Genomic DNA, 144,179 nt, shown 5'->3' on the forward strand with positions numbered 1-144,179 from the left:
CTTTATTAATATACCTTACCCTACCAATGGTAAACTGGGAAAGAAGCCTTTTATTTCGATTAAGGCCGGGAACTGTGAGATTTTTGTTAAGTTTTCCTCTAGGCTATCGGCCAAACATAGAAAACATACGATGCCCCTGCGACGGAGTGAGCGCACAAACTGTTTTGCACTTTTGCTTCTTTTGTAAATATTATTTAAAATATGTAAAATGGTTTTTAACTCCCTTTTTTTAAAAACACAGACCGCTTTCCCTGGGGGAATCTTATCAGATGTTGCTTTCTTTGGACAATGAAGAAATAGTTTACCGCACCAGCACCTTCTTGAGAATTGCCACCCGAGGCCGCAAAATGATGGACAATCCTTGACTTTCCTATTGTTTAGTAAATTGTAAAATTTGTCTGGTGTCTATTACGATTTATCACATTTTAATAGGGACTTTTATAACACCATTGTAAATTTGTGGATGTGCTTTTATGAATTCTCGGAATTCGAATAAAGATTTATGAAATTAAATTAAATGAGATAATACTAACACTTTCAATTAATATGTTAACTAATAGATATGTATCAAAAAAAGATAATATCACAACTGTTTCTAAGTAAATGATAATGAATAAAATAATAATATTTAAAATAATATTATTTCTTTTAAAAAAAAATATTCTTGACAACTATATTCCTTGATACGATATTTTTGTACTAGGGATACTCTTGACACAGTCTTTAGGTATCACAATATTAAAAACTCGAACTTTTGTTCAATCAACTCCATGACTTCTCTGCGTGTCACACTGCAGAAATTTGCGAACTTGGGAGTCATGCTCAATATGTGATCTGTCTATTATATGACAAATTGCAACGGTGGTGAAAAACGCTTGGATTATTCGTAGAACCCAAATACATGCTTTTTTAATATCAATTCTTCGACTGCATACCATCAGTATTGGCATTTTTTAATTAAAGACCTAATTATGGAAACTGCCTGCTTTTGAGGCCTCACTGAGAATATCTGGGCAAGGCTGTGGCATGCCTAGTTTGCACGGCCTATCTGCCTGTTAATCTGCAACACCTAACTTCATATCCTCAATTGGTTGTGCGTTGCTTGTATGGTCCTGTTGAAGAACCTTTGAGTGATTCAGCAATCCTTTTTATAAAGAGAGACAAGTGTGCTTTATCTGTAATTTTCAAAAGTATGGCCAAAGCACTTTCAATTGTGCTACAAAACTTTAGTGGTGGGAGGAACTGTATCTTAGAGAACTGGAGACTAGTCTGAAGCAAGTCAAGATGTGGCAATGTAAACAATCTAATGTCATGTTGTATTTAGAAATACGTCTTTGAACAGAGAACTAGCATATAAAATAATCCTTGCAAAAATATGAAAGGTCGATTGTATGAAGAGACGTTTTAATAAGTAAAGTTAGATGTACTCAAAGAAAAAGGGTTGAAAGCAGTTTCTACAGTAAGGAGCCATTGGGTACAGAGTCCAGACTACACTCTAGTGAAACTGCTACTAATGGCTCTGCGGAGTAATGCAAAGGGTGGCTTGTAGCAGACGGGTTGTTAGTGGCTTTCGGTTGTAGCTGGAAACTGAAACGTTTTAGGCAATTTCTATTTAAGGAAAATACTGTTCAGCGCCCCTGCCAATGAAGTTCCTAAACTGAGTTCACTGACAGATGTTTGTGTGTTTCATATGGGAGTGTAGCCTTGCTACCCCAGGTACTGGTGGTGCTTTTATTTGATAGCCAACCCCACGCCACCACATAACCTTTTTTTTTGTTTTGTTTCTTCACTGTGGTGGCCTGCTAATTGATGTAGCATCCTAGAAAGTATAATTTCATGTTAGCTCACAGGCTTCCTTAGTGCTCTGCCCCCTTTATTCTTACCATTCTAACTCTGCCCGCAAAATTCTGCAACAGATGTGGCTGTGTTGTGTACTGCCTTGAAAACAGTGGTCTTCTTGATGTGCAAAACAATATACTCTCACTTCTTAATAAGCACACTGAATGCTATGAGATCTAAATATTACATACACAAAAAGAAAGGAAACATGGGCTTATGTGCCAACAGAGATTTGTATATTTTGAAAACAGTTGTATAAATAACCACGAATTAAATAAAGTAACAGGATGTGACAAGCAAGGATCATAATCAGGGTTCTCAGAACATATTGTGTTATCAGCGCAGTGGTTAACAAACTGTACACTGTGTGATAAGAAAGCAAGATGGTTTAAAAACCACACCAAAACGTAAAAGAAAAAAACAGTACTATACCAGTTGCACAGCAGAGAACAGAGCCTGAGATTGTAAAGGTCCACAGTAAGCACTTCTGACAAAAGATTCTAGTATACAGTCTAGGGAATATAGGTGGAGAGTCTACCCTAATGCTTGCCTTCTCAGGACATTCTTAGAATGGGGAAGAATTCAGCTACCCTATATGTATAAAACAAAGGAAGGAGTCAACGCTGCAAATCTCGACCTGTACTACATGATAGTGTAATGAAAGTGTAAATAGACTTTCTATGGCTGAATATGCCAGATGTCCAATGATGTTACATATCTAATGGTTGATACTAGAATAATCATAAATTTGTCCTATTAACTAGATGGCGATGATTGTGGTCATCACACATTTTCCCTTGCTGGGGTAATAGTTGGATCTTTGTGCCAGGCAATTCATCAATAACCACTAACATGAATGCAAGGAACAGTACCTTCAGTTGCACTGGCAGAAAATGCCCAACAGATAGTTAATGTCTAGGCGTGGCTCACCAGTTATGGATTGCTGGAAATCCTATGGTTGTTATCTTGAAGGTTTAATGATGTAGTCCACATATTGGCACCAAGCCATACCTATGCAAGATCAGGCACCCTCAAGGCTCAAACAACCTTGTGTGTATCTTAGGGCACACGTGGAAGATTATACTACTGAATGCAGACTCTCAGAGTATTGTGATACTGTAGTGTAGTTCCTATCATCCCAATAGGCTCTGCGCATTGGAATGATACCTACAGCAGTAAAGGCCTAGGCCAGACGTTAACTAGGTCTACTACTGTCGATACTAGACTTTAAGTTTTGGGTTTGCCAGCTTAGCTCAGAGTTCACTAGAAACTTTCTCGAATGTTCAAGGAAGACTTAACTTCCCTGATTAGACAAGAAGGGATTTAGTTTCTGACAACCATAGAACATGACAACTTTGCTCTCCCCTAATCAAGAGTAAATCTCGAGAGTCGTGTGAACAAAAGGCAATTTATTTTACTCAGTCAGTACGTGCATTCTTAGTCTCATCAGAATGTAGAGAAAAGGAAGAGACGGGCGTGTTCAATAAAAAGGTGTTATTTATTGATCAGTCTCTTTTCTCATACAAGAGAAATGGATCGATATTATTGCAATACTTATAGCTAAGTAAAGTGCATACATTAAAAGCAATAGTATAAAATAATACTGTAAAAACATTGATATGGTTTCTAAGCCATAAGATGTTTTAAAATGAATAAAATATATTACATACACATATACATTTGACTAAACGTACTCAACTGGTGTTTCTAGATACGCCTACCCCGTGTACCTGACCTAAGTCTAATACGTGGGCGGGAATAGAAAGTTACAGTTTAAGTTAAGTTTGTTTTTGCCAAGTGAATAACTAAAGAATTCTCTGTGAGGGGTCATTCAGTTCTGTACCTGGAAGTTAGGATGAATGAGGAATGGTATCTCTCTCTCTGGTCTCGATATTCCAGGCTGCCTGCGAGGGCTACCCAGAAACGCCGGTGTTGGATTCTCGGCAGGAGAAAGCAGCGCGTCTCTCAGCGCGTCAGGAAGGCGGGGCTGCTGCCAGCGGGGTCTGCTCTGCTCTTGGCTTCGGCAAGTATGGCTGCTCCGTCTCGTCACCACGCTTGTGTTTGCATAGGGCAAGATCGGTAATATTTATACCTTTAAGGTGCCGAGATTGACGTAAGGATGGACATAGATACGTCAATAAGGATGTCATACGACTTGCTCGTTAGCACATTCTTTTACTGAAGTTCTCGGTGAAATCAAAACAATGGCCGCAGGGTTTTGCCCAGGTTGTCATAGGTTTGATTTGTTATGAGAACTCCGTATGCCTTATCAGGGGCTGGAGGAATATCGCTTGTCTAATTAGATCGCAAGCGTTATGACCTAATCAGATAACACGTTCCTGTGCCGTAGTGTGACTGCGTCAGATAACGGTATCTGCATCATGGGGGTTTTCTGCCTCATGGGCTGACGGCTAGTTAACTTGTTGGTTTGTTTAACTAGAATAGGGTCAGGAATAGGGGGATCGATTCAGAACCTATAGGAATACATGACACCCACTCCACGCTAACTATGGACATATTTACTAATCTAGGCATAGTATAACATAGTACAACATACTATAGAGTAGTGTGTATACCTTACCACCCCAAAATACATAAATGCATTTTGAAATTCTTCAAATATACGGAAAATTTGCAGACATATATATTGTATGCACTCAAGCTATGGAATAATGCTAAAGTAATCACGCATTTGTATACATTATTGCTTATTTGGTATATGAGAATAACACATGAAATGGTTTCTTAAATACAGAAAAAAGTTTCGAGACCATTCCATCACAGAATAAAATATTTGTGAACATACCAGCGGGCAGCTAAAGTCTATAAAGTATCTAAAAATAGAAATCTTAGTTCTTTAGGAATAGTTTCTTACTTTAAGCAGAAGATAAGTGTCCCGAAAAACCGAAAAAATGAATTGGGGCTTCTGAAAGAGTTGCTGTCCGTGAACTGGAGTGAAAATTAGTTAATGTGACTTTATTATTTAAAGTTGAAGGCCGAATTCAGGGAACGCCGTGTGCGAGCTTGTTCAAAAGTCTCTATTTCTGCTCTGGTGAGAACATCATATCATTTAGGCTTTCGAAAAAACTGTCAACAGCTTCCTGGGAAAGTTCCACTAACTCGGAAATAGGTGTAATCATGCATTCTTGTGCATGATTGTCTCCATTGACATTCTGATTCGCATTGCTGACAGAAGGTCGTACCTGTTCGATGCTGCTTTCATCTTGAACTTCACTACCCATCAATCGTAGTGGTGAAGCTTCCACGAATGCCGTCATCAGGATTGGTAGCCTTTGAGGGCAGCACAAAGCATGAACCTTGATCGGGCTCAACAATGTTTCTGCATCCATCGGCGCATCCGATTGTAGCGTCAGACAGGTGTCTAACACGCATTCTTCTCCGCATAGCAGACACCTTAATACAGGTAAAACACATCTTTGCCACATTGGTCGAAATGATAGAAACCAAGTCATGTTCAGGTCTCTAAGCCGGGAGAGTCCCAGGATTTTTGATATCCGGTCCCGGTATCCAATGGCTAGGATTGTTTCTTCCCTTGTCGCAAGAGTTTTGTCTGTGACATGGGTTGCCATAAAGAAAAATAAGGACTAAGAATAGGATTCCTGCAATTAGTCCCAGGATCAGGGGAAGTCCGCCAAAAATCGAATGGACGAAATCTGGAAAAATACCCAGTATGGCTTTGAATGGTGTTAATGCCATCGAAAATACTGTCCTAAATACCTTTGAGACCCCATTGGTATCAGAAATATTTAAGATTTCATTCAGGATTTCCGCGAAATGTACGGGGGAATTAGTTGATAATAATGTATGTATCTCTGCAGTCGTCCTTGCGACTTGTAGATCATACGTTTCTTTTGATGACGAGAGCCTGGTAGGCGTCTGAAGAAGCACTGTTTTCATTCTGCTTAAAGTATCTATTCGAATAGAAGTAATTTTCAAATCGGGCCATGCCCTTGCCTCCCTGTCTGGGAAGGAGCTGGGGAACAATGAGCGTCCACAGCACTTGACCTTCGCAGTAGTAGTTACTAGATAAGGAGTCCCGGGCATAAGACTACAACATCTGCGGTCTACAATAAGAATGTAACTCCCATTATAGAGTCTTTGAAAGAATGGTTCTATTTTTGTTGCAGGTGCGCCTTGCTGGTGACATGAAAGGTTGTATGAATTCCCTTCACAGGCTCCATGCAAACTAATTCCGTTACACAGAAGTGTGCCACTTAGTGACATCGCACAATTGTTGCCACTAAGAAACACTTTCTGTCCTTTATTACTGACACATGCATGTGAATAGGGCAGGTTCCATGTTGTTTTAAGGTACCCCTTTCCCAATTTCTCGTACATGCCAGCCTGTATATATTTTTGGCAGTATTGAAACCTGAAGGTTGAGATTGGAATATTTATTATCCCATGTATTATCCATTCACTGACAGGTCGTTCTGACATTGTCACTGGTAATCTTTCGAGTTTTTCAATGCTCAAGATTGTATAATCAGCACCCTTTTGTGCCATACTGATTTGTCTATCAGTAAGGTTAAAGATTTGGAATAATGACGTTGTGTTGATTAGACGCCAAGGCACATAGCCTGAACGCAGATTTTGTAACGTCCAGCCAAGCTGTACAATAGAACGCAACTGTGACTGACCGTGTTGTAATAACAGTAAGTCTTGCGATAATATATCGATTGCTGAAGACACAATGCTGTCCAAAGAAAAAATTCTGGAGGACAGAGTCATTAACCCATTGTCCACTACAGAAAGTGATTTTTCCAAATTAATACGGTCAATTTCCCGTATTCTCTCTGCTGTTTCAATTTGAGTAACCTTCCAGGCCTCATTGTATGCTGCATATACAGAGGCTGCTATGAAACGCTTTTGACGCTGTTTGCGTGGTCCCATAGTGAAATCACGCAAGTCAGCACCATCAGTAAGTAAAGTTAGGTGTTGCTTAATTTCTGCCAGTGTGGAAGTTTGTAGCCATTGAAGGCATAATTTGCCCACACTGTAGGTGGTTATTATCCCTGGGTGATGTCTTTGAGGATATCTAGGGTCTGGCCTGGTCATTTTGAACCCCTGCGTTTTGTTCAGGAATCTGTCTTGACAGTTATTAGTATCTGTGGGCCAGATCAACCACTGTTTCCAATCAGGATGTGTTCTGTTTTGGTTTAATATATGGTTTACGTCTATCTCTTCATCTGTATCAGAGTTATTGCTAAACATTGTTGGCTTTGGAATAGACGGTTTATTTAAATCTTTGATTTTGGCTAAGCCAAGACAGGTTGTCTGTTGAACACTGTCATTTAAAAATATCATTTGTTCTGGGATCATGCAGGCTCTAAACAAAGCTTCTATACCCTGTACTTGCCATTCTTTTGTACCCCAAACACTTTTCAATTCAACATTTTTGTCCCAATAATCAAATCCAAAGGTATTCATTTTTTCAAAGAATGAGTCTGAATATAACAATTTTGTGTTGGTTATCATGGTCTTGGTCCCTGTCTTATTTGACAATTTAAAATAAAATGCTTAAGCATTACTTGTGTTAAAACCTGAAAAATATGAATATTTGTCGTAAACGGTTCTTGAGCTCCCTTTTGGAGGTGTTGCACAATGTTCCCATTGATTATAATGTAAAACATTTCTAGGTTGTGCAGATCTATGTAAAAAATGGTTACCATAGTGGTTATAACAGTACATACTATCATAATTGGTAGAACCCTGCAAATAATCATGTTTGGTAAATTTAGCAGACATTACTAAATCAGACATCATATTATTAATGCTTTCGAAGTCCCAATCATCAGCAAATGAGTTTGGTTTTACAAAGTCACTCAAGGAGATCTTAATTTGGTGTGGATATTTCAGGATCTCGACCGGACCATAAATTTCATAGTCAGTGTTGTCCCAGGCTACCCCACCAGGTATCGGATTGGCTGTGAAGTTGGCTGAAGAAAGTTCTCTTTTCTCGACAAGTGAAGATGTGTGTGGTTTGAGGATCAAGTTGATTTTCTGACTTGCTGTGTCCATTTTAGCATATTTTCCCTCAATGAAGCGTCCCAAAGTAAGTACCATGATGAGCCAAAGTATGAGGATAAATGCACCAAAACCCACCCAAAATTCAATCCATGGAGAAATCAGATATGTTTCTTTCAGTTGTTTCAAAAGTTCTTTAGCTTTATCTTTAAAGGTTTTTGATGATGGCTGTGTCTTTGATTCAGTGAAGCCTTCAGAGGAATCATCGAAGTTTATGAAGTATCCGGAAGCAGTTCTGTCAATTGTTCCAATTGGTTCATTGGTTGCATTTTCACTTGGTACTTCATTATAGATTGGCGTGTCTCTGCTAAATGTTTTTATTTGGGTTTTCAGAGGTCTGAGTTCTATTGCATTGCTGCATAGTCCTTGTTGTTCTTCTGTAGGCGTTTCGAATGTGATGAGCCTCTTCGTAAGAACCTCTGTACTGGTAGCAAACCTTGGTGTTCTGCTACTTATTGGGAGTCCACTTGGCCTACTGTTTGTTATCGGCCACATGTTGTGGTTTTACCAGGTCGATGGATACAACTCGGTTCTCCTTTTTACCAGCAAGTGGCGGTAGTACAACTGATCTTGTCCCATTGACAGACAAGACAGGAACTGCTTTTCTGTAAGAAGGCCCAAATTCCTTCTTTACCGCGATCTTCTCCCTGACTAGATCCCCGACTTTAGGAATCCAGACAGGTCTTGCTGGGACAGGTGGTGGTTCTTCAGTGGTTGTTGGCTGTTGTTTCAACTTTATGTTGCTCAGGTCTTTTCTTGTTTTGTTTAAGTCCTGCAAAATAGCCAAACGGTCTTTGATATCAAAGCTTTTTTCTTTCACCACTGAAGTCTGACTGTCAAGGTCAGAGATAATCATCCTAGTTCCGAATAATAATTCGTACGGACTGAATCCCTTCAGAGAATTTCTTGGCAAGTTATTGAGACTACGTTGGACACTTATTAGATGTTTGACCCACCCAGCTCCCGTACCTAATATCCTTTCCGTTATAGATTGCTTTATGCCTTGGTTTTTTCTTTACACCATCCCGTACCCTCAGGAAGGAAGTGAGAAGATTCCCGCTGGGCTATGCTCATTTGGCCATGTTTCCCCCCATGCTTGAGGGCTAGAGTGGAGACAATGGTCAAACATAGCATGCTCTTAGCGTATATGCCATTTAGACTCGCAAATCTTTGTATAACAGTCCGGACGTCAGCCGAGTGCTGGTGATCTACATTATAAGTGGAACTAGCCTGTATAAGTTAATCGCAACCCTTCCTTTTTACTCCTGATTTTTCCTGGAGTAAACCGACGAGGTATTAAACTGTTTCTCTCCCCACTGCGATCTCTGTTGCAGTTTGGGCAGTTTTTTACAAACATGGTGTGACGCAGACTCATGCCTGGCCACCAGTACCGTGATTGTAATTCTTCCAGAGAATCTTTTAGTTTGAGGTGTCTGAGACCCTCGCCCATATGTGCGTCTGCGATTAACAAGTTTCTCCTGTCCATGTTTGGAATCACTCTATCCCCCACTCCAGGGATTCGAGCAAAAGGGACGGAGTTTGCATCGATTATGTATGTATAATTGAGTGGATAGTTGATCGGTAACGCTGAGCAGTCGCCTTTTGATGACGTTTTCACTGCCAGCACTGTTTCACTGTCAATGTATTTTAATGTACGCTTTTTTCGATCTACAGGAGCCGATTTAGTGGCTGCCGCTGTGGCTGTTTCAGCCAATGAATTCCCTGCAACGTGAACGCCATCACGCTGATGACTCAGTGAGTGTGTCACGTGAGTCTTTGGTAGTTCTTTTTGTAATAGAACTGCTTGTTCCCAGAGCATTTTATGCTTGATTGTGCCACCTTTCGCATCCTTGAAGCCATTCTGAAGCCAGATCTGCAAGTATTCATTATAAGACTGAACGCAATAATACGAATCGCACACTATGAGTGTGGGGAATTCTCGATCGGTATTTTCAAGCGCCATCTTGAACGCCAGTAGTTCAGCTCGCTGAGCTGTACAATCTCCTAGAGATTGTGTTTTAGTGAGGGTTGGTTTAAATTTTCCTTCGTGCCAGCGACCTTTGACAATCGCGCACGCAGCACTGTAAGCTTGTTTACCCCCTACTGCGGGTTGTGCTGATCCGTCTGTATATATTATACAGCCGTATTGTTCTAGAGGCAGAATTTCGGTCGGCAGAGGACATTCAAATTCATATTGGAGAAATTCTTGTGTTTTTAAGTTGGGATCAAATTCGTATGCTACGTCTGTTGCAGCAAGAGAGTTAGCCCATTGTATCCATCTTGGATGGAGTGCTTTAGCATTCGGAATGCTTGCTTTTGTTACAGCCTCTAAGGCTGGTATCGGTGTCACGATTATTATTCATTTACCTTGTGCCAGGGCTCGTTCTTTTGCTATAGCTGTCTGTGTTGCAGTTAGAATTTTTTCCGTAGGGCTAAATTTCATTTCAGCCTTAGTGTACAAGTGTGATTTGAATGCAATTGGTACCTTTTCTCCCTCATTAGAGGTCAGGTATGTGAATCCGCATCTCCCTGGGATGACTCGAATCACAAGATTGCGTGTGTTATCACGTGTTTCTAATTTTGTTTTAATTAGCATGTCTGTTTGTAGGGATCTCAAAATTTCTGTGTGTATTTGAGTCCAATTGGATCTTTTAAAATCAGGTTTTATCAGATCATAAAGGGGTTTGACCCTTTCTGCGTAATTTGCAATGTATGTTCTTCCGAAATTTAGGAAGCCTAGAATCGACTGTAAGTTTTTTAGTGTTCTAGGTGCTTGGAGTACGGCACATTTCTCTAGGAAATTGTCAGCCAGGCTTTTGCCTTCACTTGATAACTCATATCCTAAGAATAGGACTGTCAGATGGGCAATTCTGGATTTTTTAAAGTTGAATTTGTAACCCTCTGCTGCGAACCCAAGTATTATGGTGTTCACTCTCTTCAAGTGAGTCTCCAAGTCATCATCTGTTAAGTAAATGTCATCGACATAAGATAATGCTTCATCATCATATAGTTGTAGTAATTTTGTTACTCTCGCTGAGAATACCCCCGGGCTGTTCTTGTACCCCTGGGCTAACCGACAGAATTGTTTTTGAGTGCCATTTATTGAGAACGCAGTTAAATATCTGCTCTCTGGTGCTATGTTTTGACAAAAGAATCCATTAGAGATGTCCAAGGTTGTTTTGTATTTTTTGCGCACTATGTTATTCATTAGTGCAGCACTGTGTGAGTTTTGCACTGCAAAAGTTTTGCAACATGTGTTAAGGTGTCGGTAATCCAAAACTAGACGATATGAATTGTCTGGTTTGGAGACCGGAAACAAAGGGTTGTTCATTTGTGAGGTGCAAGTTTCAATCACCCCCTGGTATTCTAGCTGATCTAGGATTTCATTTACCTGTTTTTTAGCTTCTTGCTTAATTGGGTACTGCCTTTGTGCAGTTGGTTGTGATTTTAACTGGATTTTGTGAGGAGGAGAGTCCTCATCCCATCCTACATGATTTTTATATAAGGCAGGAGCTAAAGCCACTGCCCATTTTCTGGCAAGTGTGTATTTTTTATGAATCGGGATATGATTCGAGAAGGCAGGCATAATTATTTCTTCGCCATGAGGGCACTCCCTAACAAACTCTGGTGGCCAGTCTTTTTCAGCTAGAAGGATGTCATATCCCAAAATAGTCCCCTTATTTTCCTAGTCTTATCTCCCTCTATACGTAATGTTATCTCGTATATCTTGTGAGGTTTGCTAACTCTGGTGTCCGCAGTTTCCACTTGAAGATATTCATTCGTGTCCACTGTCTCCAGATGATTCATAAGGACTTTGCGAGCTATGCTCACTTCTGCTGCACTGTCTAGCATTGTCTGAGCCCACTCTCCGTTTTTCAGTTGTGTCCTCAGTATTCTCGGCATTGTTAACTACCTTGATACTGGCTACCTTCTTTTTTGGAAATTGTAATTTCTTTTTTAGCTGAGCAGGTTCCTTGTCTTTGGACTTGGTGTGCTCTTCTCTTTGTTCTGATCGTCCTCTTCTTTCCGATTTCTGCGAGGAAGTCTGAAAAGATTGAGAGGGACGTGTATCAATGTCTTGATATCTATCAGGCTTTTTTATATTATCCCTATTTCTAAGGTTATATCTTTTCCCAGAGGGGTCATTCTGGGGTGACCTGTGTCTTTGGTTCGGAGATTTCTCTCTTCGCCTAGGAGACCTTCCTCTGGACTGGAATTTCTTTTCTTTAGGATTGGATTGTTTGTTTCCATCCCAGTTCTTTTTTGGGGAATTATTATTAAAAAATATTTTTTCTGGACTTTCAGTCAGTTGTGGTTTTACTGGTATTCCACCTAAACTATCTCTACCTAGTTCCTCATAGGATTTTTCTATGATTCTGGCAATTTCAGCTGGTTGGTCTGCTATATCTGTCTCTTTTAACCTCTGGCGGATCGCCACGTTTGCTGCTTCTCCCTTTATGTTGGCTAATAATATAGCCGAGACCTGCTTGAAGTCTTTTAGTAATTTCATACCAAGAGTTAAAGCGGATTCAGGACCATATTCATCTTGAATTTGTTTTAGCACATCTGGTATTACCGAAATGGATGGAACACCGTGCGTTTTTGTGTAGATGGAAGCAAAGACTGTACCCCAAGTGTCACAGTCCTCTATGTGTGGTGCGATTCCCATTGGGAGACAGATAGTCAGAATCCTGTGCTTTTCTAGCGGGGTGGTGTCAGGAAACACCGCCTCTATTTGGGTAATTTTCTGTGCCAACCAGAATGGTATTTGTTCCCGTTTAGCCGGTACTTTACCTAGGCAGGATTGGATGTTCTGTGGTGTAATTTTATTTGTGTTCCCCTGGTGAGGGGTCAGCTGTGGAAGTTTAATCGCTGGCTGAATTGTTGATGTCCGCATCACATACTGAACTTATTGTCTATGAATTTTTATTAATTGTTTTAGCTGTGTTAAAAGGTTTGGTGCAGACATCCCATCGATGTCTGGATGTGGTGTGTATCCGGCTAGGACCGGCCACGTTGCTCCTGGTCTACCTAAAGGACCGAGCCTGGTGATGTGATTGTTATGTTTTAGGGCGCCATCAAATAAGAGCAAATGCTCTTGAAATTTGAGTGGTACTTCCACCTCCTCGAAAGGAGTGTACTCATTAGGAGGTTCCTCTATTTTGTAATAGTGGAAGTACTTTGTTACAGCATTTGCTGCTGGAAAATGTATCCATGAATAGTATACCTCTGTCTGCCGATATTCGTGTGCCTCAATTACGAATATGACTGTGCCACCTCTAGGTGTCAGTCCATTTTCTATAAGTTTCAGGGTTATAGATCTCCTTTTGATGACCGGGATGAGTATTATATCCCCGTCCGCATCTAGTGCTGCAGCATCAGCCGCTGCGAGTTCAGCTGCTAATCTAACTGCCTCTCTTTCTTCTTCATTGTCTGACATTTTACTGTCCTGAAGGTTATTTCTTTTGTTTGCAGATCAGGTTTCTTATGGAAACAAAGATTAGATGCACAATATTTTGGAACAGTGTATCCTTCAACGTTGACTATACCAAGAACCATACATAGGAGTTCCCTCCTGCGAGGTCTGGCGGATATAACCTTTCACCCACTCTAGACGTCTTTGGAGTATTTGGGAAAAGGGGTCTGAGTGAGAAAGCACGACTGAGTTACTCTAAATGTCTTACGTTAGTTTTATCGCCCTTTCCAAACGCGTTGGGCGCCATGTAGTGTAGTTCCTATCATCCCAATAGGCTCTGCACATTGGAATAATACCTACAGCAGTAAAGGCCTAGGCCAGACGTTAACTAGGTCTACTACTGTCGATACTAGACTTAAAGTTTTGGGTTTGCCAGCTTAGCTCAGAGTTCACTAGAAACTTTCTCGAATGTTCAAGGAGGACTTAACTTCCCTGATTAGACAAGAAGGGATTTAGTTTCTGACAACCATAGAACATGACAACTTTGCTCTCCCCTAATCAAGAGTAAATCTCGAGAGTCGTGTGAACAAAAGGCAATTTATTTTACTCAGTCAGTACGTGCATTCTTAGTCTCATCAGAATGTAGAGAAAAGGAAGAGACGGGCGTGTTCAATAAAAAGGTGTTATTTATTGATCAGTCTCTTTTCTCATACAAGAGAAATGGATCGATATTATTGCAATACTTATAGCTAAGTAAAGTGCATACATTAAAAGCAATAGTATAAAATAATACTGTAAAAACATTGATATGGTTTCTAAGCCATAAGATGTTTTAAAATGAATAAAATATATTACATACACATATACATTTGACTAAACGTACTCAACTGGTGTTTCTAGATACGCCTACCCCGTGTACCTGACCTAAGTCTAATACGTGGGCGGGAATAGAAAGTTACAGTTTAAGTTAAGTTTGTTTTTGCCAAGTGAATAACTAAAGAATTCTCTGTGAGGGGTCATTCAGTTCTGTACCTGGAAGTTAGGATGAATGAGGAATGGTATCTCTCTCTCTGTTCTCGATATTCCAGGCTGCCTGCGAGGGCTACCCAGAAACGCCGGTGTTGGATTCTCGGCAGGAGAAAGCAGCGCGTCTCTCAGCGCGTCAGGAAGGCGGGGCTGCTGCCAGCGGGGTCTGCTCTGCTCTTGGCTTCGGCAAGTATGGCTGCTCCGTCTCGTCACCACGCTTGTGTTTGCATAGGGCAAGATCGGTAATATTTATACCTTTAAGGTGCCGAGATTGACGTAAGGATGGACATAGATACGTCAATAAGGATGTCATACGACTTGCTCGTTAGCACATTCTTTTACTGAAGTTCTCGGTGAAATCAAAACAATGGCCGCAGGGTTTTGCCCAGGTTGTCATAGGTTTGATTTGTTATGAGAACTCCGTATGCCTTATCAGGGGCTGGAGGAATATCGCTTGTCTAATTAGATCGCAAGCGTTATGACCTAATCAGATAACACGTTCCTGTGCCGTAGTGTGACTGCGTCAGATAACGGTATCTGCATCATGGGGGTTTTCTGCCTCATGGGCTGACTGCTAGTTAACTTGTTGGTTTGTTTAACTAGAATAGGGTCAGGAATAGGGGGATCGATTCAGAACCTATAGGAATACATGACAATACAAGAATATCAAGGTACAAAATATCGAAAGGTAAGTGCATATAGAATTACTATTCCTAACTCCACATCTACACACTTTGAAGATATATGTACAGACTAGATACAAATATGTGGAGTTAGATTTAGAAAATCTAGATTGACTTACCTGTTGGTATTTTTATTTCAATATTTTGTTCTTGACATGGTGTCCCCTTGATATTCTGGGGTCGATATTTATAGTGTCTACTCTGTTGCGAAAGCCAACTCATGTTAGCTAATGACAACAATAGGGAGGAATGGAGACACAGAGAGGTTCTGTGTCCGAGAAACACATATTCATATTTGTAAGCGGGCTGTTTATTTTGTAAGACGTTTATTAAGTTTCCACAGTGCAGTACATATAGCGCAGCCTACAACCCTTAGGGCCGGCCGCAACTTAAGGATGCATGTAAAGAATAAAGAAGTGTAAGTGACAAGTACGTAGTCTCATATCGGCCGCTAAACATTTCAGGTCAGCAATGGTAATCCCCGCTTTATAGGCGCTCTTATGTACAATGTGTCTTCAAAGGACGTCTTGTTTTATTAAACATAAGAAAAACATTTCAACTCTGTAAACTGGACATTACTCATCGGTGTGTCCCATTTCGTCGGTTGTAGCACCAAAGAACATATCTACAGTTGTGTTTCCAAACCCAAAAAGATCTCGCGTAGACCTTAGCTGCATGTCAATAGTGCGTATGCAAGAGGAAGTCATGTGCGGTCTACTCGTGCCACGAGGTACTCCACCCACTAATGGACAACAGAGCCTCACATCTCAGCCCTGCATTGTGTGGTGGCTCGCGCGGGCAGCTTTACAGCCTGTCAGGTAGCTGGAGAGATGTGGCCCACATTGGTCCTCTTGTCTGAGTCGTTGTTCATGTGTGCCTCGTGGTGTAGAAACTATGTATGGGAGGCAAGAGTCCAGAACAGGTAAACGGGGGTGGGTGTTTGGAAGGGGGGGGTGTGTGGGGAATGAGAGTGCATCTAAGGGAGCAACTCCGTGAAAGGCGATCGGCAAGACAATGTGACAGGTCTGTTCGTCGCTGCGTCAGGGGGTGGATGTCTATCCGGTCCGCCTGGTAGTGTATCGGACTTGTGGTGCGGGCAGTGGTCAGGTTCCTGGGCAGCTGGGGAGGTGGCAGTCCCACACAGTTCTGGGTATGCCACACATCCTGCGCTCTTGACGTGTGAATGTCGCTGGGGGGGGGTGTGGTAAATAAAATATTACCCTGTCATAATTTCTATAAATAAACAAAGTGTCATGCATTAAATGAGAGGCAGAGTCCGTGGTGTCCAATTCAAAAGGGCTTTATTTCCATAACTCGAGTTAGGGGAGAATCGGTTCCATCACCACTAAGGTTCAGGAAGGGTCTTCTAAACCTTATTTACTGAGTACATATATTTATACTTTTAATCTCGTACATAGGGAGGAACGCTCCAAGCAGAGCAAGAGAAAGAGAGATAAGAGCATGTGGCCGTGCATTTGAGGAGTCATAGGTGAGTCATAGGTGGGTGGATACATGGAGGGGGTTGCATGGCCAGCTGGAACTTTGCCCTACTTGTGTGCGCAACTTGATCATGACGTGCAACTGACGTGTAACTGGGGGGAACTGACATTCAGTCTAGTAGGGAGGCCTTCAGTGTCAGGGCGATCAGCACGTCTGGTATTATCTGATATCTTGAGTCCGGGGATGTATTATCTGAAGCAAAGGTCGCTCATCACTAAGAGCCAGAGAGGGCATATATTTCTTCGTTCATTGCGTGGGGGCCGTGGGATTTCTACGGATGCAAGCTCTGTAATTCACTTAAACAGAGACAGAAAGGCTAGGCCCTATCTCTGCAGACGGGTTCTGTTTACCTTCTTCACCAGGCAGGAATGTGATTCTGTAGAGCAAGCAGATAACTGTTGTGCAAAATACTGTCTTGGCACCCCGTGCTTGGCCTCTTTCGGCTGAGCCAGAAGTATGCGAGGTCAGGGATACGTAACTGCTGCTCTCAGAGTGTCTGGAGTCATGAAACCCTAATTCAGAGACTGGCTCAGGCAGAGCCACAAAAATGGGTTCATCTTGATTTAAGAGTGCACAATGCAAACACATGGGCCTCAATGCAAAATTAACGTTTCTTACATGGGAGACTTGATGACTGGCATCCTAATGCAGGACGTAAATGCAGAGGCCTCGTTATTCAGGCCACTAAGGGAAAATGCATGGGTGACATGCACATACATTAAACATAGGGTACACGCAGGGGACATATTGGTCATGTAAAATTTCATTTTCCTCATTCCCTCCTTGTCCCCTACTTTACCCTTCAGGACACATCTATATTCATGAGACCGTATATTTGATCATACAGCATCATTTGTTCATCTTTGATCCTTTGTATACGTGGATGTGGAACACAGGCAGTCGCACACAGGCCGCAAATGGCCGGGCCACACTGCAGACAGAGACAGCAGCCGAATATCATAAGCAGTATCATTCCTAGGAACGACAACACTTTCCATCCCCAAGCCGATATTACACCCCAGAGCCAACTGGACCAAGTCCATGTGCCTGGGTCTTGATGTATATCATGAGCAATCTTATGGAGCCTTGTTATTGCTGCGTACACAGATGGCGCGTTATTAGGAATGAAAACGCAGCAACTGGAGCCGATCACTCTACAGGCCCCACCCCTATCCGCCAGGATGACGTCAAGGACAAGGCGGTTCTGAAGAACAACAAGTCTCATGGCAGACTGCTCCTGGGTCAAGTTCGCCAGAGCAGAAGCAGTCACATTCACAACTGCTTCCAGAGTTCTTGTTAACTTGCGTATCAGTTTACTGTTTTGGACGGGACCTATGAAGAAAAAGAATCCTTTGTTGAAATCTGTATATTGCTCCCAAGCTGTTTCAGTCTGATCGATCTCTGAGACATCGGTCTCTCTCCTTTGTCTAACATGCTCTAGTCGTGAATCTCGATGGTAATGGGATGGGGCCAGAAAGACGGGTGGCAGCAGGAACGCTATATAACACGTCCCACCCCAGTCTGAGGGCAGATGTACATAGGCTGTCTGACCGCAAATGAAATAGGTATGGCGTGATGCTTTGAAAGAAGACTGTCCTTTATCGTTAAACTCTACTACAGCTTTACACTCGCTGTGTCCCATATGTACTGAGCCTTTCTTTCTAACACACAAATCACCTTTTACCGGTAGGACTGAAATAAACGGTGGACCTATATTTTGCATGGGCTGAACATTCAGCATTATAAAACTAACGGATGCATTTCCTTGCTCGTACTCTTCATTTTCTAGATCGGTTCCCTTCCTTTGGGGAAGTCCGTCTTCGTCTGGAAAACATGCCTCATTCATTACTTTATTCAAGTTTCCATATATCCAGTCACCCTGGTAAACTATGGACTGTCTGTCTAGTGAGGTCATTAAGGCAAACCATGCTCCGCACGAACCATTGTGGGAGAACGGTAAAGGGAAGAAGGGCAGAACTCCCTTCGTCTTTTGATAAGGTGGGAGTTGGCCACATACCCAGCAATCAGTCGCATTGCTGGTCTGATGAGAACGGTGTAAGATTCGAATTAAAGTATTGTTACGCAGGGCAAGTCGATATGACAGTTCATGGGGTGGCAGTTCACTGAATGTATGCTCTACGGTGTTGTTAATGGAAGAGTGCATATGTGAGGCAATAGGAGGAAAGAAAACATGTAGTATTAAACTAACACAGATTATAACGATGCACAGAAAAAAAAGAATAATCAAAGAAACTATACATCTACTATGTAATATCTTGCAGTATTTCTCTTTCATTTTTCTCTTCTTACTATTCTCGTATGCGATCTTATACATGTCAGAAATCTAGTCTAACCGATTCACCACCTAGTGGACTTAAACAATTAAACCTCGTCTGACTTACTAGATCGTAACTTAGACCTATACTCTTGCTGTGGAGTCTTTTCTAGCAAAGGCGGCGCAAAGTTTGTAATGTCTTTAATGTCTTTATTCTTTACCAAAGTTCCAGATTGTCCAAAGTACCGTTTGCAATGATGGGCATGAAGCCATCCCTTTCTTCCTTCGACCTTGATAGCTGTCCTCGTGGTCAGTAACACTAACTTCGGTGCCTTCCAACGCGGCTCAAGGGGGCTTGATCGATCAAAGTTCCGCACGAAGACGAAATCACCAGGGACTATGGCGTGTTCCTTGACCTGGGTGTTGTCAGGAAAGGCGGCAGCAACCTGTGAACGACAAGAGAGTAGTGCAGACATCAAGGAAGCCAGGTAATCTGTCAGCATGTTACTGTCAACATCAGTTATTTTCTTAGGCATAGGCGCACCCCACATATTTGGCGGTCTACCGAAAACTACTTCATACGGAGATAGGCCTGTTCTGGAATTAGCTACCATACGCATGTAAAAGAGGGCAACCGGCAAGGCTACCATCCAATCCACGCCCTTTTCTGCACAGATCTTTGCTAGTTTTGTCTTGATTGTCTGATTATGTCTTTCTACAAGGCCTGCTGCTTCAGGGTGTCGTACACAATGGAACTTCCAATTATATCCTAACAGAAGAGACACTTGTTTCATTAATTCAGAGGAAAATGGCTGACCATTGTCTGAGTAGACGACACGGGGCAATCCGTATCTGGGAAAGAATTCGCGCACCAATTGCCTGGCGGTTGTCACAGCAGTATAATCTGGAACTGGATACGCTTCTGTCCATCTAGTTAGTGCACACACAACTACCAAGACATACTTGTAACCTCTACATCTGTCCATTTGGATATAATCCATCTGGAGGACCTCAAAAGGGTGGTCAGGAGGATGAAATCCGCCTTGTTCCACCGGGATGCCTTTACCTGGATTGAACTGGCAACAGATCATACATGTTCGTACTTTCTGTTTCGCTGCTGCACGCAGGTGCTTGTTAAACCAGATATTCTGTAAGCTGTCTATCATTGCCTTTTCTCCCAAGTGTGCTGGACTATGTGTTGTGTTCATGATTACTTGTACCATGGAATCTGGAAGAAACCATGTGCCTTTTCCCTTAGTCATCCAACCTTGGTCAGTCTGGACCCCTCCTTGTTCAGTCCATTTCTTTATTTCATCTGTAGTGGCATGTGTCTGTATGTCGAGTACATCTTGAGAAGGATCCCTAACTGTCATGCTTTTTGTCAGTAATGGTACCTCTGTCCTTGTTGTGTCTGTTGGTGTCTGGGCTGTAAGTTTAGCAGTTCGGTCTACCAGGTCATTACCCTGGGAAATGGTGTCTGTAACTTTGGTGTGAGCTTTGCATTTAAGGATAGCTATGGCTGCAGGTAAATGTATTGCTTCCAACAGGGCCTGAATAAGCGGGCCGTGCTGAATTTTGGCCCCATGAGAGGTCAAGAAACCTCTCTCCCTCCACAGTACTCCGAAATCATGAACTACGCCAAAAGCATATTGTGAATCTGTATAAATGTTCACTCTCAAGTACTTAGCTCTTATGCAGGCTTGTGTCAGAGCGATGAGCTCTGCTGCTTGTGCTGACAGTGTGTCTATTCTTTGTGTCTCTATGACTTCAGTAGCAGTGGTCACAGCATATGCTGCTACTAACTCTCCTGCACTCGTTCTCATGCATGATCCATCTACATAGAGTGTTAGGTCAGGGTCTGGAAGTGCAATATCTGTCAGGTCTTGTCTTGGTTTCGTCACTATATTCATTACTTCCACACAGTCATGTGGTGGTGCATTTACTGTACTTGAGGGCAAAAGTGTAGCAGGGTTCAGAATGTTACATCGTCTGATCTCTATGTGTGGTTGAAATAATGTCAGTTCATATCCTGTCAGTCTCGCTACAGTCAAATGTTGTGTCTGTGTCCTGTTTAAGAGAACCTCCACTGCATGCGGTACCTGTACTGTCAGGGGGTGTCCCAGCACTATCGAGTCACTTTGTCTTATGGCTTGGGCTGTTGCCGCAACCGATTTCAGGCACGCAGGCAGAGCCTGGGCCACTGGTTCCAGTGTACTAGAAAAATAAGCACAAGGCTTGTGTTTTCCTGCTTGATCTTGTGTGAGGACAGATAACGCTGTTCCATCCCGTTCAGTTACGAAAAGCTTAAAAGGTTTACTGTACCTAGGAGTCGCTAGAACTGGCGCTTGACATAATGCTCTTTTTAATTCCTCAAATGCCAAGGTATGTTCTTGTGTCCAAGGGAGGACAGTCAAAGACGCTGCCTCCTGTGTTGTCAATTGTATGAGTGGTTTGGCTAGATAGGCATACTGGGGAATCCATTGCCTACAGTATGAAGTGAGGCCAATGAAGGCCCGTACTTCCGTTTGTGTCTTGGGCTGTGAAAGGTTAGAAATGAGCTGTATACGTTCTTGTGTTAGCTGTCTACCCTCCTTGGACAGCAAGTGTCCAAGGTACACCACTTGCTGTTCACAGAATTGTAACTTTGAAGGGGACACTTTGTGCCCCTTGTCTGCCAGAAAGTGTAAAACTGTCAGTGATGCATTTTCGCAGTCTGGTTCTGATCGTGCTGTAATTAGGATGTCGTCTACGTACTGGAGTAGTGCAGTGTTGGCAGGCATGCTAATACTGTCCAGCTGTCTTTTTAATGCCTGACTGTAAATGCTAGGACTCATTGCAAGAGCGAAACTCCTGCCAATTATTCTGTTTACACTACGAGGGAAAAACTATTCATTTGCAAGCATGCCTTATCTGAAGTCAATGAAGCTTTCAGTGCTGACTGTAAGGAAGAGCAACTTGACCCCCTCCTTATATAAACATTTCTCCGCGGCTCATCAAGTTTTTTCCTCTACACTGCCTTCCCCTTCATCGTGATGTCACCGACAGGGCGGTTCCTCCACCCTTTCAAAACTCTGAGAGCTAAGAACAGCTGCCAAGTTACTGAAGAGAGAGCTTGGTCAAATTGCAAGCATTCTTTATCTGCATGCGAAGGAAGCCTGAGTCAGTTGGAGGACTGTAGCGCTCCCTTCACAAAATATCTTTCCCTGGGAGCCAGGCCACCTCAAGGTCGAAAAACACATTCTTTGTAATTCAAAACATATCTGTACCCAGGCCAGAGAGCTAACCAACATTCTCTAACTTAACTGAAGCAAATTTAAAACGTGATAAAAAACATCCTAAAATCAGTAATTAATAAGGACATATTTTATTTCGTAACTTAGACACATGCTAGCATTTTAAAATAATTATATCATAAAATATTGTTACTAGCTGCAAAGGAAAAAAAGAAACAGAACAACATGGCATGGAAACATATCACATTTTACTTTTTGAAAATAACATGTGAAACACCATAATTTTGCATTGCATAACCAAGATTTTCATAATTAAGTGTGCAAGCTCTTCTATTCTACCTATTAAAAGGGCCAGATTCATCATTTTTCAAAAAACCATGTTTTCTAATTGAGTGAATTAACTGTCACACGCTATTCTAAAGGGCAGCTTGCATTGGGAAAAATAATAATGTATATTTTGTAGAACACATTTTTATTTCAAAAAAAGCACACGGTTGCATTACACTAATTAAAAGCACATTCTATGATGGGTCTGTTTTATATTTTCTTCTCAACCGTGAAAACATTAAAGCACCCTCCGTGCAAACCCTTATCTCAATCCGACTGGTTTATTTACAACTTACCGACCTCTGAGTCAAACACATTAAATCAAGTGTTCCAAGGCAAACCCACACAAATACGCGGACGCATTTGAAATAGACTGTTAAATGAACACTTCTTTACTCTCCATGCAAGATGTTACCATTCAGTCAGCAAGCCGACAAAGCACATAGGCAGACCCAGCAACCAATGAAAAAGTTAAATCAAACCATCATTCATCTAAACACTCACTGACTTTTAGTGTCAGCTCACATAACCATGCATGTTAAACAGCATGGTAAAACAAATACTGCCTTCTCAATACAAGATATTAACCCTTTGGCAGCTGAAGCACAATCATTCCCCAATGACTGCAGTACATGGGAAAGTCATGAACTAATCTCTCCACGTTATCACATAACACGTATGCACATCTTCAAAACGTTTTCTCCAAGCACTTGAAAGAGATCCAGCTCTCTCCTGCCTAACGTAATGATAACATGCTCTGCACAAACCATAACCACATGGCGCTATTCACAAGCCATATTCACAAGAAACTCAACAAGTTATAATAATGACATGCTCTTCATAAACCATATTTACAAGGAGCTATTTACAAGGAACTCCACAGTAAACTTATATGGCCGATGGGGGCGGAGGGAAATCTGCGTTTACGTAGTCCGGTGCGGGCTCTTCTAGATAGGAGGAAATAAAAGCCTCTGATGCTGTCGGCTTCTTTCTACATACTCTAAAGGGTACAGGTGGTGGTGTTCGCGACCTACTGGGTGTTTCTAAGGGGGTCACTCTAGGTAGTTCTTCCGAGAGGACGGAATAAATACCAGTAACGATGGCATTTCTTTCTCTATCAGCCTGTTCTGTTTTGACCCGCTCCCCCTCCTCCCGCAGTTCTTTTTCTTTGGCTTTTTCCGCTGCTTGTTTAGTTCTCTCTGCTTTGTTCAATTCTTTCTCTGTTCTCCTATGTGACTCTTTGCGCCATAACTCAATGGCATCTTTCTGAGAGGGTCTTGATTTCCTTTTTCATAGCGCTTCCTCTACTCTCATAATGCATTCAGAATCCCATGTTCCCGAGACGGGCCATCTATATTTCTCCTCCAAATCCTTCGTGTAATCTACCCATAAGTCTAAAAACAAAATAGCGTCTAGCCCGTGCTTATTATACATATAATGGCCAGGTGTGTCTCTAGGCGGGATGTTAACTGACTCTTCTAGTATACCTTTCCTGGTCCCTATCTGACGTAATTTCGAAAACAGTGGCATGTTGAAACCAACACAATGGAAACACAATACACACAGAATAGACTGACTGAAACAATCATTCACACTACAATACTAAAACACTAAAACAGATACAGTCTAACCTGACACATGGAATAAAACATGTACTTGAAAACAGTTAACTTTATGCACTGGAATACAGTACAACCATACCGGTCCCAGAAATGAGACACGTCTTTACCGTGCCCACGTTTACCGTGGACCCGTCTTTACCGTGTTCGTGTGAACGGACACGTCTTTACCGTGTTCAAATAAATGAACCCGTCTTGAACTTTATGCGTTCCCAATAGTGGTACTCACCGGGAAGCAGAACTTGAAGGCCTCGGAAACTTGATACTGCGCATGCGCCTCGGAACAGGTGGGCCTTCGGAAACCTCGGACCTTGCTCTCTCACGGGTTGGGCTCTGGTTGGGATGATCCGCGATCCTCACCGCCTCGTGTGGATGCCTGGTCGCAGTCCGTCTCCTCCGTGGGCTGAGGGAGTAAGCAGGAAGTCCCGCTGGCGTGTACACTTTGAAGTCCGTCACGGCTGTAGAAGGGGGCAAAGGCTGGACCTACGTCTCCGGCGCGTGGGGAAAGGGATTAGTCCCTGTCGGGCGCCAGATTTATGTGGTAAATAAAATATTACCCTGTCATAATTTCTATAAATAGACAAAGTGTCATGCATTAAATGAGAGGCAGAGTCTGTGGTGTCCAATTCAAAAGGGCTTTATTTCCATAACTCGAGTTAGGGGAGAATCGGTTCCATCACCACTAAGGTTCAGGAAGGGTCTTCTAAACCTTATTTACTGAGTACATATATTTATACTTTTAATCTCGTACATAGGGAGGAACGCTCCAAGCAGAGCAAGAGAAAGAGCGATAAGAGCATGTGGGCGTGCATTTGAGGAGTCATAGGTGAGTCATAGGTGGGTGGATACATGGAGGGGGTTGCATGGCCAGCTGGAACTTTGCCCTACTTGTGTGCGCAACTTGATCATGACGTGCAACTGAAGTGTAACTGGGGGGAGCTGACATTCAGTCTAGTAGGGAGGCCTTCAGTGTCAGGGCGATCAGCACGTCTGGTATTATCTGATATCTTGAGTCCGGGGATGTATTATCTGAAGCAAAGGTCGCTCATCACTAAGAGCCAGAGAGGGCATATATTTCTTCGTTCATTGCGTGGGGGCCGTGGGCTTTCTACGGATGCAAGCTCTGTAATTCACTTAAACGGAGACAGAAAGGCTAGGCCCTATCTCTGCAGACGGGTTCTGTTTACCTTCTTCACCAGGCAGGAATGTGATTCTGTAGAGCAAGCAGATAACTGTTGTGCAAAATACTGTCTTGGCACCCCGTGCTTGGCCTCTTTCGGCTGAGCCAGAAGTATGCGAGGTCAGGGATACGTAACTGCAGCTCTCAGAGTGTCTGGAGTCATGAAACCCTAATTCAGAGACTGGCTCAGGCAGAGCCACAAAAATGGGTGCATCTTGATTTAAGAGTGCACAATGCAAACACATGGGCCTCAATGCAAAATTAACGTTTCTTACATGGGAGACTTGATGACTGGCATCCTAATGCAGGACGTAAATGCAGAGGCCTCGTTATTCAGGCCACTAAGGGAAAATGCATGGGTGACATGCACATACATTAAACATAGGGTACACGCAGGGGACATATTGGTCATGTAAAATTTCATTTTCCTCAGGGGAAAGCACTAACTGCGCATCTAGCGTGCCCTCTCCTATGGCGTCTGTGTTGTCTTACTTACGGCGATCCCTTTTTGTATACCCTGGTCGCGCCCTCCGTCTGGAGGGATCTCACGAATCCGTCCCAGAGTTGCGCAATTGGAAACTGCCGCAGGCCCGCTACCTCCTCCCGATGCAAAGCCACACTCTCTGCTCTAGCCCAATTGATGAAGGAAGCATACCAGTATTTAGGGACAGGTGGCTCCCTCTTTTTTCAGTGTTTGGTGATTAACCTCTTGGCTGTGATGAGGCCCATATCCCAGAACCTCGCGTGCGTTTTGTTGAGTGTGTGTCTTCTACATAATCCTAGTATGCAGGCCTCCCAAGTGTGTGGTAGCCCCGGGCCAGCGCTGCGCGTTAGGAGAGATGTCACCTCCCCCTAATATGTGTCCAGAAAGGGGCAAGTCCAGAGCATGTGCAAAATATCCACACCCGCTAGGTCGCACCTGGGACAGGCAGCGGTGTTGATCGTGAAATATTTGTTGATCCTATCCGGTGACAAGTACGCCTGGTGTAGTATATAAAATTGGATGGTGCGGAAGCGGGCGTTGCGCGGGATGTTCATAGGGCAGGCAAGGATCACGGTCCACTCCTTATCCGTCCATTCCCTCCCTCGGTAGTGCGCCCACTTATCCCGTATCGGCTGTGTGGACCTCTGTGTGTGCAGGAGAAGGGCCTGTGCCAGCCAGTGGATGATGTGGGTACCGTTACCCATCACATGTAGGTACTGCATTACATGGTGCATCGGTGGCTCCACCCGAACATCTCCCCAGGAGTCTGTGTACGTCCTCAGTATGGACGCGTGGGTTAGGAACTGCCCTGCCGGCAGACCCGTGCCCGCTGCCAGCTCCTCGAATGGAAGCATCGCTCCGTCTGCGTAAAGGTCGCCCACTGTCTCAACTCCAGCAGCCGTCCAGCACTCCAGAATGCGCGCTGTCACTGTTCTGCTCCTCCGGGGTGTACCCAGCAGAGGAATTGCTGGGGCATATGGTTTGACTTCCCGGGTCAGTTTCAAACTGCGGAGGAAACATTTGCGGGCCACCTTCCTTTCAGCCACTGCCCCATCTTCGTCGGCGCGACAGGGCCCTCGATCTGTGTGTGGCAATGCCATTAGTGGAGCATGTCCGCTGTCTGTGGTGTGACTTCCGGGAGTTCCACAGATACCTGGGAGTCCGGTATCCCATAAATGGCTTCGTCATCGCTAGGGATCATCTGCTGGCCAGTGTCCATGACGACTTCCGATCCAGGCGAATTGCTCAATTGAGAGATTCTTCGGAGCGCGTCCTGTTGTTCCTCAAGCATTTGGTCTGCTGGTGGGGAGTGGCGCGATGCCCCCTCCTGGTGTCGAATCTGCTGGCCTCTGTTTCCACGACGACGTCGCAGCCCGCGTGCTCGTGGCCTTTTCTCGTTGCCCCGCTCCTGCCTTGGCGCCGTGTCCGTGCCGCTGTCCAGCCATTCACCGACCTCCTCCGGGGTGTTAAAGAAATAGGTCTTATCCCGCGCCACCACTCTTAGTTTGGCAGGGAAGAGAGGGAATATTTCAAGCCTGCTTCTCTGAGTCTCCGCTTAGCCTCCATGAAGTCGTGTCTTTGGCGTTGCACTTGGACAGTATAATCCGGGAAAAACTTTATAGTGGCATTGTCTATACGTACTTCACCAAGGCGTCTGGTTTCCCGCAGCACCGCGTCTCTGTCCCTATAGTTTAGGATCCTGAAAAGGAGCGGCCTTGGATTCGTGCCTGTGGTGTGGGGCCTCGTTGGGACCCTATGCGCCCTCTCCACCACGAAGTGTGGCGAAAGTGTGTCCGCAGGTAGTAGTTCCCTGAGCCAGTCCTCCACACGTTGTGCGGGTCTGTTCCCTTCCCATTTTTCCGGGACCCCCACAAGTCTAATGTTATTGCGTCTCGCCCTCCCTTCTGCATCCTCAGCCCGATCTTCCAAGAAGTCCACTCTGTTAAGTAGATCCTGCACCAGTTTGTCTGTCTGGGTGACTTTGGGTTCAAGGTCTTTCACCACTCCTTCCGTCTCGCAGGTGGGTGAGGTCAATCGCGACGCTGTCTATTTTCGACTCCAGGGACGTTCTGGTCTGTTGAAGCGACTGTTCCATGCGCTCCATTGCTGCGAGCACGCTATCCAACCTCGCTGCCACTTGGTCGGCGGCCATCTTGTTCTGCGACTTGCCTGTTCTTCCTTTCGGTGGGGCTCCCCCTGTCCCAGTGCGCGTCCTCACTCCGTCGGACATGTGCAGAGCCGCCCTGTCGGTGTCCTAGTTGGTGCGGGACAGGGGTAATCCCGCGGCTGTTCCGGTCATCAGGCAGCGACTTTCAGGTGGGCCGTCGGCGCCCCACGCGCCTCCTCCGCCAGGCCGTCGTGTGGTTCAAATCAGCGGTCGCCTCCGGTGGTGCGCCGGCCGTGGGTCTCCAGCCTGGACCTCTTCGTCCTCCACCACGGGTCCGGCCCCGTCGTCTCGCTCTCAATGCGGGTCTGGGCCACGCGCAGACTCCCCACCTTTGTGTCAGTAAGGGTGCCGGATTGTGACTGGTGTGGTCTGAGGTCGCTCGCACGTGGCCAAGCACCCGGGCCCTCCGTCTCGCCCCGGTGGTACTCCTCTTCGGTCGGGCGGCAGTGCTCCCTGCCGTAGATAGGAAGAGTGTGCCGTATGTAGTGATGTGGGCCCCTCTTGGAGGGACCGGTCGGCCCGTCAGCAGCGGCCGCTCAGCAGTCAACGTGCGCGGCCGGGCTGCGGTTGCACAGTCAGAGGGGGAAGGGGCCCGCCGTGCACAGGCGGCACTAACAGCCACCCGGCAACTCCTCTACCTGGTCTCGGGGTATGTCCCGGGTGCTCCGTCAGTCGTTCCCTGGGGCACTGCCTCCTCTATTGTGGGTGATGAAGGGCCAGGCGGGCCCGCTGTACAGTCCGGGCCCCCGGCCGTGCAAGGGCTCCCTGAGGGCGGCGGCGGTCTCCGTGTAGGTCGCACGGTGCAGGATGGATGCTGCAGGCTGGGGCCCGTGCGCCCGTCCCGGATCCCTTCTCTCCGCGCCCCCTCCGCTTGACTGGAAAGACGTCGTTGTAGCGGGGGGCCACTGGGAGGGCCGCCGCAGGCCGCGCCGGAGCTCCGGTTGCTGGTCCGGGGTCTCGGCCCCCCCGAGCGTGTCCCCACTCAGCCGAGCAGGGGCGCCTCACCCCCGGGCCCTCAGCGGCGCAGCGGCCGGAGGATCGTTGCAGGGCGTCCGCCGCGCCCCCAGATCAGGCTCCCAGCAGGTGTCCAGCAGTGTGTCGGACAGGGCACCCAGCATCTAGGGTTCCCCTGCCCCTCGGCAGCAGTCTCGGGGGGTCCGCCCCCGCTTGGGTGAAGATCGTGGTGTGAGGCCTGCGTAGTGGGCCCAAGCCGCAGCCTCACGTAGTCACCCCGCCGGACCGGGTGTCTCCGGCTCCGCTAGTGGGTCTCAGGAAAGGCCGGTGCCGGCCGCTCTGCGTCTCCGTTTTTTTAAATTTTCCCCACCGCCGAGGATTGCCCAGTGAAGGTCCGCCCAAAGTTTCGGTCGGCTACGGGCAAATGGAACGGAGAATTGGCCCAGGGAAGGGGAGCTCAACACGGAGCTCTACCCTTGCGCGTCCTCCGCCATTGCGTGCGTAGCCACGCCCTCTTGTAACCGGGCTGTTTATATAGCGCATTTGGTAGAGTGAAGCCAAATATAGTCGGTGGTGAAAGAACAGGGTCCAATAACGCTTCACTGAATCAGTATGTTTAAACACGGTTTGTTTTAAAACTACTCAAGCATGTCATTTGCCTAAGGCAGTAAAGTGGCCATTCTGACACTCAACCATAAAGAGAGCTTTACTTCCCAGTGGCTGTCACTGTCTTTTGAAATGCTGTAGGTTGGCTGGTGCCATTGTGTTCATTCCTCAACTTATATGCTGTTTTAAACATAATTTCCTGATAATTTACCTGATCTCTAACAGCAATGAGGAGTTTAAGTAGCCCTGTTATAAGGCCACTGGGGTACTTAAAGAATCAGCCAAAGTGGCTCTCCAATTAGCCTTCCTTCTCCCACAGTAAAGGCCTTATTCTGAGTTTAACGGTCTGCTGTGAGCTAGGCACCCTGGATGCTGTAATAGAAGTTGGACAGATTGGCTTTGCAAAGACCACTGTGGAACAGCCGAGTTTGTGAGCAGATTACCGGGCACCGGGTTTGCGTTCGGTTAAAGGCAACTGCCTTGGGGCAGTACGGGGAGCAGCACCGCCATCCTTATTACGAGTTACCTGTTTCCTGAGCGGACAGCTGCTGTCTGACCTCCTGCTTCAAGGGGGTGGAGATAAAGGTTTTAGGATGCGTACTTCCCCCTTACTTTTTCTTCCAGGCAGATTCCGATGTGGATCCCTGTCTGAAGGTCCACCGTTCACAACAGGATCTTCACCCTGAGGATGTCTCTAGGTCACCCCTTCTCAGCAGGATCTTCATCCAAGGTTTGAGACCCTGTGTGCGGCGATACACAGGTGTGATCTTTTCTTACCATATACCCCGTGCCAGGACTGCCCACACATGGGCAGAGCCCTGGTAATGAGTATATATCTATTTTTCCACATATATCATGCATATGTGTGCATCTTACAGATCTGCAGTCGAAATGCACACACAGGCAGCGATATACTTGTGTTCCCCCCCTCCATACCGCCAGCCCCAAGGTCAACTCATAATATGACGGTTTTTCAGACCGCCAGCGCCGTGGGCAGCTGGTGGGGACGGATGCAGTCCTACGGTGGTCAGACTGTGAAACTCTTAATAGGCCCTAAGTGTTGTAGCAGAGCTTGTGTTTATGTGTGGAACTCAACATTTCCTTTACATTAATCTACATGATCCACCTTTGTAGAGTTCCCACTGTGCCATAAAGGCAGTAATATTTCCAATTGTCATCTATTTGTAGTTTGCTTCTAGTATTGCCAGGACTGTCTTTGTTCATGAGCTCTGACTCGTTATCTCATAAAGTCAGGCAGTTTTTTTCTTTCTAGATGCATGCATGTTCACTAAGAGTCATCTTGGTGGTAAAAGTTCTAAGAGGCTAATCTAAAACAAAGAGGCTTAAGACAAAAGGAATCTTTTCAGTATCTCCTTGAACTGTCGCAGATTTTAAAAGTAACATATCTCAAATGTAAATGTATTTCAGAGCTAGAGAATATGCTCCTAGTTCCAGTCCATCAATCTTCTACTACTTCAATATGAGCATTAAATGTACCTGTGTCCTCTCTCACAGTCCTTGCCACTGAACTCAAGCAAGCCTATTGTAGTGATGACAGGATACGATTGAGAAGGTAAGATTGCTTTATTTCGTAACACAACTGAAATCCCACAGACAGACCTTAGCCATCCGTTCAAGCACGGCACCGACTGTTCCAACTGTCAAGAACCAACTGTAAGCTCTTAGCACAAGTCGCATGCCAAAGGGCAGCGTGAGTCATCACAGCATGGAATGTCCATGTGCGAGGAGCGCACGAGGACAGAATACTATATATATCTCTTTTCCTTAATAAAAGAAGCATAAGCCGGAGAACTATGAGAGGGGGGAAAAGAGGAGAGAAAGGAGAGAAAAAGAGAAGATTTCCTGAACTTGGCAGGCAGTCTAATATCTCTGGTACAAAAGGGGGTGGTGATGGACGGAGCATCTGAACCAATCAAACACTCACACCCAGTCAACAGATCTGGGCTTAATCCATCACCATTCTTTAGCCCACTCTGCCACCCCAGTTCAGACATGGCCATATGCAAATCAGTCTGACCCTGTGCCTCATGGGAACAGTCCAGCCCGAACTGCCAAGCCATGCCTTCCCTGGACCGGAAACAAGCTTCCGAGGACTGGTTTCTAGCATTTCAGCCGTCTTCAGCCCGGCTTGCTTGAATCCAGTGGCAAAGTGAGCAAGGGACTCACGTCTGAGCATACCCTGCCAACTTATGGCGAACAAAGTGGTACAAAAGGGGGTGGTGATGGACGGAGCATCTGAACCAGTCAAACACTCACACCCAGTCAATAGATCTGGGTTTAATCCATCACCGTTCTTTAGCCCACTCTGCAACCCCAGTTCAGACATGGCCATATGCAAATCAGTCTGACCCTGTGCCTCATGAGAACAGTCCAGCCCGAACTGCCAAGCCATGCCTTCCCTGGACCGGAAACAAGCTTCCGAGGACCGGTTTCTAGCATTTCAGCCGTCTTCAGCCCGGCTTGCTTGAATCCAGTGGCAAAGTGAGCAAGGGACTCACGTCTGAGCATACCCTGCCAACTTATGGCGAACAAAGTGGTACAAAAGGGGGTGGTGATAGACGGAGCATCTGAACCAATCAAACACTCACACCCAGTCTAATATCTCTGCCACTCCTCCTGGGGGGAACAAGAGGATTATTTACACTATCACATTTACTGCATCTTGGACCTGTGCAATGCAATGTAACTACATCAGCACACTGAGAAGGTTTATCATGTATCTTGTCATTGACTTTAACAACTTTGTTCATGTTCCACCAGTTGCGCTGATTGACACGAACAGCGCTGCCACAAATTTTGTCCAAGCGAATAGGTTCACTGAACTTGTAGTCACCTTTTCTTACGTAACTTTGTTTATTTATTTTCACTATATCACCTACTGTGAAATTCCTATTAGAGACATTTTTCCTACAGTCAAAGTATGTTTTTGTTTGGATTGGGTGTTCACAACCTTGGGCCTCATTAGGATGACGGGCGGACTTTGACCGCCCCTCATCCCATCGTAAATCAGGACCGCCCGCCATAAGGGCGGGGGTCCCGGGGGTGCTATTAGGATGTGCCCGCCACAGACAGACCCTTATGGCGGGGGTCCCGGGGGTGCTATTAGGATGTGCCCGCCACAGTGGGGGGCACATCCTGTATTTTCAGCATTGTGGCGGGCGGTGCTTTCTGCACCGCCCGCCACAATGCTAAAAATGCACTTTCACATTGTCATTTACAAAGCGGCAGGCACCGCGCGATGCCTGCCGCTTTGTAAATGACAATGAAGGGGGGTACCACAGGTACCCCCCATGTGCACCACCCACCTGTACTTCACTCTGGGGGCCCGCAGGGTGCCCCCAGAGTGAAGACCGCATGCCTTTCCGTGGCGGCGATGGCCACGGAAAGGCACTGTAAACCAGACATCATAATATGGCTGGCGGTGTCTGTTAGACACCGCCACCATATTATTCCTTTTCCGCCCCGGCCGCAAGGCGACCGTGGCGGAAAAGCGGCGGGCGGTCTTTCCGTCTGCCGTGGTCCCCCCCGCCATCCTAATATGGCGGGGGGGGGGTAATCTGGTTATGATATCGGGCGGATTGCCTCCGCCAGGCTGGCGGTGGCTACCGCCAGCCTGGCGGAGGCAATCCGCCTTATATCATAATGGACCCCCTTGTTTCTAAACATATCGTCAAGCTCTAGAGCAGTGGTCCTGAGTGTGAACCACTTAGACATCCATGCTGGTCTGAATTAAGAGCAGGCCTTCCTGCCTTTGAGCAATTTGAAAGGAGAAACAGTAGTAGATTAGTGTGACGTGGTTCTATAGAACCACAGCATTGTTCTTACAGCAACAGGTATTAGTTTGTTGTGAGAAATAGCCCACCGTATGCAATCCCCAATGACTCTGTTGAGACTTTCCACTAATCTATTTGCTTGTGGATGATAGAGGGAGCTTTTGAGGTGGTTCATGGCAGATTCTATGAGGAATACTTCAACATCTGCAGATATAATTTGTACCCCCTTGTCAGCGATTACTGTTTTGGTAAAAACCTCCTGCATGAAGACTTCTTTCATGAAGTCAAGAATTTTTTTGGAGTCCGCTTTGGCTACAAATTTTACTTCAGGCCACTTCGAGTAGTAGTCAACTAAGAATATAGAATAGTGGGTCTGATCGGGCAAGGTGTGGAAGGGACCCAGTACATCAATACCCAGTTTTCCCCAGGGATTGTCAGGAAGAGGAATGGGTGTGAGGGGAGGATTGGAGACACTTACAGTCTTGTCACTGCCAGACCAAATGGGACAATCATGGATCATGGCGCAAATGTCTCTGTCCATTTGGGGCCACCAGAAGTTTTCACGTACTCTGCGTTTTGTAAGTATAGCACCTAGTGGTCAGAAGGGGCACAATTCTTTCTAGCCTGAAGTTAAGGTCATCTTCTACAGATAATTCTGCACTTATTTTCACATAAGAATAGATATCAACATTTTCATTTATCTCTTTTGGCCAACCTTCAGCAATGTATTTCTTGACACATTTCAACGTTTCATCATTATGCATGGCACATTTCCAATCGTTTTCACATATAGAACAGGTGTGTTGTAAGTCTCCTGCAGCAACTAGACAATCTTCAAGTTCGTCATTGCTATTTGGTCTGTCACTACCCACTGACATGTTAGAAACAGGAGGCAAACGTGAAAGCGCATCAGCAGGCATATTTTTCCCACCAGGAATGTGTACAATATAAAATTGGAATTGGAGGAGTTTAGAAGCTAACTATGCGTGGTGTACTGTTGATAATTAGTGTTTCCTAAGATGGCTAACAAGGGTTTGTGGTCGGTCTGTAAAGGGAATTTCCTGTCCCATAGGTAACATTTGAGTTTTTCATTGGCCCACCAACATGCCAGTAATTCTTTTTCGATGACGGAGTAGTGTGTTTCTGTGTTTGTTAGACCTGGCTTCCTTGGCGTTCTTTTCCCTGACTTCTTGCCTCTACCGCCTATATTTTTGATGCTATGCTGGATTTTGTTTTTGATAGTTTAGATGCTTTGGGCACTTTGCCACTGCTGATCTGTGTCAAAGTGTAAGTGCTCCTTGTATAAATTATTATGATGATTGGTTATCCCTGATTGGCATATTTGTCTTACCAGTAGGTCCCTAGTAAAGTATGCCAGGGCTGGCAAGTCAAATGCTACTAGTGGGCCTGCAGCACTGATTGTGCCACCCATCTAAGTAGCCCTAAAAGAGACATCTCAGGCCTGCCACTGCAGTACCAGCGCGCAGTTGCTAACTGCCATTCTGACCTGACAAGTGCACCCACTTGCCAGGCCCTACCTCTCCCTTCATGTGCACATAGGACACCCCTATAGTAGGCCCAATGTACCCCCCTGGGCAGGGTACAGTGTATTAGGACAGTAGGACATGTACTGTGTACTATGTCCTGATAGTGAAATACTGCCAAATTTCGTTTTTCACTATTGAGTAGCCATCTTGCCCATAGTACAGAATGGGGAATGCTGTGTACAATGTTTTACCTGCATATCTTCCGATAGGAGTGAGATAGCCCATTGGAGTCTGGTATCCATGAACTCAGAATTAAATAACACATCTTTTAGTAAAGGTGTTTTTTAAATTCTGTGTTTGAAAATAGCACTTTTAAAAAGTGGCTATTTTCTTGATCAACATTATTGTATGCCTCTGCCTGGTTGTGGATTGACTGTCTGGTTTGAGAGTGACAGGGGCTGGGGTGGCTCCATGAGTCTGGGTGAATCAGCACTAGGCTGAATAGACCTATCTTCATTTGGAGTGGTGGGAGGAGTAGCACCTTGGGCCTGAATATGGCTCTGCTTGCCTTCCACAATGCTGGCTCCACCTCCTGCCCTGGCCCACTGGCACAAAGGATCAAGTTGTGCACTGGCACAGTGCACCCAGAACTGGTTTGAACTGGGTCCAGGACCCCTAACACATGAAGAACAAAGATTTTTGGGGTATAAAAGAAAGAGCTGAAACCCCAGTAAAATTAGACTACTTTGTGATCAAAAGGATCCTCTGCCAAAGAAGAACAGCTGAAGAAGACTGAGTAGAAGTACTGCCCTTGCTGTGTGTTCTGGGGCTGGCCTGCAGTTTGCTGATTTAACTGAGGAGAGGACAAGGGACTTTGCTGTGTGCTGTGTCCTCCCTGCTTGCTGAGGACTTTGCTGTGTCCAGCAGTAAAGAGTCTCCAAGGTCCTGATGAGAGCTGACCTCCTGTTCTTGAAACAAATGGATACAAAAGTTTAAAAAGATTTTGAGGCTCGCACTTTCTGAATAAGTGCCTCGCTTTCTACTGCCTCAGAAAGATAGATATGTTTGCTTTATGCCACCTGGAATGGCCGTGGGGCGTGTGCTGTGTCTGTGTGACCGGAGACAGCCTAGCCACCACCTTTGAAAGTAGCAGCGTGACCAACGAAGCACTGCCCTTGTCATCAGCCCGAGCTATCCTCCACTAGGAACTGCGAGCCTTACACCGCCGCTGGCCTGGGCCTCCACTCGCCCAAGAAGTATTGCAAGATTTCACCGCCGCAGGCCCGATTGTATGACCGAGCAAGCAGCTGCAACATGCTGTCTCAGGAGCCGCTGCAAACCCCCTGTGTCTTGTCACCCCTTACAGCCCCGGGCTCGAGGAGGAGATTGCGCTGCAGCAGGAGCCGCGGCGAGACGTTGCCTGGTCAATCGCAGTGGGAGAGCGGAGCGTGCCCTCTCTCGTGGGATAAGATCTAGTGTCAACGAAGAAGCCGTCGAGAGTCAGGGTGGTCTTGAAGAGGAGGCCGGAGGTGCCAGGAGGAGACCCATAGCCCAGGTAATGACCGGACTGAAATCCGGGACCACTGAGGGTAGGCCTGGCAGAGGTTGCTGGCTTAGAGGGGACTACGGACGGCCGCACAAAAATCACCAGGGATCGGCTGTCCCGGGGTGCTGGAGGTATGCCTCCCACCCCTTTTTGATGAATTTGGGGACAAATTGTGCAGTACTGACCTCAGGGTCCTACGAAACAAGAGACAGAGCCATGTGCAGGCTAGAGGAGGCACCGCACAAAGCTCACGAGCGCCCAGTGCGTGAAGGCAAGTTTAGAAGTGAAAGCAGGAACTGCCTCACCTTCCACAGGGACCGGAACAGCCGTATTCCTTCTTTTTGAGTGCCAACAAAGTAGAGACAGTCCCTACCAGTCCCTGACCCCCAGTTTTAACAGTGTCTCTTAGTACTCTCGATGCAAAACCTAGTCTGTGTTCTTTAGTGGCTATCTGCTGGGTTAAAACTGCACCGATACCATAACAACTGGCATCGACAGTTTATGTGCAAGGTACTACTGGGTCAAACGGTTTCAATGCCTTAACCTTACTGAGTTGTGTTTTTAACCATTCAAATGCATTACTACATTCATCATCCCATGCAAAAACTGTTTCATGGTTTAACAAGTTGGAGACGGGGCATACTTTCGTGGCATAATCAAGGATGAAACGAGAATAGAATTCACTTATCCCTAAGAATGATTTGACTCCAGTTTTGTCAATAGGTGGAGATGCATCCAAAATGGCTTGAACCAACCCTGGCTTAGGTGTGACATCTGCACACGAAATTGTGTGACCTAGGTATTCTACCAAGCTCTTAGAGAACTCAAATTTTTCACGTTTGAGAACAATCCCATGCTCTTGGAATCTAGATAGTACTTGGTGCAAGGTTTCATCATGTGTAGATTTGTCGAAGGCATGTATAAGACCGTCATCTTGAAAGATGGCAACATTTTTAGTGCCTTTGAGAAGATTGACCATGAGGCGCTGAAAAAACGATGCTGCCGAAAGCCAGTCCAAACGGCATGCAACAAAAGTGGAACATGCCTGATGGGGAGTTGAACGCAGTAAGATGGCATGAATCTCTGTCAAGTTCAACTTGATTATATGCAGAAGCAAGGTCACGTTTGCTGAAGAACTTTGCCCCTGCAACCTTGGCCAACATTTCGAAGATGTTGGGTAACGGGTGCGAGTCTACCCATATCTCTTTATTTAGTTCATTGTTCTTTTTGCGCTCTACGACATGTGGCGACAACCAGTCCGATGATTCAACAGGTTTGATTACTCCTCTGTTGCACAATGTTGTAAGTTCTTTCTCAAGGTCTTCTCTGATACTGAACGGTACGCTTCTTAACTTGTGTTTTACGGGTATGGCACTTTCTTTCACTTTAATCTTGTGTTTGAAGCCTTTGATTTTTCCAAGTCACCCAGAGAAGACTTTGGGAACATTGTGCAAAAGTTCTTCAACCTGGGAGGAATCATCTTTTGCTAAAACCTGTTCTTTGGCACCAGGAAACAACATACTGTCGAATAGTATATTCAAACCTTGGATAGCTATGTAGATTTTCACTTGAATGCGCCTACCATTAAATTCCATGATGTCTATGAAATATCCTAGGAGATCGATTTTATGCCCTTCGTAGGACACGGCTGGGCGATCAGGAGGCAACAGCAGTCTTTCGTCCCAATTGGCTGTGAAAAGTGATTTAGAAATCATAGTGATGCATGCACTAGAGTCCATGAGAATTTCTTTTCCCCTACAAATGTGTTAGCATAAGGGTCTAAACAATCAGAGTGATCACCAGTCCTAATTTTACTCTCCATGACCACTAGTATCATGTCTTTCATGTCAGACAAGGGGTCCTCATTGTCACTGTCACTGGTGTCTTTGACATGCTCTATCCTGACATTTTCTTTTTTATGCCCCTGACATACCTTGGCAAAACGGCCAACTTTGCCACAAGACCGGCAGACAACGTATTTTTGCAGGACATAGTCTGCTGTTTTTGCTGTGTGTATGGTTACCGCACCGAAAGCAAATATCAGCTCTTCCCCAAAAACTATATTAAGAAGTTTCTTTTTTTGTAGTTGTTAATGCATACTGGAGTAACAACTTCCATTGTTTCGTTTTCTAATTCCTTCACTGAGACTTGAGCGGTTTCAATGCTTTTGGCAATGCGGACAGACTCATCAAGGGTGGGATTCCCTAAGGACAATAGTTTTTGTCTAATGGCTCTATCCGTGCAATGGCTTATAAATTGGTCACGTACCAGTTGCTCACTAAAATTTTCACATTCGCATTCTGCTATCATTTTTCTGAGGGCATTGATATATGTGCAACATCCTCATCGTACCTTTGTACTCTTTTGAAGAACTTGTGTCTTAGTACCAAAATACTTGGCTGAACATCATATCTACATGCCAATTTCTTAATTGTGCTTTGATATTAGTCAAGCTCTTCCTCAACAACACCTACAGGATCAGGTAGGTGTTTTTAGTGTAGCTCACCCTTCAAACCCAAGAGAATGTAGCAGTAAAAACTTCCTTCTTTAAGGTCTAAACGTATGTGCTCCTATAGCGCCGAGCTAATGACACCAGCTAATTGGTGGTTCACCAGGCGAGTCAAGGAACTGTGGTGGTGGGTTAACAGCTTGAATAATGTATAAGTGTATAAACTTAGACCACCTAAAAGGTAAGTTAATCACTTAAAATGCAGTAATACAATAATACCCACGAGAGCTGAATGACAAGATTACTGTAAATACCACATGCAATATGAAAATGGAGAAAAAAAGTCAAAGTGGAGAGTGTGTCACCGCGCTGTCACAAGAGCTTAGCAAAGTCTAGGTATGTGTGAAAATCAGAAAATTTCCCCCAAAAAACTTTGAAAGATCTTTTAAAAGCAGGAGAAATCAAATATAGGTTGTTGTACTCATAGGGGTCTATTAGAATAGCGGGCTGATCGCCACTGCCTGTATGGCGGTGGTGATCTGCCCGCCATTACTTACCGCCCGCCTACCAGTTCACCCCTCCATATTAAGATGGCTGGAGGGACCCCGGCGGATGGAAAGATCGTCCGCCGTTTTCCCGCCCGTCGATGAGTCGACCGGGCGGAAAAGGGGCTCAATATGGTGGCGGTGTCTGTAAGACACTGCCATCCATATTAAAATGCAGGCGTCATGTGCCTTTCTGTGGTGGAAGGCATGCGCTTTTTGAATGTGGGGGCCTGTTGCGGGCCCCTGCAGTGTTGGGGGGTGCGGAGGGCACATTGTACCTTGGAGTGGACAAGGTGGCAGGCACCGCACAGCTGTCACCTTGTGCATGCCAATGCACAGGGTGCATCCAAAGGACAGCTCCGTGGCGGTGGCATCCTAGTTGCCGGTGAGGGACCACCGCACCACTGGCAGCTGGTCCCAGCACGGCTAGGGTGGCGGGCAGACTAAAGTCCACCCGCCATCCTAATAGACCCCTTACTATGTAGAACAGGGTCCTGTTGATCTTCACAAACAGCAGGGACTGTGGAAAATCATGTTCCTGCATAGTGCATGAAATTGTGTGAAGGTAGAAGGAGAAAAAAAAAGAAACAATGCAGCGGATATCGAGCACACGCTGATCAGGAGCTTAGTTGTAGCGAGGCATTCCCTCTTTGTGGTTACCAAACAGAAGTCAGCTGGGCTGCTCTGTGTCATCCGAGCTCTCCTGATGTGACTCGATGAAGAGATGATGTTCCGCCTAACGGGCAGAGATGCCGTCAAAACTCCTCCTCTGGACAATGAGTGCTGCGAGATGCAGAAGGAAAGCGGCCTCACGGGGAGTGGTTAGCGCTGTGGGCCCTGCATGAGGTGAATCAGATCGAAGAAGACAATCGCTTGTTTGTGACTGGTGTCCCGCCTCCGCATCTATTTATTTTTCTGAATACAGATTGGCATTTTAACCGTGATTTGCTTGCTATGCCTACAAGAGATGGTACTAGTGAAAGGGAACAGTTTCTAGATAATTGGTCTTTGATTTGTAGGAAACACCTCAACTACACCACATTATATTTAGGGTTCTATTATATGCCACCCTTCGCCAGCATCTTACATTTACAGTACTCCTTCTGCTCTGCCTAAATGTCCTTAAGTATCAAAAGTCTGTTTCACTTCCAAACCTACGTGGGCTCCAGGTAGACACCAAGGCATGTGTCTCCGGAAGCTGTCATGGGAGAACATACTTTGGAGAAGACGTACCTTTGGTTGGTCCATGACTGGAGCAGTCTTTTGTAGACGGGTGAAGTCAGTATCAAGAATCATTTAATTTCACCCATCCAAACTATCTACCTGGACCCTATATGCTACATGGCCGTCCATGGTTGGTAGACCTTTCTTCTCAAACAGCTGAGGGTCTACTTGGAGGATGTTATGTTGGCCTGTGACTGCTTATAGGATTTACACCCACTGTTAGCTAATTTTGGGGGTCAGAATGGGAAGTCTTTTTTGGGTGCACTCTGGATATTGTTATTTTATCTTGTAAATATGGAAAAAGTCGAAACTTATATGAAAACCGACACATTCATTATATGAACGAAATTTCGTCCTTATTAACGAATTCACCCGTTATGAACTCCACATCAACCCCGACTCGGAAATACATAGTTAGGCAAGAACTGAGACCTAGGCCTAAGGCTATTGATTGATATGTCACAGGTAAGGTGGCACGTCACTGGCAGACAAATGGACCAGCAGGAAACCTTAGATCAATCCCACAGATAGTGACGTTACAGTTGTCCAGGGAGATTGGCCCCAATAAAGCACACATAGTTTGAGGGGGTACGCACTCCTAACACAACATAAAGTGAGATGTCACATGAGTTACGAACACATAGCCAATAAGAACACAGCACACGCAGTGATCACATGTTCCCCATGCTGGACATCAGGACACATTACCCACTGGCCACATTGTGTCTACACAAGGTTGAGGTCCACCTTTATTATCCATTGGGCAATTCATTTATGACTCCAAAGGCAGCGGGGTGCATTCCCCACCATACAAGGATTTCTGGAAATGTTTATTTTCTACGATGAACTGTAGATTAAAAAGTCGCAGATCAATTGTAAATTGAGACAGTCCTCAGATCCTGTGTCTGCAACTGTTTTCCCAGCCACTGTGTTTAATCAGAAAGTTCCTGTTTTGACAAGGACATCTTGTCTCCTAATTTTTCAAGGTGTTTCATGTTTAAGCAACAATTTGATGCTAGCAATCTAGCTTGTGGGGGTGGCAATCTCTATGACGTCACCACCTGTGGGACTATGCCTCGAGATCAAGTAGCACTGTACAGTATGAATAAAAAAATATATATAGCACTGTACCACTATGTGGTCTCATTGTCTCATTGTTACAGTGATCTAGGCCCCTCCTTCTTATCTCTTCCTTCACCATGCAGCCCTGTAGTTTAGGACCTTCCTCAGCCTAGTTTTACCTCATAACTTCTAGGCTCTGACTGGTATATTTATCAATGGCCAATTAGTCATTTTAGCTCGAATCAGGAGTTCACTTGTTCCCCTTTGGAGAAAAAAAAGTGCGAAGGGGAGTAATTGGTTATTTAAACCTATGCTCGAAGCAGACAGTGCTTAATTTGAGCTGATGGTTGCCAGCTGAGGCCACGGGCACCCTATTTTGAGGATCGAAGCGTATTTCTTGCATCAGAAATGTACCTAGTAGAAGAGAGGGAAAAGCACACAGATCAGAAATACGGAGCCTGGGAAACTGTCACAAATGGAAAAGTAGGAACCTGGGAGAGAGCAAGACAAAGGTCAGTGAACTAAAGACTACCAGCCTTAGTATTCAGTGAAGCAGCGTTTAATTGTATTGCCTCCCAGCTTCTGAGCAGAGCTTTGGCTACCAGCACTTTTGTTTTCACAAATTATGCACTGCAACCAGAAATATCTATTTGTGTCCACAAATTTGATTTAACCTTCAAATGTAACTCTGAGCTATACAAGTTGTGTTGGAGAATAGACATTTAGCTGGAAGCAGCAGCCTTGCAAAGGTCTTCGCCTGGAACTTAGTTCACTTTTGGAAAAAGAGCAGCAAAGCAGATATAATTTTCCTGTGTAGGTTTGAGCAGGTACAACACCAGTTGGTAGTTGTTAAGTACGAAGAAGAGTGCACATGCTCACTCAAAACAGGCTTTGATGATGAAGATGTAAATGTGTTGCTTGCGCTGTAATCAAAATAGGGGTGTCCAGTCACTGAGGTTTCAATGCAGATGCAAAAGAATATGGCATTGAATGATTGCCTAAGTAGGAAAGTCTTAAGCTGTTTATGGAAAAGATCACAATCGTGCTGTTATCCAAGAGAAAATTGCAGCTGATTCCAGCTTCTAGGGCCATGGAAAGAAATGGATTGTCTGCCATCACAAAGACAAAAGATGGTGGGTATACCTAGTAGAAGGACGGTGGGTGAGTGGAGCCGTCTAGGTGGATGGTAACGTTTAAGTTTGTTTGAAAGCCAAGAAGGCTCTGTGCTGTACAAAGCCCGATGACAGATGCAAAGGGTTTTGAAAAGGCTGCATTTTCAATTGCAGTCCGTGCAAATGATGGAGGATGGCTGAAAAGGAGAAGTGGCTGGGAAGTTCACGAAACAGCCTGGCTGCTGAGTTCTGAATGCCTTGAAGTCTGGACAGTATGTGCCTATTTTCACAAAGGTAAACTTACACTTTACTTATGTTTTTTTTGTGTTGCAATTCTTTATTAAGGATTAGTAAGGATACATAGCATGAATAATCAACCTCCTCCAAGCAAGTACAATAACCATATACGATAATAACATGGATGGTAGGTGCATCATGTTTAATGGTAAACAATAGGGGGTGGGTAGGGCTTAGGAGGGGGTCAGACAGGGGAGGAGGTACCTGCCTAAAATAGGGAAAGAAGCGAATATGTGGGCAATGAGCTGGGTGTCCCCTGGGTTGGTGTGTACCTATATACAATCCCAGGCAGCATTAATGACCACAGGGGAGAGGGTGTGTGGTCCGGGTGGCTAAGCATTCTTCTGCAGTTGATGGGTTACCAGGTATCTGGTGTACATGCCTCTGACAACAGTTCCATTCCTCTATGTCGCCACTGAGGACATTCTAGGTGGTGTATGTTGGCAGTCTAGGTGATGGAGGGGGGGATGCATTTCTGGGGAGACAGACTCGTATATAGTGTACTGGGGTAGTGGTGATGTAGTTGGGGCTGTATACTTTCGTGTAAGTGTGGGGTATGTGAGCGGGGTGCCTGGTGGAACGTGTAGGTGGTAAGGAGATGTGGTTGGTGATGGAGAGCAGCCAGTTCTGCCATGTCCACCATCATTGATGTATGCATACCTCACTGCCGAAATGGGTGTAGGCTGTGGGGGGTGGGGGGGGGGGGGGTGTTGGGGTGTGTGCGATACTATGCAACAGTGTCGGTGGCTCCTCTGCCGTCATCAGGGTGAAAGAAGGGGTCCTATTAGTGAGGGTCTGCGGGACTTTGTGACCGGGAGGGGCACTTTTATATCAGTTTACAATTTTTTGAAGTTCACAAAGTGACTTTACAAGTAGGAGTCTTACAACTGTCTATCTTCTTATGTTGGCAGTACCTGCCACGAATGCAGAAACTCTGCAGTCGTAAATATACTACTCGTAATATTGCTTGGGGAATTGCAAAAAACGTAAACTTACACAAATGTGTGAGTTGACCTTTGTGAATCAGGCCCCAAGTACTGAAGAAGACCGAAATGAAGAGAATTAGCGTACGCTACACTTGACATTGTTGTAATTGGAATAATAATATTACAACAGTTGTCAGTGAGAAGAAAAACGATTTTATGGCGACCTCTGAGATACAAATTGCAGGGGGAGCAGGTGCTATTGATTTTGCTACAAAAAGAAAAGTTGGAGCCACAGAGAACCCCTCAATTTTTATTGGTGGCAGGTTCAGGTACTGGCCTAAACTATGAATGCCAGCAAGCAGAACACCAAAGATTAGAGCAATTGCTAAAAGAAGCACCTTAGTCTTCGCAGTGTTGGGCTTGAGATGGGAAAAATCAGTATTTAAATTTGAGCAGGTGGTTTCCAGTGCTCGGCACCAGCACTTAATTGTTACCACCAGTACTTAATGCAGCTCGGCACAAGGTGGCGATGTTTGTCTAATTTTGTGATCAGCACAACAGTTTTTCAATAATGCAATGTATATTAAATATTACTAATACCTGCCACCCAAAGCTATAAGAATTACTTGGGCGGCAGGTACTAGGCATCGTTAATTTATATTAAACGTCTATTTGTGTTGGCCCTGTCTTTGGAAGCACTGGTAGGGTAAATGGGTGATGCACGCTGCAATGGCCTTCAGACGAGGTCCCTCGCACCTATTCTTTTTTTATAAATGTAGCACTAGCCAGAAGACAGGAGTGAAAGCAATCAGCAGAGATCGAGGAACGGACATCAAAATCTGGTCAGAGAGCAATCTGGGTCTTTCAATAGAAGAGGCAAAGGAGACCCCAAGAGATTTAATGAGCACGACAAGAAGGGTAACTTACATGTTGAAGAAAAAGGGCTCAAAAAAGACCCCTGTGCTACATCACACATGGCAGAAAATAAAGAAGATTAACATGGGGAAAGATTGGCTTTATTACACTCTAGTAGAGGAAACAGATTGAATCAATGACAGTGCCTTGTCCAACACACCAACGTCTTTGAGGAACTTTAGTAAGATGGGATGCAACAAAGTGTCAACTGCTGCTGACAAATCCAAGAGGACCAATCCAGCCCGATTCAGTAGGCGCCCCAGATCACCCGTGATAGTTGAGATACCGTGGTGTGTGCGGAAAACAGATTGGCGGATGTGGCAGGGGTGATTATTTTCGGCTGTCTTGTTGGGGGTGAGCGCCAGCCGATGGCCGACTGGTTCTTGGGGCCTGGGGGATGGTAGTAGTTGACAGACATGACTCCCACCACCCCTAAAAACCAGGGCCGGACTGGCTACCGTCCGTTTTGGCTGGGGGCTGATTTCGTTGATGGGGACCTGCGTGTGCTGAACGAAATTCGTTTTGCTTCGTTTATTTCGAAGCACACGCAGGTCTCCATCAACTAAATTAGCCCCCACCGCAGTGACATCAGCCCCCAGCTCGGCAGCATGCCAAAACGCCCGGTAGCCAGTCCGGCCCTGCTAAAAACAGTGCCACCTGGGGCGGGCCACCTCCCTCACCCTCACCCAGTGACGCCTCTGAGCCTGAAAAAAATCTGAAAAATAAATAACTAGTGCCTGTGAGAAGGGAACACTTCAGGTAGAACTGGAGGACAAATTAGTTATGAATATACCGCTTCCAAAATGGAGGTAGCATAGTAAGAGAGCTTAGACAACTGTGCGGCATTTTTAGGCCGAGCAGTCGAGACCTCTTGCATATACTTTAGTATATATACTTTAGTATATACTTATAAGTGTATGTACTTTGTGTGCTCTGGAGATCAGCCCCAGGACTTGTCTGCTTCCACTTAGGGAATTTTTTTCTGTTCGACTGCCTCTATTTCACTGTCTTGATAGAAAACGACCAGCTGAGGTCAGTGAAATACCAGAATTGCTTTCTGCTGAGAGACTTCCTTTTTAAAAAAAAATTCTGGCAACTGCCTCTATTTACCTTTCTTGATAGAAAACGACCAGCAGAGGTCAATAAAATACCAGAATCACTTTAGCATTCTCTAGATTCCAGTCCATAAAAATTGTCTTCCAAGAGCACCGGTAGACAATAATATTTTTTTCAAATCTTGTATTTCTAGTGATATGACCACCGAAGGCCCTGCTTTTATACTAAAAACAGATCTTTGGACTATACCATTTTATGCAGAAAGGCAATATTTTTCTCAATGTGTTCCCATACCTGGTGTGTCACGCAGTTTGTTGTTTACTTTCACTCCATTTTAAAGAACAGTAGATGTTTCAGCACCCAGACTAATGTGCTGCATAGCTAAATACATATAAAGTCTCAAAGGTGAGACCGATTGCATTGCAAATCCTTGTGATATACTTTATAGGTGGCAATATGTTCCACTTTAATTTGCTGGCAATTTATTTGACATCAGTGTCTGTCAAAGACCTTACACTGCCATTTGCTCTCAGGAAATTGGGAGGTGAGCCAAAGGCTGTGGGGTTGTCATGTATTCCTATAGGTTCTGAATCGATCCCCCTATTCCTGACCCTATTCTAGTTAAACAAACCAACAAGTTAACTAGCACACAGCCCATGAGGCAGAAAACCCCCATGATGCAGATACCGTTATCTGACGCAGTCACACTACGGCACAGGAACGTGTTATCTGATTAGGTCATAACACTTGCGATCTAATTAGACAAGCGATATTCCTCCAGCCCCTGATAAGGCATACGGAGTTCTCATAACAAATCAAACCTATGACAACCTGGGCAAAACCCTGCGGCCATTGTTTTGATTTCACCGAGAACTTTAGTAAAAGAATGTGGTAACGAGCAAGTCGTATGACATCTTTATTGACGTATCTATGTCCATCCTTACGTCAATCTCGGCACCTTAAAGGTATAAATATTACCGATCTTGCCATATGCAAACACACGCGTGGTGACGAGACGGAGCAGCCATACTTGCCGAAGCGAAGAGCAGAGCAGACCCCGCTGGCAGCAGCCCCGCCTTTCTGACGCGCTGAGAGACGCGCTGCTTTCTCCTGCCGAGAATCCAGCACCGGCGTTTCTGGGCAGCCCTCGCAGGCAGCCTGGAATATCGAGACCAGAGAGAGAGATACCATTCCTCATTCATCCTAACTTCCAGGTACAGAACTGAATAACCCCTCACAGAGAATTCTTTAGTTATTCACTTGGCAAAAACAAACTTAACTTAAACTGTAACTATCTATTCCCGCCCACGTATTAGACTTAGGTCAGGTACACGGGGTAGGCGTATCTAGAAACACCAGTTGAGTACGTTTAGTCAAATGTATATGTGTATGTAATATATTTTATTCATTTTAAAACATCTTATGGCTTAGAAACCATATCAATGTTTTTACAGTATTATTTTATACTATTGCTTTTAATGTATGCACTTTACTTAACTATAAGTATTGCAATAATATCGATCCATTTCTCTTGTATGAGAAAAGAGACTGATCAATAAATAACACCTTTTTATTGAACACGCCCGTCTCTTCCTTTTCTCTACATTCTGATGAGACTAAGAATGCACGTACTGACTGAGTAAAATAATTTGCCTTTTGTTCACACGACTCTCGAGATTGACTCTTGATTAGGGGAGAGCAAAGTTGTCATGTTCTATGGTTGTCAGAAACTAAATCCCTTCTTGTCTAATCAGGGAAGTTAATTCCTCCTTGAACATTCGAGAAAGTTTCTAGTGAACTCTGAGCTAAGCTGGCAAACCCAAAACTTTAAGTCTAGTATCGACAGTAGTAGACCTAGTTAACGTCTGGCCTAGGCCTTTACTGCTGTAGGTATTATTCCAATGCGCAGAGCCTATTGGGAAGATAGGAACTACACTACATGGCGCCCAACGCGTTTGGAAAGGGCGATAAAACTAACGTAAGACATTTAGAGTAACTCAGTCGTGCTTTCTCACTCAGACCCCTTTTCCCAAATACTCCAAAGACGTCTGGAGTGGGTGAAAGGTTATATCCGCCAGACCTCGCAGGAGGGAACTCCTATGTATGGTTCTTGGTATAGTCAACGTTGAAGGATAAACAGTTCCAAAATATTGTGCATCTAATCTTTGTTTCCATAAGAAACCTGATCTGCAAACAAACAAAATAACCTTCAGGACAGTAAAATGTCAGAAAATGAAGAAGAAAGAGAGGCAGTTAGATTAGCAGCTGAACTCGCAGCGGCTGATGCTGCAGCACTAGATGCAGACGGGGATATAATACTCATCCCAGTCATCAAAAGGAGATCTATAACCCTTAAACTTATAGAAAATGGACTGACACCTAGAGGTGGCACAGTCATATTCGTAATTGAGGCACACGAATATCGGCAGACAGAGGTATACTATTCATGGATACATTTTCCAGCAGCAAATGCTGTAACAAAGTACTTCCACTATTACAAAATAGAGGAACCTCCTAATGAGTACACTCCTTTCGAGGAGGTGGAAGTACCACTCAAATTCCAAGAGCATTTGCTCTTATTTGATGGCGCCCTAAAACATAATAATCACATCACCAGGCTCGGTCCTTTAGGTAGACCAGGAGCAACGTGGCCGGTCCTAGCCGGATACACACCACATCCAGACATCAATGGGATGTCTGCAGCAGAGCTGTTAACACAGCTAAAACAATTAATAAAAATTCATAGACAATTAGTTCAGTATGTGATGCGGACTTCAACAATTCAGCCAGCGATTAAACTTCCACAGCTGACCCCTCATCAGGGGAACACAAATAAAATTACACCACAGAACATCCAATCCTGCCTAGGTAAAGTACCGGCTAAACGGGAACAAATACCATTCTGGTTGGCACAGAAAATTACCCAAATTGAGGCGGTGTTTCCTGACACCACCCCGCTAGAAAAGCACAGGATTCTGACTATCTGTCTCCCAATGGGAATCGCACCACACATAGAGGACTGTGACACTTGGGGTACAGTCTTTGCTTCCATCTACACAAAAACGCACGGTGTTCCATCCATTTCGGTAATACCAGATGTGCTAAAACAAATTCAAGATGAATATGGTCCTGAACCCGCTTTAACTCTTGGTATGAAATTACTGAAAGACTTCAAGCAGGTCTCGGCTATATTATTAGCCAACATAAAAGGTGAAGCAGCAAACGTGGCGATCCGCCAGAGGTTAAAAGAGACAGATATAGCAGACCAACCAGCTGAAATTGCCAGAATCATAGAAAAATCCTATGAGGAACTAGGTAGAGACAGTTTAGGTGGAATACCAGTAAAACCACAACTGACTGAAAGTCCAGAAAAAATATTTTTTAATAATAATTCACCAAAAAAGAACTGGGATGGAAACAAACAATCCAATCCCAAAGAAAAGAAATTCCAGTCCCGAGGAAGGTCTCCTAGGCGAAGAGAAAAATCTCCAAACCAAAGACACAGGTCACCTCAAAGTGACCCCTCTGGGAAAAGATATAACCTTAGAAATAGGGATAATATAAAAAAACCTGATAGATATCAAGACATTGATACGCGTCCCTCTCAATCTTTTCAGACTTCCTCGCAGAAATCGGAAAGAAGAGGACGATCAGAACAAAGAGAAGAGCACGCCAAGTCCAAAGACAAGGAACCTGCTCAACTAAAAAAGAAATTACAATTTCCAAAAAAGAAGGTAGCCAGTATCAAGGTAGTTAACAATGCCGAGAATACTGAGGACACAACTGAAAAACGGAGAGTGGGCTCAGACAATGCTAGACAGTGCAGCAGAAGTGAGCATAGCTCGCAAAGTCCTTAGGAATCATCTGGAGACAGTGGACACGAATGAATATCTTCAAGTGGAAACTGCGGACACCAGAGTTAGCAAACCTCTCAAAATATACGAAATAACATTGCGTATAGAGGGGGATAAGACTAGGAAAATAAGGGGACTATTTTGGGATAATCTCTCCAAGGGCTATGACATCCTTCTAGCTGAAAAAGACTGGCCACCAGAGTTTGTCAGGGAGTGCCCTCATGGCGAAGAAGTAATTATGCCTGCCTTCTCAAATCAAATTCCAATTCATAAAAAATACACACTTGCTAGAAAGTGGGCAGTGGCTCTAGCACCTGCTTTATATAAAAATCACGTGGGATGGGATGAGGATTCTCCTCACAAAATCCAGTTAAAATCACAACCTACTGCACAAAGGCAGTACCCAATTAAGCAAGAAGCTAAAAAACAGGTAAATGAAATACTAGATCAGCTAGAATACCAGGGGGTGATTGAAACTTGCACCTCACAAATGAACAATCCTTTGTTTCCGGTCTCCAAACCAGACAATTCATATCGTCTAGTTTTGGATTACCGACACCTTAACACATGTTGCAAAACTTTTGCAGTGCAAAACTCACACAGTGCTGCACTAATGAATAACATAGTGCGCAAAAAATACAAAACAACCTTAGACATCTCTAATGGATTCTTTTGTCAAAACATAGCACCAGAGAGCAGACATTTAACTGCATTCTCAGTAAATGGCACTCAAAAACAATTCTGTCGGTTAGCCCAGGGGTACAAGAACAGCCCGGGGGTATTCTCAGCAAGAGTAACAGAATTACTTCAACTATATGATGATGAAGCATTATCTTATGTCGATGACATTTACTTAACAGATGATGACTTGGAGACTCACTTGAAAAGAGTGAACACCATAATACTTGGGTTCGCTGCAGAGGGTTACAAATTCAACTTTAAAAAATCCAGAATTGCCCATCTGACAGTCCTGTTCTTAGGATATGAACTATCAAGCGAAGGCAAAAGCCTGGCTGACAATTTCCTAGAGAAATGTGCCGTACTCCAAGCACCTAGAACACTAAAAAACCTACAGTCGATTCTAGGCTTCCTAAATTTCGGAAAAACATACATTGCAAATTACGCAGAAAGGGTCAAACCCCTTTATGATCTAATTAAACCAGATTTTAAAAGATCCAATTGGACTCAAATACACACAGAAATTTTGAGATCCTTACAAACAGAAATGCTAATTAAAACAAAATTAGAAACACGTGATAACACACGCAATCTTGTGATTCGAGTCATCCCAGGGAGATGCGGATTCACATACCTGACCTCTAATGAGGGGGAAAAGGTACCAATTGCATTCAAATCACACTTGTACACAGAAGCTGAACAGAAATTCAGCAACAAAGAAAAAATTGTTCATGCAGTTCAAACCGCAATAGCTAGAGAAAAAGATCAAGCGGACGGTAGACATATCACAGTCAGAACAGCAAAATCAGCCTTTGAGGCACTAACAACACCGTGTAATTTACCAACAACAGCATTGAATCCGGAATGGATACAATGGGTGAATTCAATCACAACGGACAAAGTGTACTACTACTTTGATCCAGAACTAGAAGAATTAAAAAATCTAGAATATGAAGAAACATATCCTCTGCCAATCGACATTCTGCCTTTACGACATTACGCCTGTGTAATCTATACAGACGGACATGCTCAACCGTCCGTTTGGGGAGAACAAGCATACAACCCCACATGTGAGATTACAAAAGAAGTGTGGGGCGGAGGTAAACTAAAACCTCTATTAACAAAATCACACTCAGTAGAAACTAATTCAGAAAAACAAACTGAAATATTAGCTTTGAAAATGGCGCTAGATAATGCGGATCGCGAATTCCCGACACTTATAGTGTCAGATTCATATTACTGCGTCAAATCATATAACAGCGATTTGCAGACATGGATTCAAAACGGTTACAAAGATGACACAGATGCACCAATAAAGCAAAAACTGCTCTGGGAACAAATAGCTCTTTTACAGAAAGAGCTACCAAAGACTCACGTGACACACTCACTGAGTCATCAGCGTGATGGCGTTCACGTTGCAGGGAATTCATTGGCCGAAACAGCCACAGCGGCAGCCACTAAATCGGCTCCCGTAGTTCGAAAAAAGCGTACATTAAAATACATTGACGGTGAAACAGTGCTGGCAGTGAAAACGTCATCAAAAGGCGACTGCTCAGCGTTACCGATCAACTATCCACTCAATTATACATACATAATCGATGCAAACTCCGTCCCTTTTGCTCGAATCCCTGGAGTGGGGGATAGGGTGATTCCAAACATGGACAGGAGAAACTTGTTAATCGCAGACGCACATATGGGCGAGGGTCTCAGACACCTTAAACTAAAAGATTCTCTGGAAGAATTACAATCACGGTACTGGTGGCCAGGCATGAGCCTGCGTCATACCATGTTTGTAAAAAACTGCCCAAACTGCAACAGAGATCGCAGTGGGGAGAGAAACAGTTTAATACCTCGTCGTTTTACTCCAGGAAAAATCAGGAGTAAAAAGGAAGGGTTGCGATTAACATATACAGGCTAGTTCCACTTATAATGTAGATCACCAGCACTCGGCTGACGTCCGGACTGTTATACAAAGATTTGCGGGTCTAAATGGCATATACGCTAAGCGCATGCTACGTTTGACTATTGTTTTCACTCAAGCCCTCAAGCCTGTGGGGGAAACATGGCCAAATGAGCATAGTCCAGCGGGAATCTTCTCACTTCCTTCCTGAGGGTACGGGACGGTGTAAAGAAAAAACCAAGGCATAAAGCAATCTATAACGGAAAGGATATTAGGTTCGGGAGCTGGGTGGGTCAAACATCTAATGAGTGTCCAACGTAGTCTCAATAACTTGCCAAGAAATTCTCTGAAGGGATTCAGTGCGTACGAATTATTATTTGGAACTAGGATGATGATCTCTGACATTGATAGTCAGACTTCAGTGGTGAAAGAAAAAACCTTTGATATCAAAGACCGTTTGGCTATTTTGCAGGACTTAAACAAAACAAGAAAAGACCTGAGCAACATAAAGTTGAAACAACAGCCAACAACCACTGAAGAACCACCACCTGTCCCAGCAAGACCTGTCTGGATTCCAAAAGTCGGGGATCTAGTCAGGGAAAAGATCGCGGTAAAGAAGGAATTTGGGCCTTCTTACAGAAAAGCAGTTCCTGTCTTGTCTGTCAACGGGACAAGATCAGTTGTACTACCGCCACTTGCTGGTAAAAAGGAGAACCGAGTTGTATCCATCGACCTGGTAAAACCACAACATGTGGCCGATAACAAACAGTAGGCCAAGTGGACTCCCAATAAGTAGCAGAACACCAAGGTTTGCTACCAGTACAGAGGTCCTAACGAAGAGGCTCATCACATTCGAAACGCCTTCAGAAGAACAACAAGGACTATGCAACAATGCAATAGAACTAAGACCTCTGAAAACCCAAATAAAAACATTTAGCAGAGACACACCACTCTATAATGAAGTACCAAGTGAAAATGCAAGAAACAGAAATCCTGAACCAATTGGAACAATTGACAGAACTGCATCCGGCTACTTCATTAACTTCGATGATTCCTCTGAGGGCTTCAGCGAATCAAAGACACAGCCATCATCAAAAACCTTTAAAGACAAAGCTAAGGAACTTTTGAGACAACTGAAAGAAACATATCTGATTTCCCCATGGATTGAATTTTGGGTGGGTTTTGGTGCATTTATTCTCATACTTTGGCTCATCATGGTACTTACTTTGGGACGCTTCATTGATGGAAAATATGCTAAAACGGACACAGCAAGTCAGAAAATCAACTTGATCCTCAAACCACACACATCTTCACACGTCGAGAAAAGAGAACTTTCTTCAGCCAACTTCACAGCCAATCCGATACCTGGTGGGGTAGCCTGGGACAACACTGACTATGAAATTTATGGTCCGGTCGAGATCCTGAAATATCCACACCAAATTAAGATCTCATTGAGTGACTTTGCAAAACCAAACTCATTTGCTGATGATTGGGACTTCGAAAGCATTAATAATATGATGTCTGACTTAGTAATGTCTGCTAAATTTACCAAACATGATTATTTGCAGGGTTCTACAAATTATGACAGTCTGTATTGCTATAACCACTATGGTAACCACTTTTTACATAGATCTGCACAACCTAGAAATGTTTTAAATTATAATCAATGGGAACATTGTGCAACACCTCCAAAAGGGAGCTCAAGAACCGTTTATGACAAATATTCATATTTTTCAGGTTTTAACACAAGTAATGCTGAAACATTTTATTTTAAATTGTCGAACAAGACAGGAACCAAAACCATGATAACCAACACAAAATTGTTATATTCAGACTCATTTTTTGAACAAATGAATACTTTTGGATTTGATTATTGGGACAAAAATGTTGAATTGAAAAGTGTTTGGGGTACAAAAGAATGGCAAGTACAGGGTATAGAAGCTTTGTTTAGAGCCTGCATGATCCCAGAACAAATGATATTTTTAAATGACACTGTTCAACAGACCACCTGTCTTGGCTTAGCCAAAATCAAAGATTTAAATAAACCGTCTATTCCAAAGCCAACAATGTTTAGCAATAACTCTGATACATATGAAGAGATAGACGTAAACCATATATTAAACCAAAACAGAACACATCCTGATTGGAAACAGTGGTTGATCTGGCCCACAGATACTAATAACTGTCAAGACAGATTCCTGAACAAAACACAGGGGTTCAAAATGACCAGGCCAGACCCTAGATATCCTCAAAGACATCACCCAGGGATAATAACCACCTACAGTGTGGGCAAATTATGCCTTCAATGGCTACAAACTTCCACACTGGCAGAAATTAAGCAACACCTAACTTTACTTACTGATGGTGCTGACTTGCGTGATTTCACTTTGGGACCACGCAAACAGCGTCAAAAGCGTTTCATAGCAGCCTCTGTATATGCAGCATACAATGAGGCCTGGAAGGTTACTCAAATTGAAACAGCAGAGAGAATACGGGAAATTGACCGTATTAATTTGGAAAAATCACTTTCTGTAGTGGACAATGGGTTAATGACTCTGTCCTCCAGAATTTTTTCTTTGGACAGCATTGTGTCGTCAGCAATCTATATATTATCGCAAGACTTACTGTTATTACAACACGGTCAGTCACAATTGCGTTCTATTGTACAGCTTGGCTGGACGTTACAAAATCTGCGTTCAGGCTATGTGCCTTGGCGTTTAATCAACACAACGTCACTATTCCAAATCTTTAACCTTACTGATAGACAAATCAGTATGGCGCAAAAGGGTGCTGATTATACAATCTTGAGCATTGAAAAACTAGAAAGATTACCAATGACAATGTCAGAACGACCTGTCAGTGAATGGATAATACATGGGATAATAAATATTCCAATCTCAACCTTCAGGTTTCAATACTGCCAAAAATATATACAGGCTGGCATGTATGAGAAATTGGGAAAGGGGTACCTTAAAACAACATGGAACCTGCCCTATTCACATGCATGTGTCAGTAATAAAGGACAGAAAGTGTTTCTTAGTGGCAACAATTGTGCGATGTCACTGAGTGGCACACTTCTGTGTAACGGAATTAGTTTGCATGGAGCCTGTGAAGGGAATTCATACAACCTTTCATGTCACCAGCAAGGCGCACCTGCAACAGAAATAGAACCATTCTTTCAAAGACTCTATAATGGGAGTTACATTCTTATTGTAGACCGCAGATGTTGTAGTCTTATGCCCGGGACTCCTTATCTAGTAACTACTACTGCGAAGGTCAAGTGCTGTGGACGCACATTGTTCCCCAGCTCCTTCCCAGACAGGGAGGCAAGGGCATGGCCCGATTTGAAAATTACTTCTATTCGAATAGATACTTTAAGCAGAATGAAAACAGTCCTTCTTCAGACGCCTACCAGGCTCTCGTCATCAAAAGAAACGTATGATCTACAAGTCGCAAGGACGACTGCAGAGATACATACATTATTATCAACTAACTCCCCCGTACATTTTGCGGAAATCCTGAATGAAATCTTAAATATTTCTGATACCAATGGGGTCTCAAAGGTATTTAAGACAGTATTTTCGATGGCATTAACACCTTTCAAAGCCATACTGGGTATTTTTCCAGATTTCGTCCATTCGATTTTTGGCGGACTTCCCCTGATCCTGGGACTAATTGCAGGAATCCTATTCTTAGTCCTTATTTTTCGTTATGGCAACCCATGTCACAGACAAAACTCTTGCGACAAGGGAAGAAACAATCCTAGCCATTGGATACCGGGACCGGATATCAAAAATCCTGGGACTCTCCCGGCTTAGAGACCTGAACATGACTTGGTTTCTATCATTTCGACCAATGTGGCAAAGATGTGTTTTACCTGTATTGAGGTGTCTGCTATGCGGAGAAGAATGCGTGTTAGACACCTGTCTGACGCTACAATCGGATGCGCCGATGGATGCAGAAACATTGTTGAGCCCGATCAAGGTTCATGCTTTGTGCTGCCCTCAAAGGCTACCAATCCTGATGACGGCATTCGTGGAAGCTTCACCACTACGATTGATGGGTAGTGAAGTTCAAGATGAAAGCAGCATCGAACAGGTACGACCTTCTGTCAGCAATGCGAATCAGAATGTCAATGGAGACAATCATGCGCAAGAATGCATGATTACACCTATTTCCGAGTTAGTGGAACTTTCCCAGGAAGCTGTTTACAGTTTCTTCGAAAGCCTAAATGATATGATGTTCTCACCCGAACAGAAATAGAGACTTTTGAGCAAGCTCGCACACGGCGTTCCCTGAATTCGGCCTTCAACTTTAAAAATAAAGTCACATGAACATTTTCGTTCCAGTTCACGGACAGCAGTTTTTCCAGCAGCCCCAAATATTTTTGCATATTTTTCGGGACACTATCTTCTGCTTAAAGTAAGAACTATTCTTAGAGAACTAAGGTTTCTAAATTTTAGATAACTTATAGACATTAGCTGCCCGCTGGCATGTTCATAGATATTTTATTCTGTGATGGAATGGTCTCGAAACTTTTTTCTGTATTTAAGAAACCATTTCATGTGTAATTCTCATATACCAAATAAGCAATAATGTATACAAATGCGATTACTTTGGCATTTTTCTACAGCTTGAGTGCATACCATATATATATGTCTGCAATTTTTCAGTATATTTGAAAATTTCAAAATGCATTTATGTATTTTGGGGTGGTAAGGTATACACACTACTCTATAGTATGTTGTACTATGTTATACTATGCCTAGATTAGTAAATATGTCCATAGTTAGCGTGGAGTGGGTGTCATGTATTCTTATAGGTTCTGAATCGATCCCCCTATTCCTGACCCTATTCTAGTTAAACAAACCAACAAGTTAACTAGCAGTCAGCCCATGAGGCAGAAAACCCCCATGATGCAGATACCGTTATCTGACGCAGTCACACTACGGCACAGGAACGTGTTATCTGATTAGGTCATAACACTTGCGATCTAATTAGACAAGCGATATTCCTCCAGCCCCTGATAAGGCATACGGAGTTCTCATAACAAATCAAACCTATGACAACCTGGGCAAAACCCTGCGGCCATTGTTTTGATTTCACCGAGAACTTTAGTAAAAGAATGTGCTAACGAGCAAGTCGTATGACATCTTTATTGACGTATCTATGTCCATCCTTACGTCAATCTCGGCACCTTAAAGGTATAAATATTACCGATCTTGCCATATGCAAACACACGCGTGGTGACGAGACGGAGCAGCCATACTTGCCGAAGCGAAGAGAGAGCAGACCCCGCTGGCAGCAGCCCCGCCTTTCTGACGCGCTGAGAGACGTGCTGCTTTCTCCTGCCGAGAATCCAGCACCGCCGTTTCTGGGCAGCCCTCGCAGGCAGCCTGGAATATCGAGACCAGAGAGAGAGATACCATTCCTCATTCATCCTAACTTCCAGGTACAGAACTGAATAACCCCTCACAGAGAATTCTTTAGTTATTCACTTGGCAAAAACAAACTTAACTTAAACTGTAACTATCTATTCCCGCCCACGTATTAGACTTAGGTCAGGTACACGGGGTAGGCGTATCTAGAAACACCAGTTGAGTACGTTTAGTCAAATGTATATGTGTATGTAATATATTTTATTCATTTTAAAACATCTTATGGCTTAGAAACCATATCAATGTTTTTACAGTATTATTTTATACTATTGCTTTTAATGTATGCACTTTACTTAACTATAAGTATTGCAATAATATCGATCCATTTCTCTTGTATGAGAAAAGAGACTGATCAATAAATAACACCTTTTTATTGAACACGCCCGTCTCTTCCTTTTCTCTACATTCTGATGAGACTAAGAATGCACGTACTGACTGAGTAAAATAATTTGCCTTTTGTTCACACGACTCTCGAGATTGACTCTTGATTAGGGGAGAGCAAAGTTGTCATGTTCTATGGTTGTCAGAAACTAAATCCCTTCTTGTCTAATCAGGGAAGTTAATTCCTCCTTGAACATTCGAGAAAGTTTCTAGTGAACTCTGAGCTAAGCTGGCAAACCCAAAACTTTAAGTCTAGTATCGACAGTAGTAGACCTAGTTAACGTCTGGCCTAGGCCTTTACTGCTGTAGGTATTATTCCAATGCGCAGAGCCTATTGGGAAGATAGGAACTACACTACAGGGTGACAGCGAGTAGTATGCAAATTTCTATGGTAAGCAAGTGACTGAAGGACGGACAAAACCCAAGAGTTAAAGCTGTTTGCTTGCTCTACAACATAATTATCGGACAGAGAAAAAGAGTCATTGGGCACCTTCTTAAAAGAGGCATGTGTTACTTTAGATCCTGGCCAATAGACGATTACAGTGGGACCAGAGGATAAGGGGTGTGTGCATGCTGGGAAACCGGGAACGTGCTTCTAAGGTGATCCATCCATGACAAAGGAACGTGGGGCAGGTCAGTCATTTTCTTAAAAGAAGCAAACATAGGGTGGCATGTATGTGCGCCTCAATGAGGGTGACTTCTTTGCTAAATAAATACCCTCACAGAAGCCTGTGCCAAATTTTACTTCAAAGCACTCCGGTAGATTAAACCAGAAGTTTAGATCTCTGAGAAGTAGAAAGTTAGGGGACTTATGGCCCTATTTAGTGCTTGCCGAATGGGATAATCTGTCACTTCCGGCTATCCTGTCCACCATATTATAAATTCCATAGGCTATAATGTGCTTGAAATATGGCAGACAAGCCATCTGCCACATTTGTGATGGAGTATCCAGTCCACCAAACTCCTAATAAGGCCCTTAGTTATAGAACTGCTGCACAGCTCAGCAAGGGCCAGAGCAAAGGTGGAATCTGGTCTGTGCCCGTCAAAGCATCAAACTGTCAACATTGTAAAGGGGAATAGATCCAATATGGTAATATTTCTGAATGTGAGACGTAGCTGTAGAGGGTGACCCGCTCTAGTAACTGGGTCAGATACTAGGCCCAACAGACTGGACTCACAGCAATGACCTCACATTCTATCTGTAGTTATGTGCTAAGACCACAAACTATCCTCGCAAATGTATTTATTCCCTCTGGTCTTGACCCAGCCCCTCAGGTGTATGATGATACAATGTAACGTAGTGTCCAGGTGGCTCACTAGAGTAGCCACTGTATTTGTCTGCATAGCCAGTGACTCTTTAAAAATGATTGTTACTTTGTCTCCAGGACGGGCCTGACCGTTTGTGGCCTGATTCTTATAGCCACCAGGGATGGCAACTGCAATATCAGATGAAGAAGTCGCATTAAATCAAAATTTTGTAAAAAATGCTAGATCAGCTTTTGTTTTGTGACCAGGAATAGATTTTACATTTAATAGAATGCATGATGGAGCAGTATGAAGTGTGCCCTACATGTCTTTCCTCATTTTGGGAGATAGCTTTGCACTCCACCTGCAAGTCCACTACACATTAAGAAGTCTCCCTGCACACTGGATCAGGCTTATGCCCCCACTCTTTGAGAACATTATAGACCATAGCCAAAAGAGCTAGAAAGGAAGCAACGTTAGAACACCAAAAACAACCAAGGGATGGCCAACATAAAGTGAAACGAAAGCCCATCTGCTCCTCCCTGCTCCAATGAACTCCTTCTGTGAAGCAGTGTTCTGGGAAGGAATGGCAAACATAAACCAGAGAAAATAAGAAATGCTAAACTAATACAAGAGCTGTCAAATGCATTTCAATAAATCAATGTGTTATGATCACAAAATGTGTCATTGAGTTCATGAATCAGCAAAACATATATATGTATATATATATTCACTGAAAAAACCATAGGTTATAGACCATATATAGTTAGGAATTAGCATTTAAAAAACCTTATTTTACTCACACAAAACCATTGAAATTCCATATATAGTTAGTTGCACTAACTATATATCGCGCACCCGCAATCCACTGCTGATGATGTCACATATTACATCATTCATGACATGGTCAGTGACATCACTGATGACATCACTGATGACATCATCCAGTGACTGTGTGTTTCTGTAAAGTTAAAATATGTCTTACATATTGAAGAATGAGTGGAAGTATAAGTGTCTGGACGAAGGATTTAGTAGGTGCATGACTGAATGTATGAGTGAGTGATTAAATGTGTCTCACTGAGTGCATGGGTTAGTGACTAAACTGTCTTAATTTGTGCATCATTATGTCTGTTGTTCTGTAAACTGCTGCATGTGTTGATCAGTAGCTATATGAGTAACTATATGGGTTATTGATTGATTGCCCAAGTATTTGCATGGGAGACTGAGTGTGTGTGTGGCTGGCTGGGAGGTGTGTGACTCTGTGCAGATCAATGTGTACTTGTATCAATGATTGTATAAGAGACTAAGTATGTGTTAGTATATGGTTGAAAACGTAAGGTGCTCTATGTTTAACTGTATAGATTAGAAAATGGAAGTGTGATTGATTCTTTACAGGACTGACTAGGTGTGTGAGTAACTCCATGGATGAGTGGCAGAGTGTGAGTGTCTGTATAGGTGTATGAGTGCATATGATAGTGTTGTAAAGATGATTGATTGTATGTATGAATGATTGTATGGGTGAATGAGTGAATGTGTGTGTAGACGTAGGAATCAGTGAGTGCGTATGTAGTAACTAGTATTGGTGTGTCAATGGTTTCAAAAATTATACTCTGTATTTAACACTGAGTGTAACAGAGGTTATATTAAAATGTGAGGAGATGCATTGTATTGTCACATGAATGATATCATCAGTGATGTGGTCATTGATGTCAAATGAGATGTCATCAGTGATGTCATCCGTGATGTCATTTGAGATGTCATCAGTGATGTCATCAGTGATGTCACTGACCATGTCATGAATGATGTAATATGTGACATCATCAGCAGTGGATTGCGGGTGCGCGATATATAGTTAGTGCAACTAACTATATATGGAATTTCAATGGTTTTGTGTGAGTAAAATAAGGTTTTTTAAATGCTAATTCCTAACTATATATGGTCTATAACCTATGGTTTTTTCAGTGAATTTTCAAGGTTTTGTAAATGCTAATTCCTAACTATATATGGTCTATAACCTATGGTTTTTTCAGTGAATTTCAATGGTTTTTTAATAGCAAATATCATTAGCTGTCGAATGTCAAGTACGTGGTAAGTGAAAACATTTTCGTGTTTATGCACACTGATCTGCTTTGAATGGTGCCCCCCCCCCTCATTCCTATTAGGAGTACTCTCTCTTTGCACATAGTGAAGGGTAGTTAATGCAGGCCTTTGCCCCCGTTGTAATACGTCGTGCCTGCTTCTCTCTCCATTTGATTGATTGTTATCCAAGTATTTACTGTTTTAGAATTGGTTCTCTTTGGTTCATTCTCTATTTACAAACAAACACAGAGTCGCAATACTCTGTTTAGTCTTCGCAGATAACGAAAAATTGGTAAAAAAAAAAGAAAAGGAATCGAGCAAAATCAGTAGGCCACTAATGGGATCTCTTTTTGACCTCGCTAAAATAGAAACATTAGGAACAACCCCTCATGACAAATACAAAACTAGTGAGATGAACTGAACTCCACACAATGATGGCTGCAAAACAGCTTGGCTCCGCCACCCACCCCGCCCAAAATAACGATAAAGAGCGGCTGCCATGATTGGTTGCGGAATGGCCACGACGGAGCTACGAAATGGTGCTGCTCTCATGCTAACCCCAGCTTCAGTCTGAATATCCAGAAACACTGTAGACTACCAATTCGATCAGTTCCGGTAGCGCCCCAATGTAACCCGGTAGAGAAGAACTAGCCCTCCCCTCTTTGACTGATGGTTCTTGTTGCCTGTCCCTTCTGTTGTCATTTAACAGAACTTTTTAGCCTGCTGAAAGGGGTTGTGTTCCAACCGCTGGTTGGTGGAGACATTTTGACTATATTCTGGACCTGCGTTGTCGCGTAATGCGTCATATGACGCGCCGCGTTAGCGCATCCGGAAGTCATCCGGGGCGCGCAGCGCGTAACGTAAGCATAACAAGTCATGTGACTTGTTAATAAAACTTTTCATTGGTTCATTTTACTTTTCTTATTCTAATGATGAAAGGCTTGGTCATATGACCTAAAAATTACGCTTTTTATTACTTCCGAACATTATTTTTTCTTAAATATATGTTATAATGTTCCAGGCTAATGTACTTTCCCGGAAAATTTACAACTGTCCTGCAAGTAAAATATATTCTTTTTTCGAGAAAAAGAGCGTTTCTTCGTCCCATGACGGAGCCGTTGAGCAAAAGAGGGTCGACCTGCTGTCTTAGTCGCCGATACGCCTGAATATGAGATTCTTATCGATCACTTTATGTTGCAGGAGTAGAAAACACAACAGCCCTTGACCATTTATCTTTACTGCGTTCCTTCGAATTATACCTTTTACCCTTCATGTAATTGGTCTGCTTTATTTCACTTGCCTTTTACTGATTCTAAAACAGTGACTATTATTAAAAACTTTACCAATGTATATACTACTACCATGTTTTCTTTTAAAAACCTTTATTGTGAAAATTTCATTATACAAATACGAGCCTATAACCACGTGGGCCGGCCACGGAGCAAACTGTAATCGTATATGATGAGTAGACATTTACACTGTAGAGGAACGTAACGGGCGGGCCATTAGGTTGCAAGAACTAAGGTGTCTAACAGTTACGGAATCGGTGGACGTACATTTTATAATTAAAATACAACAGGGCCAGTTACAATAAAATTATCTAGATATACATTTGCGGGCAAGTACCATGGGTGACGTTAATTCGAACTTTCAATAGTACAGTAATCAATAACACATCAGAACTTAATATCAATAGGGATGTCGAAATATTCAATCAATTCTCGTCCCCGCCCGCCATGTGCTTCAAAACTGCATACGTATCTCGTGATTTCAAGGTTCTGCAACCAGTACACAACAAGGAGTTACGAGTCCCATTTATTCCGGCGCCATTTTGGGCGAGGACGGGCAGGTCCAGGATATAGTCAAAATGTCTCTACCAACCATCGACTATGATGATGTTCATATGCTGTATTTATTAGAGTAACACTCATCTGTCCACATGAAATTAATTTGCCACAATCTAAACATGTCATTTTAATCTTTCCAAAGTTCTTCTAAATATTTGGGACCGTTTCCCTTGCCTCTGATGCTGTCAGTGCCACTTCTTTGATAAATGTACTAGCAGGTCAGGGGTTCTCCTCCAAATCTCTCTTTTATGCAGCACTATAATTAATTGGTGCCACCTCTCCATATGACAATGCATGGTATAGTTACCATAACTATATTTTTTTTCGGTTCCTCTGGAGAGTTCATCGTGGCAGATGAAGCGTGTAACGTACCGGGCATTTACCTTTTTTTGCATGTACAGGAAAGGAAAAAAAAAATCGAGCGTCCGAGTTCTAAGGTGTCCCAGGGCCATTTTAGTGGACCAGGCCCAAATCCAAAGAACAGGCCGCCATTTTGAGAGTCCTGTTGCAGCCGCCTGTCGCTGTAGCATCAAGAGCAGCCGAAACTCAGCTGAATGGCAACTGAAACGGTAAAGGGGCGCCCCACTACAGCAGACGAGCCTCCACCTAGGAAGGCCCGTTCACGCCGCCTCCCCCCCCCCCCTTCGGCACCCCACGCCGTTATTCGGAGCAGTATTGTAGGATGGCCACACCAGTGCGGCAACTTGCTAGACATCACCTCGGTGGTAACCGAATCTCAACGCCTTGTGGTGTCTTCTATTCAGAAAACATTGTTATGCTGCCTTCGACCTATTCGCCGCAAGTGCGCACACAACTCAACTGCATAGCTTGCTAGACACCACCTCGGTGCCATCCGGATCTTGGAATCTCAGCGCCTTTTGGTGTCTTCTCTTCAGAAAATACTGTTGCGCTGCCTTTGGCCCCATTCGCACATCGGTCCGCTACTGACGCCATCTCACAGGCTAATGAGGCGCCCCACGCCGACTTTCAGCATTGTAGGATGACCACACCAGTACAGCAACTTGCTAGACATCACCTCGGTGCCATCCGGATCTCGGCGCCCCACTGCAGATGAAGTGCCTCTCAACTATGAAACCACCACGGTGACATCCGGATCTTGGCGCGTTGTGCTGCCTTCGGCCTATTCGCACATCGGTCCGCTACTGACGCCATCTCACAGGCTAATGGGGCGCCCCACGCCGACTTTCAGCATTGTAGGATGACCACACCAGTACAGCAACTTGCTAGACATCACCTCGGTGCCATCCGGATCTTGGCATCTCAACGCCTAGTGGTATCTTCCATACAGAAAATATTGTTGCGCTGCCTTTGACCCCATTCGCACATCGGTCCGCAACTTAGACATCACCTCAGTGCCATCCGGATCTTGGCATCTCAGCGCCTTGTGGTGTCAGTCAGAAAATATTGTTGCGCTGCCTTTGGCCCCATTCGCACATCAGTCCGCTACTGACACCATCTCACAGGCCAACAGGGCGCCCCACGCCGACTTTTACCATTGTAGGATGGCCACACCAGTGCCACAACTTGCTAGACACCACCTCGGTGCCATCCGGATCTTGGCATCTCAGCGCCTTGTGGTGTCTTCTATTCCGAAAATATTGTTGCGCTGCCTTTGGCCCCATTCGCACATCGGTCCGCTACTGCCGCCATCTCACAGGCCAACGGGGCGCCCCACGCCGACTTTCAACATTGTAGGATGGCCACACCAGTGCGACAACTTGCTGGACACCACCTCGGTGCCATCCGGATCTTGGCGCGTTGTGCTGCCTTCGGCCTATTCGCACATCGGTCCGCTACTGACGCAAACTCACAGGCCAACGGGGCGCCCCACGCCGACTTTCAGCATTGTAGGATGGCCACACCAGTGCTGCAACTTGCTGGACACCACCTCGGTGCCATCCGGATCTTGGCGCGTTGTATTGCCTTCGGCCTATTCGCACATCGGTCCGCTACTGACGCCGCCTCACGTGCCAACGTATTTTCTCCGCATTTTATACCCTATGCCGCATAACAGGTCATGTGACTTGTTTATAAAACTTTTCATTGGTTCATTTTACTTTTGGTTTCCTAATGATGGAAGGCTTGATCATATGACCTAAAAACAACACTTTTCATTGGATGAAAACTTTTTTTTTTTCCCAAACGGTGAAAGCCCCACCTTGTTTCTGGATGTTTCAGACTGAAGCTGGCTTAAGCATGAGAGCACCACCATCTCGTAGCTCCGTCGTGGTCATTCCGCGAGCAATCATGGCAACCGCTCCCCACCAGAAGCCTACAGGAGTCGGGGGCCCCCAAAACTTTTGATAAATCCTCAAGGCGAAGGGGACGCTTTCGAGAATGGGGTCCAAGACCTAGCAGACAAGCGTACGATTTCCAAGGTGTCCCAGGGCCATTTCAGTGGACCAGGCCCAAAAAGGAAAGAGCCTGCCGCCATTTTGAGAGTCCAGTGACAGCCGCCTATCGCTGCACCGCAAGAGTGGGCGCAACTCAGCTGAATTGCGGCTTTTGACACAGTGGACCAAAAACGGACGGAATGGCAACTGAAACGGTAAAGGGGCGCCCCACTACAACAGATGACACTCCACCTGGAGAGGCCCGTTCACGCCGCCTCCCCCGGGGCGCCCCACGCCGTTATTCGGAGCAGCATTGTAGGATACCAAAACCAGTGCGGCAACTTACTGGACATCACCTTGGTGCCATCGTTCTGCTGCCTTGGAACTATTCGCACAACAGTTTGCTACTGATGACCCACCCCCCGCGACGCCCCACGCCAGAAATCTGGACGTTGTGCTGCGTTGGGACTATTCGCACAGCCGACCGCTACTTCGTTGTTTTTCCCTAAAAATGTTTATATGTTATTACTGTTTTTGTTTTCTTGTATATATTTATAAGTTATTAAAGTTTTATAATCTTACTACTTTGTTGGAGTGCTATATATTTTTAATGTGACACATAATTGTAAAAACTTTGATGTACAAAGAGTCATCCCTGGAATCTTCCGCTTCAGGCTCGGTCCCCTCCCCAATCACAATACAGGATGGTTTTCAGATAATAGGAACGCGTCTGCTGTGACGGATCTCATCGAGTGTGGGCCTTGATCTACTATAACTCCTTTGAAGAGGGGTGATTCTTTACAGCTGGGGCCATAAACTACATATGCAGGGCTAGCTGATACCCTAGGACCGGCCTGGACAATCGGACACAGAGGAAAAGGAGTGTCAGAGGGTGCGGTAGTGAATAGGGCGAAAGGGAGGTGTCGGGCGGGCACAGGGTGTGATTCTCAGGGAAGAGCAGCGCAGATGGGGGGTGGTTTATTACCCATGCATAAGACAGAGAGCGGGGGTGACCACTGCCTGGGGGAGATGCTTGCGAGGGTGGGGAGTCATGCTAAGGATCGACAGCGTGCACAGAGTGGGTCTGGTCAAGGCATCTAAAATGACTGCCGTGCACGACAAAAGTGTGGCATTTGAAAAAAGGCAAGATGGCGCAGACAATGTTTTTCAACACTTCCTGATTTCCTTCGAATCGAACGTTAACAGACGTTGGGGCATATTACCAAAGTTAAGCGATATTTATCCCTAACGATGCTTAGCAACGATTTTTTTACCGCTAAGCATGGTCAGAAATTATCGCAGATAAACCTTGCTATTATCAAGGTTTATCGCAAATACGATAAAAAACTACCGCAATGCATTAATATCGCTGAAAACTCAGCGATATTCATGCATTACCGAGCTAATGCTCTTAGCCATGTTATCCACCTCCCATTGGATAACATGCCTTAGAACTGCTCAGGGCAGGTGCTAGCTTTTGGAGATATTCGCGCTTATCGCGAATATTTCCAAAAGTTGATAATAGGAGATAGCGATGTTAGCGACTGTTTCCAGTCGCTAACATCTTGGCATGCCCACTTTGCATGTCATTAGTGATAAATATCACTCACATGCAAAGTGGGGCCCAAGATGGTCGCTATCTCCTACTAGCCGTCGCTAACTGGTGTTAGCAACAGCTAGGTAATACAGATATAATTTTATCTCCGCGAAGCGGAGCGCTGTTACAGATATATTTCTTTTTTTGAACGTTAATTTCTCAAAATCCACTGGAGCACATATATTGAGACCTAGCAAAGGCACATCGGACTACCAGTCCCTACAATTTTGCCAAGTTTCGTGCAAATCCATTCAGCCGTTCGATTATTATTATTATTTTTTTTTTTGCCTCGCGGGGCCCTTTTAAAACCTCCACATCAAACCTAAGAGGTCAAGGAGGATCTACTATGCCCCCTTATGGTCGTTTGCCCCTTCGCTTTGGCCTCCTCTTGTCTCTCGATCCTACCGAGAGACAAGATGGCGGCCGCTACGGACTGTTTGGAATGTTTACAGACGCCGGAGAACCAATCAGCTTCGCAAACCTCCGTTACGCGAAGCTGAGCGCTGTTACAGATATATATCTTTTTTTGAACGTTAATTTCTCAAAATCCACTGGAGCACATATATTGAGACCTAGCAAAGGCACATCGGGCTACCAGTCCCTAATATTTTACCAAGTTTCGTGCAAATCCATTCAGCCGTTCGATTATTATTATTATTATTTTTTTTTGCCCCGCGGGGCCCTTTTAAAACCTCCACATCAAACCTAGGGGGTCAGCGAGGATCTACTATGCCCCCTTATGGTCATTTGCCCCTTCGCTTTGGCCTCCTCTTGTCTCTCGATCCTACCGAGAGACAAGATGGCGGCCGCTACGGACTGTTTGGAATGTTTACAGACGCCGGAGAACCAATCAGCTTCGCTTCACAAAGCTCCGTTGCGCGAAAAGTACGCGAACTGGAGCGCTGCCCGGTCCGCTGTTACGGATATATATCTTTTTTTGAACGTTAATTTCTCAAAATCCACTGGAGCACATATATTGAGACCTACAAAAGGCACATCGGGCTACCAGTCCCTACAATTTTGCCAAGTTTCATGCAAATCCATTCAGCCGTTCGGGCTAAAAGTGAGGCCAACCGCCCTATGGAAAACTCAATGTTAAAAACACGTTTTGGGACCCCCCTTTTTTCTCGACCCCCCCTGGACGAACCCCCCCCAAATTTCCAGGGGCTGCTCAGAAACAAAATGTGCCATTTTCCTGAAAATTTCAGCCAATTCCGTCCACAAACGCCAAAGTTATTAGACATAGAATTTTCAAAAATCCCATAGAGAAAAAATCCTAACTATATATACCTACTGGCGACCGCCAGGTAATTACCTACTGGCGGTCGCCAGTAGGTATATATAGTTAGGATTTTTTCTCTATGGGATTTTTGAAAATTCTATGTCTAATAACTTTGGCGTTTGTGGACGGAATTGGCTGAAATTTTCTGGAAAATGGAACATTTTGTTTCTGAGCAGCCCCTGGAAATTTGGGGGGGGTTCGTCCAGGGGGGGTCGAGAAAAAAGGGGGGTCCCAAAACGTGTTTTTAACATTGAGTTTTCCATAGGGCGGTTGGCCTCACTTTTAGCCCGAACGGCTGAATGGATTTGCATGAAACTTGGCAAAATTGTAGGGACTGGTAGCCCGATGTGCCTTTTGTAGGTCTCAATATATGTGCTCCAGTGGATTTTGAGAAATTAACGTTTAAAAAAAGATATATATCTGTAAGCGCGCTCTGGGCAGCGCTCCGGTCCGCGGACCGTAAGCGTACCGGAACTTCGCGTAGCGAAGCTGATTGGTTCTCCGGTGTCTGTCAACATTCTAAACAGTCCGGAGCGGCCGCCATCTTGTCTCTCGGTAGGATTGAGAGACAAGAGGAGGCCAAAACAAAGGGGGAAATAACCATAAGGGGGCATAGTAGATCCTCCCTGACCCCCTAGGTTTAATGTGGAGGCTTTAAAAGGGCCCCGCGGGGCAAAAAAATAATAATTTTTTTTTGTTTTTTTGCGTGGGTAGCGCCCGGTCCGCGAACCGGGAAGCGTTCTGGGCAGCGTACTGCAATGAAAAATGAATGATAGACTTTTTAAATGCTGTATGTTAATTGATTGTTGGTTTTGTTGATTATTTTTTATTTTCTTTAATTTTTTAAGCATTTTTTTTATTGTGATTGTGTTTCATAATTTATTAAACTTTCTAACATTTCATTGTCAGAAATTTCATAATTATCATTGAATATACATTGTAGTCTCTGAGGGTGTAAAATGTCCTCATTTTCAAGGAGGTTATCTACTGCTTGTACACATTGCAGTAGTTCTTTGTCCCAAGTTTCATCGAAAAATTCAATATCATTTTCATCAATGATTTCTTGGCTGCTCTCTTGCAGGACAATTTGAAATTCAACTTTCTGTTCGCCTTCCATTTTGCCTGAAATTTAGATTAAAAAAATATATATTAGTAGAGATAGGGCACTGTTGGGATTAATTTTAGATAGGCAGTTTTTATCAGTGAATTTATCTTTGGGCAGTGTATAGTATCAGAGTGGAAGTAGGAATATAAAAAAGTGTATGTGATTTAACGTAAGTAAATTCATAATTATACAAGAGAAGCCTAACTCCATCCATAACTATAACAGAGAAGTCTATCTAAATCTATAACTACTACAGAGGGATAGTATATAACTATCAGAAAAAGTTTACCATATTAACTTATAGTGCACAATATACTTCAGTTTTAAAAATAAAAACTTACCTTTAGAAAGAAGTTGAAGGAATTAGTGAAAATACTATTGAAATGTACACCAAGAAGTAGTAGTCAAAATGGCTGTGTTTTCTTCTCTTCCTTTATATATATTCAGGTATATAACCAATGAAATGTCAGGTAAAAAAAGTAGAAAATGAAAGTAACATATTAATTGGTTGTCAATTCCAACACTTCAGATGTGTTTTGTGAAGTAATTTACCTCAGGGTATTTAGAGAGGTCTACAGGCTAAATGGCTAAATGGAATTCCAATCAAATTTGTGAAAATGGTAGGGATTGGTATGTAGTATGAGCTAATCTATATTTGGTGAAATTGTCTCCAGTGGCTTTTCTGTGAACTACTTTCCCACCTTTTTTGATGGTGCGCTTCCCAGGGAGCGACCCGGTACGCGAACCGTTGAGCGCCCCGGTTCGCGAACCTTAAGCGTTACGGGAGTCCACCATTTTGTGTTTCGGTCGAATTAAGATACAAAATGGAGGGCAAATAATGTTCAGAATGGGTAGAAGGGGGCACGGTAGACTTATCTTGACCCCCTAGGTTTTGTGAGGGTGGCTGAGGAGGCTTATATGTGAGGGAAAATTTTTTTTTTTTTTAAATTTCGTGAGGTTAGCTCCCGGTTCGCGTACCGGGTAGCGTCCCAGGGAGCGTACTTTGTTGAAAATTAGTGAAAAAAGTTAGAGGAAAAATAACAATTGTGAGTGATCAGATGTAGGGTAGCTCTGAGAAGAGCTTTTGGGTTTATGGTACATTTAGGTACTTATAAGTAGGTACCAATGCACATTCTTAAATTCAGAGTGAAAATTCTGTTGCCCTCATCTGAGAAGTGAACTCCATCTCCTCTGTAGATATCTTGCATTTAGTAACGCAAGTTATTGTTGTACAGGGAGCCCATTCCATGGTCTCTCATGTAAGCTGAAACAGATTTGTTTACATGCTTCCTCGACTTCTCAATTTGTGGACAAAATTGGTTTGACCACCTCCATTTCTGTCTTTGGCATATATTTGAATATACCAAGGCAGTCTGAGGAAAAAGTGCCATCAATTGCTCAAAGGTGTCCTTTAAAAGCATTTCCAGACCTACCCCAGTCAAAGTGCCCAAATCATTACCTCCACAGTGCACAATTAACAGGTCAGGTTTGGGCAAATGCATAAAGGTTTTCACCAATGGTATCAATTGGTGACATTTTAATCCTCTGTGGCCAAACCACTTAATTTCCACATCTTGTAAATTGAGGTTAGGTAATTTTCTGTTCTCAGCATACCTGTGAGCCCAGTGAATATAACTATGTCCAACAATCCAGACAGAAAACATGGTGAGAGGAGGTTCTCCGGCAGTCAGATGAAGTGTGGCAATGAAATGGCAGTTGAAAAAATGAGAGTTTAAAATGAAAAAAACTGTGGAGTTTCTGTGTTCATGAAGCAGTAACAGTGATTGGTGGATTTTGATTGCTGAAAACAGAAAGTTAGGGTGCATGGGTGAGTTCTTTGAAAGATGTATTTTGAGTGGTCAATAAATAATCATTAAATGAAAGATTGCAGTGGATATGCAGGTGCACTGAGAGTTCAGAGTTCAATTGCAACATTGTTGTGTGAACTTGCAAACACCAGAAGTCTTCCAAGAGGTGGTTGCCATGCAGAAAAGGCATGAAATGGCAGAGGGGGGAAGGGTTTTCATTTGAAAAAAAGTGAGGGAAGAGTTTTGATTGGGTGACATGAGAGATATGTGTGAAGAATTACAGCATTTCTGTGCTTTTGATAGCTGCAGACTCTGGAGTGCATACCTTTTGCTCTGCTGAAGACAAATTGGTGTGTTTCTGAGACTGTTTTCAAACTCAAAGTATTTGCTAAGGTGAGAAAATATTTCTTTAATTTAGATAGAGAATAGTGTGCTTTAAGGAGAAAATTATGAATTATGTGGCGCAAAATGCTTGTAAATATGCTCCCACCTGTGCATGGAAAATTTAGATTTTGAATGTTTGTGTTACATAGCCATGTTAAAAGTGATACAAACATGCTGCAAAGGCAATCAAAAAACGCTTTTATGTGTCTTAAGGACATTTTAAGTAATTTTCCCATGTGCAGTGTTTTGAAATTATGATTTGAAAATCGTTTTTGGGGAAAAGGAATTGTTTTTAAATTTATGACAAGGACATAATGGTGTATGCTTCTTTATAAGGCAATTGACTGTCCCTGATGTTATTTTTCCCATTTTAATGTAAGACCTTTCTCTGTGGCGCAAATTGCTTGTAAATATGGTCCCACCTGTGCATGGCAAATTTAGATTTTAAATGTTTGTGTTACATAGCCATGTTAAAAGTGACCCAACCATGCTGGAAAGGCAATCAAAAAACACTTTCATGTGTCTTAAGGACATTTTAAGTCATTTCCTCATGTGCAGTGTTTTCAAATTATGATTTGAAAATCGTTTTTGGGGAAAAGGAATGGTTTGTAAATTTATGACAAGGACATAATGGTGTATGATTCTTTATAAGGCATTTCAGTGTCTCTGATGTCATTTTTCACATATTACATTAAAAGACCTTTCCCTGTGGAGCACATTCCTTGTAAATATGCTCCCACCTGTGCTTGGTAAATTTAGATTTTGACTGTTTGAGTTACATAGCCATGTTAAAAGTGACCCAAAAACTTGCAAAGGCTTTTAAAAAAAACTTTCATGTGTCTTAAGGACATTTTAAGTAATTTCCCTGTGGGCAGTGTTTTCAAATTATGAATTGAAAATCGTTTTTGAGGTAATGGAATGTTGTTAAAATTTATGTGCGCCATATGCCCCCAAATTTATTTTTCAGGGTTGCAGCAGGGTGTTCTTGAGACACCCCTGCACCTTTGGAAAAATTCCTAATTTGCGATGAGCTAATTGCTAATCGCAAATTGCACCTTCATTCATATGGGCATCCTGGCCCATGGAAATGAATGGGTAATTTGCAATTAGCAATTTGCTCATCGCAAATTTGGAATGGTAAAGAATCGCTATTTATTCCTTAAAATTCGCTATTTTGGAAATGCAAAATAGTTATATGATACATATGGCGGTTGATGTCTAACAAGATAAGAAGCTTAGGGATACATTTATGATGACTGGAGCAATGAAGTGGACATCACTTACTTCATTGGTAGAGCTTTACATGTATTATGTCCTCTGTATTCTTCATCAAGCGTAACTTTAATCTGCAATCCTGAGTAGGCCTCACCTTAAACAAACCTCTGGATAGGCCACACCTTATCGTCATCATGAATTAATCATTTAAAATGCTAGGGACAGATTTATGATAGGTGTATGCCTCTTTTGCGCCACTTACAAAACACTGTCCACGGGGAAATAACTTAAAATGTCCTTAAGACACATGAATGTGTTTTTTTAAAGCGTTTGCAATTTTTTGGGGTCACTTTTAACATGGCTATGTGACTCAAACAGTCAAAATCTAAATTCACCATGCACAGGTGGGAGCATATTTACAAGGAATGTGCTCCATGGGGAAAGGTCTTATAATGTAATATGGGAAAAATGACATCAGAGACACTGAAATGCCTTATAGAGAAGCATACACCATTATGTCCTTGTCATAAATTTGCAAACCATTACTTTTCCCCAAAAACGATTTTCAAATCATAATTTGAAAACACTGCACATGTGGAAATGACTTAAAATGCCCTTAATTCAAAATTTGCTATTCTTTATTTTGTGATTGCACTGAAGGATTTGCAAATTTTGCGATTCCTTAAATGCAATGTATTGAACAAAAAATATGTAAAAAATGACATTAAGGATTTGGAAACTACCACCAACTTCTAGTTTGTGGTAATTTGCGAATTCTTTTCAAAAAGCATTTTTTTCCAAAAAACAAAAGGTGCCATATGACGCCAATACATGTCCTTAGGGCATGTATGTGCGCCATATGCCCCCAAATTTCTTTTTCAGGGGTGCAGCAGGGTGTTCTTGAGATACCCCTGCACCCTTGAAAAAATTCCTATTTTGTGATGAGCTAATTGCTAATCGCAAATTGCACCTTCATTCCTATGAGCCTCCTAGCCCATGGAAATGAATGGGTAATTTGCAATTAGCAATTTGCTCATTGCAAATTAGGAATGGTAAAGAATTGCTATTTATTCCTTAAAATTCGCTATTTAGGAAATGCAAAATAGTTTGATGGTACATATGGTGGTTCATCTGTAACAAGATAAGAAGCTTAGGGATACATTTATGATGACTGGCGAAATAAAGTGCACATTACTTACTTCATTGGTAGGCCTTTACATGTATTATCTCCTCTGTATTCTTCATCAAGCGTAACTTTAATCTGCAATCCTGAGTAGGCCTCACCTTAAACAAACCTTTGGATAGGCCACACCTTATCGTCATCCTGGATTAATCATTTAAAATGCTAGGGACAGATTTATGATAGGTGTATGCCTCTTTTGCGCCACTTTTATGATGCAGCGGCGGTGCAAAAGATTTGCTATGAGGCGACAAAATTACAAATTGATGCATTTAGGCAGATATGTCATGGTGTAAAAAAAACGTACCACATGAAACCGATGCAGCAGTGATGCAAAAGATGCACCATGTTGCAAGACAGGCCTCACTTGGGGCCATATGTATCAAGCTAATTAGCATTCGCAAAGATCAAAATTCTGCGAATTTCGGCCTTTGCGAATGTTAATTAGACAAATGGTATGTATCAAACAAGTTTGATGCAAAATAAGGAGTAGCAAAATTTGCTATTCCTTATTTTGCGAATGCACTGAAGGATTTGCAAATTTTGCGATTACTTAAATGCAATGTATCAAACAAAAAATATGTAAAAAATGACATTAAGGATTTGGAAACTACCACCAACTTCTAGTTGGTGGTAATTTGTGAATTCTTTTCAAAAAGCTTTTTTTCAAAAAAACAAAAGGTCCCATATGACGCCAACACATGCCCTTAGGGCATGTATGTGTGCCATATGCCCCCAAATTTCTTTTTCAGGGGTGCAGCAGGGTGTTCTTGAGACACCCCTGCACCCTTGGAAAAATTCCTAATTTGTGATGAGCAAATTGCTAATCGCAAAATAAACCTTCATTCCTATGAGCCTCCTAGCCCATGGAAATGAATGGGTAACTTGCAATTAGCAATTTGCTCATTGCAAATTAGGAATGGTAAAGAATTGCTATTTATTCCTTAAAATTCGCTATTTAGGAAATGCAAAATAGTTTGATGGTACATATGGCGGTTCATCTGTAACAAGATAAGAAGCTTAGGGATAGATTTATGATGACTGGTGCATCACCAGGGATGTGTCAGTCATCCTGCGCCGCTGTTCCGCCACCCATGGTGTGCTGCATTTACAATGCGGGGCATCATGGGGCAAAAATGGCACAGATGCGTGATGTATCTGTGCTGTAAAGGTAGTGATTGCTGGAGTTGTATCGCAAGTGCGATGCAGCTCAAGCAAGGCTCAGGGGTGCCCCATCTCCACAATGTTGCGTCAAGACCTATGCCTGCTTAAAGCAGGCGCAGGGTTTTGACGCAGCTTTCTCCTATCTGATTGTAAATACGGCACACCATGGGTGACAGAGCAGCGGTGCACGTTAACTGGTGCATGCCTGGGGATGTGCTATTTAACATAAATCTGCCCCTTTACATTTAAGTATGTGCAGGACACACAGAGTCGGTGAGGCTTATCCAAGGTTAAGAAGAGATGAGTCCTGTTCACTGAAAAATTAGACATAGTCTTCACCTGATCAGCATTGCTGGACATGGCTAAATAATAGCTGCAAAATATTACTCTTGTTAAACAATTTTACTATTATAATCTCTGAGATTTGTCTCTTACTCTGCAACATCTCATTGTTGTTATCTTTCTTTAAAGATAAAGACAACATCAACATGAGCGACAATCTGCAATCAGTTGATTTTGACCTCATCATTGAACTTGTAATTGAAACATCAGTGGATGTTGATCCATTGGATGATTTAAATCCTGAGGATGAAGAAGAGCGTGATGAGGATGCAGATTTGTCCGAATTATATGACATAGGGTGGGAAGCTGACCTGCTTGAGCCTATGGAAATATAAACATTTATTTTTAAAATTTATAATTAATAAAAAGTAAAAATGTAAACCGTTTAATTTAAAAATAAAGACACCTTCAAAAACAGGTTATGTGTAGTGTCTTCAATAAAATATTAAAATATGCTCATAAAATTAGATCAGATTCACATATAAAATAGCACAGGTAACATAAATATAAATGTCATTTCTTTTCTGCTATTTCTGTATTGTAAATTTGCCAAGGACTAAAAAATCTTCTATTTAAAATGTCAAGTAGTGTGTTAAGTTTTTGATCACTGTTATTGATTTACTGTTTGGTAATAATGGTTAATAACATTTTTTATTATATTTTACCACAGATTCAACTGCAGATCATTTCAAGATTTCACCATGCCAACAATAGAAAGACAGAGAAAGGCTGCAAAACGTCAAAGACAGCAGGTGAAACAAAATAAGCAGCAGTCCTCTAACAAAAAGATTTGTCAAGTCACGAAGAAAGCACCGGGTAAGAGCACAAAATATTTCATGAGAAATATGTGTAGTAAAAAAAATATTACTACAGAAAATGTTTCAGTCCATAAAAAGAGAAGCAATTCAAATGGAAAGGAAAGGCCAATCAAAAATGTTACTGCTAGAGAAAGAGATAACTCTGTGCATGATAGTAGAAGGAAACAACAGTTTAGGGACATTCGTAAACGAATGTTCCGCAACAGGATAATTGGCAATTTGTTAAAAAATATTAAGAAAGGTCAACAGAAACTGGTTTTTTATAAGAGAAAAAAAAAAGTTGAGAAAGTTATTGATCAGGCATTTGAAATTAAACGTAAGTTATTTATTTTGATAATCAATAGAATTAGGAAGCTAAACAAGGCAATTTATGATTTCAAAAGAAATAGTAGATGGAAGAGAATAGTTAATCGTAGTAATTTTTGTGAAGTTTTTTCTGGAGAATGGATGCATAGTTCAAGCTGTGAGGCATTTTTTAATGAGGAGAGTTATTTCCAGGATAATGATTTGGTGCATGCAGTTGACACCAGTGGTCGTGCTTATGAAGTGAAAGATGGTTGTCCAGTTGAAAAAGAAAAACTTGTGACAACAGAGACAGAAGAGGTGTTAGGTAATGAGGTTTTAGGAAGACGTGCTAAGGGTCCTGTCTACACCTGGAAGTGTAGTAGTATTTGTAGTGTGCGACAGGATTCCATCAATTTGCTTTGTGATTTTGTACGGTCATTTAATAAGAAAAGTTTGAAGCAGAAAATAAGGTTGTTGCAAGAATTAGATCCTTGCAGAGTGAGAGAAGTGACAGGTTTGCATGGTCATTCACTGGCTTGTCTTTCCAGGAGAGTATGCCAGAGTGTTTTTCATCATTTCAGGATGCTAGCAGTGCATCATAATAAAGTGAGGAAATTAGTTAGAATGTTGTATTATGCTAAGAGTCCAGCAATTATGCTTAAACAATTATGCGCTGCTCTTTTGCATGGTTCTGAAATAGATGTGAAGAACATATGTGAAGAAATTGAGTTTTGTTACTTTGGAAGTAAAGAGGAGAATGTTGAAATTGACCCAGAAGAAGAGGGTAATGTGGAAGATAGTGTACAGGTTTCCAGTACAGATAATTTCCAGAGGGAAATTGCGACGTTTCAGGTGAAATCAAGTGAGAGGCCTAATTTCACTTGTGTGTGTTGTCGACGCACTTATTATAAGAATCAGACTAAGTTAGTGGATTTATATGCAAAAAGTGAAAGGGAAAATAATAGTGAATGGAAGGATTTCGCAACATACTTGATGGTAGAAAATTGTTTTGATTTGGGATTGGATCAACGTGTGTGTACTTATTGTTGTTGCAAATTAAATCAAAACCAGATGCCTGCTAGAGCAGTTCATAATAATCTGGAATTGGTTGAGATTCCTTCTGAATTGAAGGATTTAAATACTTATGAATCTATTTTGATTCAAAGTATCCATCCCTTTCAGGCTATTGTAAGAATGGAGCCAAAGACAGGGAAAAATGCCTCCATCAGATTTACAGAGAGGATTAAAGGGAAGAGTTGTTTATTTGCCCCTAGATTTGAAGAAAAACATTAACACAATTGGAGTAGAAAAAGTGGAAGAGGAACCTCTTGTTATCTTAGTTAATGGGGTTCCGACAAAGAATAAGAAAATATGGCAAGATTTAGTAGATGTTAGGAAAGTCAAAAGGGCAACATTGTATTTGAAAAAATATAATAAATACTATAAAAATGTATATGTTGCAGAAGAGGAAGTAAGTGAGGAAGAGGATAGCGATTTGTGTGCTGGTCAAATTGAGAAAGTAGAACCCTCTACTAGTGAAGAAATATATGAACATTATAGTGTTCATCCTTTGCATTCCAAGGAAGTCATGGGGAATGCTATTGAGTTGTTTCAAATGAAACAAGCCAAAGGGAGTCCCATTAGTGTTTGGGAGGAAAGTTTGGAAGCTCGGTGTTTCCCACAGCTTTTTCCAACAGGTCAGGGAGGAAGATATGATGAGCGACCTCATCAAATTCCTGCTTCTGAATACCGGACTTTGCGATTGTATGCAGGAGATGCTAGGTTTCGACAATGCATTCCTTATTTGTTTCATCTCCTGTTTGAAAGCGATCTGTCTGGACTGTCATATGCAGTGAACCACATCTTGAAAAGTGGTATACACATGCAAAACATCTCGGCAAGTGACTTTATGGATAAAGTCAATGTCCAAGACAGTATTTTGGATTCTCACCTGATTAATCTCATGGCGTGTCAGCGTGGTACTAATGAGTACTGGTACCGTCGTCATGGTGATTTAAAATGTATGCTGAGGAACTTAGGTACTCCCACATGGTTCCTCACTCTGAGCTGTGCCGAGTATGGCTGGGAAGACTTACTTGAATTTCTACGAGAGGCAAATGCTAACGTAGATAACATCGAAATCAAGACACCCGGAGAACTGTGCTCTTTGGATCCAGTCAATGTATGTAGGTACTTCAATCATAGATTTGGAGCTATGATGTCTTTCATCATGAATAAGAAGAATCCACCTCTTGGAGAGGTGTTGGATTTCTTCTGGAGAAAGGAGTACCAAGCAAGAGGTGCTCCTCATATACATATGTTGCTGTGGATCAAGGATGCACCTAAATTTGGAACGGATCCAGAAGACTCAGTGATGAGTTTCATCCAACAGTATTCTACGTGTGTTGTTCCAAACGCAAAGGAGAAGAAAAGCCTAAGAGAAAAAGTTCTGCGTTTCCAAAGCCATCGATGTGGAAAGTACTGCCGTCGTAAATTCCGAAACAAGGACAAGTTCTACACCAAATGTCGTTTCGGCTTTCCACGACCGGTGATTTCTAAAGGAAGAGTAAACAGTTTGATGTCTTCGCTGCGACACAATGTCATGAAGAAATCACCTAAAAACACATACAATTTGAAGAGGAACGAAGAGTCCAAGTACATCAATGACTACAACCCGGTGATTTTGTCCATGTGGAATGCTAACATGGATATACAGTTTGTGGCTGATAACTGTATGGCTGTGGCTCGGTATGTGACGTCTTACATCACCAAAAAAGAGAAGACAGAATTGAAGGATATGTGGGAGGACATTTCCCATGAAAAGAGCCTCAGCAAGAAGTTGTACAGTTTCAGTCTGAAGATGTTGTCGCATCGAGAAATCGGAGCGTACGAATGTTCTGACCGGTTGTCTTCAGCAAGTCTCTATGCCAAGTCCAGGAGTATCGTTTGGGCGAGTCTTGGTCTTGCTGCAACGCGTAATCGAGTTCTCAAACCTGTCCGGGAAATTGAGTATTTGGCGGAAAAGGAGCCAAACAGTACCGACATTTTGAAGACCAACATGTTGGATACATATTATCCAAATCGAAGCATTCACCTCGACAATGTTTGTCTGTATGAGGTTCTTCAAAATTACATATTCAAGAGGAACATCAAAGAAGATACTGAGAAAGGAGTGTATGCTGTAATAGGAAGTGAGGGATGTCTGGTCAAGCAAAGAAAATGCCACTTGGTAAACCATCGAAAATTGAGTGGCGAATCTCCTGAAAAAAAGGAGTTTTTCTATTTAGCACTTTTGCAACTTTTCAAGCCTTGGCGTGCAGAAGAGGAACTGCTTGGAGATTTCCTCTGTTACGAAGACTCTTTCAATACCGCCAAGGAGACCATAGAATGTCCTGCTTTTCCCAAATATGTAGAAATGTTGAATGCGGAAATTGAGCAGGAAGCAACGATTGCAGCCGAGATTGCCAGAGACAGTTCTCAGGACAGTCAGAGTTCTGCTTCATTGAGTCAGGATCCACTAGGAGGACCTCTTATCGAAAATGAAGCTGCCACTGCTATGAATGAAGTGGAAAGAGCCATGGCACATGCTCAGGAGGATGCGGTTAACTTAGAAGAGTTGGAAAGACAACTCAACGTTGAGCAGAGGAAAATATATGACGAAGTTACCATGCAAATTGATCATGGATTAAGTCATGACAAGAAAGAGTGCTCATGTACATCGTTGAAGCCTGTCCGACTGTACATGAGTGGAGAAGCGGGAACTGGAAAAAGTTTCCTCATTAAAGCAATTTCATGCTATTTGCAGGAAAGGACAGAGTCATCGCTGTCTTGTGTTGTCACCGCTCCAACTGGACTAGCAGCACATAACATTAAAGGGATTACTTTACATCGTTTACTGATGCTGCCAGTGGAGCATGACAACAAATTACAATATCACAAGCTATCTGGAGATGCTTGTTTTGAAGTTTCAAGAATCTTGAGGAAAATGAAACTTCTTATCATTGACGAAGTAAGCATGGTTTCCAATGTCATGCTTGCCTTTGTGCATTTGAGAATGCAAGAAGTTCTCAAAACAGAGTATGATGTGTTATTTGGTGGCAAACACATCATTGTTTTCGGAGATCTTCTGCAGCTGACACCAGTGAAAGGGCAACCTGTGTTCAAAATGCTCACGCATGAAGATACCAGGAAGTGCCTAGGCAGCATTGGCAACGTCAATATATGGTTAAACTTCAATTATGCTGAACTGCATGAAAATATGCGTCAGGCGAAGGATGAAGTTTACAAGACTATTCTACAAGATGTTAGAATTGGAAAAGTGACCGAGCATGGGAAAGAAGCTTTACATGCACGATTACTGTCAAATTTATATCCAGAACAAGATGTTGTGCCTGAGAATATTTTTCAGAAAATTACTGAGAAGAAATCTGGAATATGTTTGATGCCAACTCTTGCAGAATGTGCCAAATTTAACAACAAAATGTTGCATTTAGAAAAGCAAGAGATTGTGAAACTGGAAGCTATTGACCGAGTAGAGCATATGGGATCAACAATTATTTTGTCTGAGAATCTGAAAACAAAATTGTATTCATTAGAGAAGAGTATATCTAAAACTGCAGGTTTTGAAAAGACTCTGAATGTGTGCTTGAACTGCCGTATAATTTTAAGAAGGAATTTACATGTTGAAAGAGGTCTGGTAAATGGATCAATGGGTAATGTTGTTGATTTTGTGAAATACAGAAATAGAGATGGAATTGAATTTTTAAAAATTAAATTTGATGGCATTGAGGAAGTAAAGCTAATTGGTCGTTGTTCTGCTAGATTTTTGCTTGTAAAAGACTTATATGTTCGCCGTAAGCAGTTTCCTGTTTGCTTGGCATATGCGGTGACAATCCATAAATCGCAAGGTTTAAGTGTAGACTGTGCATTGGTGAATATTGGCAGTTCTGTGTCCAAGGAGGGTATGGCATATGTGGCATTGTCACGAGTTAGAACTTTATCGGGATTGTACTTGATTGAGTGTGATGTCACAAACATTTGTGCGGATCTAGATTGTGTTAAGGAATACAATAGGTTAAGAAGAGAGTATGCGCCACATTTGCTTCAGTATCCTTTGTTTGAGAAACGTGTGGTAGGCCGGAAACGAAGAAATGTGACCAATACTGGGGAGGTTGTAGCAAAAAGACGAAAAGTCGATGAACCTAAAATTACAAGCAGAAACAAAAAGGATTCTGTTGAAGATGTTGTTGGTTTTCAATTTGAAAACAGTTCTGGTGTCAACTGCTATGCTAATGTAGTGGTTAATGTTTTGTTTTCTCTAGAAAATGTAAAAGAAGAGATTGTGGTCAATTCTGATCAAAGATTTTGCAGTTTGTTAAATTCTGTGTTAGAGAAATGTAGCACTGATAGAAGAAACATAGAAAGTGTGTCTGAAATTCGAAATCTGTTAGACAGATGTTCAGGCCAAACACAATTCTCTCAAAATATTCAGCAAGATTGTCAGGAGTTTTTAATGTATATGCTTGATGTATTGCATGCTGAAGGTGTAGATGTAGATCAGCTGTTTGGGCTTTCTTATCAATGGCAGCATGACTGCGAGAACTGTATGGTATCAAGTACTACTAGTGTAGACTCAGAAAGATTTATATATTTAACTTTGCCAGACAGTAAATCAGTCTCCTTTAATAAGCTAGTAAAAGCAGCTGATCACAACATGGAGTGTAGCCAATGTAAATCTGAAATGATGTCCACATTATTTATACGAACATATGGCCAGTATGTCATTTTAATGTTCCAACGATGTAGGCCTGATGGAACAAAATTGACAACTTTAATTAAAAATGTTGTAGCTTCGAAGTTGTCAATATCAGGAAGGACTTTTGTAACTGCAGCAATTATATATCATGACGGCCCTTCAATAACATCAGGACATTACACAGCTTATTTAAAGTCTAGAAATGGCTGGTCATTCTGCAACGATTCTGTTTTAATTTTCAAAAAAAAATTGCCGTATGACCTTAAAAACTCTTACCTGGTGTTTTTAAAACCAAAATTTTAAGGAAATAATCTCGGGATGTGCTCTGTGGAATTTCAAGAAGTTCTAATGGCTCCTACACAATTTGGCCTTGAGGATAAGTGTAGTTCAGAGACATAACTTCTAACCATAAGACTGGACGTCATGGAGAAATAAGTGCACTTTGAATGAGTTCAGAAAAACTATTTCTTTTTATAAGCTAATTGAAGCAGCCAATCAAAACATAGAGTAGAGGGAATGTAAGTCTGCAACGCTGTCTACTGTTTTACATTGCTTTGTGATTGAAAGTGATGTAGAGAATTAAATAATTGTAGTAGTCATAGAGTTAGTGTAAGTCTGCTTCATAGTAAGCAGTATCAGTGTCATAGGAAATGTAGAACATGACTGAGCAAGAAGGGGAAGATATTACTATTCCAGGATTGTGAAAATGATCTTCAACATTTTAATTCTGAAAGTTGCGGAAATGCCAAATGACGGGATTGGCTTACAAGAAATCCAAGAGTTATAAATGGGTCTGACAAGATTTGGCCTTGTGGAAACTTGTGGTAGAGAGCAAGAAGTCATTTATTGCATGTAACATGTTTTTAAAAACGATGGAGATTTTCTTTCAGAAAGTGGCGGGCTGAAAGTAATAACAGCACAAAAGAGTGTAAGCTGTTCATAGGACATACTTTGACGTCATGGAAAGTAAGTTAACTTTAAGGAGTTCTGAATTCTGATTTCTTATGTTGTATGGGTTTTTTAAACACAATCATTTTGATTGTGTTTTTTTTCCCCGCTGTTATATGATGAATACCTTCAAGTCACTGTTTTTAGTGAATTTTGATACATTCTGAGAACAGCAAAAATAAACCATTTAACATGTATAATTAATTCTGTACTGTTTGCATTTATGATGTATATGTAGAACTGTGTAGGAGGCATGGAGAAGGTGAGGCTTCTGTAAGTGTCAAAGTTGTTGCATGCAGTGCTGCACTTCTGCGTATTCTTTCATATGCTAGACTACATCTGCACAATGAGATACCTAAGCAAAGGAAACACAAGTGATGTGATTGTGAAATGAGCAAAATAAATTGCACGTATTTCAATTACATCACCTGTGTTTCCTATCATTACGAATCACATTGTGCAGATCAAGTTTAGGTCTGTCCAGGGAAACATAGGAGGTTTGGACTTTGTTCAAGAGTGCAGTGGACATGACTCACTTCATTGGTAGACCTTCACATGTATTATGTCCTCTATTCTCTTCAACAACTCGAAATTTCATCTGCAACCCTGAGTAGGCCTCACCTCAAACAAACCTCTGGATAGGACACATCTTATTGGCATCCTGAAGCAATTATTTAAAATTTTAGTGTTTTGCGACACTTTTCTGAGACAACAGCAATGCAAAAGATGCACCATGTTTTAAGATAGGCCTCACTTCATCTGCATCAAGATACTGTTAGTTTAAAATGTATATCTTTAGGACTGTGTAGGGGGCCTGGAGAAGCAGAAGCTTCTGTAAGTGTCAAAGTTGTTGAAAAACTGTTTGTCCTTCAATCTTTTCCCTTGTCTTTTGTAATTTTTAAATACATGTTTTAATATTTTTGAAATGTTTGTTCTCTCTTTCACAGATTGAAAGTATAAAAACAAAAAGTGAGTAATTTAACGACAATTATAAGGTAAATGCTTTGTACTCTTTTCGTTACATTTCTATCACATTCACCTACTATTAGTTCCACTGCTTCATTTCTTTAACCCTCAGTTTCCTGCCTTTGCTACTTCCCTCATTCCTTTCTCTATTACCTACTTACTCAACTCCTTCCACTCTTTTTCTCAGTCCCTCTCTTCTCATAGTTCCTCACTCTTGTTCACTCACTCCGTCTCTATTACTCTTAGTGTCTTTGACTGATCACTCTATCACTACTTGTTCATAATGCTTTCTCTGTGTAGTTGAAGCACACTAAGGGGCATATTATGAACACAGCCAATAAAATTATTGCTCTTTTTATTGGCAGAAAACTGGTGCAAAAGTGGTTTTAGCGGCAGTTTTCTGCCGCAAAAGCAGCTTTAGCGACACATTTCTGCCAATAAAAGCTGCAAAACTTTTATTGCCTATGTTGATGATATGGCTCTATGTTACTTACATTTCTTTGCTGTTTCAATTAATCTTTTTCTGTTATTTTTTGTTTTCTGTTTTCTATTTTTTCTCTCTGTTATTCCTCATGTTTTAATCTTATTTTGAACATTCACTCACATTCTCCAAGAAACTCTTCTTTGTTAATGTTATACTCTCTTTTTTTTTCTTTCACTTCGTTATCTATTTTGTTTTTCACAATTATACCCTCTTCCGTCTTTTCTTCGGTAAATAGATCTATTAAACAGTATGTCTTCTTTACTCCCTATAGCTGTCTTTCTTTTAACATCACTCTCTGTTTACTTTCCTTATACTTACTCTTTTTTTTTTGGTTAGCTCCCGGTCCGCGTACCGGGAAGCTAACCGGGGAGCGAACCAAAAGAAATAGAGCTTGCCAGAGTGCTAAACATTCTAGCAATTTTTTTTGAAAGGGAAGGTAGTTCTGAAAAGAACTTTTTTTTAAATATTTTTGTTGTTTTTTATTTTTTTTGTATTTTTTGAACATTTTTTGTTTTTTTTGTATTTTTTGAACGATTTTATATTTTTTTGGGGTTTTTTTTGGGGGGGGGAAACAACAAAAAACAGGCGTTGAAAAGGGCTCAACAGGAGCAAAAAAAAAATTACTGGGGGCGGTTAGGGCAATTATGGTGTTCATACGCCAGGTTTATAGCATTTATGCTCATGTTGCCACATGCTAACAACGCACGACAGTGCATACAAGAGTGTATCATGTGGCCAAAATTTTCTTGTATATTTGGCACAGTTTCCCGTGCCTCTTCTGGTGTTAATGAAATTGGTATTCTTGGTCTGGCCACAGGAGTTGATCTTGGATTGTCCTGCAAATCCCTTATTTCCGCCCGGCTGTAATTGAGTGGATGCTTCCTTGTCATGTGCCTGTGCATTGTGTGATTTCCGTAACTATATTTCTTGTCCGTCCCTCTGGATAATTGTTCTTTGCATATGAGGCAGGTGACATACCTCGCATTGACTTTTTTTTGGCCACGAGGGATCGAATAAAACTGCCAGATGAAACTGGCTTTCTTTCTGGAAACCCGGGGCACCTCTTCTAAGAACTGTGGTTCTTCTCCCTCCTCATCCATTTCTTCTTCTTCCTCCTCAGTGTTGGTCATGACCTGGGGAGGTGGTCCTCTCTTCCCATGAGGAGGTGGAGGTGGTGGTGGGGGTGCACCAGCTGAAGCTACCAATGAAGCCATTTCTCATATAGTAGTAAAGGTCTTCCTCTCACAATGATGAAAGTCAGAGTGAGGAAAGAAGGAGGGGTTTTCATCATTTGGGAAAAACAATACTTCTCAACCAATGAAAAGTGTTATTTTTAGGTCACCTGACCTAGCCTTACATCATTATGAAACCAAAAGTGAAATGAACCAATGAAAAGTTTTATTAACAAGTCACATGACCTCTCACGCTCATGTTACGCGCTGCGGAACGCGCCCCGGTTAGCTTCCGGGTCGCTGCGCTTCGCGCCTCGGTCCGCGCCCCGGGACACTTCCGGGTGCGCTAACGCGGTACGTCACAAGACGCATTACGCGGCAACGCGATACATCGCGCTTTCGCGACGCGCCGCGGATCGCTTCCGGGGAGCTGCGTTTCGCGCCTCGGTCCGCGCCCCGGGGCACTTCCGGGTGCGCTAACGCAGTACGTCATAAGACGCATTACGCGGCAACGCGATACCGTCACTATGTTGATATCTTACCGGTTCGCGGACCGGGTCGCGGCATCAATTTGAGCTAACGGAAAGCTTCCCGGTTCGCGGACCGGGAGCGAAACAAAAAAAATATTAAAAAAAATTATTAATAAATATATAAAATATATTTTTGGATTTAAAGAAGAATACATTTTACAGCTATAGATATTAGCTTTTAAAAAACCAATGAAATTCACTGAAAAAACCATAGGTTATAGACCATATATAGTTAGGAATTAGCATTTACAAAACCTTGAAAATTCACTGAAAAAACCATAGGTTATACACCATATATAGTTAGGAATTAGCATTTAAAAAACCTTATTTTACTCACACAAAACCAATGAAATTCTATATATAGTTAGTTGTACTAACTATATATGGCGCACCCGCAATCCACTGCTGCTCATGTCACATATTACATCATTCATGACATGGTCAGTGACATCACTGATGACATCACTGATGACATCTCAAATGACATCACTGATGCCATCACTGATGACATCTCATTTGACATTACTGATCACATCACTGATGACATCATCCAGTGACTGTATGTTTCTGTAAAGTTAAAATATGTCTTACATATTGAAGAATGAGTGGATGTAGAAGTGTCTGAACAAAGGATTTAGTAGGTGCATGACTGACTGTATGAGTGAGTGATTAAATGTGTCTCACTGAGTGCATGGGTTAGTGACTAAACTGTCTTAATTTGTGCATCATTATGTCTGTTGTTCTGTAAACTGCTGCATGTGTTGATCAGTAGCTATATGATTAACTATATGGGTTATTGATTGGTTGCCCAAGTATTTGTATGGGAGACTGAGAGTGTGTATGGGTGGCTGGGAGGTGTATGACTCTCTGCATAGATGTATGGGTTCAAAAGTGCATGTGGAAACAGCTGTATGGGTGGTTGACTGTGTGCATCAGTGTATTGGTGAGTGAATGGATATCTCAGTGCTACATGTCAAAGTAAGTACATATGTAAAACACAGTACATGTGAGAGTTGGCATATATAAATAACTTTGCATAAGAGCCAGTGAATGTGTGAGTGGCTGTATGGATGATTGTGAACTTGTATCAGGGATTGTAAAAGAGAGTAAATATGTGTTAGTATATGTTTGAATAAGTAAGGTGTGTATAACTGTATAGTTGAGGAAATGGAGGTGTGATTGATTCTTTGCATGACTGACTAGGTGTGTAAGTAACTCCATGGATGAGTGACAGTCTGTGAGTGTCTGTTTACACTAAGTGTATCTAAGGTTATATTAGAGTCTGAAGAGGTTCATCGTATTATCACATGAATGATGTCATCAGTGATGTGATCAGTAATGTCAAATGAGATGTCATCAGTGATGTCATCAGTGATGTCATTTGAGATGTCATCAGTGATGTCATCAGTGATGTCATTTGAGATGTCATCAGTGATGTCATCAGTGATGTCACTGACCATGTCATGAATGATGTAATATGTGACATGATCAGCAGTGGATTGCGGGTGCGCGATATATAGTTAGTACAACTAACTATATATGGAATTTCATTGGTTTTGTGTGAGTAAAATAAGGTTTTTTAAATGCTAATTCCTAACTATATATGGTGTATAACCTATGGTTTTTTCAGTGAATATATATATATTTATACGTGTATACATGTATATATATATATATATATATATATAGATCCAAAATTTCAGGTAGCACACACTTTAAGGGACGCCACAGAAGCTTGAATTGCAGTTCATTTATTTATATTCCAAACCTTGCAAGCAGTCACGTTATTGGTGTGAGCATTTCAAAGTGCTCTCTCACTGCCTTCTGGTGAGTGTAGTGCTTCTTTCGTTGAGGGAAGCCCACTGCTGTTTGCGGGTCCGGTCTGTGTCAGATGTCTGAACCGGATACTACGGAAGAAGCATGTACAATATGCAATTCAGGAATGCATTTTGTACCCAGTTCATTCTTCACCTGGAAAGCGGGACAGTCACGCTATGGATGTTGAACTTTCACCCACTGGGGCTTTATTTTTGCTTTAATTGTGAAGAAAACTGCGCACCCACTGGGGTACTATTTTAAAGAACTACACTCACCAGAAGGCAGTGAGAGAGCCACGCCCATTGGGGCAGGTGAGAGCAATATAAACTACAATCCTTTGCAGCGCAAGTTTTCATTCCTGCTTCTGCCACTGACGAAGGGAAGTTGAATCCTGAAACGCGTTTGGCTTGCACTTTGAAATGCTCACACCAATAACGTGACTGCTTGCAAGGTTTGGAATATAAATAAATGAACTGCAATTCAAGCTTCTGTGGCGTCCCTTAAAGTGTGTGCTACCTGAAATTTTGGATGTTTAAACGGCTGGGCACAGTCGTTGAGGGAAGCCCACTGCTGTTTGCGGGTCCGGTCTGTGTCAGATGTCTGAACCGGATACTACGGAAGAAGCATGTACAATATGCAATTCAGGAATGCATTTTGTACCCAGTTCATTCTTCACCTGGAAAGCGGGGCAGTCACGCTATGGATGTTGAACTTTCACCCACTGGGGCTTTATTTTTGCTTTAATTGTGAAGAAAACTGCGCACCCACTGGGGTACTATTTTAAAGAACTACACTCACCAGAAGGCAGTGAGAGAGCCACGCCCATTGGGGCAGGTGAGAGCAATATAAACTACAATCCTTTGCAGCGCAAGTTTTCATTCCTGCTTCTGCCACTGACGAAGGGAAGTTGAATCCTGAAACGCGTTTGGCTTGCACTTTGAAATGCTCACACCAATAACGTGACTGCTTGCAAGGTTTGGAAAATAAATAAATGAACTGCAATTCAAGCTTCTGTGGCGTCCCTTAAAGTGTGTGCTACCTGAAATTTTGGATATATATATAGATATATATATATATATATCTATATATATATATATATATATACTACATATGTATTACCTACTGGCGATCGCCAGTAGGTAGTTATAATTGGGACCTATTTTCCATAGAAAATCCGCAACATTCTATTCCCAATAACTTTGGCGCCGATTGACGAATATTCGCGAAATTCTCAAGACTCATGGCCAGCTCTGGTCCGCTGCTATCCTGAAAGTTTCACGGTGATTCGTCAAGTGGGGGCTGAGAAAAATAGGGGGTCCCAAAATGTTTTTTCCCCATGCAATTTCCCATTGGAAACTTTAGTAGCAGCTACAGCCCGAACTGCTGAACGGAATTACACCAAATTTGCAAAAAGGTAGCCCTTGGTTCAGAGTCGAGCCTTTTTGTTAAATGGTGTAAATCCGTTCAGTAGTTACTGAGAAATTCAAAAGTAAAAATATATATATATTTCTAGGGCCACGGATCCTCCCGAGCACGAGCTTTATGCTAATTGGCTGTCACACTTCAAACCAGGAAGTGTTGGCAGCCATCTTGTGCCTCGGTAGAACCGAGGCACAAGAAAGCAGTGAAAGAAACCATGCAAAATATGCAAAGGGGGCAGGGTAGGAACACCCTGAACCCCTAGGCCTGCTCAGGGGGTCCCACAACGACCACCAAGGCAAAAAAAGTATATATTTTTTAAAAATCGCGGGATGCACGTATGATCCGCTCATCCCGCTGCAGCAAAAAAACCGAAGAGCTGACTCACGGACTTCATTGTTAATTAGCCCTTGGGGGGCTAAGTCCTGGGGGCAATGTACATATTGTAATGGGGGGCCGATAGGGGCCCCCCAGCCCTGGGGACTGCCACCCCCCGGGGCTAAAAAATGAAATGGGTGGGGGGCTCAAAGGCCCCCCAAGCCCCGGGGAACGCCACCCCTGGGGCTTTATTTACATATTCCAGGGGGCTCATTGCCCCCCCAGCCATGGGGCCCGCCACCCCTGGGGCTTGTTTTAAAATTAAAAACTACCTGTGTGGGGGGGGCTCAAGATCCCTCAACCGCCCCAGGGACCACCACCACCCGGGGCTTTAAATTAAGTGGGAGGGGGGCCGCGTAGCTCTACCCAGAGCCAATGATGGCACGGGGGACCGCCAACACGCAGGGCCGGCTCCTGCAGTGTCCCGGGGTGCCCACCCCCGGGACGCTGTAGTTTGCTATTGCAGGGCGGAGCCTCGCGGCTCCTGCCCTGCCATAGCAAACTTGGTTTGGATTTTGAAAGAGAGAGCAGGAAACCCTGCTCTTTCTTTCAAAATTCAAACTAAATTGCTTTTCCACACGGGGAGCTGCATCTCAGCAGCTCCCCATATGGAAAAGCAATGCCCTCTCCCGAGGGACGTGGGGAGCCAGCGGGACCGTGTGGGGATTGGGCACTCCCCTAGGTCCCCAACGGAGAAAGACAGCCCCAGGGGATGAAGTCCCCAGGGCTAAAAGTGGCCAAAGGAGGGGGGCAACGCAGCCCCTCTCCAAAACAATAAAAAATAAAATAAAAAGGTCATGCTCCGGGGGATGGGGTCCCCGGGGCCGATTCAGGCCTCAGGAGGTGGGCCACGCAGCCCCCTTCCACATTTTTTTATTTAAAAAAAAAATTATTAGGTGGTAGACCCTGGGGGATGGGGTCTCCAGGGTAAAAAAAAAATAGAAAAAGAAGGGGGGCTACACAGCCCCCCTTAATTGGCATCGTGCCTGAGTCCATGCCCCCTCCTTTCATCACTCTGCAAACGCGCCCCCTTGTGTGTTTGCAGATGGGGAACAAATTCTCCTTGAATACTGGGTGTCCCTTGGGACCAACTAGCCCACCAGGAACCTCCAGTATGCTCCAGGGGGCTGATTTGCAGAGAGGCGTTCTGAGGCCTTGCCCCTTTTTACACCTCTCTGCAGTGCAGCTCTGTGGCGCTTAGTGGAGGTAGCTGGTGGGCTAGTTGCACTCCAGGGACCCTCAGGATTCAAGGGGAGTTAATCCCCCAACTTGAAATGCACCACGGGGTGCGTTTGCACAGTGGAGAAGGGGAGGGGGAGGGGCCTGAGTTGACATGTGTGCAAACACACCCTGTGGCGCGGTTTAAGTTGGGGAATTAATTCCTCTTCAATCCTGAGGGTCCCTGGGGGCCAACTAGCCCACCAGGTTCCTCCAATATGCGCCAGGGAGCTGCGTTGCAGACAGGTGTTCAGTGACCACGCCCCTTTTTACACCTCTCTGCAACGCAGCTCTGTGGAGCTTACTGTAGATACCTAGTGGGCTAGTTTGACCCTAGGGAACCTTAGGATTCAAAGGGACTTAATTCCCTAACTTAGAACAGACACAGGGCGCGTTTACACAGTGGTGAAGGGAGGGGACGAGGCCTGAGGTGACGTGTGCAAACACACCCTGTGGCGCATTTTAAGTTGGGAAAATAATTCCCCTTCAATCCTGAGAGCCCCAGAGGGCCAACTAGCCCACCAAGTGCTTCCATTAAGCGCCACTGCGCTGTGTTTCAGAGAGGTGGCCCAGGCTGTGCCTCGTTTTACACCTCTCTGCAACGCAGCTCCGTGGCGCTTACTGGAGGTACCTAGTGGGCTAGTTGGACCCAAGGGACACTCAGGATTCAAGGGGACTTCATCTCCCATCTTGAAACGGCCACAGGGTGCATTTACATAGTGGTGAAGGGAGGGGATGGAGCCCAAGGTGACGTGTGAAAACACGCCCTCTGGCACGTTTTAAGTTGGGGAAATAATTCCCCTTCAATCCTGAGGGCCCCTGGGGGCTAACTAGCCCACCAGGTGCTTCCAGTAAGCTCCACTGCGCTGTGTTTCAGAGAGGTCACCCAGGCCGTGCCCCTTTTTACACCTCTCTACAAAGCAGCTCTGTGGTGCTTACTGGAGGTACCTAGTGGTCTTCTTGGACCCTAGGGACACTCAGGATTCAAGGTGACAATCTCCCAAATTAAAACAGACAGTGCACGTTTACACAGTGGTGAAGGGAGGGGATGGGGCCTGAGGTCACGTGTGCAAACACGCCCTGTGGCGGATTTTAAGATGGGGAATTAATTCCCCTTCAATCCTGAGGGACCCTGGGGGCCAACTAGTCCACCAGGTGCTTCCGGTGAGCGCCACTGTGCTGCGTTGCACAGAGGTGGTCCAGGCCGTGCCCTTTTTTTACACCTCTCTGCAATGCAGCTCTGTGGCTCTTATTGGAGGTACCTAGTGGGCTACCTGGACCCTAGGGACCCTCAGGATGATTCAATGGGGCTTAATCTCCCAAATTAAATGGCCACAGGGAGAGTTTACACAGTGATGAAGGGAGGGGTTGGGGCCTGAGGTGACATGTGCAAACATGCCCTGTGGCGCGTTTTAAGATGGGGAAATAATTTGCCTTCAATCCTGAGGGCCCCTGGGGGCCAACTAGTCCACCAGGTGCTTCCAGTAAGTGCCACTGCGCTGCGTTGCAGACAGGTGGTCCCAGCCCTGCCACCTTTTACACCTCTCTGCAACTCAGCTCTGTGGTGCTAACTGGAGATACCTGGTGGGCTAGTTAGACCCAAGGGATACTCAGGATTCAAGGGGACTTTATACCCCAAATTAAAACGGCTACTGGGCGTGGTTCACATGTCATCTCAGCCCCCCTCCCTTCACCAGTGTGCAAATGCGCCCTGTGGAGCGTTTTAAGAGGTAGTTTAAATCCCCCTGGCCTATTATGTACTAGGCGCTTACAGAGGAGGTCATTCTAATCACAGGAGTACCCCAACGCATAGTGTTCCCTAGTGTGTGTAGGTGTTTTAACTGTATTCTAAGTGTCTTTTAGCATAGTACTGGCTCTAGGACTGGTTAGTCAGAGTCTGTTACCACCAGTACCCATCTCAAAATTTTATAAAAACTGCACCAAAACCCAAACAATTATAAATTCACCCAGGCACTCTCCTTGCAGTACTCTAATCATTCAGTCACTACCCAAGTACTCATGCACTGAGCCAGGCCTTAGCACGTGGACTGCTTCAAATGCCTATCCACTATGTATGCAGTCCTCTAACCACCTACACACTTGTCTTTCACACCTTAAATTCCCCAGTCAGTATCCATACACTCCAGCAAACACCCTGTCGCTCCCCTTGCACTCCTCCAGTGACCCATTCAGCACCATGTACTAATCCATTCACTGCGCCAAAACCCAAACACTTATAAATTCAACCAGGCACTCTCCTTGCAGTACTCTAATCATTCAGTCAGTACCCAAGTATTCATCCAGTGACCCAGGCTTTAGTACATGGACTGCTTCAAACCCCTATCCACTATGCATGAAGTCCTCTAACCACCTACACCCTTGTCTTTCACACCTTCAATTCCCCAGTCAGGGTACATACACTTCCATCAAACACCCTTTCACTCCCTTTGCACTCCTCTAGTGACCAATTCAGCACCATGTACTAATCCATTCACTGTGCCAAAACCCAACCACTTATAAATTCACCCAGGTACTCTCCTTGCAGTACTCTAATCATAAAGCCAGTACCCAAGTACTAATGCACTCACCCGGACCTTAGCACATGGACTGCTTCAAATGCCTATCCACTGTGCATGCTGTCCTCTAACCACCTACAGATTTGTCTTTCACACCTTCAGTCCCCCAGTCAGTATGCATACTCTTCCAGTAAACACCCTGTCACTCCTCTTGCACTCCTCTAGTGTCCCATTAAGCACCATGTTCTAATCCATTCACTGCGCCAAAACCGAAACACTTATAAATTCACCCAGGCACTCTCCTTGCAGTACTCTAATGATTCAGTCAGTATCAAAGTACTCAGGCACTGATCTAGGGATTAGCACATGGACTGCTTCAAACCCCTATCCACTATGCATGCAGTCCTCTAACCACATACACACTTGTACTTCACACCTTCAATTCCCCAGTCAGTATACAAACACTCCAGCCAACACCGTGTCACTCCCCTTGCACTCCTCTAGTGTCCCATTCAGCACCATGTACTAATCCATTCACTGCGCCAAAACACAACCAATTACAAAATTCACCCAGGCACTCTCCTTGCAGTACTTTAATCATTGAGTCAGTACCCAAGTACCTATATAGTGAGCCAGGCCTTAGCACATGGAATGCTTCAAACCCCTATCCACTATGCATGCAGTCCTCTAACCACCTACACACCTGTCTTTCACACCTTCAATTCCCCAGTCAATATCCATACACTCCAGCAAACACCCTGTAACACCCCTTGCACTCTTCCAATGACCTATTCAGCACCATGTACTAATCCATTCACTGCGCCAAACCCCAACCACTTAAAAACTCACCCAGGCACTCTCCTTGCAGTACTGTAATCATTCAGTCAGTTCCCAAGTTCTCATGCACTGAGCCAGGCCTTAGCACATTGACTGCTTCAAACCCCTATCCACTATGCATGCAATCCTCTAACACCTACACACCTGTCTTTCACACCTTCAATTCCCCAGTCAGTATCCATACACTCCAGCAAACGCTTTGTAACACCCCTTGCACTCTTCCAGTGACCTATTCAGCACCATGTATTAATCCATTTACTTCGCCAAAACCCAAGCACTTATAAATTCACCCAGGCACTCTCCTTGCACTACTCTAATCATTCAGTCAGTACCCAAGTACTCATGCAGTGAGCCAGGCCTTAGCACATGGACTGCTTCAAACCCCTATCCACTAGGCATGCAGTCCTCTAACCACATACACACTTGTCCTTCACACCTTCAATTCCCCAGTCAGTATACATACACTCCAGCAAACACCGTGTCACTCCCCTTGCACTCCTCTAGTGTCCCATTCAGCACCATGTACTAATCCATTCACTGCGCCAAAACCCAACCAATTACAAAATTCACCCAGGCACTCTCCTTGCAGTACTTTAATCATTCAGTCAGAACTCAAGTACTCATGCACTGAGCCAGGCCTTAGCACATGGACTGCTTCAAATGCATATCCACTATGCATGCAGTCCTGTAACCACCTACATACTTGTCTTTCACTCCTTCAATTCCCCAGTCAGTATCCATACACTTCCAAGAAACACCCTGTCACTCTTCTTGAACTCCTCTAGTGACCCATTCAGCACCATGTACTAATCCATTCACTGCGCCAAAAGCCAAACACTTATATAAATTCACCCAGGCACTCTCCTTGCAGTACTCTAATCATTCAGTCAGTACCCAAATACTCATGGACTGAGCCAGGCCTTAGCACATGGACTACTTCATACCCCTATCCACTATGCATGCAGTCCCCTAATTAACCAACACACTTATAGTTCTGCACTTTTACATTCAACAAAAAAAACAATATTTCAGTTTCATTATTTTAAAAAACATTTTTATTTCCATTTATATTAAAAATATATAATGTAATTTAAAAAATAAAATATGTAAAAATAAACAGTTACAAAACTGTAGTAATCAGTATAAAAAAGTACACATAACTATCATTTAAAAAACCTTCGAAATTCACTGAAAAAGCTATAGTTTTCAGATATGTTATAGTTAGGAATTAGCATTTAAAGAACCTTAAAAATTCACTGAAAAAACCATAGGTTTCAGGGCTGTTATAGTTAGCTGGACATTTCACTCGTACAAAACCATTGAAATTCCTCCGTCATAGTTACTCCTGCTAACTATAACTCACGCGCCCGCAATCCACTGCTGATTATGTCACATATTACATTATTCATGACATGGTCAGTGACATCACTGATGACATCACTGATGATATCTCAAATGACATCACTGATGACATCATCCAGTGAATGTGGTTTGGTTCGTTATTTAAATATGTATTATATATATAGCAGTCTGCATTGAAAAATTATTGGATATATAAATATAAATATCTGGATGGAGGATTTAGTAGCAGTGTGATAGACTGTTTACTTGACTAATTTATAGTGCCTCAAGTGGTGCCTGCATGCATCCTGGAGCGTTAACTGATATATGTATGTGTATATATATATATATATATATATATGTATATATATATATATATATATATATATATGCCAGGAACTTCGTCTGTACTCCATTTGGCTGGAAATAAAGAACGAACCGGACCCAATCAGGTGAATTTGCAGATTTTTAATAGTGCAACCTCTCGTCCGCCATGACGCGTTTCGGGCCCTAAAGCCCTTGATCACATGACATGGTCATTTACACCTTGTGATTTTAAAGTGCAAACAGGTGTCACCTGACCCTGGGCCTATAGACATAAACAACATACTTCTGCCTAATCCACAAATTACAACCGTAACCAGTATATTCAGCAACATTGCACAGATATATACAATACGTCATATTCACAGTTTCAAAACCTCCTTATTGCAACACCCCAGAATAATTATTGTACAAATTTCGCAATAAATAGATAAATACACATATATATACAAAATTGCAAATATTAAATAACGTCTATTTCATTTATTAGTATTAAATCTACGCTAATATTACCTTAAATATATACACACAATTATCAAAAAATTGAATACCAATATTAGTTTCATTGAATTCATTTAATTACTTTGATAAAAGTTTGTGCAAAATGTGCTTATAATGTGCAAAAATATGCCTTTTTAGGTGCCTCTCTTGACTGGGTTTAAAGTGCAAAATAGGAGGATTTTTTTTTATTTTATTTTTTTATATATTTTTATTAATTATAACACAAGAGTAGAAATGTACATTTCGGGTATCGTTGGTATAACATATTACAGTGGCGAACGGGCAGATGAAATGAAGAAATACAATACAATTGTAGGCATCTGGAAAGTATCAATACCAGCCGGAGCTGGGTCAAAACAATACAAGACAAATAATCATAAGCAAACATTATCAGACCCTGCCCACCAAGGATACAGGATATAAAAATAGACACTCGACACCCGAATATGCATAACAACAGGCTCAGGAGAATATGCCACATCTCTTGTGGAGAAGGGAAAAGGGAAAAAGATAGGTCATAGAACAAAAGAAAGGAAAAATAACCCCCCCCCACAACCCCCCACCCTGCACCCCTGCGGATGGCTACGACCTAACCCCACTAGCAGTGTGCCTGTCGCCCCCTAAACTACACCCCAAGGAAGGGAAAAGACGGAGGAGGAATATATTACGACATAATGCGGGCTCCCGGACTCCCCTCCCCCCCACCGCGAGCAGATGTTCCCCACCATGGTACTAAGAGAGGTAAAGCAGGCTTATAAGCAAACTGATAGGGAAATCACCAAGAGAGAAAAGACCATCCCGCCCAGCCCCAGATATCACAGAGGCAGCAAATACCATTGTCGAACACAGTCAGTACACCAAAGCCAGAAAAGCAGAATCCCCTATGGCCCTCACTCCCACCGATACCACCCAGCAGTGTACAGAATTAAAGCAGTCAAGTTCAACCCTGGCCTCTACGATCCATCACACAAACCCTCTCCGATAGGACCAACACAATAGCAAAAGAGTCAAAACGTTGTAGAAAGGGGAGAAGATCAATATAGCATGAAAGGGTCAGAAGAGTCAAGTCTCGAAGTCTATCAGGAATACGAAAGTCAATCCAAAGAATATCGATGGAGGTCTCCAGAAACGAAGAAAGAAATAAGTCCTGTGAGGGCGATGACTTTGCCGAGCTCGCTGGCTGGTCAGGGGCTCCAGTCGCGGGTCGCTGTAGTTGCGTAGATACAATAGGCGTCAGATTAGAACGATGCTCGGGGTTCTCCTCCCGGATAAAATCAAACTTCACGGGGGTCACCATATGTTGCGGGTCTGACTCTGGGCTAGGGTCCGGTCTCGAACAAATAGTCTCGATGCGTACGGTTAGGTTGTGGAGAGCAGCCTCCATTTGCCAGTGAAGAGCCCCGATGGCGGCCATTACGGTCCCCAGTGTCGGTCCACACGTCGTCCGATCCATCTCCGCTTAATCGATGACAAAGCAGGTCATCAACCCCAGAGGCCAGCTACTCCGGGGAAACCAACTGGAGTGGGGTGGGCGAAGGCGACTGGCGACTTTCAGACTGTGCGCTCTTTACCCCGCTGCCGAGAGTGGGGGCCCCCCCGCGGACCCCGAGGGCTGCAGCAGGGTCCCAGGAACCGGACCCCCACTCACCGCGGCATCCACGTCTCGTCGCCGTCTGGCCAGTATACGCAGGGACTCGAGACCACCACCAGGATCGAGAATTCGTGTCACTCCAATGAGACTGGACCCTGCCAGGTATCCGCGGCCGATGTTGTTCAACTGAAACCCGGCTGGGTCAGTACTCGAGGCCCCGGCTCACAGACTGGAGGAGGCCCGAAAATGGCAGACGGTGTAACTTCGTCAAAAAAGGTGATAAAGACTCCGGGATTGCGCTCCTGGACTCAGAGACGATTCAGACACACGGGAGTCTGGCGGGAGGTCAGGATTAAGTTCAGGATATGTCCGCCAGCGACGGAGGTCGACGGAGCCGGGAGCTTATGCGGCCATCTTGGTTGCTAGCGTAGCTCCTCCTCCCAAAATAGGAGGATTAATAGTAAAAGCCCAAGTGGGCATTTGATTGTGGATAACTGCATCTATACTATATATATATATATATATATATATATATATTCCAGCTCCGAAGTACCCAACGTACAAAGGAGCACCCGGACCTCAGCTGCACACAAGGAGCCTTGAATGGTAAGCACGCCTCCAGCACAACGATATCTTTTAACTGTTCAAACTGCCCTGGATGCCTGACGCGTTTCGAAGTGTCCCCACTTCTCTTCAGAGGCTTTGGCAGTTATGCAGGAGCACTTGAGGCACCACACCCCTTCTTGCTTAGATGCACGCCCTGGATGGGACTTATGGGACTTGTAGTGCCTCACGTCGCACTAATGTTCAGTTGGTAACTTTTCAAGCCCACAGATGGGCCTCGCTGTGTGGAATTCGTGCAAAATCCATACGCTGCTGTCCCATGTTCTCGGCCCGTAGTCAAGACCGCATGGTCCCCGGTTCTTTCAGGGTGGTGCTCCTTCCGCGGCATGGGTCGCCGCATAAATATTCCCGCTCCGAAGTACCCAACGTACAAAGGAGCACCCGAACCTCAGCTGCACACAAGGAGCCTTGAATGGTAAGCACGCCTCCAGCACAACAATATCTTTTAACTGTTCAAACTGCCCTGGATGCCTGACGCGTTTCGAAGTGTCCCCGCTTCTCTTCAGAGGCGTTGGCAGTTATGAAGGAGCACTTGAGGCACCACACCCCTTCTTGCTTAGATGCACGCCCTGGATGGGACTTATGGGACTTGTAGTGCCTCACGTCGCACTAATGTTCAGTTGGTAACTTTTCAAGCCCACAGATGGGCCTCGCTGTGTGGAATTCGTGCAAAATCCATATGCTGCTGTCCCATGTTCTCGGCCCGTAGTCAAGACCGCATGGCCCCCGGTTCTTTCAGGGTGGTGCTCCTTCCGCGGCATGGGTCCCCGCGTAAATATTCCAGCTCCGAAGTACCCAACGTACAAAGGAGCACCCGGACCTCAGCTGCACACAAGGAGCCTTGAATGGAAAGCACGCCTCCAGCACAATGATATCTTTTAACTGTTCAAACTGCCCTGGATGCCTGACGCATTTCGAAGTGTCCCCACTTCTCTTCAAAAGGCTTTGGCAGTTATGAAGGAGCCCTTGAGGCACCACACCCCTTCTTGCTTAGATGCACGCCCTGGATGGGACTTATGGGACTTGTAGTGCCTCACGTCGCACTAATGTTCAGTTGGTAACTTTTCAAGCCCACAGATGGGCCTCGCTGTGTGCAATTCGTGCAAAATCCATACGCTGCTGTCCCATGTTCTCGGCCCGTAGTCAAGACCGCATGACCCCCGGTTCTTTCAGGGTGGTGCTCCTTCCGCGGCATGGGTCGCCGCGTAAATATTCCAGCTCCGAAGTACCCAACGTACAAAGGAGCACCCGGACCTCAGCTGCACACAAGGAGCATTGAATGGTAAGCACCCCTCCAGCACAACGATATCTTTTAACTGTTCAAACTGCCCTGGATGCCAGACGCGTTTCGAAGTGTCCCCACTTCTCTTCAGAGGCTTTGGCAGTTATGAAGGAGCACTTGAGGCACCACACCCCTTCTTGCTTAGATGCACGCCCTGGAAGGGACTTATGGGACTTGTAGTGCCTCACGTCGCACTAATGTTCAGTTGGTAACTTTTCAAGCCCACAGATGGGCCTCGCTGTGTGGAATTCGTGCAAAATCCATACGCTGCTGTCCCATGTTCTCGGCCCGTAGTCAAGACCGCACGACACCCCACTGGAGGGTAATAACACTGAGTTGGTGGCATGATGATAAAAAACTTACCACAATCAAAAGAAAAAAACTTCTAAAAAAAGTTTATAAACTGTTTTCATTTTCCAGTATTGTTTTTAAAGAAAAAAAAACTACAGCACCCATAATGCATGTTGACCCCAATCATCATGTAACAGGAAGTTGTAAGAGGCGTTTAAATAATGCCCAAAAAAAAGTGGAAAGCTGATCGTGACCAAGGTGTTTGTAACACCGAAAAGCGTAGATCGCTCGCTTTAAACCCTGTGGAATGGTCTTTTGATTAAAACCAATAGCTGTGGAAATTACTGGCTGGGCGCCTCGTTTTTCCTTCGTGCGAAGGATTGTGATGAAATGTGAAAGTGACGTGGTTCCGCCGCAGGGAGTTGCCCCCATGGTGAGCGCTGCATTCCCCGGATTCCTTTGAACCGACGTGGATACATATATATGTGCAGTAAACGCGGCCGCACTCTTGCAGTCTGCATCCAATCCCTTACTTGGACATTTGACCGGATTTTTTGGGTAGGGGATGTAGCAAGGCAGATTATCTCATGGGTTGGTTGAATTGTTACTCAGCTAATCATGGTTTTCCAGGTTGATTGAAATTGATTGGCTCCTTAGAACATCACACAAACAAATCACTGTTCTCAAGTTTAGGCGTCCTGAGCTACAATGGAACACAATGGCTAAATTTGTGGTCATGCTATTGGCCTGTGGCCAGCCCTTTCAAATATTCAGCATATCAGTCAATAGTGAGCTTTTTTTCTGTTTATCTTGTTTTTTTCTATAGTAGAGAAAAAGAACGTGCTAGTGGTATTTCACACAAATGCATAAAACAAGAAACATTTGAATGAACTTCTAAGGCAACTGTTCCTATCACCATTCAAGCTACAGTGTAAAACTCCACCTCGTAAAATAACACAGGAGAACTAAAAGGTGGGGCTCCTGACAGACAGAAGAGTATTTCCATACCATTGCACAGGAGCAAGATGGGTACCCTGTCTTTTGTACACACTACTGCTTTTAAACAAATGTTCTTCATTTAGACTTACACGCTGACATACTTTGGGCCCTAGGATTTTGTGAGCTAGCAGAAGACTGGAGCATCATGCTATGACGCTCCAGGGAGACTGAATGAAGAGGACAGGATAGTGTCACAGATCAGATAGAGGTTAGTGAGTGGGTTAGTTCTGTACCCAGCACTAGGGGCCTAATGTTCCATGGATATTCACTGGGATACCTGAAATGAGACCATGCAAGAGGACTTCACCCTTATCTTTTTCCTTATTTTATTTATCTAGAGAGGTTTATATAGCACTGACAAGACCCGATGGTATCAGAGCGCTTTACAACATGTACACAGGTGGACAAGACAGAGCAGACAGACAGAGCAAAATGGAGAGTCTTTTGGAAGGCACTACAGTGTATTGGTCTGAAGGTTAAAGGTGTCAAGCAAGGAGCAGATCCTTAAGTTTTTTTTTTGAAGGTCACGAAGGAGAAGTTAGTTCTGAGATCTGCTGGTAGGGCGTTACAGATTTTTGGGGCATTTCCCGAAAAGGAGCACGCCAGGGCTTTTGGTTTGGTTCTCTTTGGGGGAATGAGAAGTAGGTGGTTGGTTCACCTCAGGATTCTTGCCTGGCCTGCCTTGGTGAGCTTGGCTGCCAGGTAGACTGGTTTACCAGTGTGAAGGACTTTGTGGGTGAGACAAGCAGTTTCAACTGGCAGCGAGCTTCAATGGGGAGCCATTTGAGGTTTTTCAAGGAGAGAAGATATGAATAAGCCTTTTTTGCTCCTGTGACCATCCTTGCTGCTGCGGTTAGAGTTGTTCTCATGGGGGCTAGGTGAGATTTTGCTGTACCTGTGAGGGTAGCATTTCCGTAGTTCAGTCTGGATAGAACCAGGGCTTGCGTTACGGTCTTGAGATCGTTAGGCGGGAGGAAGGGCTTGATTTTGTTTAGTAGTTTTAATGTGTAGTGGTCACTCCTTGCAGTATCCCTTATGTGAGAGCTCATGTTCAGGTTAGGGTTCAGTAAGGTGCCCAGCAACTTGGTAGAGCCGGTCAGGGTACGGTCGGAGTTTCGGGAGTCCATAAGCTTAAGCTATTCTTGGACCTGGTGGGTTTGTCTGTTGTTAGAGAGGAGAAGGATTTCCTTCTTATCTTGTTTAAGTTTTAGGTGGTTGTATGATAGACAGTATCATTGAGGGGGAGGAGAATTCCAGGTAGCGCTGGATGTCATCTGCGTATAGGTGGTAGGTGATGTTGGCTTGATTGATTATGGTAGTGAGGGGCTCCATGTAGATATTGAAGAGAGTAGGTGAGAGGACTGAGCCCTAAGCGACACCTCTGGTTATAGTGGAGGTATCAGAGATTGTGTTATTTATTTTGATTTGTTGAGAAAGGTTGTGAAAGAAAGAGGTGAACCATTTCAGCACCATACCGTCTGCTCCAATCGATTGTTTTAGGGTGTTGAGAAGAAGTTCATGGTCCACTGTGTCGAAGGCCGCAGATAGGTCTAGGAGGATGAGCAGGCAGCGGCGACCGGCATCCATACATTTGTGGATGTCGTCAGCTATATTCAGTAAGGCTGTCTCTGTGCTGCAGCCCTTTCTAAAGCCTGATTTGTGAGCGTCCAAGAGATTGTTGGTGTCGATGTACTGGTTGAGTTGGAGTAGGACTCATTTCTCAAGGATTTTGACCAGGAGGGGCAGGTTTGAGATTGGCCTGAAGTTGTTAAGGTCCTCAGGGTCTAAGCCTGTTTTTTTTAGTAGTGGAGAGACTTGGCCAAGTTTTAGGTAGTCTGGCATGACCCTCAAAGGATTTTATTAGGAAAGGGGATACATTGCTTCTGTCAAATTTTAAGGACCAGTACTAACGAGGGTAAAGTATGCACAAGCGTATGTGTTGAGAGACAGATTTGATCAAACTATGAAATGCTGAAATTTGAATGTGTTTTTTAAACTACCCAGTAGGAAAGATTGACTGGGTTCTAAGAATGCTTATAGGTAAAGTTATGTATAATGAAAATGAGAGGGTGAACTAGACTGAGGCAAGCCTGTCCTTTCCAGAGTGTAACACTGGAGGCAGTGAACGTAAATCCAGTCATTTTACTTATATAACATGGACAGTAAATTTTCCATCTGCTAATCTGGAGGTTCTTCCTCCTCCGCGAAGGTGACAGAGGGAATTCTGCTACATTCAGTGTCTTCTGCCAAGGCTAGAGTGGTTACTCGTCAAAGAGAAGAGACACTTTTGGGAGAAACCTCTAGCAAGAAACTCGCCAGTGCCCATTGGTTTATGAACCAACTCTCAGCACTACAAATATACCCGGAAAGTGGAAGTTTATTGTCAGTGCCGACATATTTAGCTTCCCTAAAATATTGTGGGGTATTCCATTTAACAAAGGCTGTATGTTTGGGAGAGAAATATAGTGGGCTTACCAAGACCAGTCAAGGGTTGCAGCCAACCCATTGTTTCCAATTGGTTGGATTTAGTATAACTCTTATTTGCTTTCTTCCTATTAGATGGCTTTTCGTGTTTCACACTGTACATATTGTGATTTCCCTCCCATGTAGCATGGCCTCTCTACCATCTCTTTGAGTGGCTGGATTCTGTGCTTCTTCTGCTAACTTTTAGAGAACTACTTATTTTCATTTTGTTTAAGTTCTTCATAAGAGTGAATGTGTTTTCCAGTTGCCATCCTCATGTGCTTTTCTTCCTTCCGCTTTCTCTTGTCCAGGTGCTTCTGTCACTCGCCTGAACTTCTATTGGTTACTCTCACCTGTGTGCTTCTGAACTTTCCAGTCCATTTTGGTTTGGTATGAGATACATTTAAAAAGTGTCCTTTTGTAGGCATGTTAATGCATGAGGAGTTCATGCATGCACCTAAAACATAATGTAATGATTGTGTCAATGCATTTTTTCCAATCTATTCTCCTAAATGATTACTAAGGTGAGGTCACCACCACAGCTAAAGCTGTCTGCTGTCTGAGATGACTCAGAAAGTTAAAGACGCCTGTGACATGACCTAAAAAGTGGTGGATGGAATATTTGAATTAATCTGTCACTTGTAATAACATGGGGCCACATTCCAGTCCATAGTTATTTTTGCCCACCATGCCACTCTAAGACAGAGATCAGACAGCCAGTAGGGTACTTCCAGTCACAAAAATGGTACTATAGTTATCTTCTCATAAACGTCTACTGCTGTTTGTGTGGTGCATTTTCATGCAGCAACTTCACTAGACGTTGTATCAGATCAGTCACACTGGGTGCAGTTGCTGATTCGCCAAGATTTTTGGTGGAGCTCCCTCTGCACCTTTGCAGGGAGAATGGTAGAGCGGAACGAGTTACCTCTTGGGGGATATACCCCATCCATGCATCTCGAAATCGGATAGTAAATCCACAATTTTTTGCAGGATGTTTCACTGATCTCCTGTAAATCAATATGATAGTTGTGTGTGAATGCATGATGTTTGTATTTCATTCCATGCTGCTTTGGGAACGCCAATATGCGGACAGCACAAGTTCATCCTGTTCTAACAAAACAAACACCTATTCCTATTATTCACTGGATTAGAATCCCTTGATTTACCTGCCAAGTAATGTTTAATTTCAAGCCTGCTTGATTTCTCTTTTGCTTTAAAATTCCCTTTAGCTTTTCTTTCTTTGTGATTTATGTAGGCAGCTGAACTATTTCACTTTTCTTTGTTCCTCACTCTCCTAATCTCTAGGTATGGCACCGTATAACTGAAATCAGCTCAAAGAACAATCTACATGTTGTTTAGCTACTCTTGTAGCCATAATGGTTCACAGCATAGCAGCCTTACCAATGCTGTCACTGCCATTGGATGAATACTGCATGAATGTGCTTCTTTATGGCACTTGTGATTGGCAGCCTTCCATCAATTCTTCGCACAGCACCCAGGCTAAGTCAAGGGTTTAATGAAAGGCTTTACAGATCTACTACATTCCTTCCCTTGGGGCGACAAAAAGCTGCTTAATTTGTGTGAACTGTACTTCGGGAGAGCTACTATGAGATTATATCATTATATTTAAGGATATGGAAAGAACATTAAGGACCTGATTTACAAAAGACCTTCGTACTTGTGGCGGAGGCCCCGCAGTCATGTGTAAGTCTCTGCACTTGGGCGGAATTTCATTGCGGACATTCCACCCGAGTGTGGAGACACCCCTACTACGGACATTCCGCCCCGAGTGGATTGCCCAAAAAAACAAGCCAGCTTGAGGTGGTGCTTTCTCATACTGGACCACAGAAAAAACACAGAATATGAACAATTTGCTTGCCGATGGGGATGTCTCCCCTTGTGGAAGACTGCACAACTTAGGGTACAGTCTTTGCTGCAGTATATAACAGAACACATGGTACCCCGTAATAGACTGATTTGCCAGAAGTGCTTAGACAGATCCTGAATAAGTACAGGGCAGTACCTCTCCCGGGCTTGGGGAGGAAACTGATGGGCAATCTTGTGGCGGTATCTCCCATTATGTTAACTAATTAAAGAGGAGGCAGCAGTGTTGGATATACGCCAGTGACTATGGGATTTGGATCTGGCACAACAGGAGTGCGAATTATCCAAAATTATAGATCAAACCTATACTACTCTAGGTAGAGATAATTTGGAAGCCAGACCTGGTAAAACACAATTAAAGAGTAATTCTGAAAAAGATATCTCTAAGCAAGCACCCTAGTCGTCTGCCAAGAAGAAGTGGGAGAAAAAGAAAAACAAAGACAAAATAAAATAAAATCATGGGGTGGATCACCTCCACAGAAAGCCGCTGAAAAGCACTATAACCTGCAAAACTGTGGTAATACTAGACCGCCTGACAGGTATCAGGATACTGATACACATTCATTTTGTTCCTTTTAGGAGTTACCCGAAAAGCTTTCGGAGAGAGGTGCATAGTCAGAGCAAAGATCGGAGCAGCATGTGAAACCGAAGAATGACTTACAACGCTCATGTGACTACATCTTTAAACAGGAGGAGAAACCTAAAACATCAAAACCTCAATTCAAAAATAAGGTAGCCAGACTTAAGGTCAGGCATGCCCTGGATATTGAGGACACTGCTTCCGAGTGGGGTATGGGCAGTGACCATATTGGAGAGCGTGGCAGAAGTTACAATAGTTCGCCAGAACCTGATGGATTTTCTGGTGGGAGTATCACTGAGTGAGTAAATCACTGTGGAAACACCGGAAAGTAGGGTAAGTGTCCTACATTGTTTATTCAAAATACAACTCCAATTGGAGGGGGACATACCCAGAAACGTTAATGTCCTCTTTTGGGACGACAAAAGGATTGACCACTTGATTTCATAATGGATTGCCCAAAAGCAGAAACAGTAATTTTGCCTGCTTATTCCAACCTCGTTCCAGAATCAGGTAAACATTCATACACAAAGGAGTGGGCTCTAGCACTAGTTCTTGAGTAATACTGCAGCTATGTGGGGTGGGATAACAGTTCCCCCTACCATGAAATATCACTGACGACAACCCACACATCCTCAAAGGCAACATCCTATAAGCATGAAGCTAAAAAACAAGTTAGGGAAATCCTCCAACAACATAAATACCAAGGTGTAATAGAAAGACCCATCCAGTCTGGATTCAGATGCAACCACAGCACCGAGACTGCCCTCATCGCCGCCACAGACGACTTCAGGCGCCAGCTCGACAACGGCGAAACCTCAGCACTCATCCTCCTGGACCTGTCAGCCTCCTTCGACGCGGTCTGCCACGGCACACTAAGAACACGCCTCCAAGAAGCAGGAATCCAGAAGAAGGACCTGGACTGGACCACGTCCTTCCTCTCTGGCAGAACCCAGAGAGTCCGCCTCCCGCCCTTCCGATCCGAAGCCACCGACATCATCTGCGGCATACCCCAGGGCTCATCCCTCAGCCCAACACTGTTCAACGTCTACATGGCCCCCCTCGCACTAGTGGCCCGCCAACACGACCTGAACATCATCTTCTACGCCGACGACACCCAGCTCATCCTCTCCCTCACCAAGGACTCGCACACCGCCAAAACCAACTTCCACGAGGGAATGAAGGCCGTCGCCGAGTGGATGAAGAGCAGCTGCCTGAAACTGAACTCGGACAAGACGGAGGTCCTCATCCTAGGCCCCACACTGGGAGCTGCTCCAACACCCACGGACCACGCAGGCAACTTAGGATTCATCCTCGACTCCTACCTCTCCATGTCAAAGCAGGTCAACGCCATCTCCTCCTCCTGCTACAACACCCTCAGCATTCTCCGCAGGATCCAAAAGTGGATCTCGACTGAAACAAGAAGAACAGTGACCCAAGCCCTCATCAGCAGCAGGCTGGACTACGGCAACGCACTCTATGCAGGAATCCTGGCCAAACACCTGCGACGACTACAACGCATCCAAAATGCCTCTGCCCGACTGATCCTCTACGTCCCCCGCCACAGCCACATCACCCCCCACCTCAGAGACCTGCACTGGCTCCCCGTCAGCAAGAGGATCACCTTCAAGCTTCTCACCCATGCACACAAAGCACTTCACAACACCGGACCAGCCTACCTGAACAGACTCAACTTCTACACCCCCGCCCGCCAGCTCCGCTCCACCAGCATCGCCCCTGCCACCGTTCCGCGCATCCTACGAACAACCTCCGGCGGCAGGTCCTTCCCCTTCCTCGCCGCCAAGACCTGGAACACCCTCCCCACCCACCTGCGGCAGACCCAAGACCTGCTCACCTTCAGACGGCTCCTCAAGACCTGGCTCTTCGAGCAGTAGCAGCACCCCCCCCCCTCCTCAGCGCCTTGAGACCCTTACGGGTAAGTAGCGCGCTTTACAAGTTCGCTGATTGATTGATTGACTGATTGATCTCATCAATGAATAGTCCCTTGATTCCTGTAATGAAACCTAATCAGTCATACCATCTACTATTAGACAACAGAGATGTTAAACACACCTACTCGCACATTTGCAGTCCAAAATGCACATAGTACTGCACTAATGAACAATGAAGGGCCTAATTACGATGTGGGGCAGAAACGTTCCACCCAACACCATCTCAGATTTGGGATCCGACCGACTTGCGGTCAGCTGTTCCTCCCGACCGATTATGATGCTTCTGAACACCGTTCAGAAGAACTCCTATTGACTTCTATGGGAGCCTGTGTACTGACTGACAACACAGGTCTCTATGGAGAGAACGGGTGTCTGCGGAAAACCTTGCACCCTGTTGAGGGCACCCCATGGTGCCTGCCACATTTTGCATAGTTTTATAGGGGTGTCCCTTGGGTACCCCCTCGACCTCAAACCGGAGGACTCAGCATGAAGGGGGACCTGCTAGGGGCCCCCAAAGTCAGTTTCTGACTGCCTTTTCGTGTTGGACAGACTGAGTCAGATAGACTGTCAGAATCCAATATCATAATCGGTTGGTCAGAAATGCTGTCTGTAGAGCTGTTCAAGATCGGGTCTGACCTACTCGGATTCTCCGATTGCCCGTCGGGACCGATTTGGAATGACTGAACAGTTCCATTTCTGACCGCAAGCATCGTCAACGGTCGGGCGGATTGGATTTTATGACCGATTTGGGCGGATGGGTTCAGACTCGGTCTAGGGGAATCCCACTTTCAATTGAATTCCGACCGACATCGTAATGAGGCCCATAGGGCGGAAGAAATTCAAAATGACACTTGATATCTCAAATGGATTTTTCTGCCAAAATATAGCACCTGGAAGCAGGTATCAAACTGCATTCTGTGTGCTAAGCTCTCAGTTGCAATTTGGTGATTGCCTAAGTGGTATGAGAACAGCCCCGGGCTGTGTTCAGCCAGAGTAACAGAGTTACTACAAAATTTTGATTACCAGGTGTTGTCCTATGTCAATGACATATATCTGAAGGATGATGACCTTTTTCAACACTTGAGAAGAGTAGATTGCATAATTCTGGGGTTTGCTCGCATGGACTACAAATTTAATTAAAAAAAATCAAGAATTGCACTCCTCAATGTCTTTCTCTGGGATATGAGCTGTCAAGTAAAGGCAAAAGCCTTGCAACACACTTCTTAGAGAAATGTGCGCTATTTCAACATCCAACTATATTTATAGTAGAATTGCTACATTTTGGCAGAACATGCATTCCAGATTACACAGAGTGGGTTAAACCCTTCTACGACTTGACATGTCCAGACATTACCGGTACACATTGGAACCAGGAACACACAAATATCTTGCGTTTCATACAAGCTGACATGATAGCTTCTAATCGGTTTTATGATGGAACCCCGCATGCATTTACACCACATGCCTTTACAATGCAGTCACTACCCCAACTGTGATTTTACCATGTGAGACTTTACATCGCAAGTTGTTACAATTACTTGCTTCAGGGGTCGCTGGACTTTATAATAGCATACATTACTATTCCAACTCCAGTCTACGCAACAGTAGGGAAGGTGTTGGAAGTAAAAATCCAACACTGGTCCAATAATACACCCCCCTACAACGGATCATTGTAACGACTTGTGTGTTAAAGTAATGTGTGGTAATTTCGCTGTCAGGCTAGTGACTGAGTTGTAAAAGCTGGTCATTGTTAAGACTGCGGGGTAAAGGATGTTTCCCCTTCGAAGCACCTATACACACATTTAAGACAACAAACCTGGTGATCCACGTCATCGCGGGGCATCGGGTACACCTACGTTACATTTAATGAAGATGATACAGTACCAATTTCATATAATCAAATTTATACACCAATACTTAAATGCATTTTGCACCTACAGAAAAAAATGCTGACATCAGCACAATTTGCAGTGGTGAGAGAGCGAGCCCTGGATCACTGTAAACACATTATTGTTGTGATCCCAGTGCCAACCTTAGTGGCCGTCACCATAACAAGAATTCCAAATGCTAAAGCATTACATCCACATTGGATACAATGGGCTACCTCACTCACCGCATCAGATGTGGGCTTCAGATTTGACTCCGCACTACAAACAGAAGCCTTTCTGCAGCATGAACAAGAATAACCTCTGCCTAATATAATAAAACCTCTAGAAAAGTATGATGATATCATATATACTGACGGTCTGCCCGGCCTGCCATAGGGACAGCGCAGCAGTATTCAGCAGCGTGCACATTTGTAAAAGGGTGCATGCATGATGGAGAATTCTATCCTGAAAAAAACACTTGGTGATTGCACACCACAGTTGGCTTAACTCAGGGCTCTAATTTTGGCACTGGAGAATATGGATCCTGGATTTCTCACACTCATAGTGTGTGATTCGTATTACAGTGTCCAGTCCTATAATTAATATCTAGACTATTGGAGCCAGAATGGATTCAAAGACCCAAAAGGGTGCATAATGAAGCACAAGATGCTTTGGGAAATGATGGCCAAGCTGGAAGATTGCTTGCCACTGAATCATGTAATCAATACATTGAGTCTTCAATGTGCTGGCGTACAAGTTGCAGAGAATTCCATGGCTCTTAAAGCCACAAAAGCAACAGTTCACACTGCTGCAGTTACTGCAATTACTCGTTCAAGTACGTGGGTAGACAGAGACATCATGCTGGCTGTCAATGCTGCTTGCGACGACACCCACCTGCAAGAAAGGTTTTCAACTTAAGTACTCTTACAAGTTAGGTGCACAAAATATACTATATGCTCACCTTCCTGTAGTGGGAGATAGAGTAATACTGAATTCTGATCACGGATTAGGTTTAATTCTAGCTGCACCTGAGGGTCTGGCATCTGCACATGCAGGGGTGGCTGCTCAAACTCCATTATTGCAGCAACGCTACTGGTGGCCAGGTCAAACAGACCAAGGACTTTGGGCCCGATGTAGGTCGGTCGGTAACGGCCGAAAATCTGTATTTTCGGCCGTTACCGATCGGAATAGAGACAACGGGATGTAGGAGGCCGAAATCCGGCGAAATCGGCGATTTTACCGAATCGGAAAGTCACCGAGTCGTTAGAATTCCGAATCGGAAAAAAGTAGGAATCGGAAAAATCTCCGATTCGGTAGAATACCTAATCGGAGATTTTTCCGATTCCTACTTTTTTCCGAATCGGAATTCTACCGACTCGGTGACTTTCCGATTCGGTAAAATCGGCGATTTGGTATAAATTCCGAATCGGTGAAAATCCGATTCGATGCGAAAAGCTGAAGATTGAGATGTAGGTAAGCACTGAAATACCGAATTTGCTTCAAATTCGGTATTTCAGAGTCGGAAATTACCATGGATTGGAATCAGGTGGTAACCAGGTGCAACCTATAAAAAAGGACCCAAAATGCAGTTCTACTTGCAACATGGCAGCTTTCTATGTCATAGCAAGACGGCTACGGCTACAGCAGGAAGGAGAGAGGGAATGGCTGAGACAGGAGCAGGTGTACAGACAGCGGATCACCCTGTGCATGCTGACAGATCCAGAGATCCTACAGAGGTACAGGCTGGAGGCAGAGACCATCAGAGACCTCATTAGGGACCTCCAACCCCTGTTGCAGCACCCCACCCCAAGGGCACACGCAATCCCTGTGCAGGTGCAGGTGCTATGCTGCCTACACCTGCTGGCGTCTGGCAGCTATCAAAGTGTAGTTGCAGTGGCAGGAGGGGTGACCCAGAGCAGCCTGTCAAGGTTCTTCCACAAGTTCCTTGATGCCATCATCCAGAGGATGGACCACTACATTTCCTTCCCTTCCACCCATGCAGAACTGGCACAGACAAAAGCTGAATTCTATCAGATGGCAAGATTCCCCCACATCATTGGCTGCATAGATGGCACACACATTCCGATTTGCCCCCCTGCTGACACGGAATACGTATTCCGCAATCGGAAGTCACGGCACACCATAAATGTGCAGGTGATATGCAATGCTAAGTGTGTCATCACTGACCTGGTTGCAAAGTTTCCGGGGAGTACCCACGACTCCTATATCTTCCAGAGTAGCGGCATTTATGCACGGCTGATGGCAGGGGAATTTGGTGAAGGATACCTCCTAGGTAAGACACAGTGTCAGACCCCCATAACCAAAATTGCATTGTGAAGTACATGTATGCATTTGAGTAATGTTACCCCTTTTCCTTGTAGGCGACAGTGCATATGCCCTACGCTCGTTCATTCTCACCCCCTACCTCAACCCCTCAACACCTAGCCAAAGGAGGTACAACCGTGCCCACAAAAGCACGAGGAATGTGGTGGAAAGGACCTTTGGCATCTGGAAGAGCAGGTTCAGATGTCTGCACAAGAGCGGAGGTGCAAGGCAATATACCCCCATCACCTGCTGCAAGATTATTGCTGTCTGTGCAATGTTGCACAACCTTGCAGTCAGGAAAGGCACTGAGGTTGAGTTATCCGACTACAAGGACCCTGATGATGACAATGCTGTGCCACTACCACAACCTGCTGGACTCCCTGCACCAACTGACGGCAGATACAGGCGTCAGGAGATAACAGACAACTATTTCTGAGTGAGTACAGATGCACAAACAGGTCAATGTATGTTTTCAGAAATTAAATTTAATAATGTTGCATCAACGTTACTGCACTGATGTGCAACAAAAGAAAAGTTAAACAAGAAGGGGTAGAAATGTCCATTGTCCGGGTTGCCTCACCCGCACTGGCAGTCTTATTTTTTGCTGCGCTTAGCAGGCCCACTAGGATGAGCCTCACCCCCTTCTGAATGCCCTGCAGCCTCAGCTGAGCGCCTGCTGCTCCGGCGCGGCTCTGACACTGCGCTGGCCGGGCTGCTGCGGCTGCGGCTGCTGCTGTCCCCAGCCTCGCCCAGGACGGGATTCACTACGGTGTTGGAGATCAGTAGTGTCTCCATGGCGGTGGTAATACGGCCCATGCCCCTAGTGACCTCGGACATGTTCTGTGTGAGGCTGGCCTCCATGTTTGCCCCACGTTGGCATAGCTGGGCAGTCGCAGCTGCAAGGCGGTTGAGTGACCTGTTCTGTATTCGTGCATCCCTGCGACGACATAGCTCATGGTCATCCAATCTGTTGCAGAGCTGGGTGATGGCAGTGGTCATTCGGCCAATAGATGTAGCTATCTCCTTGTTGCTGTCAACAAAGGTCTTGAAGCCCTGTGTCATTTCACCCATCTGCAGGTTGTGCAGGCGCAACTGGCGATGGCAGGCCAGGATGGATTTTGCCTGCATCCTCTGTATCGTAACCATACTGGTCTCCAGCCCTGCGAAGACGCTGCCTCCCGGAGCTTGTATTGGGCTGCTGGTTGCACGTGGCCTCCGTGGATTTCTGCTGCCCTGCTGTGTGTGCTGGGGTGACGCTGGTGTCACAGGGTCTTGTGCAGGAGCCTGACCCGCTGCCCCCTCCATGATGACTAATGGAGCAACAATTCTCCTCCGGGCCGGGGATGTGGCAGGTGCAGGGTGGCTCTGTGGTGGTGTGTTCTCCGGGGAGAATAGCAATGTGGGCGACTGAGACAGAGACAGTCGGGGGGAGTGTGGATGTGTGAGGGAATGTCCAGAGTCCTCCTCATTGCCCAGGGCACAGCTGTTGTCCTCCTCCTCTGCTGCTGCACTGGTGCTTGCCACCGCCACCGCACTGGCTGTTGGTGCTGGAGCTGATGCTGCTCCCCCGCCTGATGGTGCCCCTAGGTATAAAGAAGCATTTGTCAACTGGGTGCTAATGTGTTCCAGTCACTACTATTAAAGCATTGCACATCTCATTACAAACACGTTGATGCTGTATTACTGTTATTTTTCTTATGCTTCTGCTGTGGCATTTTTGGGTACTTTTGCTGACTACATTTAGCAAGATGCATTGCTCATGTCTGTTGCTAGCAGTACTGGCCTGGGGTTTGGCTGTGCATTGGGTCTATAGGGGAGGTGTCTGGTATGGTGTGTCAAGTTGCGCATGCTTCTTACCTGTAGCTGTAGCTCGGAATGAGCTATCCAGGTCCCCAATTCCTACGACACTGGCCCTCTCGATGGTGGTCGCCACTAGTTCCTCCAGCTGAGTGAGGGGTGGCGCCCGGTTTGTTCCTCCTCCAGTAAGTCCAGCCTGCTTGTGCAGGTCAGCCAGTTTTCGCTTTGTCACGCCACGGATATCGTAAAACCTCTTCTTGAGGTCGTCTAGGCTCCTGTGGGTGACACCAACAGCGTTGACTTTCTCCCCGATGTCGATACACAGCCTCCTCTTGGTGCTCTCCGGAACAGTGAGGGACAGTCTTCCATAAAGCTGCGTGTGCACCCTCACCACCTCCTCCACCAAAGTTTGCAGCTCCATGGTGCTGAATTTTGGATTCCTCTTACGCGCTGCCTTCTGGCTCTCAGTGCTGGTTGCCATGTCTCACAGGGATCCTGCTAACACTGCTGCTCACTGTGTTTGCTCAGCTCAGGCAGCTTTCCAGAAAGTTCTGATGAGTTGCACCTGCCTGGGTTGCCACTCCCTGTGGGGGAGGGTGCTTCCAGCTCATTGGCTGATGTCTTCAGTGTCAGTTAACCTGCTCGACGAATCGGCATTCTCCGAATCGATATTTTCCGATTCGGAATTTACCGAATTTGTTCGGAAAATACCGATTCGGAATGTATTATGCGTTCCTATTGGCCTTTCGGCCCATGGGGCGTATTTCTATTTCCGAATCGGCGTTTACCGATTTGGTAGGATCCGCATTTTTATTTACCGAATCGGACGTGTCCGATCCGGCCTATACCGAATCGGTACTTGTCGAATCGGTACGTACCGACTCACGATACCGATTGCTACCGAATCGGTATTTTTCCGACTAATTTTTCCTACATATCATTTTCCGATTTTGAAATACCGATTCGGTACGGATCGGTATTTTAAAATCGGAAAATGCGTTTTACCTACATCGGGCCCTTTGTCCTAAAATGGGAATTCGGCCTGCAGATGAAGGGTTCCACGGTGGTGGCACGTCCACTACAGACACCTCTACTGATTTCAATCAAGCCTCTGGCTTATGTTTATTTGGACCATTGCAGCCCTTTAGCATCCGATGGGGCTTACAAGTACATCTTGGTAGCAGTGGATTCCTGCTCTTGATTCCTGTGGGCATGGCCACTTCAATTGTCTGACACTCAAACTCTTATAAAGGATCTATGAGACCTTACCAGGACATATGCAGTAGGCCCATTACAATCCAACCAGGGTCTAGGGCTTTCATAGAGGCCATGGGAAGTTTGAGTGTGACCCTGCATTTCTGTTCCTCCTACTATCCTGAGGGAAATTTGGTAGTTGAGAGGAAAACCCATTACTTTAAGCAGTCTTTAACAGCAAGGGTAGGTCGCAGTTGGTATCCTCACTTATATGAGGTCCACAGGGCACTCACTAATCTGTCTAGAAAATCCCTCAGTTGGTACGACTCCGTATGAGATCCTGTTGGTGTAAAGATGTGGGTCCCAGACCTAAACGACCACAGCACAGTGGCAGCTGAAACACCATTTGATCTAAAGGAATGTCTGTTTTACAGGAACTGAACAGCTTTAGGGACGAACAAAGCAACATCATGTAAAACACGCCCACACTGGAGAAGTGAAGGAAGTAACGGCAAGACCCCACACTGGAGAACTGAAGGAAGTTCAGGCAAGACCAGGCTGGGGACCGGAAGTTGGTGATCTGTTCAGAGTAAAAACTGTGCACAAGAAAGAATTTGGGCAATCTTTCAGAGCACCGGTGCCTGTCCTTGCTGTTGAAGATACCAGAACAGTACTTCTTCCACCTCTTGCTGGTCGCATAGAGATTTGTCTCCATTGATCTGATCAAATATCACACTATGTGGCTGATTCTCAACAATAAGCCATGTGGGCTACGTGGTAGCTACCTATCTGCTCTTGCTACCATACAAGAAGTTCTGATGAAAGCCTTATCAACTAATACAGCATCCTCTTTCTAATGTGAGACAACAATAAATAACAATGAAGTATGCCTTCTACCTGTTGCTACAACCATGACAATTATACAGTCAACTACTACAGAAACACAAATTTCAATTCAGAATCCAGACAAGAATTCTATCTACGTTAATGTACAACACATCAATTCACCTCCCAGTTCTACAAAAGCTGCTGAGCTGCCAACAGTAGATCGGACTGTTTCTGACTACTTTAGTGACTTTGATGATTTCTCATCGGATTCATCCGATCCACCACCACCCCCACCTCTACCTTCTCGGCTGAGGCAGTGTGTTTTCTATCTTTGACTGAAGAAGAAATACCATGTTTCTCCATGGTTACACTTTTGCTTTGCGATTTCGTTGCTTTTCCTGGTCCTTTGAATTGGGTTTGTATCAGTCTTTTTCCTGCTTCTAAATGGACACTATCTCCCAAACGCTCCCAAGCGCTCTGCAGTACAACTGGTAAATTTGGTTCTCAAACCACATTTGTTGTCACTTCGAAGACAAAGGGACCTTCCCCTGGTGAACATTTCAGTGGTTCAGGTTCCTGATGGGATTGTTTGGGATAGGGTATCGTATGATGTGTATTGCCCCACTGAACTTTTACAGGTTCCATATTTGTTTGAATGATGTCATAACCCCTAGTATTGTTTCTGACGTTTAGGACATTGATACAGTGCATGAAATGCTAGAAGATATACAGCATTCTACTGTGTTTTTATCTGATGAATTGTATGAAGGTACAACCAATTATGATGAAACATTTTGTTTTCAACATTACTGTCATCATTTTATGCATAAAGCAAGTACTCCATGTGCTATTTTTAATTACACACAATGGTAATATTGCCCTACACCACCATGAGGTAGTTAAAAACATTTACACAGACATGTGCTTATTTTTCTGGTTTTGATACATCTGATCCAGCCTCTTATTATTTTATACTTGCACCATCACCTCCAAAGAAAAATATGCTGACTGATACTATGCTGATACACTCTGCTACTTTTTTGCCAGCTGTCCACACAAGGTTTTAACTTTTGAAGGAACACTAGTAATGTAAAATCGATTTTGGGAAAAAAAGATTGACAGGTTCAGGGAACAGAGGCTTTACTTAGAGCATGCCTAATTGCACAACAAAACTGTGCAACAAATGTCATGTCTTGGGTTAGCTAAGATAAAATATTTGACCACACCACGTATTCCTACATTCACACATTTTGAGAACTGGCAGGAAACATTAGACACCTTGCTACACAATGGCACTTACAATTCATCAGACCCCAATTGGAAGGATGGTTAGTGTAGCTGTTAGATACTACATACATGTGTTCAATTCTTCCTCACCCATTACTTTATCCACCATACCCTTATGTGAAGCGTTCTGATACCTACAGGAGTCATGCACATGCCTTGCATAATTACGTAACAAATGTTTTGCTTCCCAATACTGTATCCCTCTTTCCCAAAATTGTGAAGCTCTCTGAAACCCGTAAGTGTCACGTTCAGGCTGTACAAAACTTTGTATATAAATAAAATAACGGATTTCGAGCATTTTTCTCACGTAATACTAAGGGTTTTAAGATCAGCAGCCCTGACCTGCTTTACGTGCAGACAAAACAGTCAAGGGTGGTTACAACTTACAGTGTTGGGAAGTTGTGCCTTGATTGGTTAAAATCCTCAACATTGTCTTAGATGAAATAGCAATTGTCCCTTCTATCTGATGACCTGGAACTCAGGGATTTTTTATTAGGTCCTCGAAAACCATGCCAAAAGCACATCTTGTATGCAATATACAATGATATATGGAAAGTATATCAGAAGGAAGTTGCTGAAAGACTGCGCAAAATTGACAGGGCCAATTTAGAAAAAGTTCTAGCAGTGGTTGATAATGGTATTACCATCTTGTCCTTTAGAACACTCTTTGGGAAACATAGTGTCATCAGCAATAGACATTATACAGCAAGATATGTCAGCACTACAACATGGGCAGTCACAGCTTAGATCTATTTTTCTGTTAAGCTTGACACTTCAAACCTTGCGTTCTGGTCATGTCCATGGTGACGTATTAATACCACAAGTCTGTTTTACCCTTACCACCTTACAAAACAGCAGATACTCATGGCACACAGAAATGCAACATACACTATTTTACACATAGAAAAACAAGAGAAATTACCTTTCACCATTGCCGAAACACCATCCGCAGATTGGATAATCCATGAACAAATATCTCTGCCAATTTCGACATTTCATTTTCAGCACTGCCTGCAATATCACAAAGTGGGCAGATACGAAGCATTAGGGAAAGGGTTTGTACACAAGTATTCGGAAGTACCTTTCAAATTTCGGTGTTGAAATAAGGAAACTGCTTTCCCAGCTGTTCAGACTGCTAGAACACTTTAAGTGGATCCTTAGTGTGCAAAGACGTTTCGCTTCATGGGGCCTGTAATGCTTGTGTAGCAAACCTATCTTGCTACTTGAAAGGTTCCCCAGTGGCTGTGATTCTCCTGGCTTTCAGATTGCTTTCTAATGGGAGTTACTTGATGCTGAACAATCAATGTTGCTATGGGATGAAACTGGATGTTAGCTACCTGGTAACGGTTTCTTCCATTGTCACATGTACACAAGTACTGTTTCCACCTGCCCATAGAGTCAGGGAGGCGCTTTGGCCTCGAATGAATTTTCAAAGATGTACTTTGATGCATTGAGCAAACTAAGAGCCTTATTGTTTCAGAAAGATCTGGCCTCAACATCTGCGAAGGAGACATTTGAGCTTCAAGTCGCTACTCCACACTTACTTTGGAGAGCTGGTGCACCGCATTTGTAACATGTATAATACTGCTGGAGTAGCACTTTGGTTTGATTAGCACCTTCCAGACTGTTTTCAGAGTCATTCCATCCTTCATACACTCCATGCTAGGAAGCATTTTTGGAGGTCTTGTCAGGACTGTAATTTTAATTTTTCTGCTCCACAATGGATGCCCCATTTCAAGAATGAATGGAACTGGCACTACCACATGTGCTGCTGTGCTGTGAATGCTTGGTACAATGCTTTGGTGCACCTTTGCTTCAGGAACTAGAGTAGCATGGTTCTTGTCCTTTCGGCCTGTATGGCTTCACTGTGTGCAGCCCGTGTTCCACTGTCTGCTGTGCACTTTCGAGTGTACCTTGGACTTGTGCCTAGAAACACAACTGATTGAGCCTTCAGACATAAAGGTACTGGTGGACCCATGATAAGCCCATTAATAGCGCTGTCCACTTTGTATTCCATTGCTGACAGCATTTTATGAGCCTTCCTGGGATGCTTCTCCTCCTGGTGAGTTGGATCTTGGCTCTCGTTCTGCGTATCGCCCACTGGCTGTGGTCACTCCCTCAGCGGCTGATGTAGGGGTTGGATGGGAACATATTTACTCAATAAACCTCCTTTAGTGTGTGCCTCTGGGATCATCGTCTGCGGTTGCTGGGAACAGAAAGGTTTCGTCTACCACTCAGAACACATAAACAATTGGCTATTCCGTTTGGGGGAATATGCTAAGTTGATTTTAAATTAGTTTTTTATTAACTTTTTACATTTTTTAAATAATGGATCTCTATTTGCTGTGGAGTTCAAACTTTATGATTGCCTTTTGAATTGATTTTTAGATAGACTTTAAAATCATTTGATATACATATGCTGTAGCATTAGTTGGCATAGCTTTCTTATTTTCAGATAGCTTGTTAGTCGACTTATGTTTGAGGAGTGGGTGTCACGTGGGTAATTTAGTCCAGGGGAGAAACACTGTCATTTTAACATATACATGTTTTTTAAGTTACCTTCTCTTTCACCCCATGACTTTTGACACGCAGTTGCATGAGTGACAGCGCCGGATTAGTTTCCCTGAAAGTAATTGCTTACAAATTCCACTTCTCTGGAACACTATCATGACACCTTGAACATGTCGTGCAAGGTCTGAACATACATTGTTCAAATCTGGTTGTTTGTTATTCATCCATGAGGCAACACAGCTATCAATAGATCATAAACAATGTTAGCCTGGCTGAGGTCTTGACTCGGGATAAATTATGCGTTTGGTTATAAACAAGCATTTCTGAGTTTAGGCAGGGGAGCACTTTTTGTCATTGTGAGGTCGCTGCACGCTGAAAACGTCAGCCCAGCTGCTTGCTGATCCTTCGAGAAGGAGGGATGTTCAACCTGTGATCAAGATGGGGACCTACATACTTTCCTTTCAAGTAATGGGGATTGGATCATATAATAGGGGATTCTCGGCAGAACACACATACACCTTAGACACCTACATTAGGGAGCGCATAGTAGGAGTAGGCTATACACCGTTCTTATAGGCTTGCATTTATACATTGTTTTGCAAGATGGTGGAACAATTTTTCTGTTCACTCTCCTTATACTGCTAATCACTTTTATTTGCTTCTGTCTGTTGATCATTGATTGCAGCACATATATTCCATACAAGAATCATGATGGTTTATTAAATATTGAAAACCCTCTCTCTCTATGTATTCCTCCAAGAGAGCATGAGTGACTGAGCGAAAGGGTTCTAGATTTGTTACCATGATTCCTAGGGGGATCAGGGTTGTCATGTTCTGTGGTTGCCCAAACCATTTGCTACCTGTCTAGATTTACTGGTGTTGATGGTGGCACTGTAAGCTAGCTGGTCTATAGGACAAAATATCCTGAGGGCGTGCTCGGAATCAGTCTTGCACCATTCCAATGTTTAATGTTGCCCAACAAGCACACAGTTCCTACTAGAGAGTGGAAACTACACAACACTTCACTACTGTACTGACAAATTGGACAGTTGGTTATTGTTTAATATAATCTTGAGACCACTGGAATATTATTAGGACATTTTATCCCAGGAGCCTGGGTACAAGAAGGATACATTGTAAGGAAGTTGAATGTCACTAAAAACAATTGGTTCTTCAATTAAGTTTAACTTAGCTCAAGTTGGTCGAACTTGATTTAATGTGTTCTAATCAGGATAACTGGATCAATCATAGACTAACAATTCATGACTTACAAGGAACCTTTACTCAGGGATAGTAGGATATATAAGCGTTAATTTGGTGGCGGGCTGACATGTATTTTCCATTTTAGATCCAACTCCATAAACGGACATCTTTTTTTCGTGGTGCCTTATGCCACACTTTCTATACTAACGCATGAATGTGCTGTATGTGTATTTGGGGTAGGCACTGATGCCCTGTAATCTGTACAGTTAGTTCCAGGGTCACATATGTAGAACAAGATGTCAACATTTTCTCTCTTTCTGTGCTCGTTTGGAGACATTTTACTTTAGCCAGACGGAACTAAAATAGCGGCTCTGTGCCTCTGCCATAGTTGATAAAAACAGTGTTTTATTGTATATAACATCTTCAGTGCTAGAGATTTGGAGAGTAGCATTTCCAAGCTGGGAATTAGCATGGAACCGCTGAAGACTGTGACTGAGATGCAGCCCTGATAATTTGTGCACTGAGAACTGCTTCCTGGCTTCCTGGCACCTAAAACCAAGATATGGGGGCCAGGCTATCCCAACCTATCTGGCAGAAGATACTCCAACTATGCTATCTTTAGTATAGTATTAGAATCAGATGGAAATGAGTAAGCATACATTAGCAACAGTTAACATGGTTAAATTGTTTATACTGATTACCATTCTAATAATGCTGATTACAGTAACATGTCTGCTATGTCTTATAATCGCAGCCCATGCTTTATATTCAAGAATATGACATGAATGTTTGAAAATGCATTATCGTAGTTTCCTTGTGTCTAACTTGGACGTGCAAGAGAGACAAATGGAAGGGTTAGATTTGTTTCCACTGATTCCTTGAGAATCAGAGTGTCATGTTTGAGGTTGCCAACAACATCTTTTACCCTGGTTGGTTTTGGGGTTAGATGTGGTTATATGAGCTAGCTGGAAACCCACCAACACTAACTGATGGAATGTGGAGTAAGTCTCTATACTGTGAAGTACGTGTTGGTCTAATACACAGTCCTGCTATGTTTGTAGGAACCATATAACAATTTGGGGCAATCCCCATAACAATCACATGCTCACCATTAAGGACAGGGAAAATAGAACTAAAGTGTAAGGTTCCAGCAGGAAAACTGAAGGCAGACAAGGCTAGAAGTCCTGGACAGCCCATGTCTTAACCTCTTAATTAGGAAAAACAAGCTTATCACTATAGAATCTGATTATAGAGCACTCATGACACCCTGAAGAAAATGGGCATTGGTTAAACAACTTAAATAATCTCACCATATTAGTAGTTTCAAGCATGCCATGTTTTGAGTTGCACAGTCCAACATACTTCCCTAGAACCTACTGTGTAATCTACCTCAGAAGCTCCAGAATCTGACAAATAAGAAATGCTAAATTTAACAACCACACCAACTAATCCAACTCAGAATACACGATTGAAACGTATCATCCCTCAAAAAGAATAGAAAACACCATCAGCACAGCACACTTGATAGCAGACTTTCTCTTCAAACACTATAACTCTTCTGAAATTCTACCCAAAACTATCATCTCTGAAAAAAATAAAAAATGTCCTCAAACAAATTCTATGCAAACAAAGCACATGGAAATCAAAGCACAAGAACACTGAGGCGCTGCTGACATCCAAGAGCACTCAATTATAGAGCTATCCTCATACCCTCTATATACCCTAAAAGAAAATCAGTATCCTTTGATGTTTAATAAATCAAACATCATAGAAAGCTTTATGCTGGATAACTCTGATGCCCAACAGTTAGACAATATGTTTCGGCATAATTCAACACTTTTTGCTGAAATGGTAGATACCGTAACAAACATAAATACCAGGACCTATAGTATTATAATTCAATCCCATAAACGTGAACTACAAGTAGATCTCTTACATTCTCTAGCAACCTTTATCTCTAATCTGGATAGCAAACTCAATGAATTACAACACAACATTGATTTTGTATCACCACCTCTCACTGCTAGGAATAGTACTTGTTCATGCATCCCTATAATTGATAAACTCTGCATCTTTCCTGAAATGCTGAAACAGCTACTAGAGAACATTAAATCGATAAGTACCTTATATGAAAACTCACCAATGAAAGCAACTGCGGTTATTTTTGGTGCCAACATTTCACCACTTGTAGAATCCTTAAGATGACGATTGATGAGATTACCTCTTCCCCAGCTCAGAAATTGTTCCTCTAATTTAGGTACCAGAATCTCCCTATTATAACTAATTGCGTAGTATGGGCCAGTGTGAAAAACAACAGGGATGAGTGTCCGGTGTGCAGAGGACCATGAGAAACCATATCACATCTGTTATTTTTTGGTCCAGGATATGACTCGCAGAGAAGAAGGTGGCTATTGCCACTGTGTCGGATTCTGGGTGTAAAGGAGTATCTGGATGCAATTAGAATTGTAAGAACTGACAGCTCCAGACTGGTGGGCTTCATGTTTGTGAAGTGACATTTCTCTGCCTGGATCTGGTGATGTTAGTCATCTGAGCGTATGATATGGATCTGATGTGATACTCATGCAGGAGGGAACAGGGGATCTGATGATTTTGTGATGTGTCAAACTTATGTATGTGGATTGTATATTATTTGGCCTAACCCTTGTTCAAATTTCCTAGTGGTGCTGTTTTCTCTTACGTCTAAAAAGCCTAGAAATTTAATGAGGTAGCATAAGCACTTTTCCCTTTTCTTCGATTCTAAGTTCAAATGTACAAGCTGTTTCGCACTAATCAAGTTACGTGGAAGGGTATGGAAGAGTTTCATCAAGCTGCTAAATTGGAAAATAAGGTTTTGTTTATATAGCCAATTCTAGGGATTTTTATGTGATGTTATTGCTTCTCCTTTTAAACCAGAATGTATTATCACTTTTATTGAGTTGTATGAAGTAGTTCATTTTAGACGTGCCAACGATGTTTTATATGTATTTGTCTGTACTTTTATGATCCTTGTTGTTGGAAAAAAGTTAAGACTGAGAATCCTTGTAGAAGGGTACTAACTTGCTTGTTCTCAAAGGGAGCACCACAGGAGTTTATCAATAATTGATGAAAAGACAAGGAAGTGCACATCAGAGTTCAAGAAAATCAAACTAATAATGATATGAAAAAAACGACCTAATAATCTAGACACAACCGTCATACTATTAAGGAGGAAGGGGAAGAAAAAAATAAAAAAGCAAACAAAAGAATTATTAGGAACAGGATGGCTCCAATGAGTACAGAGACAGTACAATGAGAACAGAGACAGTGGACAACAAATCGTATCCCATTTTCACACAAGGATAGGAAGAGTATGCCAAGAAAACATATCTCATAATACCTCAACCTATTTCTCTGATTCGAGTGCAATTTATTCCCTCAAGGGCACTTCCAATGAGTCACTAACTACTTGAAAACCGAACTACTTGGCCACTTCTCTGAAGATAATATCTCATCACATCAGCAAAATGGAGGGAACAGAGAGGCATTTGAGTTGAGACACAAAACCCACACCAGATAGACCCAGATCAGCAGGTCTGGCCTCACTCAAAACTGCTTCCAGAATGGTTTGAATAATAACGTAACCTCATGTTACCAGGGGCACTCAAGAGGCAATGAGAACGATACGGTCAGAAAGACCTAACGCTTCAAAGGTAGGTAACCAATGTCTAAATTATATTGATCCTAACTCAAACTTAAAAAAGACAAAAACATTTGCCTGTAGCTGTATCCGGTATTTGCTGGTATCCTATCTAAGAAAATAAAACTAGTTTAGAAAATACCAGAGAGTTTTCACACAATAGTGTGGTAAATGAAAAGGATCTGTTTTCTGACATAATTCTGATTTTTGCAACAGAATATGAATGAAGAGCAAAAAGGGACAACTTAAATAGGGGCAATATACTTCGGCTACTCCATCATATTCTGGGTTTATCCTTTCTGAACACACAGGATATTTGAGGCATTCACTTTGTTGGACAATTTCATTCCTCTAGAAGTGAGACTACCCAGTTACTATGGAACATTTACAAAAATAACGCAGTTGGTGCTCAGCATCAAGAGAGAGATTGCCCTTTGGGGATTAGAGTCCACAAAAAGGAGACTGAAAAATACCCTGATGTTTTGGCATCTCCACAACAAAAAGGATTTCATTAAAAAAGGGTGATCAGTGTATTCTAATAAGATCACAGGAAGCTATTGACACACCTACTGTTATATAAACTGCATCAATACAATGCAGCAGTTGGCGCAGTTCATATCAAGAGAACAACCGATAACACTTCTGTGTGACCTCCAGCAATGTAAATAAGAGACGAAGACTGGAGTTGGCTTCCATCTATTCTAGGTTCTGGCACTAGCTAGCCCAACTAACATACTGGCTCAGAAAATAGGCAACAACCTCAAGTCCCCCACATGCTTTAGAACTATTCTATCATGGAACGTGGCTGCTACAAAACACACACAGGATCTCCTTTTCACAAAAATGGACCAAACTTTGTCTCCAGGAAATCTGGTGTAAAGACCCAGCTCACGTAAAAAAATGTCAAGGGTTCTTGATACCAGCAATATCATACAGAAAATATAGTAGACCATGAGGATTGATTACTACAGAGTGTGACAACAAGGCTAACCGCCGGACCCTTATGGGCCAAAAGGCGTAAAAGAAATGAGTATGTATGTGTTATGTGTGTACCGTCATGGTCCCTGTACCAACCACCATGCTAAATATAATTGATAAAAACACAGGAAAATGAGGAGTTGAAGATCGTAGCCTCACCAGTTTTTCTTCATTCAACAGTGTATGAGAGTGTGTCACTGCAATTTATGGAGAAAGGAACAACAGCACTGCGTACGGGTGCAAAAAAGTGTGTGTTCCAATGATTTGAACATGTGCTATCATACTAGAAGATACAAGATAAAGAACATGAAGCTAAAGGATGGAGACACGATGATATAAAGGCAGTAGCCTCATATATGTTGTCAATGTTTCACTTAAGAGTGCATGAAAATGGATCCACACCTCTTTACCCCCATTTCTGTTTTTCAGAAGGTAGCAAATTGCATGTATGACTGCATTGCAGTGAAGAGAAAATTAGCCACCTTAATAGCCAAAAGTGATATGATTTCTTGATGTGCTCCACTCACCGATAGGAACAGGACTGGCTGAGGAAGTATCTCGAAGTATCTCGGAAGGTCTTTGTAAGTGTGTGGCATAATAAAGATGTGTGAATGAATGAAGTATGCACCAAGTAGGTGCCAACATGAACGGTAATACCCTACTTATTTGGAGAGGGATCTTGCAACTTTCAATTTTGTTGAAAGCTGAGTGACTCGAGCTGGGCACAGAAAGGCAGAAACATTTTGACCAATCTTTAGATGGAAAGTGCATAATAGAACTCGTTTGCATCAGCATTTTGTTTCTAATATTGTCAAGGGAGCCCTGATAAAATGAAAAATGCTTTGAAGTGGAAGATGAGTGGATCCACTACTATGTGCCTTTCTTCCCCTTTGATTGATAATGATGCATCCAGATCGCCCGGGATCCCATAGCAGCTTTTTTTGAGTCTAGTGAAGGACTTGAATCTCAGAAGGGGTACGAAAAAGCTAATTGATCCAGGGTTCTTGCTCAAAAAAAGGAGCCTGACCATACATTGTAGCTCCAGAGATAGAGGAATAGTTGTGGGGAATGGATAACGGCTCACTGATTAAAGCACTGATGTACCAATCACTGGGTTCTCTGCAAAAAAAACAAGAAAATCTGGGGTCATGGTTGGAACGCTTGGGAACCCTGGGCAACAGACACAATGATGCCCTCTCCCTTATAATATTTACATTGAAAATACCGTCAACAAAGCAGGCATGCAGTTGTAGTTGACATGAACTTCTCTTGAGACCTATGGGGAATGTGGATGGTTAATTCATGCAATGTTCTAATTGATGTCCGAGGTACACTTCTCTCTGAGGTTGTAAGCTAATAAGCTTGTTATATGACTTTGAATGCCAATAAAATAGTTTATGAAATTGCAAATTGCCTCATAGCTGTGCCTAGTTTGAATTACTCTTTACAAATACATCGAAGTGCATATTCAATGTATGGTTAGCTCTTCATAAATGTGTCTACTATATATTATATTACATATTGCCTAACATTGACAATGTAATTTACATAGTATAAGATTGAAACCGTTCCTCGCTATGTGCCTGCTACTTCTCACAGTAATTAACCAAATGTAGTCAAAAGGTTCAGTCACTTATCATCAATGTCTGATCTATCATGTAGATATTTATTTGATAAATCCACTTCGTAAGACACATTTGTTTATCCTGCCAAAGTCCAGGCTTTAGTGTGTGTTTCACTTTGGGATTTAACTGAGGTTTAAGTAGGGAATCTCTAATAGCTACCACTACAGCTCGTTGGTACCAAAATAGTCATACATTTGAATATTTCAGGTATGCAAAGAGCTTTTTTATCTTTTGCTTGGAAATAAAGTCACTTTTAAATGACATACTTGCATGTATCAGTGTGCTTTCTGCAACTTTTGTCAGCTATGGCAATTTTTCTTTCCTCCCTACAGCCAACTTTAGCTTTCGAAGGCTTATGCATTATTGCACAGTTTGGATATACTAAGAGTGGGCTTTAGGTCTACCACTTGTTCCTGATTTGATCACTTCCACCCTCTTCATTAATTTGTCCCAACTCTGGAATATATTGGTTCACCACATTTTTTGACAAGATATATTGTGTCCTTCCACTTTTGATGTCAGGGAGCTAGATTTACTTTTGGGTATTTGGATAGCATTTGACTTTTAGCACTCCATGGGAGCACATGTCCGTGCACTTCCTAATTCCCCTGTGTGTCCAGATGTTGTGCTACCTCTCAACCATACCTTTCTTCCCTGTGTGTTATTGCTCTTCCGCCCATTGGGACCCACTCTAGTTCCTCCTTCCATCTCTCCCCTGCTTGTTGCCCCACAGGCCCCAACACTGTGATTTCTCCTTCACGCTGTTCCCTACAACTGCTCCCTCCTCCCCACCATCTTTCCCCATTGAGAAGTCCAATTGTTTTGCCAATGATAGTGTCTACAAGATAAGGCTTGTTTAAGTAGAATCACAGTGCTGCATCAGTGAATGCGAGTTTCTGTTGCACACCTGAGGTTTTAATCCCCTTGATTTTCAGTGAACACGTCTCCCCGAAAAGCCCAGTATTGAATGCATTGTGGCCAGAACTCCAGAGCCAGCTCTGGCGTCCTGGGGTCCCTGACAGACCCACCATGTGTGTGCAGCAGAGAAGCCCAGGGCTGGTAGTGCATTATAATGCAATACCATTTTTTATCAGCGGTAGTCCACAGAGGATCCAGCGTATCATTATTGAGCTGATGGAATTGCATTTCCTCTGCACTCTAATCAATGGTGCAACTGCACATCCTGGTGCTGAAAAGAGATGTGCACCTAGGGTTTAAGGGCAAACAACTGCTCCATCGCTGATCGTGTGCTCCACACCTGGCAGTTGTGGCTGTAAACAGCAAGAAGACAACCCGAAAAGTGAAGGTCCATCTGCTGAACCTGGCTTTCACCCCCATCATCACCAATGTACTGCCCCCATTCAGGCTTCCAACGCAGTAGGATTTTCAAGGCATTTTTTGAAAGGGTGGAATTGTCTATTGTTTCTATTGTTTCTAGGATAAAGCAAGCCATGACCCGTGTCTAGCTGTGGTTGTAAGATCTATCTCAGCAGAGAAGTAGCCACTGATTAGCTTGAGCTTGTCTGAAGTTCAATGAGCATTATGTGAGGTAACCCTAGTCACTGTGCACCTTTTTGGATGCTAACTTCCATGGAGGTAAACATCATCGTTGTCTCTCTCCTACCAAAAAAAACTGAAGAGCTAGCACACCGCTTTCACGATTGCATGACAGCTGTGGGTGGCAGGATGGCCCGGAATTGTCTGAAACTCAATTCTACCAAAACAGAGGTGATATTGTTTGGAAACAATCCTCAATTGTGGACCCCAGTGAAGAACCGGGTTTTAAGACCCAGCGGCGCCAGGGGCTCGCCCAAAGTCTTCGGGTTCACCTGTATTAGAATACAGAGACACGGGACTCATCGTGGTGGCATCAAAGAGCGAATTTATTGACTGCAGCCAGTAACAGAAGTCCTAGAAATCATCACGGTATGTGTTCTCAGGAGACTGCTCAATTTTACACAGCAAGTCGTCCCTTTTTATGCCAAAAATCACATTCCAGACAAATACCTAATATTTACAAACTGTCCAATCACATGTATTCACACCAAAGGTATCGCATGACAGTAAAACCCACTTTTCAGTTGCCCAGCCCATGATCAATCATCGGTCAAACCCAACATTCTTTTTTAGACTGGTCGAACGAACCCATAATAAAAAAGGCCACAACCCAATCATAAATAGACCATAAAGAAAGGAGCAGAAACAGGTGAGAGTAGGATAAGGCATATTTGTGTGCAAAAAAACTTTACGATGTCCTGTGCTCTGATCCTTAATTTTGATCAGCTAAAGGGTAGGAACTGGTTTAACAAGGTCGGCTTCAGGCAACAGGGTCAGTTCACTCAGGTCAAACAGGAGTCAGCACGAACTGGAGCTAAGGTGTACATGTACTTAAAAGACTTGTTCAGCCACAGTCATCGGCCTTTGTGAGGGCAACTACAAAATGTCTGCCATACACAAAATGGAACCCAAGGGTTCAGAACGAAATCCCTAAATACGTAGTGAATCCATCAGTCTAACGTGACGAAAACACTCATACTTGCCGCACTAACTAGTTACGGTTCGCTAATATCAAATTCATAACGAAACCATGACCTTTATGGAACGGGTTCAGAATTCACGGAACCTCAGACCCTCCTTTTGCCCTTACATAGGCAATAACCTAAACTCACGTCAATCTGAATCCAGGTCTATATTCATCAGCTCATCAAGATGTTGCTGGAGCATAATCCTATTACTTAGTACCTCTCTTGGGACAGGTCTCCTTGCACACGTAGTAGCACAGAGGCCACATATAGCAGGAGCGCACTGCACACAAAGACAGAACAGGAAAAGAATCGCTAAAGCCATCCCAATGATCATCAGAATCTTCCATCCCCAGGTCGATAACAGTTCCCAAAACCATCCAATCAACTACCAATCTCCTTTATCCACATTTATAGACTCAGAGATCTTATGTAACTTAGAAATGGCCTGGTACACTCTAGGAGCATTGTCTGGTATGAAAACGCAGCAACTCGATTGGATCACTTTACATACCCCACCTCGATCTGCAAGTTTGACGTCTAAAACCATTCGATTCTGTAACGTTATAAGGCGATCCGCTTGAAGCTCAGCGGTCAGATTACTAAGGGCACCGGCAGTTTCATTTATGGTGGATTCAACCACTCTCGTTAATTGCCGTAAGTTTCTACTGTTTGCCATAGGTCCCCAAAACGGTAGGAAACCCTTGAAAAAGTCTCCCACTTCTTGTCCAGTGGTATCTTCCTTACTGAAGACACCCCTAACGACTCTCGTTCTGTGGTAATCTATGGCAGCAGTGTACGTAAGAGGCAACAAATATGCAACATAACATGTTCCCGAAAAATCAGGGGGCAACCATGTATATGCTCTATCATAGCAGACAAAATACGTGCCCTTAGCTGCTAAAAACGGTGGGGAAGTTTGGGATGCAAAGACATACGTCTGAGTACAAATACTCTTCCCTAACTGAGCTCTCGGATTCTTGCCTTTCCCTTGCAGACAAAAATGACCACGATGGGGTTCAATCCAAATCGGAGGTGACCTTTTTCGTCTCTGCTTCTCACCCAGACTAATACTATATCCGGTTGCATTCCAACCAACATATGCTAATTCATCCTTGGGAATAGTCTTATATGTTTCGATATCTCTACTCATGTTTAAAACTCCTTTCACCAAAGCTTGGTTACTCGTGTTCTCTCTTCCAAAACGCGGAGGATAAACCTCAAGGGCATAAAGGAACATAGTCTGAAAAGCCCACAAAGACCCGTTCTGACTAAACGGTAAAATCAAATAGGGAACACCTCTATCCGTAGTATGCGGCATAAGACCACACACCCAGCAATTAGTGATGTTCACCACCAACTGATGTTGATGCAATAACTGTATGAATGAGTTATTTACAAATTCTGATCTTCTAATCTGTTCGTGTTCAGGTAAAGTATGAAAAGAATGCAAAGAAGTAGTAGCAGGTAAAGTCGTAGGTTGGAAAATGGGTGCAGAAATCAGTTGAAGAGAAAATACAAACCAACCCACCAAAGTTAACGTCATGCTAAAAAACATCAAAAGACATGTGATCAGAAAACATTTGCTATGCATAATTTACACAGTTTCATTTTAAAGTTCATTTTCTCAGCAGCTCTCTCTGTCCCAGAAAACTCCATCCTCTAACCGTGCTGTTCGCGGCAGTTGGTTTTCTTCTGCTAAGGAATGCGTCTGTCAGTCCAGGGAACGCCCTGAAACCAAACAGAACCGTCGACCATGTGTCTACACGGCTTGCAATTCCAAGTCTTTATACCGCGACCCTACAGCTGAGCTCGGATGGCAGCTCGAAAAAGAAAAATAGGCCAAAACAGTTTCTTGGATGAGAGAGTGCAGTTCTCCAAAATCAAAAGGAAAAATTATACTTTAATTTGTTTATCGTTTCTCGGTCGGAAACTATAACGGCCTTTACCAGGCACTGTGTGATCATTAAACAAGAGTTCAGGCTCAGTGGTGTCCAATCTTAAATGTGGAGGTACAGCTGCTTGCAAAATGTTGTCGTCCTCTCGTTCAGAATTTGTCCATACTAGATGTGCATCGCTAAACGGCATGAACTTCGGCACTCGTTCTGTCTCTGAGTCACCAATACCATCACGGACCCACTGGTCGTACGGCAGAGGTAAAGGCGCCCTCTTACAATGTACGCCGTGAATCCAATTTCGCTTTCCGAAGACCTTCACCGAAGTTCTTGTTGACAGGAGCACTTGGTGGGGGCCGGTCCAGCGGGGCTGCTCGTTTTTGGTCCGCTGAAAATTCTTCACCAGGACCCAGTCACCGGGATTGATGGTGTGACCTAGATTCACAGATGCTGGTGGCAAGTTAACATGAACCTGTTGATGCAAGACACGCAATTTAGCCGTCAAATCATACAAATAGTCCACCAACACAGGATATTCGATGTCACTAAACTTCACTGGCCTCGGTACTCCCCACACATTCGCCGGACGGCCAAAAACAATTTCATAAGGACTAAGGCCAATTCGGGAATGCACTGTAGTTCTAGTTGACAAAAGTGCCAACGGCAAAGCATCTGGCCATTGAAGACCAGAACTCGCCTGAATTTTGGCTAACTTTAACTTCAAAGTGCCATTGTAACATTCTACTAGTCCAGCTGATTGGGGGCGGTTTGCGGCATGAAACTTCTGTCGTATTCCCAAACCCTCACATACTTTTTTCATAATCTTCCCCACGAACTCACTTCCATTATCACTCCACACCATCCTTGGCAATCCAAATCTAGGGAAATATTCTTTGAGCAAGACTCTAGCTGTGGACAAGGCCGTATTGTCTTTTAGGGGGTATACCTCTACCCATCTAGAAAAGGCACAAACAACTACAAGGACGTATTTCAGGTTGTTACACCTTTCCATGTGTATAAAATCCAATTGCAGAACCTCGAGCGGATACGTCGGAGGGGCAAAGTGACCAGCTGGAGTTAGAGTTCCCTTGCCAGGATTATACATCAGACACACCATACAATTCTTTACCACATTCTCAGCACATTTGGGAATTCCAGCATTCTGCCACACTGGAGCCAACAACTTACAAATTCCTTTCACACTAATGTGAGACAAACCATGTGCCATCGTAACTACCGCAAGCACATATGCATCCGGCAACATCCATCTTTGGTGTTCTGATAACTCAACCCAACAACCAGTCAAATCCAATCTACCCGTAGTTTCTCTCCACACGCTCATTTAACTTTCAGTAGCTTCAGCTTGGATTGATTTCACACTCTCAATCGTATCTTCACACATTCCCGCTGCACCAATCCATCTCGCAGGGCCTGCAACATACATTCGACTCATCACATTTCTCGCTGTTTCTTTCGCAACTTCATCCGCAAACGCATTACCACGACCAACATCATCAGTAACTTTCCGGTGAGCACTACACTTCACAATCGCAACTTGCTTCGGCAAAGTAAGTGACTCCAGAAGATCATTCACCAACTGTCCATGTTGAATCTTAGTCCCATGCGACGTCAGAAATCCTCTTTCTCTCCACAAGCGTCCAAAACTATGGGCAACACCAAACGCATACTGACTATCGGTGTACACATTCACTCTCTTTCCCTCAGATAAAATACACGCTCTCGTTAATGCAATCAACTCTGCTGCTTGCGCCGAATTATGGCTCACTCGTGCAGTTTCAACAATTGTGCATAATGTCGTTACGGCATATGCTGCAGTCGTATCCCCATTCGGGAGCTTATAGCATGACCCATCAACCCATAGCATACCATCAGGATCCAAAAGAGGAGTGTCTTTCAAGTCGACTCTCCCCTTCGTTTCCTCTTCCGTCCTCAAAAAACAATCATGCTGTTCCTGACAATCTGTATCCACAGAGATCGGCAATAATGTCGCTGGATTCAGTACATTGCACCGCTTGATGTGCACATGACTAGCCAAAAGCGTCAACTCATAACCCGACAACCTCGCACTAGTAAGGTGTTGAGTCTTGGTTTGATTTAATAAAGTATCCACTGCATGTGGAACCATCACAACCAACGTATTGTCCATCACCAATCCAGCAGACTGTCAGATAGAAACAGCCGCTGCCGCTGTAGCTCTCAAGCAACTTGGCAACGCTCTAGCTACCAGATCTAAAGTCGACGAGAAATACGCACATGGACGCTGCTTATCACCAAATTGTTGAGTCAAAACTGACAATGCACAACCCTCTCTCTCGTGGACATACAGTGTAAAAGGCTTGCTGTAGTCAGGAGTACCCAACACTGGAGCAGAGCACAATGCATCACGCAATTCAGAAAAACTCTTCTGACAATCGTCAGACCAAGGAAGAGGATTCGGTATATCCTTACAAGTCAATGCCAACAGAGGTTTGGCCAGCAGAGAAAAATTCGGAATCCACTGTCTACAATACGATGTGATACCCAGAAAAGCACGTACCTCTCTCTGCCTATTTGGCACAGTCATTCGAGCAATCGCTTGAATTCGTTCTGGGGTCAACCTTCTTCCCTCCTTTGACAAGAGATGACCTAAGTAGGTCACTTCTTGGCGACAATACTGCAACTTAGAAGGTGACACTTTATGATGCAAGTCCGACAAATGTCGCAACAAAGAAATAGCAGCTTCTTTACAAGTTTCCTCATCATCAGCAGCCACTAATAAATCGTCAACATACTGAATAAGAGCAGTACCAGTAGGCAACGCAAGAGTATCAAGCTGAGTCTTCAAAGCCTGGCTATAGATTGAAGGACTTTCACAACGCACTGACTCTTCTCAGCCTTGGGGAGCTCTCTTAAACCGGAAGCTCCTGCCTCCTAAAGAGAAGCCAAAAATATCTCTACTCTCCTCAGCAATTGGAATACTGAAGAAAGCATTTTTCAAGTCTATGACTGAAAACCAGGCAGCTGAAGCAGGAATCAAAGTCAACAAAGCAGTAATATCCGGAACAACTGGAAACTGTGGCACGACAATCTTGTTAACCTCTCTAAGATCGATCACAAACCTGTAAACAGGTGGCTGAGAAGAGTCAGTGCGTTTCAGGACAGGCAAAACAGGACTGTTACACACATTACCTCTCGTTTCTTCAATCACATCTTTCTCAATCAAATCATAGATAATCGCTAAAAGCGCTCTTTCACCATCACTCGAAATCCGATATTGGGGAATACGTGGCAATTTAACATTCGATTTGAGCGTAACAACATAGGGTGGAATCTCCAAAAGACCCACATCATTAGGACCAGTAGCCCAAAGAGTATCAGGGAGAGAACGCAATTCCGGTGGAAGCCGATCTTTAGTCAAATACATCGGAGAGATCACTTTCTTACCCAATGTAAGCTGTACTTCCGCAGGAGAACAACGTAATGTTGCATGCAACCTTTTCAACAAATCCAAACCCAACAAATTCTCACCACAACCTGTCGTTAAAATGAGAGGTGCTTCCAACCCCCAAGGCAGTATAGAAAGAGACAAGGGACTAGAAACTGGGTTACGAACTGGGGCACCAAAGAATCCTACTGAAACATTAGTTAAGCCAGACAAAGGTGCGCCAGGGAGTTTAGAGTGCATGATAGAACTCTTCGCTGCACCAGTATCCAAAAGAAAAGGCTCTACCGCACCCGATGTGGCTACTGCAACATAAGGCCCACTCTGATCTACTGGAACCGACACTACTCCCTCTCTTTGTCCATGGCTGTCCTAGCAATCATTATAATCAGCATTCTCACTCTCAACATAATAGTCATCAGCATAGTACTGAGTTGACTGACCAGATGCAATTTTCTGTTGATCAAAACAATTCATAGAATTCTGTGGGGGAAAGGAACGTTCGTTCTGAGGAAATGCACCTCGTCCTCTACTCCTATACACTTGCTGAAAACCACCACGGCCTCTCGGGCCCTCATACCACTCGCGCGCTGTCGCAACACAGGGCACTCATTTTTATAATGACCTTCCTCCCTACAATACGCACACTGATTTAAACCCAAGGGTGGTCTTGGAGGAAAATACCCAGCGTTCTGTTGCGGCCTCTGAAATGGTGGAGGTTGCTGAAACTGTGGGCGTTGCTGTGACCCTTGCTGATTCAAGCGAGGCGGATACCCCTGCTGCAAAAGAACCTTTGTCTTTAAGTCTTTGGTCTTTTTCTCTACTCTTTCTTTCTCGTCCTTGTCCCTATTCTCATAGTACTGTGCAGTCGCCAATATCTGGGCCGACGAGGAAACAGCCCAAGAACTCTCAGAATCTTTCAACTTATTACACAGTTCAGGGAGCAAATTAAAGACAAATTTGTCCACAAATAATCTTTGCCCACCTTCCGTACTCAGGTCCTGACCACTATGATCTATAAATGTTTCTTCAAATCTATTGAAGAAATCAGATACACTTTTGTCCTTCTTCTGCTTACATGCTGCTAACTTGTCCCAATTTACTCTTAACGCTGGCATCATCGTCTTCATTAAATTAATAATTCTACCTGGCAATTCCATAACCAAAAGTTCAGGTTTAGCACCTCCCCGTTGTCTACCATCTGCAGCAATAATATTTGCCCAAGTATCTCCTAATTCTGCCGCATGATTCTCATGACGAATCTTTGCCCACAAAGGTTGCGGAACTACATTACCCATCAACATGTCGATGTCGGCTAAATTCATAATACACGCATCTACTGTCTGAGACAATTCTTTGTAATAACCAGCAGGATTCTTACGAGGATCAGGTAAGGTCTGCTTAAGAGCCAGGACCTCTGCTCTCTTCCAAGGGACATGTACCCATACTCGCTGAAAATGAGCCGGTGCGGCAACAATACCCTGATTTACATTAGCCTGAACTGCTTCCTTCCATACAGGAGGAACTTCTCTCATTGGATACTGTCTCGCTTTTCTTCTAACTGAAGAATCAGGTTTGTACAATGTCTGAGGCGGAAGTCTAGATCTAAAAGCCAGTATCGTCTCTACGGCATCTGTAATATCAGATTCCACTATCATCCCTTTAGCAAAATCGGACTGAATATGAAGTAGTTCCTGCGGGATCAAACCTAAATCATTATCTTCCCATTCCTGACGCAGAAACATACACATTACATTAAAAACATACCTTTGCTTGGGCGGTTCCCACTGAAAGAAAACATCCATAACCGCTGGCAAACTATACCTTGAGGCATTCAAAATCCATTTACGAGCTAACAAATCCAACACAGCCCGTTCCTCGGAACCAGGAAGCTGACTACGACTCTGCCTATGTTCCGAAACAGGGATCATATTCAATGACCCAAACAATAGAGATAATAAACTAGAAACAGTCTCTGTCATTCATTTTCGAACAGAAGGAGAAGAAGCAGACATAAGAACAGGAGAATAAGTATTTTGAGGCAAAGAAGGTGTAGGAATAAGAACAGTAGGAGTCTCAGATGCAGAAGCGGAAGGCAAAGGAGTTTGAGGCAAAGCTGGTAGTGAAGCTTGCGACCCTAGAGCGGGTTGCGCAGGAGGAGGTAAAGCCATCTGTGGAGTACCGGGTGGCTGAACAGCAACAAGAAGTTGTGCAACTGGAGGTTGCGGAGGTGCCGTAGCACTCTGTGCATAAGGAGGTGGTAATCTCAACAAATGTGACATCAAAGGATCCTTCTCAGGGTCCTTCGTTGCATTCTCAAGAAGAGATGGCAAAGCTGGATAACATTTATCTATGGCCATGCAATGTTGCCTATCTGATACCTCAATTGCTTTATCTTCTTCGTTTTCTTTAAACTGCCTAGCAGCTTGCATTATTGATACATCCTTTTCTCTTTTATCTCTTTTAGCTTGTTTAATTTCTCGTTGTCTGGCTTCTTTACGCCAAAGGTGAAAGGAGTCAAACATTGCCGGCCGGGCTTTCTTCCTAAATAATTTAGTTTCTAAATTGTCTAAAATCTCTGTATTAAAGCTACCATGTTGGGGCCATTGTAAGACACCATCTTTTCTAGTGTAGTGGACCCATACTTCATTGAATGTAATGGGGCCCACGCCGTGTTTAGAATAGAGCTCATAAGTCTAGTTCCAACCGGAGGTATCGGACACGAATCCTCCAATCGGGAATCCCTGTTGCAACCACAACCAAACCAAGTCCCAAATTTGCTACGATTAGGCATCTTCGCTCACTAATCGAGCTTCAAACTTCAAGGGATTATCTCTACCGATACACTCGTAAATGTACGAGACCCTCGGCTTTGGAAATTGCAATTTTCAAATCAAAACTAAGGCCCAAACAAACTAAGAACCAAAGAACCAAAAACTAAGGACTGGGAGCGACCCACTTATACTTAACTGAGGTATCAGTCACGCCACCAGAAGACCGGTCTATCGTCTCGCCATCCAAAGCATCACAAATGGGTCCAAGACAGGGCGACAGTCAGGGCAGCAGTCCTTCATAGCCGTCAGGAAAAATGGAAGCCTGGCAGAAAAGACCTTCTGTCCACATTCGACATGCCGGGGTCGATGAAGTGGTGGCCATCCTCCAGAATTCCCTCAGGAAGCTCCTCACGATCTTCAGGCTTGGACCGGTACCGCTGAAGTCGCCCCACGTTGGAAGCGCCAACTGAAGAACCGGGTTTTAAGACCCAGCGGCGCCAGGGGCACGCCGAAAGTCTTCGGGTTCACCTGTCTTAGAATACAGAGACACAGGACTCTTTGTGGTGGCGTCAAAGATCGAATTTATTGACTGCAGCCAGTAACAGAAGTCCTAGAAATCATCACGGTATGAGTTCTCAGGAGACTGCTCAATTTTACACAGCAAGTCGTCCCTTTTTATGCCAAAAATCACATTCCAGACAAATACCTAATATTTACAAACTGTCCAATCACATGTATTCACACCAAAGGTATCGCATGACAGTAAAACCCACTTTTCAGTTGCCCAGCCCATGATCAATCATCGGTCAAACCCAACATTCTTCTTTAGACAGGTCGAACGAACCCATAATAAAAAAGGCCACAACCCAATCATAAATAGACCATAAAGAAAGGAGCAGAAACAGGTGAGAGTAGGATAAGGCACATTTGTGTGCAATAAAACTTTACGATGTCCTGTGCTCTGATCCTTAATCTTGATCAGCTAAAGGGCAGGAACTGGTTTAACAAGGTCGGCTTCAGGCAACAGGGTCAGTTCACTCAGGTCAAACAGGAGTCAGCACGAACTGGAGCTAAGGTGTACATGTACTTAAAAGACTTGTTCAGCCACGGTCATCGGCCTATCTGAGGGCAACCACAAATTGGCTGCCATACACAAAATGGAACCCAAGGGTACAGAATGAAATCCCTAAATACGTAGTGAATCCATCAGTCTAACATGACGAAAACACTCATACTTGCCGCACTAACTAGTTACGGTTCGCTAATATCAAATTCATAACGAAACCATGACCTTTATGGAGCGGGTTCAGAATTCACGGAACCTCACCAGTATGGTGGCCAGACTCCCCTAGCCCTCTCTGTGGAAGGTAAAAAACCTAGGGTTCATAATTGATAACAAACACTCCCACAAAGATCATGTAAACTCAGTGGTTTCAGCTACCTCATATATTTTGAAATCGTGCAAAAAAATACTGGCCTCTCTTCCTGTAGAAAGCCAAAAAACAGTCATCACGGCGTTAGTTATGTCCAAGTTGGACTACTGTAATGGCCTATATGTAAACGCCCAGGAAGGTATTTTATCAAAACTTCAACTCGTACAAAATACAGCAGCCAGACTGCTAACAGGAATTCCAAAATATGAATCCATTTCGGCAGAAATTAGAAAGTTACACTGGTTGCCTGTTAAGAAGCGAGTTTTGTTTAAGGCCCTATGTGTAGTCCATAAATCACTCTACGCCACTGGACCAAATCATCTGATCCAAAATTTCAATTTGTATGTCCCAACAAGATCTCTGCGCTCGTCAGAAGCCAAACGAATCGGTGTACCGTCGGCAAAAAAAAGCCAATTGGGGGGGCAGGAGCTTTTTTGTGGGCACCGCCAAAGCATGGAATTCCCCTCCACTTTCCCTCAGAGGCATAACAGAACTGATTGTTTTTAAGAAGGCTCTGAAAACCTGGCTGTTCAATGCCTAATGTCTAAAATAATTCCCCCATGGCCAGGTTTTAGGTGGACATCTTACATAGCGCCAGGACACCCTTGGGTAGCAGCGCGCTTTATAAATGTCAGTAACATTAACATTAACATCTATATTGAGATACAGTTGGCACTGATTGGAACCTCCGCTTCAATGATTGGAGTGAAACTTGTATTTAAGTGTCATTTGAAACAGCCCCAAATTCAACTGCATAAAAATCTGCCCTGCGAACCTGTTATGGACGATAATCTGTTTTATTTCAAAGAGCACAGAGGAAAGGATTTTACCAGATGTAGGGATTGTTGTTGTCCCTCCAATGTTCCCTACTGTCCCTGTCTCCTACTGGCCCCCCCTTTCACCCATTTTTCCTGCTTATCAAGACAAATTGGTTTAGCCACTGCTGGTTCAAAAAAGCGTGCAAGGCAACTCAAAAAGTGTTCTTCTAAAAAATAGAAAGAAAGGACTGTAAACAAAATAATCCAGATGATAAGAAAAGTTTGCATATGATCATGCATATGGACTGTGTGAAATTAGATCACCTGGACTGTAAAATCTGTTTACACACTCAATCAACATCATTTGTAACAGGCACCACAATGCCACATGGTGTCTGCAAATTCAAGCCCAGCTCAAAGAGTGCTTCACATGATCACATTACCTTCCTCTTGCCCAAAGAAGTAAAACCTTACATTCCAGCAGCACTGTGATAGACTCTGCCCCTCAAAGGACACGGGACAAGCATTGACAAAACCAATCGACCTTGCCTGCATTTTCACTAATAGAGCAGGCATCAGCTTTGTCAAGTATCTGACATCACTCATTTATGCAACAAAGGAGAAAACAGACTATTTAATATTGGATTTAGAGAAAATGAATTGCACATGTGGGATGAAAATAGGGACCCAAGCGAGGGGGACAACATATATCATGGACACATTGAAAACAAGCATTTCAAAGCCAGAGGTTTGGCTTTTTTTGTTGGGAGACATGTTCAGTAGTAGTTGGGAGAGTAGATGTGTATGGTGAGCCTCCAGCAGCATCTTCGACTACAGGAAAATGGAACCTGTGAGTGGGTCCCACATGCTGAACAGATTTCACTAGCAGTGTTCAGATGTACTTTCACAGACAATGGTTATATAAAGGATGCCAGAGTTAAATTGTGTGTTGTACGTGGTGACCTTGAAGGCATACACAGCAAAAAAACTATCTTAGTAGATTGTTTTGTTTGAATTGCCATTCAATTCGCCCCCACCTGAGTCAATGTGTAGCAGCAATTTTGTACTGGTAATGATAAACTGTAAACTTTAAGATGGGATTTTATAATCCAAAAATAGTAACAGAAATAGTGTGCTAATTAAATACTATGAACAGGATGCTGGAAACTGAACTAGAGCTGACTCTCCACTGTATCTCTGCATCTGGTAATAATACTTTTGCGGGCATGTTGGCATAATGTGGAAGGCTTGGCACTCAAGTGGATTTTGTATTACATGAACTTCGAATAAAAAGTGGACTTACTGAACGCAGCACAGTATCAAATCAGCTAATGGTTGTACTTTTTATAGGTGGAAAAGGGGAAAACAGTTGTTCAAATCAAGTCGAAGCAAGCAAAACGGGAGTGGATCATACCCTGATGCTCAGTTTCCTCTATTTAATAGTATGAAAACAAATTTGTTAAGATTTAAAACTTTACAAAAAAATGTTATTGTAGAAGAGTGCATCAAATGCCATTTTCAAATAAAGGGATTCTGTACGGTTCTGAATTCTATTAATCGATTCTGTGAATCAAATGCAGGTGAACAGAGATGCTGATATTTTGTAGGCAACTACAATGACACAGGCAGCAGAACAGCATCTGATGTATCAAAAAGAAATTGAATAAGTATTAAAAAAGCTATTAGATATTGGCTAGTGATGTATTTTTATGTATTGCAATTGTTTTACAAGAGGAAACATTAAAAAAAAACAGGACAGTTTCAGAATAATAAAGGAAAAGTGTTATAAAATAAAGAGGGGTTGGGCATTTGTAAGAAATTGGGTTGTTGGTTGACTGGGATGTAAGATCTGGCCAAGCAGCAAGCACAATTCTTGTCAAGGTGAAGTATAAGCCAAGACTAAATTGACCTATGTCAACTCTATGGTCGTTAGGCACAGAGCAGTCAGGCTTAACATAGAGGCAATGTATTTGTGCAGCACTTCAAACAGTAATAAAGTGATGAACATCAGAGAACAAGGACCCCACACCAAGTTAGGAAATAAGACCAAAACAACAAAAATCCAATCAGTAGAACAGGAGATATGCAATTTTAAAGATTTCAGTAAAAATAGTGACAATGAAACACAACGCGCCAACTGTAGATATCTGGTAGTGCCTGACAGGGACAAAATCACAAGTTCAGGCCAACCGTGATGGAGCGCAGGCCGGTTACAGGGACTTAGGGGCTCATTAGGATGGCGGTTTTTCCGCATCCTCTGGGCCGGCGGAATCCACCGCCGGCCCGGAGGATGCGGAAAAACCGCAGCGGACCCACCAAAGACCCACCACCACATTAGGATGGCTGGTGGGTCCTGGTTTCCGTCCGCAGCTTTTCCGCCGCGGTTGGCTTACAACCGCAGTGGGAAAGCTGTAATATGGTGACGGTGTCTCTCAGACACCGTCCACCATATTAGGATGCACAGAAAGAAATGCTTTTACACGGCGGATATTCTGCCGTGTAAAAGCATACGGAGCTTCACTGCGGGGGCCCGTTGCGGGCCCCCTGGGTGAAGGGGGGTGGGGGGTGCACATGGGGGGTACCTATGGTACCCCCCTGCATATGTATGCAGCAAGCGGCAGGCACCGCGCGGTGCCTGCTGCTTGCTGCATACATATGCAATGTATGCTTTTTTAACATTGCGGCGGGTGCAGCTTGAAGCTGCACCCGCCGCAATGTTAAATATTCAGGATGTGACCGCCAGGGTGGCGGTCACATCCTAATTTGCACGGAGGGACCGCCGCAGCCCATGCGGACAGTCCCTCCTACTCTATGGTGGCGAACGGACGCAAGTCCGTCCACCATCCTAATGAGCCCCTAAGTTAGGTACCTTAAATTCTGGTTTGTAGAGCATTACGAATATTCATATTTAAGATGCGTTGTGCTGCCGAAGTGATGTGTAGGTTCTGAGGTGCAGGGAGACAGCAATGCGAGGTCCTGCATTGTCGTCTAGGATCCCATTGGCGAGTGCTTGCCATACGAAGTCCAGTGTCGAGGAAGCATTGCGTAGCTGAGGCAATGCGTCAGTTCTGAGGAGCTGCGAGGCTGAGGTGTGGACTTTGGCGTCATTTTCTAAGCTACCATCAATGAGGGATGCGAGGGCCGGCAGTGAGCTTGCGTCGCACAGCAGCATTTCCAAAGAAGTTGTGGGCTACGGAGGCGAAGTGGGTCTTAGCGACTGGTCTGATCCATGCATCAGTGGCAATGCATCAGTTCTGCTTGGGGTTGTGTCGCAGAGGAGATGCGCCGGTTCTGTTGGGTCCACAAAGGCTGGCAGAACACTTTAGGCCCACTTCCAAGTGTCCAGGACTGGGATGGCACCACATGGCAGAATAGACTCACAGATGTCAGAGTCCAGGTACTGGTTCAAGGTGTGACAAACTTGCCAAGCTGATACGATCGTGCAGTTGCTGCTGGCCTGGAGATTC

This window comes from Lissotriton helveticus, chromosome 4_1 (assembly GCF_964261635.1).
Source record: "Lissotriton helveticus chromosome 4_1, aLisHel1.1, whole genome shotgun sequence".
Classification (NCBI taxonomy): domain Eukaryota; kingdom Metazoa; phylum Chordata; class Amphibia; order Caudata; family Salamandridae; genus Lissotriton; species Lissotriton helveticus.